We start from the raw sequence: 121,896 nt of genomic DNA on the forward strand, positions 1-121,896 counted from the left end.
ACAGTTTCTGTCTTTCTATATATATATTAGGCATTAGTGTATTTCACCTTACTGATGATGCCCGCAAACTACAAAACTAGTGATACGCACGCGTGCGCGTCGTGAATGCACTGCTCCCCAACGTTCATCGTGCCAACAGCCATAGGCGCGCTACCACTTAAAAGGCGACAGAGCAACCACGTAGGCATCGGCTGTGCCTTTAAGCCAGCGATGTGCTCCCCTCGCAAAAGTTCGTTATAGCAAAAAGCAGACGGTGCGGTTATCGCTTGTGCTGCCGGAAGCAACAGGTCCGTCAGTTCGCGATAGCTGTAAGCAAATTTAACATCCCTAAATAAAAAAAACTCAGTTTCAGAAAGCTGATAATGGTACAACAGTATCATTAATGACCAGACGCAGTCTTTCACTGAATTTACGTTTATTTTTCATGCGCTTTCACAGCAAGCGCTCGAAGAGGTCACCTTCTGCAGCGATACAACACTGGGACCTTCTGGGAACACTTGCTATCGCTGCCTTGAGCATCGTCGGTGAAATGCTGTGGCAGACTTCAATTATCTTCTCCTGTAAGGCTACTGGAGTCGTCGTTTCCGTCGTGTATACGTGGTCCTTAATATAGCCCCAGAAGAAAAAGTCAAGAGGATTGAGGTCGGATGACATTGCCAGCCACAGCATAGGCCCGTTTCTCCCTATCCATTGCCCTGGGAAAGTAACATCAAGGCTTGCTCGTGCTTGACTGTCGTGCTTGACTGGCCCCGTCGTGCTGACAACACATTGCGTAAAGCTAGGATAGTGACATGTTGCAGCAGAAGTCTTCAACCTACCCTTTGAGGAACTGACATACCTCTTGCCGGTCAGAGTGCTGCTAAAAACATTGGGCCAATGACTGCGCTGTCATATATTCCGCACCAAACGTTAAAAGACCACTGATATTGGCGGCGGGATATTCCTAGCCAGTGGGGATTTCGCTCACTTCTATAGTGTGCGTTGTGGATGTTTACTTGGTAATTTCAGGAAAAGTTCATCTCGTCAGTCCGGATACCTTGGTGAGAAAGTCAGAATCCTGCTCCTCCTGAATCAAAATCCAATTCGCAAAGGAGAGTCTCTTTTGAAGATCCCTTGACTCCAGGCATTGATGCAACTGTAGGTGATAAGGGTGCAGTCCAGCTGTTTTCAATATCATCCAGGCGGTTAAGTTGGACCCACCGAGCTGTGCGCTCACGCTGCGCGTACTAGCATGTGGATTAGCTGCCATGAAAGACAAAACGTTGGAGCGAACCTCATTATTTATGACTCAAGCTCTCTGCCTCTTTCTTGTGGAGCTGCCGGTTTTCTTCAGCGACTCGTAGGTGTTGAGTATTATTGTCATCGTGCTCAGTCGAGTACCCGGGTGCCAGCTTCGAAATATTCTTGCAGCCTGCCGTCTCTGTCTGCCTGCAGCTCCTAGGGCAAGGATCATGTCTGCAGTTTCCTTGTTGGAAAAAGGCATCACGAAATTGCTCGCACTTTAGCAGCCAATGCACGACAGTCTGTGTATCGCTGTCTGGATTTACCCCCTACCACTACAACCACGTCCATCAGTCGCTTTACCCAGCGCAGGAGATAACGGCTGCTAGCTTAAATCGAACAGCCAACGCTTGCGTCGCTGCCCTGTCGGTTTTTAAGTGGCAGCTAGTGCACCTATGGCTGTTGGTGCGCGGAAAGCTTGGGAGCAGTGCAATCACAGCACGCAAGCGTGCATGTCAGGTTGTGTTTCTTGTATTTCGCGGGAATTCGCAGTGAGCTGAAAAACACTGATACTTAATAGCTAGAAGGACAGAAACTGTTTACTCGAAGGTTTCGCGAACCGCTTTGAAACTTTCTAATTTGAATTTTTTTTCCTAGCTTCGTTGCTTCAGAAGCTAGTTAATTAATCTTGACTGATTACCTAATTAAACAAAACACAAAAATAGCTACGCAATGCATACAAAAGTGAGCAAGATGCATTTGGTCGCGTCGCCTTAGAGTGCATCGGCATGTTTTTAAACTCTGGTTAAAGTTATCTAAAACACCCTGTATAATTCGTCAAACAAGGCAAATAAACATGTTTCGCAATCACATATTCACGGATCACAGAACCCTAAGGCCCGCCCCTCCCCCTCCCTCCACTCTCCCGATGCATCGCACGCGACGGAAGGCGGCGCGCTTCCTTCCCACTTTTCTCTGTTGCGCACACAAGACTGGCCCACCATCGTCGGCTCCCCTTCCCCCCCCCCCCGCTACGCTTTCACTCGCACATACAGCATGAGGCGCGCGCTGACGATGTTATCGCCCTTGGACTTCATACGAAACATGACGGTGACGACAGGAATGCGCCTTGAGTGTCCGCCTAATTGCTATCGCAGTAATATCAATCAATCAATCAATCAATCAATCAATCAATGTTTATTTCACCAGAATATTCTGGGTAGGTCATCAGGGCTAAAAGCTGCTCTAGGCAGCTTGACTGAGCCCTGAAGACCCTTACATCGGCAGCATGTGACGTTCACAGCACATATATGCATATTTGATCGTAATTATAACATGTGAGTAATACTGTAACAAGTTTACGTAAAGATTACTTGAAATTAACATGCAGTGTTACAGCAGGATTCACATCAATTTTTTATACAGCGTAAACATTGTATAAAGACTTTTGACGGCACAAAATAAAATAAAAGTAAATAAAGATAAGATTCTGGTAATTTAACAGGTTTGACAAATAATAAAGAGTAAAAATAGCACTGATAACAGACATCGCGCAACGATAACAAGACCACAAAAGAATACAATAAGTACAGGATGGGGAAAAGCCACGTAAACAAGACACATGCACGCCATTCCAAAGATAACTATGCGACCTCTATTTACAACATTGATGTGAAGAACTGACATAGCTGCTTTTGTGTAGCAGTAGTTAGTTCAGGAAATTCGTTTAGAATGGGGGATGGTAAATTGAAGTGGAGTGCCTGTGAGTTGTAGGTGGTAGAAGAAGGATCGCAAAATACGAAATTTGTATAAGTGCTGTACCCGTATGATACCATATTCCTGAAACACAGTTTCAGTTGAAGCCAGGTAGGAAATGTTTGCAACATGGCGAATAATCTTCTTTTGTAAAAGCAAGATTTTATTTAAGTTCCGTTTATTTGTGGTAGCCCAGAGTAGACTACAGTAGTTAATGTAGGACGCGAGTAGCGCGTGATACACTTGAAGTTTGACCTTTGAGGGGAGTAAGCGTTGACACCGTGATAATGCCACAGTAGTTGACGACAGTTTCCTACATAGTTCTTCCACATGCGAGTTCCAACTAAGGTTAGCGGAAAACGTAACGCCGAGTATCTTGTGTTCGTTTACTACAGCGATGTTCAGACCTTCATATACAATAGGGCTTAACCGTGGAACTACTATACTTCTTGCACGAAATATAATAATTTTAGTTCTTAGGGCATTAATCTTTATTTCGTTAAGGCTTGACCATGTGGATAGCTTTGAAAGTGTGGTATTACATTGAAGGACTAGATCATTTATGTTTGGCCCAGAAAATAGTATGCTACTGTTATCGGCATATATGACAAATTTTGAAGACTTTTCAATATTTACGAGGTCATTGATATACACATTGAACAAGAGGAGAGCCAGAATGCTCCTTGTGGCACACCTCTTGAAATATGACGGAAAGGTGATTGAAAACTCTGCAAACATACGTTCTGCTGGCGGTTTTTTAAGTAAGATTTCAACAAATCCAAAGGTTTCCCACGAATTCCACATGCGAACAACTTGTCCGCAAGAATCTCATGACTGAGAGAATCCAACGCCTTGGAAAAGTCAATAAAGAGGCCTAACGTGTAAAGTATGTTATCTATGTTGGAAGCTATAATTTCTTTCACTGTTAGTAGGGCTGTTTCTGTCGACCTTCCCTTTGGAAAGCCGAATTGCGCATCTGATATGATATGTTTGTTAGAGAAAAAAACAGTTATGCGCGTACAGATGATTTTTTCTAAGCCTTTGGAAAAAATTGGGAGAACGGATATTGGCCTGTAGTTTTTCATGGATTGATGATCACCTCCTTTATATATTACAGAAACCCTTGCTATCTTCATTTCTTCGGGGAAAGCGGCTGAAGTTAGTGCAAGGTTGAATATATGCTTTAGAACGGAAGAGATACATGCAATCACGTATTTTACTGGTTTTATCTGCACGTCATTTATATCTAAGGCCATGCTGTATTTCAGGTTCATGAAGGTTCTGAAGATTTCAGATTCATCGGTTGGAGCTAAAAACAAGCTGTCACTAATGTGGTAGTTCAAAAATTGCGTATGCGACATGTTAGTAGGTTTCTTGTTGTAATCAGGCACGCCAGCATTCACAAAGTATGCATTGAAGTGTTCAGCTAGATTTGTGCCAGTAATATGCTGACCATTGACTGTAATACTATCTGGAGTGATATGCTTCTTGTCGCGACCCAAGACAGAGTTCATCACCCTCCAAACAGCCTCTGGGCGTTTCTTAGTGATATCAGATAAAAGTGAATAATAAATAATTTTAGCACGTTTTAGCTCACTTATTTCGCAGTGCCTTGAATTCTTTCAGCTGTGATGGGCACCGTGTGCGTAGAAATAGATGATACAGTTTATTTTTTATCATTACTAGGTGGTCGCGTACCCATGGCTTCCTTATCTTGTTAGATTGTTTAAGAGTTGTAAACGGAAAATGCTTAGCGTACACGCGAAGAAAGGTTTCAAGAAATCTCCAATAGGCTTCATTTACGTCTCTTGTACGCGTAACATGTGACCAATCGCACTTACTTATTTCATGTTTGAACGACTGCAAGGCTGTTTCAGATAAGTGCTGAAAAGCGAGAGGCTCAGGTTCGCATCTTTTGTCACTTATAATACTATTAAATACAGCGAATATGGGGCAGTGGTCGCTGAGACCCGATGCTAATGTTCCCGCATGTAGTACACTGGTTTCGACGTTCGTAATTATTAAGTCGAGAGTTGACGCAGTAGCAAGTGTCACGCGTGTCGCAGTACTAATTAAATTAGTGAAACCAGTAGAGCTAAGAATATTTTTGAAGGCGGTCGTTTCGCGTGTGTTCTCCGAGATGTTTATATTTAAGTCACCGCCGCTAATAAGGTTAAAATTGTTGACTGAGATGTAGTCTAGGAAGCTTTCAAGGTAAATAAAAAATGTATGCGTATTGCCACGTGGTGGGCGGTATACGGCAGCTATGAACTCTGTGTTGCCCCGCAGTGTTAGTATTTCGTAGTGTTACGTTTCGCCTACAACGCGCGGTAATGCCGGCGCGGATGCAACGGACGCCGGGGCTTCGCTCAAAGCGGCGGACATTTTGGCCCGTTCGACGCCGCCGCAACGCCTCCCCGCCAAGCGTGTCCAGGCGTGTTTCAGTGCCACGTGTCTTCGTGTGTGCGTGTGTGTGTGTGTGCCCACGCTTGTCAAAGCGCGGCAGCCGGGGAGCGGAGCTCCCCAAGTGAGGAGCCAGGAGGTCTGTCCGTCGGCGGGTTGGCGATGCGTCACTACACTCGTCTCAACATGTCTCTCGGCTCGACCGTGCTCCGCCGTAGCGTGGGCTCATGCTCCGCCGTCGCGTGGGCTCATCCCGTGACCTTCCTTCTGGCCCGCGACGCCGAGAGTATAAGAGCAGCTGCCCCCGGACGCCAAGAGAGAGGCTCCGATTTCTTCTGTTGAGTTACGTGCTCTCCCGTCTCTCCACTTCGGTCGACCTGACCGGCCGCTCTTTTGCTATGTTAGAATAAACAAGTTGTTCTGTTACCAGTCTACTCTTGCTTTGCCGGGACCTTCGGATGCTTCCAGTGCCCCAGGCCGCCAGGCCAACGCTACCCTTGGGGCTTGCGACCCATTTGCAACAACGGGCGTCAGCACCGAGTCCCCAACAGCTGGTTGCCAGCGGTGAGATCGCGACAACGGAGGCCAGCAGCGAAGAGATGCGGTTGAATGTATGCTGAGCAGCACAACGACCATCCGGGAGCAGTGCAACGAGCCCTGTGTGATGACTGGTTGCCTGCAGCGGAACGACTGCGCTGAAGTCTTGGCTGCGAGGTTTGGTGAGTGCGGGACTTTCTTCTTCTGAGTTTTGCCAGGCTTTTGTTAGTGTCAGAAACAGAGCTGGTAATTGTGGTTGTCGTTGCTGCCGGGTTAGTTTGCGGCAAGACAATAGTAGGCAGTAGAGAAAGCAGCATTCAGAGCAGCCATGGATTTGAAGTCGTTGCGCAAACCGAAATTGCTGGAGCTTGCAAGAGAGTTGGGTCTGGATGTCTCAGACAAACTCAGAAAACCAGAACTGCTAAGGGCTATTCTTGAGTTAGAAGAGCTTCCGCTCGAGCTTCCGGGACTAGGCTCAGTGACGAACAGGAAAGACACCGATCAAGTCATTAGTGACTTAATAAGTAAAGCATCGCTGTCGCCTGAGCAGAAAACCGAACTACACCAGCTCTTACAAGAGTTTCAAGGTCTGTTCTCTGAGAGGCCTGGTAGGACTTCTGTCCTTACTCATGACATAGAACTTACCTCCCCAGAGCCAGTACGATCCAAGGCGTACCGGGTGTCACCCCGCCAGAGCGATATTATGGAGGCTGAGGTAAAGAAAATGCTACAGCTCGGTGTTATTGAAGCGGGTGAGAGTGATTATACCTCCCCTTTGATTTTAGTTGAGGTACCGGGCAAGGAACCTCGTCCTTGCGTCGACTACCGCAGGCTTAATTCCATCACTAAGGATCAAATTTATCCGATCCCTAACATCGAGGAGCGCCTTGAGAGAGTGAGTAGCGCTCAGTTTATTTCCACCCTAGATCTTGTCAGGGGTTATTGGCAGGTTCCACTTACAGAAGAGGCTAGTAGGTATGCGGCGTTCATTTCACCAATGGGGACATTCCGTAGTTTTGGTTTGAAGAACGCGCCATACTGCTTTTCAAGCCTCATGGATAAAGTGTTGCGGGGACAGCAAGAATTCGCTTTACCGTATCTAGACGACGTAGCGATATTCTCCGCATCCTGGCCTGAGCATATGGCGCACTTGCGGGCAGTGCTAACCCGCCTGCGCGATGCGGGCTTGACAGTCAAGGCTCCCAAGTGCCAGTTAGCACAGGCCGACGTTGTCTACCTCGGACACGTGATTGGTCGGGGTCGTCGCCGCCCCTCTGAAATAAAGGTGGCCGCTGTGCGAGACTTCCCGCAACCGCGCACGAAGACCGATATTCGGTCGTTCTTAGGTGTCGCCGGCTACTATCAGAGGTACATCCCCAGGTACTCTGATATCGCGGCTCCCTTGACGGATGCTCTAAGAAAGACAGAGCCGCAAACAGTCGTCTGGGACGAGACAAAGGAAAGAGCTTTTAGCGCCCTAAAGAGCGCCCTAACAAGCCAGCCTGTGCTACGATCGCCCGACTACACAAAAGGGTTCGTTGTTCAGTGCGATGCTAGTGAGCGAGGCATGGGCGTTGTACTGTGCCAACGGGAAAATGGAGAAGTAGAACACCCCGTCCTGTATGCTAGTCGTAAGCTGACGAGTCGTGAGCAGGCGTATAGCGCCACCGAGAAAGAGTGTGCGTGTATCGTGTGGGCCGTTCAGAAATTGTCATGTTACCTAGCTGGCTCGAGGTTTATCATTGAGACGGATCACTGCCCTCTCCAATGGCTGCAGACCATCTCTCCCAAAAATGGCCGCCTCCTGCGCTGGAGCCTCGCTTTGCAACAATATTCCTTTGAGGTGCGTTACAAAAAGGGGAGTCTCAACGGTAACGCCGATGGCTTAAGTCGAAGCCCCTAACGTGGGAATCAGCCTCAAAATTGCTTGTTACGGATGTTTTTCTTCCTGAGGCAGGATTTTTTTTAACTTATTGCTTTTGTGTAGTGTTTCAAAGTAATGATGTGCTTTCTAGTGCAATTTTCCGATTTGTGGACGCGTTCTGAGTGCTGCTAAACTACTGTAAGGAACTAGGCAGCAGTATAAAAGGGGAAAGAGCCTGGCAGGGCTTAGTGAGGGTTGTGCCGTGCTTGCTGACTGAGCGGTTGACTTTCGGCGTAGTTCTAACGCTTGCCGGAAACGAGAACAAAAATGTCAACTCTCCCGAAGTCACTTTGCAGTGTCCTGTGTGAACCTGAACGTGAGAACGAGGCCTTCTCTGTGCGCTGCGCTCAAGAAACGCCAAAGGACGCCCGACTTCGGTTATGAGCATCATCGAGCGACATCCCTCCGGACAGCGGATGCAGTCCCCTGACCATCGGGATCTCCTTCCCCCGGCGGGGCGGTCTGTTACGTTTCGCCTACAACGCGCGGTAATGCCGGCGCGGATGCAACGGACGCCGGGGCTTCGCTCAAAGCGGCGGACATTTTGGCCCGTTCGACGCCGCCGCAACGCCTCCCCGCCAAGCGTGTCCAGGCGTGTTTCAGTGCCACGTGTCTTCGTGTGTGCGTGTGTGTGTGTGTGCCCACGCTTGTCAAAGCGCGGCAGCCGGGGAGCGGAGCTCCCCAAGTGAGGAGCCAGGAGGTCTGTCCGTCGGCGGGTTGGCGATGCGTCACTACACTCGTCTCAACATGTCTCTCGGCTCGACCGTGCTCCGCCGTAGCGTGGGCTCATGCTCCGCCGTCGCGTGGGCTCATGCTCCGCCGTCGCGTGGGCTCATGCTCCGCCGTCGCGTGGGCTCATGCTCCGCCGTCGCGTGGGCTCATGCTCCGCCGTCGCGTGGGCTCATCCCGTGACCTTCCTTCTGGCCCGCGACGCCGAGAGTATAAGAGCAGCTGCCCCCGGACGCCAAGAGAGAGGCTCCGATTTCTTCTGTTGAGTTACGTGCTCTCCCGTCTCTCCACTTCGGTCGACCTGACCGGCCGCTCTTTTGCTATGTTAGAATAAACAAGTTGTTCTGTTACCAGTCTACTCTTGCTTTGCCGGGACCTTCGGATGCTTCCAGTGCCCCAGGCCGCCAGGCCAACGCTACCCTTGGGGCTTGCGACCCATTTGCAACAACGGGCGTCAGCACCGAGTCCCCAACAGTAGTCATCAGTAAGCCTGCAAAACTCTGGTACTAAGACATACGTTGACCCTTTTTTAACATATATAGCGACACCTCCACCTCGTTGTTGAGGACTATTCAGAAAGAAAGTATTATAACCAGGTAAATTTAGCATAGTGCATCCATCATTATACCAAGTTTCGGTGATTAGTACAGCACAAAATTGGAAACTAAATGCAGTTAGAAAATCACATATTTCTACATGCTTAGAAGAAGCTGAGCGTGCATTCATGTGCAGAACAGAGCGACGATTTGCGTTAGCTGGGTTAATGTGACGTGGCAAGACCAATTCGTGATAATCCATTTTTGGAGGTTTTCTGTTTCTGAGTAGCAACCAACGGATGTAACCCGTACAATCTAGCGTATTTTGTCAAGGTCAGCCTCGTCTGTGATCTGCATCATTACTGAGTCATCAAATTGCCTCGCAAATATCCTGCCACCGAATGCCCACACAGACTTCCACCCGTGTTCATGTTTACGTCTTATAGCCATGCCCAGAAGCCGCTTCTGAGTAGGGCACAAATGCTCATTAACGAAAACGGCATTAAGACTGGATATTAAGACTATCCGGCAAGTGAAGAGTCCCATGGCCCATTACTTCTCGCAAAAGTAGTAACAAAATCGAACTTTCAACATACGACAATTGGCTGCGCCGCAACAATGTCTTCTTGTGTGTGTGTGTGTGTGCGGGGGGGGGGGGGGGGGGGGGCACCGAAATGAAGAAACGCAAAGGAAAGCATCTTGGCCACACTCGAATGCCTACTTGGGGCACCTAATGTAGCTATCTGAGGAATATCCAAGAAAACGTAGGACGCTTGGTCCACAGAGAACCATATGCATGATGCTCGTTATCCTTCACTGGCGAGATAAGACTCCGTAGACGCTGCGATAACATCGAAACGATGGTGATGCCCACAAGCGAACGCCTTACAATCTGTCGAGTGACAGAATGCAATGGTGACGGCGAGCTACCATTGCTTCTTTTTCTCGTCTGCTAACCAGAAAGCGTCCAAAACTCTCCGAGGCCAAAATCCGCTCGGTCAAAGCAAAACGAACGCGCATCGCAGTGCGCCGCGCGGTTGTCAGGGCAACACATGAAAAACGCATGACCTCTGGCTGGCTCTGGTAGCCCGCGGGTAGCGAGAACAAAAAATTGGAGATGCTCAATGTGTCCTCGCGAATAAAATTCGAAGTAGAAAAAATAAATAAGAACGCAGTTACCTTTGCTGGCTTTAGTGTCTTGACATGCATGGATGCTTTGGCGCAGGTGAAAGAGATGTTGATATTGTTTTCTGTGACATGATGGCAAATATGAACCATCACAACGCTTCGTCTCATCGGACCTCGCTGCGTGCTTTGCCAACTTGTATGATAGTGTATTGACTTGGCTTGTTTCGAAGTATGGTTCGATGTACGACTTTAGAAAAGAAATGCAGCTTTGGCACCAAATGTTAATAAGAACAATAACCTCACAAAGATCCGGAAATGAAAATGTAAAGCATGGCATTGGTGACGGCGAGCATTGACTTTGCAAATGTCAATGCACCTTTCGCATCAAAACATTATGTGATCTTTATAACTCTAAAGTTTCTTAATTGAAATCCATGCACTCCGTAGATTCTGCGGCATCTGCGAGATGCCGCGGCTGGCCCGCTCGCCATCAAAGCGCCCTTGAAACTTTGTGCTCGGATGGGGATCTTTGCGTTATGTGACTCCAGGTGCATGGGCGTCGCCACGAAATCCAGCCCGCGTTCACAATCGTCGCGCCGAAATGTTTATGTTCGGGCGCGAAAAAATCGAGAATGATTTCCGGCGCCGTGGGTTGTTTTGGTTGGCTGTGCATCACAGCACGAAAATATTTCCGGGGGGGGGGGGGGCTCAAGCCCCGTAAGCCCCCTCCCCCCCCCCGGCTACGCCCCTGCCTTGGTCGCACAGTTTGCGGAAAGCGTCCTTCCCTAGAGTAGCACAGTTGGTGAAAAAGATTCTCCCCCACAGTGGCACACACACAAAGGGGCCTGTCATCACCGCGGGGCGCCTGCCAGACCGGCACCCACTCGAGACAACCATAGCCAATTAGGAATCCATCCGCCGTTTCGATTAGGCATGGTCTTTGAGCATCCTTTTTTCTCGGGGTGTTACACGTCAGTCGTAAAAGCATTTCCGGCGGGGGAGGAAGATGCCGACGCGTAGGGGCCAGCCGACACCCTCTAGAGAACTCAAGGCCTTCTGGCTGACCCTCTCCCCTTCATCTACGTCACGCAAAAGAGGCCAACATAGAAGTTCCGTGCAGCGTGCTACGAAGCTACGAGCGGCGCACCTGTGTTGAAAATGAAGCGCGGAAGATATACAATGGTTAACCCCGGCTATTCGGAGAAGACCGAGGGGACAATGGCGGCGACAATTGAATTAGTTCCAGGAGCCCTGCGGCTCCTTGAATAGCTTCGAGGTTAAACAAGTCCCGACATGCTCGGCCATGCTGTTGCATGCTTCCGAACGCACATTTTTTCTAGACGTGACCAGCGCATGTAGTCTCAACACTTGTGCTGTGCTTGCGATTGTGTGTACCGCGAGTCTTCATTGCCCCGGAATGTGGAATGCCATGCCAAGATATGCCTAATAAGTGCTGCGTGCCCAATTGCCGGAGCAATTACAAATCGAGGCAGAAAAATCATGTCTTCAAGTTTCCGCAAGATGAAGAAGCCCAGAGTGCCTGTATTAGGGCGCTACTACGTGCAGACTTCATTGTATTAGCGCACTCCAGGGTAAGATGATCAGATCTTCTATAAATAGTTACTTTTGAAGAATACGGAAAGGTTATTTGTTCATTTACAGCAAGTGCATTTACAGAAAGTGATCATTCCTCAGAGTTCGACGCCTACGAGGACAGACACGAATTTGTGTTAAGGCACCTCTTGTGCTGTAGCACGAATAATTTATTAAATACTACTGCTGAAGATGAATGCAAAATATTGGATGCCAATGCTAAGGCAAGGAAGAGAAAAGCTGAAACCCTGCGCAATAAGGCAGCTGTTTCCGTGTAAATAGCTGCACGAATGTATTATATCCCATTTCTAAACTTATTTGAGTTGTCAATTAGTGGACTGCGGTAATTAGTGTGTCGAAAATGAAATTATTCGTTCAAGCATAATCTAGATTCGAATAAGTATGTGTCCCCAATAAAATTATTCATACGCAATTGTGAAGCTAATCGAGTGCGTTACATTCATCATTGCAGTGCCATAATAACCGTAAGTACAAAATACGAAGGAGGAGGAATAAACTTTTACTGTACAACCAGCACTTTATGATGGCCGGGCCTAAGCCTCCCATGAGGGGACGTCGAGGGCTTGCCTCACCACCGCCTCAAGGGCGTGCTGGGTCACCCAGGTTTGGTCGTCGAGGGTGGAGCTCCGCAGAGCCGGAAGGAAAGGTTTTTGTGGATTCAATTTATTTGAAGTAATAGGTATGAAGTATGGGGTATAATAAATAATAATAATAATTCACAAAAAACGTACATTACAAAGACGACAAAGCGCGACGCTATAAAAAGCTGCGGGCATCAATACCTGCACAGGCTTTACAGTTGCTTTGTATCTGTGCCTCTAAATAAATGCTTTGTAAGGTGTCTGCTGCTCATTCCGTAGTTTCGACTGAAGAAAAAATGTGGAGTGGTCAATGGAAGCATACTGCTGCTAGATGAACCAAGCCGAGATCCCTTAATTCATTGAACCCGTATCCCCAAGCGCGCCGCCGGCCTCTTCTCCGTGACGTCACTGGCCGAGCACTCAGGCCTTCTTGTCTAGGGTGTGCTGGGCCAGCAGCCACTGGGCGAGGGATCGGCGTTTCAGCAACAGAATTTCCCTCCGGGGTGACGGACCCCTGGTTCGTAGCTGGTAGATTCCTGGGGGTCGTTCATCAGTCCTCCCATAGTGCTCTCTTGTATCTTTTCTCCCTGGTCCAGTCCGGTGAAACTGGACTTGCAAACCGGTCTCGTACCTTTTCGTCTTTTGTTTGGGCAACCAATCACTCCAGAACAGTGCCGCACCCACAACCACAAAGCAAGCGAGCACAAGGCCACCCTCCCCCAAGATACACCAGGATTTACAAAAAAAAAAGAATACCCCCTACTGCTTTCCCATCCCTCTTGTGGGTCCTCCCCCCCCCCCCCCCATTAACACTAAAAACAGCCATTTCATGAAAGCGTTAATACGTGGTTACTAAAACCAGCTAACAATCAACTAGAACTACGCAATAATAGAGAGTTTTAGAATAGGGGCCCCAAACGCTTTGGGGCCCCAAAGAAATAGCGTCGAAGCCACTGCGCATGCGCGAGACGCAAACTGCGTTTGGGTTTTGCGTTGGGAACGCTATTTCACCGATTTAGCGGGAGCTCAAATAGCGTTCCCAAAAGCTTTGCGTCAACAAACATGGCGGCACCCATCGAAGCGACGGCTCTAACCTAGCACCAAACTGGGTTCGATTCGCGGTAATGCGTGAAGTTCGCAAGCTAGGAGTAGTGACTGCAGTTATCGCTTTCTCTCAACTAGCGTGTGTTATGAAGATTGATTCATTAGACGCCGCTGATTCCGAATTCGAGTGTGGATTTTATGGCTCGTAGGCCTAACACGGCTAAGCTTGGCTGGTGAAGGCACGTAAATTTGGTTTTGTTGCTCCAAACTAAGCACAACTAATTGTTTGCTGCTTGAAGAATAACCTCTAAATTGTAATTAAACGCGAATACACGCAAGTCAAAATTACTATTCATATCATAAGATGGTATATTTTATTTAATTATTTTTATTCGTTTTTCTTAGACGCCGTAGTGGCGCTGTCAGCGTAAGACGCTATTTGCAAACGCAAAGCCCTATTCTAAAACTCTTCACTCCTGCGTGCCCCAACGCTAACAGCCGCAAAGCTCTTTGGGGCCCCAAAATATTGGGGCCCCTATTCTAAAACTCTCTAATAAAAAAAGCGTATGGAAAAGAATGCGACGGAAACCAGAGTGAGCCTGAGAATTTCGCTACTCTAGGGGCAACGACTCAGACCGTCGGCATTGCCGTTAAGCTTACCCTTCTTGTAGCGAATATTGAAGGTTTAAGCCCGGAATACATGGAACGAATAACCGGCGTCCGAGCGGCGAACGCCCGACGGCCGGCGTCCAAAAATTTGACGGCCGCCGCCGACCTGCCTGTCCAAATACTTTCGTCGGGCCGCCGGAAGCGTCGAGCGCGCAGCGGCGGACGACAGCCAATCGGGAGGCGCCAATTCCGGTCGCTAGGCATGATGGTAGAATTCCACCCTAATGCTGGTCTTTCGCGTGCGGGCCTTTTCTCGTCTTCTGCAACCACGTCGGTGTCTGCGCTAGTGTTGATGTATTTTTCAGTTATAAAAGCGGTATATGCCACCTTAAGAAGCGCTTATATTTGTTTCATCATTTATTACAACGCGTATGCTAAATCTGATAACACTGGCGCCAACACGGCGAACTCGCGGCGGCGTCCGCCCGCTGTTCGCCTCATGTATTGCTATGCAGCGCATCTTCGACGTCTTGCCGCCGCGCCCCTGTTCGCCGCGCCGCGTTCGCCGTGACAATTCGCTCCATGTAGCCCGCGCTTTACTGTTGACGTGCCAAGCTCCAGCGCAAAAGACCACCGTTTTTCGTAGACGTGGACTGCAGCCAGGTGAGGGGACCGTGGTCAGTCTCTATGGTGAACCTTGAACCAGCGATATAGCAAGCTAGCTTCTGCACCGCCCATACTACGCAGGCGCATTCCTTTTCTGATGCACTGTATGGTTCCTCACGAACTGAAAGCTTTCTACTGGCGTACAGTACAGGGTGTTCATTTGCATCATCTCTCTTGACAAAGCACCACCCCCATATCCCTGTCGCTGGCATCACACTGAAGAATGAATGGCTTAGAGTAGTCGGGCGCGTTCAACACTGGCTGACTCGTTAGTGCGTTCTTCAGCATACTAAAAGCCTTTTCTTTTGCGTCATCCCACTTTGCCGTTTGCGGTGCTGTTTTTCTGAGAGCATCTGTTAAGAACTTCCCAAGCAACCCTAGCCGACTGCCAATGATTGGCCGATTGTTGGGAAATAGTGGGCAGCCGGCTTCACTGGCCACCCGACTTCCGAAAACAGTCGGCCCGACGTCTCCTTCCAGCTACATGGGCACGCGGCCGGCCGCGCGGGCTGGGCCTCCGTCAGAGCACGACTGAACGCCGAGCGCGCCAAACGCTCGTCGGTGCGACACGCCGGCAATGCATCGGGCTGGCTTCAGTTGCCGACTGAACTTTGGCTCCACGTATTTTTTTTTTGTTAGACAGCATAAAATGTATTGCGCTAAGTACGTAACTAAAACATAATAACAAGCATTTCGCATGCTGCTACAGCTGATGCACACTGCCGAAGCACCAGTCTGCAACTCTGAACCTTTTTTTAAATTATTTTTAATGAGTTTGCTCGTGCTGCTGCTTGGTTTCAACTCACGTTTCGCTAAAAGGCGGCATTTTTTGTTTCTCCGCATTGGTGAAACGCTTTGCATTGCTTTTAAACTGGTTCGTTCGCAGCTGGTTCGGTTCGACTGGGTAGGACTTCTTCGCATGAATCGTGGCAAGCAGAGATATCATCTATCTGTGAAAAATGCAAGAAGAAAGAATGCGACCTCATTGCGAAATTTGAGCGCGAGCGAACAAGCAATGTAAACGCGCATGCCTACTTCCAACGACAAGCTGATATAGCCTCTGGCGAAAGGGAGAAAAAAGTAAAGGAAAATAGTCCAGAGGCGGGGAAGAATGCGGGCAAGAAGGGAGGACCGAGCCCAAGGCCGAGTAGCGTGGCCGGGTAACCGCAGTATGGAGCTAGGAGGGGAAAGAAAAAAAAGAAAGAAAAATACAAAACGTGCGCAACCAGGGAAAACAGGCGGAGAAACGCGGAAAAATTCTTTTCGGTCGCTGTAGACTGCGCTTGCGGCCGAGAAGCCAGCTGTGTCTGTCGTCAGTAAATTTTGAATAAACGGCGCGATTTATCTGAGCCCAAGATGAGAAATCTAGAAACGCACCAAAGGCAGTACCACAAAAGCACTTGCATGCGGAAGAATTAACATGGATGCATACGCTATAGTGCGTCGCAACAAATGTACAGTTTAATTGTAATATCTTCTTTTAAATCAGTATAGTTTTACCTATACAGCTTTGCCTAATATAGTTATAAGTTTCTGGCTGAAAACATGTAACAGCTTACATTAGACAATATTATATAGGTTTCTTTTTTCTTGTCCATCAATTGCTGCTGTCAACTTTATACGTTTTCACGTATAGCGCTTTCATATATCGCTGAAGAAAAATGTGGAAGGGCCTTCTCGATGTTTGCGTCGCGAACAGACGCAATGAAGTGTGCGTCTTTCACCTTCGACAAGCAACAACCAAACAACCTTTATTATCAGGAAGCAGCGGCTTTTATAGACCGCATCGCGAGTGCCACAGCGGCGCTGTAGCTGCTGACGCTGCCTAAGCTGGCGAGCTATCTTATCACACACTCGACAATGGCACCACTTCCCAGATGGCAGACTGCGCGCAGCATGCAGCCGGCCACGTAACCTATAGCTCTCATCTAAAATAAAGCTCCGTCATTAGAATATATGACTCATGCATATCGGTGGATATCGTGCACTTCTTCTGCCTGGCACGTATACGAAAAAAAAAAAAGAACAGTCGTTTGACGTGATCGAACTTTCGGTTTCCGCGTTCGAATATACATGTTCTCTGGTTTTTATATGGGGCTATGATGCACTTACGTGACAAATCGATACCACCGAACGTCCGAAATGGCGTCTGATTGATAAAGACATATACCATAATGCATAAACGAGGTTTGCGCCTAAATGAGTACTTGTAATTAATGACATAATGTAGCGAATGGGTAGAACACACACAGAGACACACGTAGCTGGAGTGCCTGAATGCTGGTGAGTTGATCATTGAAATAATGAAATAACATTACTATAAAATGAGGTGTTCTTTACTTGCTGCCACCAGCGGGAGCTAGAGAAGAGGCGACACACGAGAGATACGCACTTAATATTTCCACGAATGTAGCGCGAGTATTTTCCCCGAAATTTCGAGCCTTGGAACGCGCCTCGCACTATATTCGGGTTCGTGACATGAACATAACGTGTGCTATTTTTCTTTTACTTTATCTAACGCTGACATTTCGCCGTGCGCAAGAGCGCGCGAGCTGGGAGTTCTCACTGTTCATTTCGCGCCGCCTTTATCCTCCCGGTTTAAAACGCTCTCAGTGCCGCATCAATATGGTTACGGAGTATTAATCGAAACCTTGCGAAAGACGATCGGCGGTGATGTGTAGGCGCGCCAAGCGAGCGGCCTCCAAAGTCGCCCGGAGAATCGTCGCACAGTGCCTTCGCCGTATTCGATTCTATTACGGGTATTTCTGAAGTGCTGCCTGCCGAATAACTTCGGTCGCACGGGGGGCAGAAACCGTCATCGCCGACGGTGACAAAGAAGTCAGCAGCAACGAGTAATTGTGCAGGCACTCGTCCTTTCACGGCATTTTACGACGGCAGTTCGCAGTAACGAAGAATAAATTGCGCCTTGCGAGCACCCGCTTTTATACGTCGCTTCCTGTTTTCTTGCGGCATCACTTCGTGTAATATATATATGGGCATGTTCAGATAAGAACGGTAATCGAGGTCCCATGACCATTTTTTGTTTTCAATGAAATTTTTATATCTGATGGGCAAATGTGTCCACACAAAGGAATGAACCTTAGTTTTGCAAGAAACTTCGTAGTTTTCTCGGAAAAAAATCGTATGTCACAAGAGGTGGAGAACATCGTTTTTGCCACTTCGCAAAGTTGCAAGTTTGGAGCCTCACTGCATGCACAATAAATTTTTCCCGCACATAAGTATCTTTTCGTTACTTTTTCGTAACATGTACTATACGAACAAATAAAAAAACAATTTTTCGCTGTGTCAATCTTCTAAATAAAAAATCGCAAACTTCGCTTCCGGAGCTATTCGGTGCAAAAAAGGCACTTTTCAGGGCAGCCTCAGGGCAAGATGCGTAAATATCTCCACACTTAATCTTTTTCTCAGTATTTTCCAGCTACCTTTACTCACTTTAGGCAAGTTTTGTAGTTTTAAACTTGACAGATATTTTTCAATATGGCCTCAAATTTGGCCAAAGATCAAAAACGTCAAAAAAGTGACAACTTTGATTTCTATTTAAAAAAAAACATCATCGTCGAATTTCATTAAAATTTGCCTGAATAATCCTCAATACTCGATAATATTAGGGTACCGAAAAGTGTTGCATTATATTGTTTTAAAGTATGAAAATTAATACAAAACTGACTTCATAATTTCAATCCCTACGATTGCTCAGTATTTTCTCTTAGGATGCGCTATCGTGAGAAGCTGGATTTAGTATTGCTGTTTTTTTTTTTTTTTTGTGGGTAAATTTTAAATGTTACAGTTGCTGAGTTCATAAGTGTAATTTTTATGTTTTTTTTTTCTCTTACAATCAAAGGTCTAAAGCTCCTATTCGCTTTCGTACTCTTCTAACAGTGGGACTTAAATTACTGTAAGCATATTTGAGAACGTTATCTTCTAGTGACGTGTGGTTAGTGGTCGTTTATGCAAACATTTATTGCACCCGTCGCTACTCTCAAGATGCCTTTAACGAGCTGCCGCCGCTCCATGGATGAACCGTGCTTGGCAGCCGCTCCTATAGCTATATAACGCCCGGCGCGACCCCGAATTTCATAGCACCATGTGTGCCGCCACCACACCGAGGCTTTAGCCGCCGCTATCATCTTTCCATCGCAACGCACCGAACGCCTGGCAGTTATACCTTAGCCTTGGACCTTCGACCGAGACAGGCCCGATGAGCGGATGCTGTCCGGATCTCGAGTTTCGCGCGTCGTTTTGCAGGCATGGTAGACGGTGGGGTCGTTTTCTGTACTCACGTGGTTTCTCTGCGCTCGAAGGCTCCCACGACAAGCATACTTGGTATCCCAGTCTCAGCTCGTACGCCAGACCGAACCAGCGTCAGTGTCGACGGCGGGAAGCCTGTGTTAAAAATCCATCCATCTGTCCATCTCCTTTTTTTTGGAAAAGCAGCCCTGGGCCCTGCATCCGTCACCTGCTCTTCTGTCCTACGATAATCTTCGGAAGCGGTGAGCTTTTGCATTCATGAAGAGATTTCCGCGGCGAACGTTTTGTGCCGACTACTCAAAAAAGCACAAACAGAGAATTGAAAAAGGACGTAATTTTCGCAGTGTAAAGACCCTCAATGTCGCTGCTCTCAAAGAAGTCCTGCTTCCCGAAGAAGCTCTCCGAGTACGAGAAAGTGACTTCATCTGTCAGAATTGTTACCGTTGGTTCAAGGAAGACATAGATAAAATATGCAGGCAGAGTCAACCGAAACATTCGAAGAATTCCGCCCTGGAGAAGAAATCGTAGAAAATTTAAACTCCAGTGTCAGCCTTACCTCCGAAATCTCGCCCCTAAAGCCACCGAGCGCTCTAAAAAAACCCTCAGACTTTCCTATGCAAAGCGAAAGCAGGGAGAGGTGGCAAGAGCTATGGTGACGAAAATACGATCAGGGATACAGGCAGCATATAATATCCCAGGGACTTCGCGTGCGTCACAAGAAAAGTGTGCGCAGTGCAGCAACTGGGAAGACAACCTACATGCTGCCTACAATAGGTGTACGTCCTTTCAAGAGCGTTGCCAGTTGCTGACACTGCTACCACGCAACCTAACCGTGAAATATGTGCAGGAAGTTATTCCAGAGGCAACGAGGTACGTTATTCAAAAATCGAAGAAGATGGTGGATGAAGAAGGCGTATGGTCAACACAGGAGCGATATACAAGATGTAAGCTACAACACGAAGACATTACCACCGTTTTAGAATATTACACCATGGATAAACTCGATTGCTCTAGACAGACACCGAACAAAAAGGATGTTGTGAGAATCGAAAAGGAGGGAGAGAAGGAATGGGTACCTAAACGGTTCATGACGCGGTCCTTGCGAGAAGCATTCCGCCTCTACAAGCAAGCTCACCCTGCCTCCCAGGTTGGCCTCACAAAATTCATATCCTTGCGTCCTAAGTGGGTGAAATGCTCGCCACAGTGGCAAGTGTGTGTTTGCGTGTGCTTTGCAAACTTTCAGTTGTGCCTCGTGGGACTGCAGAACGCCTCCGGAAGGTCGCTTTCTCCCAATGATATGCAGAGTCTCTGTGTATGCCAAGAACCTACTGCGTCATGTTTCCTCAGGAATTGTGAGCACTGTCCACAAGATGACATTTTCACTTTGGAAAATTTTGATATGAGCAGCGAGGACGAGGTGTTGATTGCTTCATGGGAATACGGTGAGCTAGTTAAAAAAACTCTGACCGCTTCATCATTTATGAGAGAATTTAAAAGAATGACCATGAAATGGATTCCCCACAACTATATCAGATCTGTGCAAGCAAAAGCAATACATGAAGAAAAACAGAGCTGCGAGAGAGGTGCAATTGTATTGCATTTTGATTTCGCCGAAAACTGGACAGTTGTGCTTCCAGACGCAGTACAAGCGTACCATTGGCAGAAGAAGCAGGTCACCGTGCTTACCTGCGTTGTCACGTCAAGAAAATCGACTCGGAACTACGCCGTTATTTCCGACGATATGTCTCATGATTCAGCTCATGCATGTTTTGCTCTGTCGAAAATCAAAGCACATCTCGAAGACAGCGCGCCAATCTACACTAAGGTAACACATGTGAGCGACGGGGCTCCCGCTCACTTCAAGAATAAATATCAGTTTCATGAGCTAGAACGCAGTGAATGTCAAGAGACGAAATGGATGTTTTCGGCCACTGGACACGGCAAAAATGCTTGCGACGGCGTTGGTGGGCTTGTGAAACATGGAGCATCACACCACAACTTGCGGAAGCCTGCAAGTGAGGCCATACAAACAGCCAGCGGGTTCGTGGACACAATTCAAGGAACGCTAAAGAACATCACCATTCTGGAGCTCCGACAGAGGGAGCTTGCAGACTTTCGCGAAATGAAGAAGGAAGAATGGAAAACGGCAAAGAAAGTGCCTGGAGTTCAGACGCTCCACATGTGGAAGTATGTTCAATCAAATGAAGGCAGTGCATCCTACGTGGCCTCCACCGCTGCTTCGGAATGGAAGAGACTGCGATCTGGTTTGTGCTTCGGGCTGGACAATATACTGTGCGCATACCGAAGTCAACTGCTGCCCTTTATTTCTTGTTACGATTTTCTGAATTGCAATCTGCAGATAAAGCGGCATACCATTTGTAAATTGTGTCCAGATTAAAACTCCTGCTGATTAAAAACCTTGCAGATAAATTGTCCCCCTCAGAAGACGACGTTTCGTCTCCTGACAGTGCTTTGTAGAACCATTGAACACAGAGGTAAACAGATGCAGGTCCGGACACGTCGGCTTCAGAAACACATTAATATTCATTTTTATATATAAAAACTTTTCTAAGCACCGATAAATTATCTAATATTTTTAAAGAATTGATTACATACCAATGTAACTTAGGATGATAAATTAGGCAATACAAAAAACGTTTGACCGCTGCCAACCAGTTCTTGAGACATCAGGTGAAATCGCGAATTTATTCCCATTTTGACGCATCAAGAACGCCGCTAACAAGCGAGTAGAAGCTCTACAAACATTGAGGATCATTCGGATATTGTGGTAAATAAAATGTAACCAAGTTCCGTGAGTGCTAAAACAAATTTCTGAGAGTTACTATTTCTAAGAGGCAGCAAAAAGCAATTCTAGATAACAAAAACATGAACTCAGTTTTATATTCATTTTTATACTTTAAAACAATATAATGCAACACCTTTTTGGTACCTTAGAATTAACGATTATTGAGGATTATTCAGGCAAATTTTAATGAATTTCGACGATGATGTTTCTTTTTAAATAGAAGTCAAAGTTGTCACTTTTTTGACATTTTTGATCTTTGACCAAATTTGAGGCCATATTGAAAAATATCTGTCAAGTGTAAAACTACAAAACTTGCCTAAAGTGAGTAAAAGTAGCTGGAAAATACTGAGAAAAAGATTAAGTGTGGAGATATTTACGCATCTTGCCCTGAGGCTGCCCTGAAAAGTGCCTTTTTTGCACCGAATAGCTCCGGAAGAGAAGTTTGCGATTTTTTATTTAGAAGATTGACACAGCGAAAAATTGTTTTTTTATTTGTTCGTATAAAACATATGTTACGAAAAAGTAACGAAAAGATACTTATGTGCGGGAAAAATTTATTGTGCATGCAGTGAGGCTCCAAACTTGCAACTTTGCGAAGTGGCAAAAACGACGTTCTCCACCTCTTGTGACATACGATTTTTTTCCGAGAAAACTACGAAGTTTCTTGCAAAACTAAGGTTCATTCCTTTGTGTGGACACATTTGCCCATCAGATATAAAAATTTCATTGATAAACAAAAAATGGTCATGGGACCTCAATTACCGTTCTTATCTGAACATGCCCATATATATATTTGTGTGTCTGTGAGACCGAAAGTCCCCTCTCACGTCATATTAGTGGTCACGTCATTTTGTGCATATACGCTAAGTGTTTAATTGTTTTTTTAGTGACGTGCCACAAGGGACCATGCACACTGTCCGACAACCGATGTGCCAATTCGTATATTTAAGAAGCTGTGTTGATGCAGCTTTGTCTTGCAGAGGCCGCCAAAATTAATGTCTTGTCATCGGTCACAAGAAAAGCGAGCATAATAAAGCAACGTGGCGCGAAAAGTCTTCACTAGTGGTTCAGGCAGCAATTGAACAACACTTTGAGCCTTCAGGCCATGCGTTCACACGCGCCAGTGCGTTCCGACAGGCTGCGCAGTGCTTTGAAGAAGTGAGAGGCAGCAATTTTTTGTTGTTGTTGCTTTTGCGTAACAAATGTTGACGGACGAATATATATAATGACGGAATATATACCAGCTATGCAAAAGCGATGACGGCGGTTCATCACACGGGGAAAAACAGCAACCATCACATACAGACGTTAGTGACAGTTCATCTGGCAGTTAGATCAGCTTCCGGCCAAAGGATGGTTCTGTGTTTTGTTCTGGACTGATCGAACTCTAGTGATTAGAGTGAATAATGAAATCAGAATCAAATTTATTTTCGCCATATATGCGGGTGCGCATGCAACGACCACTATTATGAGAGCAAGAGTACGTGGAGACAAGTGTGCAAGTTGCAAGAAGACATATCGCGTAAGTGTTACATTTCCTTTACCAAATACTTCAAGAACGGATATGTTTGCAACACTATTGTATCGTTCATTATTGCTTTCTTCTTTTGTAGTTAAACTATCGAGAAAATAACTATTTAACGGGGAACTAAATTTAATCAAGTGGATATTGCATTACACAGTTCTCGTAATAGTCATCTGAACTGCTGAAAGAGTCAAGCAAAATTGTTCGCGAACGGCGTGTTAATTGTAAACGGCCCTGTCGCAGCACAGCAAAAATCGTCAAACGATTAAGCGCAGGCGACCCGTTGACTGTACAGTTCTAGGAAAACCTTCCAGTTGGATGTTTTCACTGGGGAGGGTGAAAGAAGCGATTATACGAAGCCGAATTGTGAAGAGATGTCAAAATCTGCAATTCTTGTAGCTATTGTCGATTCGTCTAAGAATAGTTAAGGCTGCATGGCAATCAATGTAAATCATAAATTGGAGCATTTCTGCTGTCGACGTGGATTTGATTTGGGAAGAACTAGAGTTAGATCAAATTCTTCCAATTTTTGCTCAATGAACTAATGACATTCAAGAATCAAGCAGTTAAGAATTAATAAATTCATGGTATATAATGAGTGTTCTGAGCGCATCGCGAATGCATGGCCGGACTTTTCGTTCAAGAGGGAAGCGAGCCTTCCTTACTTTTATTGCTTTCTCTTTCACTGGCCCCCCGCGGACTCCGAGCTGTGCGCGAAAGAAAGGGACCGCTCCCTCCGTTCGGTTCCTGGAAGTGACCCAGTGACGACGCTTCGGGGTGTCGGGTGTTGTTTCCCGGGCCTGGGGGCGGCGACGGGGATGGAAACCGCGGTTGGAAAAGCGCGGGACGGGCAGACTCGCCCCACCGGCCCCAGAGACCAGACCACTTTTTTACGGGGCTAAAACTGAACGTTTTGTGCATTTTTAACTTGCTTTTTTGACCTTCTCAGTGTAATTAAAGTTTGTTTTAAATGTTCAACTGCGTTCGACCCGTTATCTAGCTGGACAGCGGACGCTTTGATCCCGTCAAGTGCGATCCGCGAGGCCAGCATAGTAAAAAAGTGAAGTCGACTGCCATCAGCCGCCAACTCAACATCCGCTTCAGTGGAATACGTCGCACGGCAAGACCTCCGGTTTGACCATGACATCCGCCTACTGCAAGGACACGGCATCGCCTACAAGTTGAGCAGCTGACGGCACACAGGGCAACGACAAGGTGGGCTCGTTTCATATTTCATCGCGCAGCTTAGCAGGCTTCTCCACATACGCACGCTTTGAGTGAGATACGTCGTGAAGCACGCACACCAAAATGGATCAGGACAAGCTGACGCCTGAAACGTCTCAAATTATGACAGCAGAGCATGAAGCTTCCGCGGCAAATATTCGACCACAAAGAGCAACTACGTTTTCTATGAAAGCTAAAGAAACGTATGAAACGAGCCGCGAAGAGCACTGCCGCATAGACGCTGCCTGGAAGAACGTGGAGACAGCTATTTTCAAAGTGTCATGTGCGAAAGAGGAAGACGTTAACAGCGCCGCAACGCAGCTTCGCGCAAGCTATGAGCGCTACGAGCACGTCGCCGCCAGATACGCTACCTTCCTCGCCAAAACGAGCAGATCTGAAGCCCAGCAGGAATTAGAACTTCAGAAAGCAATCGACGCAGATCGTTATGTGACTGTAAGCGACAAATTACGTGAGGCTACAGAACGAGAACGCGACCGCTTACAAGAGGTAACATCGCAGCACTCTCTATCGGCCTACTCAAGCGTTTCTTCGAGGTCACGACGATCGGGCTCGTCAACAATCAGCCTAGCCGCCGTACAAGCACGCGCACAAGCCGAAGCCGTCCGGGCCAGAGCAGAGTTTGGTCGCAGAGAGGCCGCGATGCGTATTGAGAAGGCAAGGATTGAGGCTGAATTGGATATCTTGCAGCATGAAAAAGAAGCGGCAGCTGCAAACGCACAGGCGAATGCGCTCGAGGCAGCCGTGGAGCAGGATGGCGGGGAGAGCATGCGCACGCTCCCTCCTGTGGACCGAACGCTGCAGACTAGGAGTTATATCGATGAGCAGCAAGCCCTACGCAACCCTGCGCTTGTGTTAACTGAGGTGGCTGTCACCAACTCTAACGGTGACGTAAACAATGCTCACACGGCGCCGGGTGCCCACACAGCTGCGAATAATTCGATGTGTCTGCGAGCTGATGAACGTCCACCTGACTACCATGCTGCCCCTAACAACCGACGTTATAAGCATGCTGGAGCTACGAGTCGTCCTATGGACTTACGAGTTGATCCGCAGCCGCCTGTGTACGCCCCGGCACACAACAGTTCAAGCTCCGAGCTGGCCGGTGTCCTTAAATTCCTGTGCCGCAAAGATCTTGTTTCAAGCGGTCTTATCAAGTTTGATGATCGACCTGAGAACTTTCGCGCTTGGAAGTCATCGTTCAAAGGTGTCGTCAGAGATCTAAGTCTTTCTGCCCAGGAAGAGCTCGACCTTCTCATCAAATGGCTTGGCCCTGAATCGTCAAATCAGGCTCGGAGGTTGAAATCGGTGCACGTGGATGACTTTTCAACGGGCTTGAACGTCGTGTGGAAACAGCTCGACGACGTCTTCGGGCGCCCTGAGGCAATTGAGGATGCACTACTGAAGCGGCTGGAAGACTTCCCGAAGATATCTTACCGGGAAAATACCAGACTCCAGGAACTTGGCGACCTCCTGCTAGAACTCGAGGCTGCGAAAGCTGACCTGTACCTTGCCGGTCTTGGCTATTTGGACACCGCAAGAGGGGTGAACAAAATTGTCTCGAAGTTGCCATCTGGACTTCAAGAAAATTGGATGTCGGCGGGGTCGAAATACAAGAAAGATCATGACACTGCATTTCCACCCTTTTCTTTCTTTAGCAAATTTGTTAGAGATCAGGCCAGCATGAGGAACGACCCGAGTTTCATCTTGCATCCACAAAATGCCTCGTCTGATTTCAATCAAAGGAAGGAAGACAATGCTACCAAGACCACGCGGCAAAGATCATCTGTGTCAGCGAGAAAAACAGAAGTGGATCCTGCTTCTGCCAAGATTAATCAATATGCCACTGCTAACCAACAGCAACCTGAATCGGAGGACTTGAAAGGGTGGTGTCCATATCACAAGAAACCTCACCCTTTGGAAAGGTGTCGCGCCTTCCGCGAAAAAACCTTGGAAGAGCGGCAATCTTTCATAAAGAAGCAAGGGATCTGCCTACGATGCTGCTCATCCAAGAACCACATGCAGTGGCATTGTCAGGCGGTTGTGATATGCCTGATATGCGACAGCGCCGACCACGCCACAGCGCTTCACCCAGCATCACCAACCTCAGAGCCGTCAAGGGCTAGTGGGTCTGATGACAGTACCACAGATGACTCAGAAAGAAGAGTCACATCTAGGCGTACTGAAGTGGCAAACGCTGGCGACAGCACAAAGTCGTGTGCTAAAATCTGCCTCGTAGAGGTGACCCATGAGACTCAGCCTGACAAGACAGTCAGAGCGTACGAGATTCTTGACGACCAGAGTAATCGCTCGTTGGTTAGGCCAGAACTTCTAAACAATTTCGGAGTGAAGGGGACGCCTACGCAATACACGCTCCGCACTTGCTCCGGCAGTACTGAAGTGGTTGGAAGAGTCGCTCATGGTTTTTTCGTGCAGAGCATGTCAGGCGAAGTCAAGTTTCCTCTTCCGGCTCTCCTCGAGTGCAAGGCAATTCCAGAAAACAGAAATGAAATTCCGACACCTGACGCTGCAAGGCACTACCCGCACTTGAAGTCTGTAGCAAATCACATTCCGCCTCTTGAGGAGGCTGGAATACTGCTCCTCCTTGGCCGGGACATCCTAAGAGCTCAGAAGGTTCGTCAAACAATCAACGGACCCCACGACGCGCCGTATGCTCAGAAGCTCTACCTCGGATGGGTCATTATCGGCGACGTTTGCGTTGGTCGAACGCGGAAAACGGGCAGCGTCAACGTGTTCAAGACCCATGTGCTGGACAGTGGGCGACCATCCCTTTTTGAGCCGTGCCAAAGACATTTCTTTGTTAGGGAGGCGCCGATTCTCTACTCTGCGGATAAGGTCTCAAAAGATTTACGATTGGCAGCAACATTGGATGACACCCTGGCCCCGAATCTTTTCGAGACAACAGAACTTGACAACCAGCGTGCTCTCTCCATGGAAGACAAGACATTCCTCAAGATAATGAATAGTGAATTCCCCCAAGACAAATTAAACAATTGGGTCGCCCCTCTCCCCTTTTGCACACCGAGAAGTCTGCTTCCGAACAACAGAGAACAAGCTCTGTCTCGTCTGCTCTCGCTAAGGCGTACCCTGCGAAAAAATCCTGAAACAAGGGAACGTTTCGTGAACTTCATGAACGAGCTATTTATCAAGGGTCATGCAGAGGAAGCTTCACCACTTCACGTGGACGAAGAATGTTGGTATCTGCCCATATTCGGCGTTCACCACCCCCAGAAGCCTGATCAAATCCGAGTCGTATTTGACTCCAGCGCTCAGTATGAAGGGGTATCTCTGAACAACATTCTCCTGACCGGCCCTGACCTGACGAATAACCTTGTGGGGATTTTGATACGCTTCCGGCAAGAACCAGTTGCGGTTACAGCGGACGTCCAGCAAATGTTCTACAGTTTCATGGTTCGTGAGGTCCATCAGAACTACCTGAGGTTCCTCTGGTTTAAGGGCAACGATATCTCCAGAGAAATCACAGAGTGCCGAATGAAGGTTCACGTTTTCGGCAACAGCCCATCACCAGCTGTTTCAACGTATGGCCTTCGACGGACTGCCCAACAAGCTGCCCCACGATTTGGTGAAGATGCCAGGAAGTTCGTTGAGATTTCTACGTCGATGATGCGCTTAAGTCTCTTCCGAGCGAAGAAGATGCCATTAGTCTGCTGCAAAGAATGCAGAAAATGCTTGCAACAGCTAACATAAGGCTGCACAAGATAGCTTCGAATAGGCGGAATGTGCTGAATGCATTTCCTCGGGAGGACCACGCCCAGGGACTGAAGAACCTCGACTTCGGCACAGACGCAAAGAAGTCTCGGTCTACTGTGGGACATAGGCGACGATAGCTTCGTCTTCAGGGCTCCTCATCAGGACAGGCCATATACGCGGCGAGGAGTGCTGTCAACCGTCAACAGCCTTTATGATCCACTAGGGTTTGTGGCTCCAATAACTGTTCAAGGCAAGTACCTTCTTCGTGACGAAGGGTTATGACTGGGACACGCCGCTTTCGGACGAGAAGAAGCAGAGATGGGACGAGTGGAAGAACTCTCTCCAGACACTACAGCACCTTCACGTGCGAAGAACGTATGCGCCAGTCTCGACGCTTGAAGCCGAAAGTAGGGACATTCATGTATTTTCAGACGCGTCCACAAGGGCCGTCGCAGCTGTGGCATACGTACGCGTGACTGACAAGCAAGGAAACAGACACGTCGGATTTGTCATGGGAAAGGCTAAGCTTGCTCCACAACCAGAACACACCATCCCAAGGCTTGAGTTGTGTGCAGCAGTGCTTGCTGTAGAGATGACCGATTCTATACTACGAGAATTGGACTTCCAGCCGAACTCGGTCACGTTCTACACGGATAGCAAAGTGGTCTTGAGTTACATATACAACGAAACAAGAATGTTATACGTGTATGTAGCCAACAGGGTGCAGCGGATACGTAGCAGCACGCAACCTGAACAATGGAAATACGTTCACACTGACGAAAATCCTGCAGACCACGCCACTAGAGCGATTCCAGCGGCACAGCTTAACCCTTTGTGGTACAGTGGTGCAAATATGTACCACTTTTTGGGCATGTTTCAAATGCCCGTAATGAAACAACTGTTCAAATTGGAGCCAATTTTACTAGTGCTGCCATCCACCAAGGCATTTAGAAAGCTTTATGAGCGTTTTTATTTTATTCCGTCATGTGGCGAGAAGAGTAACTTAGTTTTTGCAAATGTCTTCATTGCGGTTCAGTACGTGCTGCTGTGGCGTGGGAAAAACTAACTCAAAACGCTGCTTCAACATGCCTACTAAGTGTATCCTTTTACCCGTTTACTAAATGGAACCTAGTGATTCATCTGCAACCATATACATACATTGAGGGCGCCCTAATTGTTCACCGTTTTGAATTGTCTGTTTTGGGCTCGCTTTTGGCTGGGGTTGTTAGGCCTAAGTGGACGGCTATCGCACCGGTAAATCGCACAGGCCGTGCATTTGCATTCTTTCTGAAAGCGGAGGTAATAGCAAAGGATTGTCGCTCGTAAAAGCAAGAAGGGGACAGCAAGCATATGGTAGGAGTTCCTGACGACATCAGACTTCTCAGCCGAGATCGTCACCCGTAGCGGTTGGCCTGTCGACAGAGGTGTAGGTGGGGCTCCACGACACAGCAGCAAGTTCGAACGAGCTTTCTGTGCAGCAAATGCCAAGTTCCGCTATGTGTCGAATGTTTTTAGCCATTCCACAAGTGAACAGCAGCATTGACTTTGTAAATATCGTTCCTGTTACACATTGTCTCTTCACTTTAAACCGCCTGCGGACAGCGGTACAAATGTGTACCACATTTCATTTCTTCTAGTAAAGTCAGTGGTACATATATGTACCACTTTTATTTCGAAAACTGCTGCACCATGTTTCTTGAAAAACGTGTCAAACATTTTCTTTTGCCCTGCTGAATGCTATTCTTCAGATTTTATGAACGAAATTTCAAGGAAAAAGTAGCACCTCACAAAGGGTTAAGAGCACGAACTGGTTGTCCGGACCTGATTTTCTCTCACGACGAGAAGAGGAAGCGCGGTCGTCGAGCTTCATCCTCCTAAATCCTGACGAAGACAAAGAAATACGCCCTGAAGTCTGCACTTTGGCGACGGAGGTGAACAAGCGACAGCGACTCGGAGCCGAACGCTTTCGTAGGCTCTCGCACTGGAAATGTCTCACTCGTGCTGTAGCAAGTCTGATCCAGGTTGCCCATCGCGCAAAGAACACATCACAGGGAGAGGTAGCTCCCGTTGAGGCGCTCTCCAAAGCCAGGCTCGTCATCATTCGCGCAGTACAGCAGGACGCATTTTATGAAGAGATATGCTGTATCCAGAGAGGAGAGCAGGTTCACAAGACAAGCTCGCTTCGAAGGCTTGACCCATTCTTAGACGCCAACGGCTTGATCCGCGTCGGCGGCCGCTTGAACAGAAGCTACCTTCCAGACGATGAGAAACACCCTCTCTTATTGCCGGGTCGGCACCATGTGGCGACGCTTCTCGTGCGCCACCACCATGAATGCGTGCAACACCAGGGCCGACACTTCACAGAAGGAGCCGTACGAGCTGCTGGGTATTGGATCGTTGGAGGTAAAAGGTGCATCTCATCCGTGCTGCAAGCATGCATTTCATGCAAGAAGCTGCGAGGGCGCTTTCACGACCAGAAGATGGCTGACCTTCCGGCAGACCGAATCAGCACAGATCCTCCTTTCACGAATGTTGGAATCGATGTTTTCGGTCCCTGGATGATTGCCTCTCGCCGAACGAGAGGTGGTGTTGCAAACAGCAAGCGCTGGGCAGTTATGTTCACTTGCTTAAGCATTCGCGCAGTGCACATTGACCTGATCGAATCAATGGATACGTCGTTTCATTAATGCCTTCCGAAGGTTCCTAGCAGTGCGAGGGCCCATCAAGCTAATACGCTCTGACTGCGGGGCCAATTTTATCGGAGCTTGCAGAGAACTTAGAATCAGCGCAGAGGGCATTCATCGCTCACAAATAGGCAAGTTCCTCAGCGGAAATGGCTGCAAATTGACATTCAATCCACCGCACGCGTCCCATATGGGTGGTGCGTGGGAGCGGATGATCGGCATTGCACGCCGAATTCTTGACTCAATGCTCATGCAGTCACGTCATCAACGGCTCACGCATGACATTCTTGCAACCTTTTTGGCAGAAGTTGCGGCCATCATTAATGCCAGGCCCATAACTCCTACTTCGTCTGACCCCGAAGATCCCACAATCTTAACTCCGGCGACACTCTTAACCCAAAAACACGGAAGCGCATCTGTAACAACTGGGCAGTTAGATACAAGCAACCTCTACAAACGGCATTGGCGTCTCGTGCGAAACCTGGCTGACGAGTTCTGGAAGCGCTGGCGCACAACGTATGTAACTACTTTGCAGCAACGCCAAAAATGGCAAGCAGCAAAACCCGACCTCAAAGAAGGCGACGTCGTTCTACTCAGGGATAAAGAAGCAACCCGCAACGACTGGCCCGTCCGAGTGATTACACGAAGCCTGCCTAGCGCAGATGGAAGGGTGCGCAAGGTCGAGCTGAAAACAGCCAAAGACGGGGTTGTGAAAACATTCTTCCGACCAACAACAGAAGTTGTGCGTTTGCTGTGACCGTGATATAGTGGTGGCGTCTTAACAACGAAAGACACCAGACGGGAAGTGTTCTGTGCGCATCGCAAATGCACGGCCGGACTTTTCCTTCAAGAGGGAAGCGAGCCTTCGTTACTTTTATTGCTTTCTCTTTCACTGGCCCCCCGCGGACTCCGAGCTGTGCGCGAAAGAAAGGGACCGCTCCCTCCGTTCGGTTCCTGGAAGTGACCCAGTGACGACGCTTTGGGGTGTCGGGTGTTGTTTCCCGGGCCTGGGGGCGGCGACGGGGATGGAAACCGCGGTTGGAAAAGCACGGGACGGGCAGACTCGCCCCACCGGCCCTAGAGACCAGACCACTTTTTTACGGGGCTAAAACTGAACGTTTTGTGTATTTTTAACTTGCTTTTTTGACCTTCTCAGTGTAATTAAAGTTTGTTTTAAATGTTCAACTGCGTTCGACCCGTTTCTAGCTGGACAGCGGACGCTTTGATCCCGTCAAGTGCGATCCGCGAGGCCAGCGTAATGAGTGTTTCTTCAAGCGCCGTCTCCTGTGAAGCATATCTACCATTTTCGTGCAAAGCTCCCTGGAAAGCGTATTGACTGTGTATGCATGCACGCACATATTGAACTTCGTGCACATATAGATGTGATGCTTGACGATAAATATTTATTAAAATTCATATTATTTCTTTCAGCCTTGTAAAGGAACAGATAGCGGAGGCGCAGAAAAAGCTGTCAGATACAGATTGACAAAGCCGCAGCCCCCTTTCGCTTGGCAGAGCCTTTACAGCGAGACTTTTAAAACAAAGATAATTGCACACGTTAATAACAGTTATACAATAATGAGCAAGTACAAAAGGAAACAAAACAAGATTATACCATATTTAGAAAATACTCCCAAAAAAGAAAACAGAACCTACATGCTAACGTACATAGCACCCAAAGTACTGTTCGACGCATTGAAGAGGTCAAGATTATTGTATACATAAGCTATATACATATTCGTATAGAGCTACCAATCCCTGGAAAATATAGAACGCAGATTTTCATTACACAAACGCACGCACGCACGTTACCAACGCACACACCAAAAGTAAACGGCGACGCGCTCATAGGAGGTGCCTGAAAAAAGAAAGGAAAAGACTGGGGGAACTGCGGTCGTCTTGCGCGGTCGCATCTCCCTCTCCCAGAAGGAATGAAGAGGTTCTTGGAAAGCAGCATCAGCTCCCACCAGTGAGGACGGGCGAGAAAGCGAAGCGGGCTTTCTTTGCTATCTATTTTTCTTCCTCAAGCGCAACACCGCCTGCTCCCAGGGGCGCGGGCGAGTTGCCGCCAAATGTCGCGGGTGCGTGAGTTGCCGCCAAATGCTAGCTCTGGATGCCAGCTCGTTCCGCGTCTCTTGGTAGACTAGTTGGATCATTTCTGTTATCATGGACTGCGCATATAAACGCAAACTACACAAAAGTGACATGGACAAGAACCGCGCAAGCCCTTTCCATGCAGTGGAGCCGACGTGTCTCGCCGTTCAAGAAATGCGTACTCGTAAGTGGCATTTTAATTTCACGTTGTGTAATGCGTAACCGTCTTATTCAAGTGAACAAAATTCGCTTTGTATTGCGTAAATGGTTTTGAAACGTATGATAAACTCCTTGTTTTTCTTTTCTTTTTTTCTGACAGGAAGAAAAAAGAAAAAGAGGCTTTATACGAGAACGGATGAAGCGTTCGAGAGTTGGGACAGGGAAATGCGAGACGTACTTTCATGTACATATTTATATTATTTTTTCGTCTTGTATTTTCCCTAATTTTTCTCTAGGAAGCACTGAAACGACACTGCTTAAATTGAAGCACAGTGTGCGAATGACCTGCTACGCTCGGAACTGTTATCACCATTCGGGAAGAAATCAGGCAAGACGCTTGTCTGGTTGTCATTGCGGAAAAGTCATAATTAATTAGAAGTTGCTTTCGTTCCTTCCCACAGATGAAAAAACAAAACTGTCTGGTGCATTGCAGGTAAGAATGGATTGTGTGTAGCACATCTCCGCATCTGTAGTAGAGTAGATCTAGGAACATCAGACGAGAAAACACGTATGTGAAACCCTGCGGTCAGCCCACATGCAAGTTGTTCCACAATTTTTCTGTTATCGCGTTTTCGTAGTTTACGTGTAATATTTTGTCACCGCGGTCTCGACGTTATGTATACCTATACATTTGTCTCGTGGCAGTCTGCGTGCTATTTTGATTGTGCAACAATGTGTTGTATTCATTTATCGCGCTGCCTGGATGTTTTTCTGTTTTGTTTTCTGCAATGATATTATGAGCCAAGTCAGTAAATCTAGCCTTCCTGTCCTCAGGTTTCCTTGGGCGGCTTTAAAGTGTGAATCACGTGCCAGAAGTTGAACGCACTAATTTTCACTGAACGTGCACAGTATATCTTCATTCCATGCATGTGCTACGACAAAATAATTATTTTGTCTGTGGCTGTGTCAGGATCGGGATTTCTTGCACACGACTGTGAAAAAAGTCCACTATAAGTCATCTACATGGTTCATAGAGTTATGGCTGAAAGTCCCAGCCGGCAACCATCCATTTCTGCTAGCCCACACTTTCATTATTTCAATCCTAAAATTGGCCTTCGCCGGGTCATGCAAACTTGACCAGTCCGCACACACATTCCCAAGCCCTTGGTGATAGCGACCCCTCTACTGGCAGTGTCTGTCAAGGCCTACGATGGGCTTAAGGGGGACCGTAAAGGCATTGAACCATCTACCAACGAAAATGGTTGCTTCCGGCCTGTCCTGGGAAGGCTTTGGAGCATGAACAGGAGCTCACAATGTCCGACTCCGGTAACAAAAAAAAAGAGTATTTTTGCTTAAAGAAATAAAGTAAATCACAGTCGGAGCATTTGTTTGCTTTGCCGCGTAGGATGGCTGCATTGCAGCAAAGATGAATTTAGAAGATGGCAGCCACCATGCAACACATATTAGACCCTAGCGCGTACTTCTTGCTAAAAAATTGTCTGGCGTTAATTACTACTTTGTTTAGGAGCTTTAATGTTATCTCTACGTTAGATTTCTTTTTTCTTTTTTTTTTTAAACAGAGGAAGTGCGCGGACATTTGATTGAGGGGGTGATGGAATTAGATGAACAGTGCCAAATGAACAAGCTCTGTGTTCCATTTTTTTCTGCATCTTGTTCATTCAACCCGCCAGGATAATTCGATCAATTTCGTCAGTCCTGTCAGGGTTGAATTATGAAAATCGACTGTATCGCCGTGGAACGAGACAAAAACAAATGCAACACTATTATATTTATTTGCATTAAACACACGACCATAGAGGCTCTGTGCGATATGAACAATGGAGAATGGAAACTAGAACATGTGTGCTATGGAAATGCAAACAGGCATACCTGCACGCTGACAGGTATGAAAATATAGTGCCTTTGTAGCAGCACATTTGTTTCAAAAACAGAGAGTAAGCTAGTGGTGTACGTACGCGTTGTTCAAGCATGGCCGACCTGCCTACTTCACGTAAATTGGACTCTCTTAATTCTAGTAAGAAATACTTGCGTTTGACTTGGTAATCCCTCAGAAATACTGCTTCTTGACAGAATGGAACAACACATGCATGCTTGGCAGTCGAGAATTTCTTTTTTCGTTTGAGAAAGGAGCGGCTGAACACGTCCTGTGTGCACCCAGCCACTCTTACCGCCTCCATGTAGTACACAACTGCACATACCTGAATGCGCAAACGAGGTCAAGCAATTCACTGTGACCCACCTTGTTTCGCAGCACTCTGCGAGACATTCCTAACATAACTGCAAATGCACTCCTGGATTTTTGCTGCATGCTTTCAGTGTGTAAACTTGGTTTTCCTCATCGCAATTGCCAATCGCCAAGCACAAACATGAAACCATGGTTTTCAAGTAGTGCTGTCACGTTATCTTGAAATGAACTGTCAATGTAGTCGACCAAAAATGTCTTACGTGCACCCTCTGTCAGCCTATTAAATGAGTCGGTTTCCCATTGCAAGTTGCACGAATTTCTACACATCTGGTTTTGTACTGGTCAGGTCGACAGCACCATCAGGCTGCCCAGTTAGACGGACATCCTGAAGTGCTTGGTTATCAGGTGGGTGCTCAGCTTCTCCTTGGTGCGGAACGCCTGCGAGCACAGGTGGCACGTGTAGGCGCTGGCGGCAACGCTGCCGCCGGCCTGCTGGTGCCACCCGCACACCTTGCAGCCGGGCAGGTTGCACTGGCACGGCGCTCGACTTCCGGACGCAGCCCTGGCTTTTCTCGTGTGCGATCCCTTGTGCCTGGCAAGGCTGACCTGGTTGTCGAAGACAGCCCCGCACTTGTTACACCTGCACACCAGACAACGCGAACGACTGAGAGAACACAGTTGCATTGTAGTGGCGGTGCAAAAAGGAAACTAAAATGTGACTTAAGGATTCAACTACATAATGGGAGAGAACTTGGTCCAAGGAAGACAAGCTACACTCAAATCCCAACAACAGCGGCGAGCACAGTTGTCTAATGTAAAACTCGGGGCTCAAGTCCGGCTGCTATTTATACAAGTCACACCAAATGTTTCAGAGTAATCACCAATGCTCACATATATTCAAGAATGCACTCTACTCAAATTGCAGTCACAATATGATAAAAGAATACTTTCTCACTACAAAATCGGCGACGGCATGAATAAAATTTCAGATAGAGAATGCACATCTTGTGCAGAGTATTAACCTCATAACGCTGCGGTGTGCGCGGCTTCCAGAAGGTACTACACCATTTGCGTCGCACATACATGCCATCAGATTACACAAGGTTCGGTAACAACAGACAGCAGCTAGAACCAGTGATAACCACTGGAGAAACTTTGGATACACAGACACGTCCTGCGCCGAACGATAACATTTCTTAGATGGTGAAATGCGGTCACCGGATAAAGATAAACAAGCAGACGTGTCAATACACAGCAGTGTCCCGATTATTCAAGATCTCTAAATTCAAATTGATCAGCTAATCCTAACAGTTCTGCTAATCCTAACAGTTTTGCTGGTGCACTCTGCTCTCATTAACTTGAACTGATATATTGAAATGTTGGTTAAGTAGAAATGTTTTCTTGCTGTAGTTTCACCCCTTATCTCAAAAAGTTATTGTGCTGGACCCTGGATATCAAAAGGTGAACTGCGAAAATAAGAGCAAAACGTCACTAGCCAAACTACTCCGCACACACCTACGATATCGCTTAACAGTGGAAACAGAAACTTCTGAATAACGCTGTCAACGCCTGCACTTTGTGGCCATGCAAGGTCTTGCAGGAGGCCCCGACATCACTCCCAGGAAAAGGCCGACTTCAGCCGGTGCCGAGCAACTACTCCAGCTGCCCTCGTTCACTCGCAAGCCCAGCGTGCCTCCACCCTTGGCACTGTGCCAAAACCATGACCCGATTGAGCCATGCCCAGGCGGGGGACTCCAGATTATTTCTGACCACCTGGAGTTCTTCAATGTGCCCCCAATGCACGGGACCAGGGGTGTTTTTGCATTTCACCACCATCGCAATACAGCCGCCGCGGCTGGGATTTGATCCCGCGACCTCGTGCGCAGCAGTGCAACACCATAACCGCTAAGCCATCACGACAGGTGCAAGAGAATCTCGGAGAGTGCAATGGCACCCAACCATGGTGTCAAAAACCAGCCCAAAGGAGGCTCCCTCAGAGAAACAGACACCAATCTCAGCGGATATGCTCTGGCTGGTGGTAGGTGCCGAAAGCAACTGCAAGAGCTGGGAATAAGTCATGACCACCACATTGTTGAAAACATGGCAGCCATGGCGTATCTTTTTACTGCTTCTCACACGTTGCCAGCAAAAGCACAGCCTTTGAAATTTAAGCATAAGTACGAGTCGGCGCTCGTCCTTGTGTTGCTCCTATTCTTTGTCCGTTTGTTAGTGCACAAAAAGTTTTAAGATGACTTTGAAATTTGTTACTCAACGGGTTCTATCATAGGCAGTGCGATTTGAACACCACCTATCTGCCCCATGAACAAGAGGAGGAAATGGCAGATAACTCCCACCAAACTTGGCAGTGCATCTATGATTGCCGAGGACTTTCAGTACTTCCTGCCCCTTTATATGGTTGCCTCTGCAGGTTGCCTAGGCAACAGGGTAGCGTCACAACCGGCAACATAGAGTTCTACTGCGATATCTATTGTCACCTTGAATCCAATAACTTTTCTTCTCTAATCAGCATGGTTTCGGGAAAGGCTACTCACGTGACAGACACGCAGTTATAGGAATTCACAAATGACCTTCACTTTAATGTGAATGCTAATGACCAACTGACTGCCTCCTCTAAAGCTTTCGATACTGTAGCTTATTGCCATTTTATTTCCAAGTCGTCTGCCCTTTGTTTAGATTCGTTAACACTATCTTGGCTTTTTAGCTTCCAGTTTCTGCACTGTCAAGGTAGAGAACAACTTTTTCCCTAACCTTTGCGACATGTCATCCTGTGTCACCCAAGGCAGTGTCCTCGGTCCATCGCTCTTCACATACATTAATGACTTACCCTCTAAAATATCAACCTCAATTAGGTTGTCAACTGTTGGCTGCATCATCTACTGCACCATTAAATGTTTCAACAACCGTTCTACTCTGCAAAATTACCTTGACCTAAGCTATATTTGGTGCAAAGCTGGTCTGTTAACACCTCTAAATGCAAGCTAATTCCTTTTAGCCATAAATGCACACACTGTGTTTCAGTATTAATACCATGATTTGCAATATACCCCATTGTACAGACATCTTGGCATCCACCTCTAGCATGACGTGGCTGAGGTCACCACATGTGCACCTTCTTCCTGTAGGGCTGGAGGTCACATAATCACAAGTGCTACAGCTGTGTTAAAGAAGCGCCTGCTCCTTTTGGCCCGTCATCGCACCAGCAGTGTGGCAGCAAGTGTTCGCAGTCGTCGAGCCAGATCTGTTTATGTTTACCCGTGGGAGTGTTACACCATGCTCGTTATTTACCGCATTTATTCGAATATAGATTGACTATTTTTTTCCCGGAAATGTTTCCCATAATTAGCTATTGACCTATATCCATGACCAAAGAAGCTCGACCTGTATTCCGTGATCAAAGCTAGCAGAAGTACCGAGCTAACGGAGTTCCACTGTGTAACAGGGCTGCTGCCAGAGCTGCGAGGACCAAGGCTGCAAACCAAAACGCCCTGGCACACACGTCAATACTATACGTCAAAGCCGCAGTCGCACAAAGCACAAATAATGAAAATAGGAAATTTGTGGCAGAAAAGCGCTAGCACAATATATAAGTCACAACAAGGTTCCTGCTTAGAAAAACACACTTGTTTATGGTTGTTTCCCTCTGCGTCTCCATTTTGCGATCATTTCTGCGTGACAGTTTGCATTTGCTGTCGCGCAGTTGAGCGACACTGCCAACTTCAAGCGTCGAGCGGCACTTTTTGTCGAGAACTCCTACAACTGCGCCACTTGGCGCAAGTTCGACGTGAATGAAAAGCTGACCGGGGGTCGGAGAAAGCGGCGGGACCAACTTTTTGCATGCAACGGGTGGCGTCGTGCTTTTCACAGCCCAGCAAACGGGAGGCACGACGCTCTCAAGAAAGAACTGAGGCTTCGCGTGCGAAGGGCCTTTGGGTGCCCTGCGAGGCACTCAGACGAAAGCCCCGCAGTTGGCGCAGCGAGATGGGGCCGGCAGCTCAACGTCTAAAGCAAGTCGGGGCTCGGTCCAAAAGCTTAAGTGGCACAATGGACTCCCCCTTCGTCGTAGAACGACTTTCTGTCGCCGTTTTCCAGCAGAATACGGTGAACAGCTGGTGGAGTCCCAGTGCTATGTTGTCAAGCTCCGGCATCGGAAGGATTACCGTACGTATTCTCAACCGTAACGCTCCCTGGATTGTAACGTGTACCAATCTTCTGCGACCAAAAAAAATGCTCTCGATAGTAACACGCACCCCTTTGCCATGACTTAAAGAAAGAAAGCCCTTTACAGTAACGCACACCTCATTCTTTCATACAGAAATACAACTTATTCTCATTTGGAAAAACAGATTTACTCCCAATACACTAAAGCTGTGATGAATAAAAAAAGCTGCAGTTTCACCCAAAAGGCGAAGCATCGATTTTGATAGCAAATTAGTAGACAGCTATACAAAGTAAGGATAGTAGTTTTATCAGCTGTATAAACTTGCAAATATTCACTTACTAAATTAATGTGTATGATTTCACGTGCGCACAAGCAAACGAGTAGATCTAACTCAACTGCAGAAACTTGCTATCGAACGCTGGAGTGAGGAAGTGCGGTAGCAGGACCAAGTGAATTGACCTTTGTGCTGCCTCTCGCTTCAACGTGAACTAAGTGACGAGAACACAGCACCTAGGTTCTGCCCCATCGCAGATCGCGTTCAACATAGGCGCCGCGTGGCTAGTAGTAGAATGACTCTCCTATTTGTGTCAGTCTCGCACGCAAGTTTTGGGAAGTTGGAACGCCTGTGATGCAGCCCCATTTTCGCCCATCTCCACACACGTGATCTCTTGCCCTTTAATTGCAGCATCATGATGAACTCGGTGTGTCTTCGCAGTCGGCACTTCCATGCCAATAGAGCAAACACAGAAAACGGGAAGACAGACGGCAGATATGGGGGCCATACGGTGGACTAACCTAAGCACACATACTGCAGGACATGGAGGAAGCTACAAGATCTAGGCAAGAAGTGCGTAGAAGCATTTATATATACTTGCCGAGTCATACTTCTTATATATGCATATATGCTTGCTACAAGCTTCCGAACTCCTCGCCTCGCCCATCGCTGCCATTCCCGCCACCGCGCAGCGTTGCAGTCTACCTTTGTGCCAAGCATGCGTCGTCTGCTGCATCCCAGTGCAGTTATGGTTGTTTGTCGCGATCAAAGGAGCAGTGTTGCGCTGCCACTTCTTATTATACAAAGCACCCAACCAGGAGGGTAGATACACAAGCTGTCTCGTTGAAGTATGAATAAGAGCAGAGAGTCCTGTAAGCGATCTCCTTTGAAGTAAAATGAAAGCAGTTGCTTGGAGAGATTTGAACCGTGCGACGCACATAAACACATCTTGCTGTGACATAAGGCGATTGAAATTGGGCCTTCGCAGCTGCATGGCTACACACAACTGTCATCAATTGTTACACCATCGGCGATGGACCACAAGTGTTACACCACCACTATCCACGGGCAGAATGGCTTGAGTGCAGTTAGAAAGACCCAAGCTCGCATACTTTTCACGTACATCCATTTACAAATCTCCTCGACAAATGCAGCATTTTGCCAACTTACATGCACGCTTACAAGCACTAACTTTCTGTTGAAAGCACGACATTCAGTTAAAGGGAAGAGCGCCCACTTACACCAAACTGCTGCCCTATACGTAACTCGGCTAGCTACATCTAAGCACTGGAGTTCCGTTTTTTATTGTTGAAATTTGAAGGCTGCTACATGTGCTAAATCTTCTTGGTGCACTTGCTTATCGTAAAATACTGTAAAAAGATAACCGTGCGATCCGAGTGTGCTTCAAATGTTTTATGCGTCACATAAGTATCCCTTTTGTGCCAGCTACACACCTATAGCTATAGCTCATACTTCAACAGTATTCCAAAGTTAAAGTTGACAAAAAAAATGCATCCCATCTTTACCATTGGCACACAGGTTAAGGAGTACTCAGGGCAGAAACTATGTCACCTTTATTAAAACAAATTGCTCGTCAAGGGCACACCATAGTCAGTGGTTGTTCCCAAGTATATCTTGAAGTTTAGCCATTTCACTCAGTGGTCCTCCCCAAGTATATCCTTTTATTGCACTTTATTTGCACGGTCATTTTACTGGTATTTTGTTCGCGTGAAAAGTGCACGCACGTCACAAAAGGGAAAATATCTCGGATTCGCTGACTTGGAATTTTAAAAAGGTCAGACTGCAGTCCTCGGCGCTCTCTCTCTCCCTCTCTTTTACAACTGCCGACATACGTCCGAGCACAATGTGCTGGCGGGCTAGTTGGTGTGAATCCATAATTACTTTGTTTAGCGCAAAACGACGGACACACGAAATACAACAGGACAAGGCGCTACTCTCTACTGGCATCATTTTATTGCCTCACTCCTTCATAGACAGCATAATCTAGAGGAACATGCGCAGTGAGCACCATGTGCAGGAACCACCAACATCCGATCACAAGAGCGCACCCATGCGACAGAATCTAAAAAACCATATTCAGCACTGTACAAGTTTAAAGAAGGCATACTTATGCACTGTGACCCCAATGACTGTATGAAGAATGCTTCCGATAACTCTCAGGCGGTGGTGTCACGGCTCTTTTTCAAAATTGTAGCATCACGAAACATGGCTTTGCACTTGCATATTTTACAATGTCGAGCCAAATGGGAACCTATGCCTGTTGGCATAGTTTCTCACTACATTACCTAGAGGGAAATCTCGCGCTGCTGCGCTGTGGTATGCATATTGTGACTTCGGATTGGCATCGTGCTCGGGGAGACAGGACGCCTTGAAGACGCGCTTGGCAAGTACCGTTCCGTCTGTCACAATGATTCACTTTCTACTAAAACAGCACGTGAAAAGCTGTTTCAGCTTTATTATTACGCGAAAACATGTTTTATTTAACTATGACAACTTGTTATCGTGTGTACGACTACATGTTACGTAAAAAGTATCAGCGGGCTGCTAAAGTTGGAGGACAGATGACAAGGTTCGCGCTCGCTTTGAAACAGTTGGTCGTCTGTTCTTGCTTTTCTTCGCTTGGTCGTGCACTGTGGGTGAGTAAAGATGTAATATGCGTGAATGGAAACGTTTTATGAAGGTTTTACTTTGAGAACGCGTTATTTGCGTAGCCATATCCACGTTTTAGACGAAGCCTCTTACAACACCAGCCAACACCAGCCTCGCAGACACATATACCGTCATTCCCATGACGGCACGGTGCCCCCTTAAGAAACTCCCATAGACGGTGGCACCAGATTACCCTCTAGGTGTTATAGCGAGAAACTATGCCTGTTGGTATGGATCGCTCATGTTCTCTATGGCGCTTGTTAACACGGCGGCACTCAGGTCGCTGTGTTAAAGAGTGTACAAAAATAAATAGTACAAAAGGCATGACAACGGTATAGAGGGCGGTCATGTGGAGTGGACGTCCTCTGCTTTGACTTGGGTGGTTGAAATTGAGAAGCAGCGGCGGGACCTTCGACGGCAATTTCCTAGGCAAAAAATTATATACTAGCATGCTGGAAACAATGATCATCTTCTAGGTGAATACTTGTCAATCTAGCTCGACTTAATACTTTCCTTTAGCGTCCCTTCAAGAAACCGACCTCCTCACCAACATTACCTTTGGCATTCTCGATGCTGTATCACCATTCTTCAAAACTGTCTACACCCCCGGGGGCGCACAACTGGCCCAAGATCACAGCAGCGCCGCTCGCTTGGCCCAAAAGCGAGACCGCAGTGCCCTCCCTAGAAACAGGTCGTGCACGGCTTGAGAGAAGTTGTAATGACTAAAGAAAGTATATATATAAATGTTGGCACGTACGAGGTGACCATATAGAAATGCCGATGGCGATACGGTACCGCAGATTTAGGGTCGTGCTAATTCTAATGCGCATGCAATGGTTGGACCCATTTTATCGGGAAAAAAGTGTCCGTTAGATTTGAGTGAACATGGTACAGCAAAACCTCATTAAACCGTACCCGCTTAAACAGTAGTTTAGGTTTAAATGTAGTAAAGTCAAATCCTCCACTCAGTGGCCATTGAAAACAATGTGTTTTGTATCTGCATAAACCATACCAGCTTATTGTGTGCAGATCGGTTAACACGTAATGTTTCCGCTTCTCGTCACGCAATTACGGCGGTGCACTGTCCCCATTGGGCGGCCTGGCAGAACAACAAGCCTCAAAGTTCAGAAGAACGGCCTCCAAGTGCCCTGTGCGTTTGCGCATGAAGCCGCATCAACATCATTTTGGTGCCGTGCCAGAAAAAGTTGTGGTGTTGTGCAAGCTAGGACTCGCATTGTGCCAAAACTCGGATAAAAAACGCCAGGTGTTCAGCATACAAGAAAAATTGGACATTGTTTGTGCTATCGAACGTGACACGAAGTCGGCGCTGGCACGTGACGGGCATCTGCAATTGGCTACGGTGCGTGGCACTTGGAATGCGAAGTTCCTCGGCAGTGCTGCTGCGACTGCAATGTCGGCTACGGTGTTCCGACTTCTTGCCAGTGTTGCCTCTGTTGTTGCCAAAGTGTAGCCTAACATCAGTGAAGAGGACAACACGGAAAGCGACAGCACGGGCGATTGGGGCCCGACAGTGGCGGAAGCTGCGCATTACGTGAGCCTCACGAATGCAATCGACGTGATGAGAATAGCAGCCCGCAATGAAAAAAGTGCCCTGCGACTTCTGCAGCACAGTGGCACCCGTGCACAGATTTTCGTTTATAGAGATTCCACAGTGTGCAACGCCAACAAGGAAGCGAGTGTTTTCCGCCAAGCGAGTGTTTGCCGAGAGAGGGGGCTGGCTGAAAAGCTGGCTCGCAGCTTCAGTACGGCTGAGGCTGCTATCATCGTTGCTAGGCAGCCGCCGCATCAAACAAAAATAACACTTTTGTCGCAGGAAGTGAATAAATACTGCCAGTTTTTGCCCTTTCATCGCACTCTCTCCGCGTTCTGTTTTTGACAGGTAAATGGGCGATCTCAGGCTATTATGGTTAAGCAGTACTACCATTTAGTATGTACTTTTTCCGAGCTCCAGCAAACTACTTTAACGTTGGCCAGATTGGAAACGCTGACCAAACACCGGCCTACCTCGACATGGCCAGTTGCACAACAGGATGTGCGCCTGTCCACAACGGGCGAGTGCACACGATTCCCTGTTGCGCTGTGCTGCACTGCAGGTGAGAGGAAGCTGCCGCCGAACCTCACTGGAAAACCATCTCAAAGAAAGAGCACTTCCCCAATAAGACTGCCATCCGCACAAATGAAAAACGATTCACGAATGAGGCAATGGTTAAATAATCGTTCGAGACGGCTTGGACGAAGCAACTGGGAGCAGGCTTGGACCTTCCAAACGTGCTGGTCTCAATTGAAGGCCGCATTTGCCCGACTGTCAAGGAGACCCTACAGAAGGCAGTCACAAACCTGGTCATCATACCTGGTAGTATGGTGTGTCAACTGCAACCATTGGACGTCGCTGACAATGGGCCTTTCGAGGACCACCTTGCCAAGTCCTACAGAGAACAAAGGACAACGCCACCACGACAGTGACGGGGTGCAGCAAGAAGGATCCCCTCGACGAAGTCGCGATGTGGGTCAAAGAGAGGTGGACCTGCCATCGGGAATTGTCGAGACTGGCTTCAAGAAATGCTGCATTTCAAACGCACTCGATGGCACCGAGGAGGATGTCGTTTGGGATGCCGAGGAAGCCTGCGAAGCATCCGACGGGGATCCCGACATTTCTGGCGAGGACGTGGCTCGTGGCAGCGACTAGGAGTGGCCGAGTCGAACTTATTGTCACGTTCCAATTTTTCTGTTTCTCAAAAGATATTGGCCAACCTAGTTTCCGAGCATGTTTTTATTTCTCAGAGAGCACAATATATACGGGTTGACCTATATTTGTGCTCGACCCGTTTCTGAGTAAATACAGTAATTAGTAAGCGAATGTTCACTGCACTTTATTCCGCCAATGAAACTACGAACCTTTGTGTTGTCTAATAATTTGCTGTCTAATAATATCTCAGTTCACCGCGACTCCATTAATTTGCACTAGGTGGCTCCACTTTTCAACATCTGCTACTTGGAAAAGAAAGAAATTACTCTCGCATGCAAGGAAATTTTAGTAGAAGAGCATATAATACCATTTTAGGCCATACAATAATGACTACAAGCAAAACAACTCTCCCTGTGGAGCTTTTTGGTTATGTGAAGGTACAGTCACAAATAAACATTTGGAGACCACGGCACCTGAAAAGCTTTAATACATTGCGCAAACACAGGTATGCGCTCCAGATTACAGCTACAATGGCCAGGCCGCAAGAAAAAAAAATACACTCGGCACTTTGGTTCCCGAACTCCTCCTGCCCGCGACTGTACGCCGCTTGTTTGCAGTGTCTCATTATCGGGCAATGCCACATGACATTCTTGCACCACTTTCCTTTTTAAATTAAAAATACAATTCCTCTTTCATGGGATACAAGCACGCTCATTTCCGTCAACCTGACACACACACACACACACACACACACACACACACACACACACACACACACACGCACACATTCTTCGCACTCCAATCCCAAGACATGTTTCGAGACTATCCCTTATATGTCCATCACATGGCTTTTCAACACCCAGTGCGACAACATGCGGTCCTCCCTGCCGTCCACGGATTCCTTGAACTGCGCAAGCACTGCAGACAGAACGTAGGCCCACACCTGGATGCCCCCTTTGTGGTGCAACAGCCTTGATGCGCCGAAAACGCGTGACATGGCTCTGTTGCCGCTAGTTTGGACAGTGGTGGGGATGCCCTTCAGAGTCTTTGAAGCAGCCACGGGGACAAGCAGAGTCTGCTTGTGGAGCCCCTACTGTCATGGTTGGAGCAGATGCAAAGTTTCCACGAAAGCACACACAAAAAAAGGGAAGTACATAGTTGAGAGAATTCTCTTTGGTTTACACAATCGTTTCCTCATCAGAATGAGGAGAAAGTAAGTGATTCACCACAGCACATCCCGATGTCAGCAGTGGACTGCACAAAGCTAAGGAACATTAAACGGAAAATCAAGCAAGCCCTATTCTTCCGAAACTCCATTCTCTTCAATTTTGCAGTAATAAGTAGATTATTAAAACAGCAAATGAAGGTCACAGTTCAGCATATTAAATTTTGTGCCAACACATGAGCACCAGTGTGGTGCCACAGATTTCAAAATACTTTTTCATAATTGGGCCGGTAAAAGTTTTTGAAACTTGCTAAGTTCAGACATTTGGGCCGGTAAAAGTTTTTGAAACTTGCTAAGTTTACACTTTTGACCCTTAACATACAACGTAGTCCACATTCAGCGATAAAAACGAAGACTATGCACGAGCAGCCACCATCACAATTTATGACATCGAAACAAGCCACGGTGGGGATTCCACGGCGACGCCACTTCTCGATCACCACTGTGAGAGCCGACGAGAATTGCAGATTCTGCACTGCTTTTGTGCAAAATAGATACACGATTTGCCGATTCATTCAGTAAACGAAGGCGTGTTGGTGTAGTAAGCATTTGCTAACTGTTTTCTGGATAACCTTGATCATTCGACACATGGTTAATTCGGACAATTTTTAGTACCGAAAAATCCGAATTAATGTTGTTTTGCTGTAACCATCATCATCAGCCTACTTAATGCCCACTGCAAGACGAAGGTCTCTCCCTGCGATCTCCAATTACCCATGTCCTGCACCAACCGATTCCAGCTAGTGCGTGCAAATTCCTTAATTTCATCACTCCATGCACCTAGTCTTCTGCTGTCCTTGATTGCGCTTGCCTTCTCTTGGCACCCATTCTGTCACCTTAATGGTGAAACGGTTATCTAATCTGCGCATTACGCGACCTGCCCAGCTCTCTTTCTCTTAATGTCAATTAGAATATTGGCTATCCCTGATTGCTCTCTGATCCACACCCCTCTCTTAACGTTATACCTAGCATTCTTAATTTCATCACTCTTTGCGTGGTCCTTGTTTTCAAGCTTCTTTGTCGGTCTCCAAGTTTCTGCCCCATATGTTAGCACTGGTAGAATGCATTGATTGTACACCTTGCACATTTTTTCTTTTCAGTGATAATGGTAAGCTTCCAGTAGGAGATGACAATGTCTGCCGTATGCGACCCAACCCATTTTTATTATTCCGTGAATTTCCTTCTCATGATCAGAGTCCCCTGTGAGTAATTGACCTAGGTAAACGTACTCCTTCACAGACCCTAGAGGCTGACTGACAATCCCGAACTCTTGTTCCCTTGCCCAGTTATTCATTATTATCTTTGTCTTCTGCATATTAATCTTCAACCCCATTCTTACACTCTCTTTGTTCCTCAATCATTTGTTGCAGCTCATCCCCAGTGTTGTTGAACAGGACAATGTAATCTGCAAATTGATGGTTGCTGAAATATTCGCCATTGAGTATCACTCCTAACCCTATCCAGTTTAATAGCTTGAATACTTCTTCCAAGCACGCAGTGAATAGCATTGGAGAGATTGTCTCTCCTTGTCTGACCCGTTTCTTTATAGGTATCTTACTGCCGTATTTACTCGCATAATGATCGCACTCGCGTAATGATCGCACCCCTGAATTTTGTCGTCAAAATTTGATTTTTTTTATTTCCCGTGTACCGATCGCACCCCGAACTTGCCGCAGCGATATGTCGTGTGCCAAGTCTAGCTAATAATGATCGCGCTTACCATCTGTCGAAAGCTACGCGAACGACTCGTCTGCAAACACCAAACATTCTTAAGTAGATGCCTCATTTCATTACTTTCATCACTTTCCGCACTTCCATGACAAAAAGAGGTACAACCAAACTTTCCTTTATTATGGATAGGCTTTATAATGGTTGTGGTCAACAAAAACAAAAAAGGCGCCTTTCGATTCTTTTCACCTGCACTCGTGAGCACGCAACAAATCGTGCTCGGCAATGATAGTAGCCACGTTTACACTGATACATTAAAACTGTACCCTATTCATACGTCGACACTTGTAACACAGCTAAGATATTCGCCCAGCCTTAGTGGAAACGTGTCGTGTTAGGATAGTAGTGAAGACAGATGCCGCAGTTTCTGCAACACGCCGGCCATGCGTTTCTGTCACTGGCAGCTAAGCAAGCCCATCTGTTTCTGTCCCCTCAAAGTGGACATGGCTACGTTATTGCCGCAAACTTGCCGATATTAACGATATTATGCATCCCTGATACGGAAGAAACTGTTTCAATGCACGTAATGTACTCATGAGAAGAAAAAAAATTACCGACGGTTACGTTACTTCCTAATGCGAAATTTGAGCGCAGCAAATAAGCTGTTTCACCTTTTCGATAGATTGAGGCAAAGAAATCGAGCAACACATGTATGCGCTATCACAGAATTTTTTTTTTATTTTTCACACGTATTCCTTTAACAAAGACTCCACTAACAGTTCTTGACAGTCATGAAGGAAGCTTTGTGGTCGGAGAAATAGACTCATATATGTTCGACTTGGTACACCAATGCTTGATTCTCAAAGACGAGATCTATACAAGTGCCTCGCGAGGTTGTCACAGCCGTGGGACGCGTTACAAGCGAGAGGAACGGGATGTTCTCCCGCATAAGTGTTAGGAAATTGCTGTTTGTCTTTATGTCAACATTAAAGTCCCCCACTACTAACATCGGTGTGGATCGATGGACGGTTAATGCGAGTTGCAGGAAGTGCACAACGTCTTTCGTGAGTGCGGTAGGGGCGAAGTAGGCAGCTACTACCAGCAAGCCGTTGGGCAACTTTGCGGCGCACAGTTCGCCAACTTCATGTGACGTGCCAAACATTTCGACTGGTATTGCAGAGAGACCTGTGCGCAAGTAGATAGGACTTCCATCGGTCGTCTCGCTCATGGCTCAGAAAGAACTGGCAGATAATTTCGCAGTGGCGAACGGCAGCGGCAATTTCGGCTCGGGCGGTGCACATATACAGATCCGCCGCCACCGATCTGGCTCTCTGATTGCCACCGCACAGGGCGAACGGCAGCGGCAATTTCGGCTCGGGCGGTGCACATATACAGATCCGCCGCCACCGATCTGGCTCTCTGATTGCCACCGCACAGGGGTTGCATTGGAGGAGGAGCGAAGAAAGGAATTAAGTTCGAGCCGGCGCTTTGACAACCGGAGACTCGCAGGAAGAGGGGGGAGGGGGGTGGCGTGTACACCCAGCGGCAAACGATGGGGGCAGAAGCGCGCGCAGCAAGCGGACAACACGATAAAGGGAGGAGGGAAGAGATAGCAGCGACTGACTGATGCCGCTGACGCCGATAGTGAGTCAACCCCAGCTGCGGAGTTGGTTTCAGGGACAACGCCGCCGATGCCGACACAAACAATATGATACCCTCGCTTCCGCAGCGCTAAGAACCAGGTCTAGCCGTGGGAAGGTGGTCACGTATTCGTCGACGTGCCGGGGCCTACGTGAAATAACCGGCGCGTCGGCAACTGAAGAGCACCCTATCCGCCACACAAGAACAGGGGGGGGGGGGGGACCCTTTCCTCCTCTTTCTGCATGGCGGCGACGGTGTTCTATGCAGTAACGTTATCTTGATTCTCTAGCGGCGTCAGCGGCATCCAGCGGTATCAGTCGGTCGCTGCTAGCGCTGGGGGGATGAAAGGGGGGCGGAGCTGGTTACGAGGCCGACGACAACGCCGACGACGACGCGAAACCCAGGAACGGACGCCAAAGAGCTGCGCTCTAAAAAAAATTGCGTTCGGCTTGCTCCGCCGGCCGCCATTTTTGTTTTGGTGTCCCGCACCCGCATCCCGCAGCAAAAGCGGGACGAAAAAAAAAATTTTTTTTTTGCGGGAAATTTAACCCGCGTAATGATCACACCCCTGAATTTGCGTCAATTTTTCTGACAAAAAAGTGCGATCATTATGCGAGTAAATACGGTACTTTTCTTGTGGAGATTAAGGTAGCTGTAGAACCTCTGTAGATATTTTCCAAGCTATATACGTAAGCGTCCTGTACGCCTTGATTACGTAATGCCTCCATGACTGCTGGTATATCTACTGAATCAAATGCCTTTTCATAATCTATGAAATCCATAGAGAGAGGCTTATTGTACTCTACGGATTTCTCGATTACCTGATCGATCACATGGATGTGATCCATTGTAGAGTATCCCTTCCTGAAGCCAGCCTGTTCCCTTGGTTGACTAAAGTCCAGTGTTGCCCTTATTCTACTGGAGATTATTTTGGTAAATATATTATAAAATACTGGGAGTAAGCTAATGGGCCTATAATTTTTCTATTCTTTAACATCTCCCTTTTGGTGGATTAGTATAATGTTGGCATTCTTCCAGTTCTCTGGGACCCTTGCAGTCGATAGGCACTTCGTATAGAGAGCCGTCAGAGTTTGAATCATTATGCCTCCTCCATCTTTGATTAAATCGAGTGTTATTACATCTTCTGCCGCTTTTCCCCGTTTCATGTCTTGCAAGGCCCTTCTGACCTCCTCGCTAGTTATAAGAGGAGTCTCTGCAAGCTGTTCATTACTGCTTTGAATGAAGGTATCGTGGCTCCTCTGGGTACTGTACAGGTTAATATAAAATTCTTCCAGCTGCTTTTACTCTACATTCGAGATTGCTGATATTACCCTATTCATCTTTCAGTGCATACACGTTGGTTTGTCCGATTCCAAGTTGTCTTCTCACTGATTCATGCTGCATCCATTTTCCACAGCATCCTCAGTCTTCCTCACGTTACAGTTTCGAATATCACTTATTTTTGCCCTGTTGATCAGTTTTGACAGTTCCGCGAATTATATCCGATCTCATGGGCTGGACACTTTCATTCTTTGTCGTTCCTTTATTAGGTCCTTTGTTACTTGGGAGAGCTTACCTACTGGTTGCCTTGGTGCCTTACCTCCCACTTCAATTGCTTCCTCTGAAGCCAGCCTAGTTACGGTTTCATTCATTACCTCTATGTCATCTTCATCTCTCTGTTCTAGAGCTGCATATTTGTTTACAAGTACCAGCCTGATTTGGTCTACTTTTACCCTTGTGCATTTAGGTTGGCCGGTTTCTTCTTGACCAGTTTTTCTCTCTAACAACTATGATCACTGCACTTTACCCTACATAACACTTCTACATCTTGCACTATGTTGGGATCAGCAAAAAGTATGAAATTTATTTCATTTCTTGTTTCAACATTATGGCTTTTCCAGGTCCACTTTTTGTTCCAACACTTCCTAAAGAAGGTGTTCATTATTCGCAGCTTATTCCTTTCCACGAATTCTACCAACGTCTTTCCTCGAGTGTTCCTAGAATCCACGCCGCAGTTACCAATTGCTTGTTCACCAGCCTGCTTTTCCCCCACTTTTGCGTGGAAGTAGTATCGTACGCAGTGCACCGGCAGGGAACGTACCCGAACGTCTTGGTGCCGTCGCCGCCTTCTCCTTTGGCGGCCGCCTTCTCCCTCGGCGGCTGCCTGGTGGCTGCTCCCTTGGCACAGGCGAGCCTGTGGCGCACCAGCCCGCCCAGGTACTTGTAGATGCTGCCGCACCGGGAGCACTTGAAGAGCGGCCGGTTGGCGGCCACCCGCTTCCACTGGTGCACCTGCTCGTGCTTCAGCAAGCCCCGCAGGGAGTCGAACGACCGGCCGCACCACTTGCACGGGAACGCCGCCCCACTGCCACCGCTGCGTGGGCAAACCCACCGGTCACGTGCACACCCAGCATCCAGTGCCTGTGGGAAAGCTGCGGCTACGTACGATTTGTTTGCACTATGCAATAACGCATGGCAAAATTGAAAAGGCTCCAAGTCTGCCGGTACAGATGGAAAGATTGAAATAGAGCCATTCTCCAAATAGTGTAGTCCCTTCCATCGTTCGAAAGCTGTTTTTCTTATTAAGATCTTCACTTCAAATTGCCAAACGGCACAGCAGGAAACTAGCAAGCATGAGAAACGCCAGGTACTGAAGTTTGGGGTAGTGCAAGCAAAGGCAAACAGCGCGTGCCTTGTGGTTCTGTTGAGATAACAGCCTGAACCAACTTAAGTAGGCGCAGCCAATCCAGTTGTTTGGTTTAGAAACCAGGAACTACTCAATTAATCTCTCTGCAATTAGAAAGAGGTGGGGAGGGAGAAAGGAGAACGCCTGATAGCAACTTGTGTTCGTTCCGAGTTTTCAACAGCTTCAATAGAAAAATGTATTGGGGGCTCGGGTACCATTAAGGGCACAAATGAAAACTCAAAGAGCATGCGCACGCAGTCGCGCATGCACACGATGGCAGCAGCCCATTTTTCTGTCCACTGCAGGACGAAGGCCTGTGATCTCCAATTACCCATGTCCTGCGCCAACTAATTCCAAATTGCACCTGCGAATTTCTTAATTTCATTGCCCCACCTACTCTTCTACTGTCCTCAACTGTGTTTTGCTTATCTTCGCACCCATTCTTTGACCCTAATGGCCAACTAGTTATCCATCCTATGCATTACATTGCCTGCCCACCTCCATATTTTACTCTTATTGTCTATTTGAATATCGGCTATACCCATTTGCTCTGATACACACCACCCTCGTCCTGTCTCTTAACGCTACGCCTAACATTTTTCATTCCGTTCCTCTTTGCACAGTCCTTAACCCTTTGAGGGTCGAATTATTTTAAAAAAAACTTTCCCAGGTGGTGGCGTTGCGCCGAAGAAGACGGAGAAGTGCGGACGTGCGTCGAATGGGCTCTGACCATTCTGACCCCCCCAGACGTTCTCAATCCACTGGGCCCCCAAATTTTGTTTGGAGCTTAGAGGACACACAAGCTGGACCACCTGGATACCGAATTCAAGACGGTAGGACCAATTTTGGGCTTTTTACCGCACTTGGAAGATTCCGCGTGGCCGCGCGGGCGCTAAGCCTAACCGGGCTTAGCTCAACTACGGGCGCTCGCGGGTACCCCAGCTCGCTTCGAGGTGATGATGCAGCCCGGTACGGACCCCCCGCCCTACGAATTATCCAAGTTTTGACCCAACAACGAGCGGACTACCCCAGAATTTATTGGAAGCCCAGGAGATGGACGAGGACTAGCTCGGCACCACCGACTCCGAGAACTCGGTAGACGGGGCGATCGAGGATGCCGCCATGCGAGAGCAGCAGCACGAACCCCAGAGAGAAGACGAATCGAACTGGGAATTGGCCCTGTCCAAACGCCAGAAGAAGCGACAAAAGAAGATGGAACTCAACGCTCCCGGGAATTTTCCGTCCACCACTCAAGGTGACCCCAGCGGAAAAACTCCGGCCACTGCTCCGCCGGCAGCTGGCGCGCCAGCCGCCGCCGCCTCGAATAGCGTCAAGAGAGGAGCGATGCGGCGACCCAGGCCACGGCTGCCCCCGCTCCCCAAGGACGATTTCAAAATCATATTGCGGCCGAAAGGACTCGTAATCAGATCGCTCCAGACCCACCAAGTAGCCCGCGCCGTAGCGGCAGCGTGCAACCACCAATGTAAAGGAGAAGAACTGATCATCAGACTTCGCACGGGATCAAACATCATAATAGTGAGCACGGCAAGCGAGACGGCCACCCAACACGTGAGACGCATTTCCAACCTCACGTTCGGGGAACGCTCGTACGATGTCAATGCTTACGTGGCAGCTCCGGAAGACACCCGCCGCGGCGTGATTCACGGAGTGGACCCCGGGACTTCGCCGGAAGAACTGAAAGCCAACCTGCGGGTGCGGACTCAGGGGGTCAAGATTCACAGCGCCCGAATGCTGGGAAAATCCAAGTCGGCTGTCATCACCTTCGACGGCCCCATAGTCCCGAAACAAGTCATTTATTACAGAGGCGAAATGTGGTGCTACGCGTATCGTCCCACGAGGCAGGTATGTTATATCTGCTGTCAACAAGGTCATCGGTCGGACGTGTGCCCCAATCCTGAAGCCAGGGCGTGCAAGCAGTGCGGTACGCAAAACCCGGCGGAGGGCCACCAATGCACACCCAAATGCCTGATCTGCGGCGGAGGCCACGTCACCGGGTCCAAAGAATGCCAAGACAAGTTAAAGAAAGCCAGGGAGCTGCGCAGCAACCACGGCGGCACGGGAGGCGGCAGCCACGACAGCAGACGCCGCAGCCGGGACGACCGCGGTGAGAAGCTGCGGTGGTTCAGCTCTGAGGGGGAGACCTCGTGGAGCCGTTCGAGATCCCGGGCTTCACGGAGCCGGTCGAGGAGCCGTTCACGGTCCTTCCCGCCCCTGGTGCCCCTGGACGGCCAGCAGCAGCAGCAGAAAAAGCAGAAGACACCCGCACGGAAGACCGGAGTCAAGGTGAGCTGGGGAGCAGGAAATCCCTGGTTTGCTCTGCACTCGGGAGGGGAGGTTAAAAAGGACACAAACACAAATACCAACAACGCGCCTAAACATCAGGAAGATGCGAACAAAGTAATCGCAGCCCTAAGACGCGAACTAGAACTTGCCCGCGTCAGACAGAGCGAGCTAGAACGCCAGGTGGCCGAGCTCACGAAGGCAGTTAGGGACCAGAGACCGAGCAGCCCTCCGCAGCCGCAACCCGACCTAACCCAACCGCCGCACTCGTCGCAGGCAAGCAACGAGAACTTTAACAAATTTAAAGCCGAAATGCAGCAGATGATGCAGCAGATGCAACAGACGATTCAACAAACAACACAACAAACGCAAGCGCAAATAACGGAATTACGCAGCTCGATCCGCAAACAAAAATTCACCGAAAACATCAGAGAGAAGGCATACCACCGTCCTGCACTGACAGCCCTCGCCAACGCGACCACGACTAACACAGAAGCTTAACATGGCCAGAAAAACCTTAAGCAAACAAGAACATCTAGACATATGGCAATGGAACTGCAGAGGCTACCGAAGGAAGCAGGGCCTACTTCAACAATATATTCACACACAACAAACGGTACCCGACATTATTGCGCTTCAGGAAACGGGCACCACACCAACCCTAGGAGGATACACGTGCTACGAAACCCAGGAAAAAGGAAGGACGGCAATCTTAGTCAGCAAAGCGATCATAGCCATAAGCCACAATAGGATAGCCGAAACAGACATAGAGCACGTGATCGTAGAAATTATCCCAAAGAAAAAGAAGAAAATGGGCAGCATCTTCATCGTAAATACCTACAGCCCGCCGAAACAAAAGAAAGCCAAATTCCAAGAGCTCTTCCAAGGCGCCAGCAAACTGGCAAAGGGCAACACGCTAGTCGTCTTAGGCAATTTTAATGCCAGGGACAAGAGCTGGGGATACAAGAATTTCAACGTTAAAGGAAAGACACTAGCGGAAGCGGCAGAGAATGCAGGCTACATCCTCCTCACAGACCCGGAAACTCCGACCAGAATAGGCAACAGCGTCTGTACCGACACTTGTCCGGACCTCACCTTCATCAAAGGACCATGGCAGGCGCAATGGGAAAACCTGATGGAAAATCTGGGGAGCGACCACTACATACTCAAAACCCAAGTGACTTCAGACAGACTTAAACGGCAGCTAGGAACAGTCAAAATCACTGATTGGAACGCATTTAGGAAAGCATGTGACAGACACCTCAGCGAGGGAGGAATCCAATTAATTGAAGAATGGGGAAACATACTCAAGCAGAGAGAAGGCGAGCACACCAAAGAGGTCAAAAGAACAACGCAGACACCCGAGGTGGATGCCAGGCTTCTTAGGCTATGGGAAGCAAGACGCGGCTTAATCAAGAGGTGGAAAAGGCAGAAACACAACAGGAAGCTCAGACTTAAAATAGCAGAAATTACAACGAAAGCAGAGGAGTACGCAGCACAGTTGGCGAGAACGAACTGGCAACACTTCAGCGACTCCCTGAACGGAACCCTGAGCACAGCTAGGACGTGGCATATCCTGAAAGCGCTCATCGATCCGACTAAAACCAAGGCAGAGAATAACAAATCAATATACCGGCTAATCCACCAATTCGAGGGAACCGAAGAGGAACTCTTGGACAAAGTGCGTGTCAAATGCTTCGGGGACACGAACCCGGCGGCATATACAGGGGATTACCGGGGAAGAGAAAATCCAAGCTTAGACAGACCCATCACTCGTGAAGAGGTCTATGCAGCAATCAGAAGCACAACTAGAAACACGGCAACAGGTGCGGACAAAATCAACAACGCACTCATCCGAAATCTCAGTGACGAGCTAGTCGCAGAACTAACCGACTTTCTCAATAAGCACTGGGCAGCGGAGACCGTCCCCGATGATTGGAAACATGCAGAGGTAGTTATGATACCAAAACCGGGCAAAAAGCTACAAATCGAAAACCTAAGACCCATCTCCCTCACATCATGCCTTGGCAAGTTGTACGAGAGAGTGGTCACGATAAGGCTACAACATTACATAGAGGATCACGAATTATACCCCCACAGTATGTTCGGATTCAGGGCGAAGCTGTCGACCCAAGACGTACTATTACAAATCAAGGAAGAAGTCTTAAGCAACGTTCCCAGGAACGGAGAGAACGTGATAATGGCATTGGACATTAAAGGAGCCTTTGACAACGTGAGCCATGAAGCCATCCTAGCGGGCCTGGACGACTTGAACTGCGGCAGGAGGGTTTTCGGCTACGTCAAAGCTTTCCTGTCCAACAGAACAGCCACGATAGGGCTAGGAGAACTCCGCTCGGAGAAGTTCCATACCCCCAACAAAGGAACCCCCCAGGGATCAGTCATTTCACCAACGCTATTTAACATAGCAATGATCGGCCTTGCGAAACAACTCAAAGAGATCGAGGGCATACACCATGCCATGTACGCCGACGACATAACCATTTGGACCAACACGGGATCACTTAAAGAAAAAGAAGAAAGACTGCAAGAGGCTGCGACCTGCGTGGAGAACTACGTGAGGGCAAGAGGGCTAGCCTGCTCCACCGAGAAATCTGAGCTGCTCAGAGTCTGGAGAGGGAAACAGAATCGCACGGTCCCGACTAGCGACAAGCTCAAGCTTGGCGTCTACCTCGAGGGAAAACTAATACCGGAGAAAACGCTCATAAGAATTTTGGGCATGTGGATACAGTCGAATCAACGCTGCTCACACATTCTCGCTCTACTCAAGACATCAACTCTTCAAGTCGCTCGCATGATAACGCGCGTCTCCCACAGACGCTCAGGCATGCGAGAGGAAGACACGCTAAAGCTGGTTAGGAGTCTGGTGATCAGCCGGGTTACCTACAGTCTCCCGTACTACAACCCAATCAAGAGCGAGATTCAGCAGATAGACGCCATCATACGCAAATCATACAAAACCGCGCTCCACCTACCACAATGCACATCCACGGAGAAGCTCTTGGCACTAGGAATTCATAACACATTCGAAGAACTCAGAGAGGCACAACATGTTGCTCAGCTGCGCAGACTTCAACAGACTCCGTCTGGCAGGGAACTTCTGCAGAAGTTGGGATGCAGCGAACAGATACAAGAAACCCAAAGAACCGCGACTATCCCGGACAATATACGAAAAACAATCAAGGTGGCTCCCATTCCCAAGAACATGGACCCCAACCTACACGAAGAACGCAGGAAGGCGAGAGCCGAATACATCCAAAAGTCCCTAGCTTCCCAGGCAACAACGGTATACGTGGACGCAGCCACATACACCAGAAGGGCGAGACAGACCAACCCCAACGCAGCAGCGGTGGTGATAAACTCGGATATGCGAGAAATCGTCAGCGCACCTCTACGGGACTGCACGGTAGTCGAGGCTGAAGAAGCGGCCGTCGCTCTAGCGGCAGCGGAGGGCTATCGGACTAGGCGGTCCTTAACAATACTAACCGACTCCTAAACAGCATGCCGAAACTACATGTTCGGCAGAATAGGTCACAGAGCGCTCCGCATACTCCGCTCGGAAGATCCCCACACAAAAAACCCAGAAAAAGAACAACCAATTAGACACACGATAATGTGGACGCCGGGTCACACGGACGTGGAAGGCAACCGTGAGGTCGACAGGGTAGCCCGAGGATACACTGCATACCGAGCACCCTCCGCCAATGACCTCGAGGAAACCGAGCCAGTCCCCAGAGAATACTCGGCTATCCTGAATCACTATAAGGGCAGCAGGAAGCGGTACCCCTCGCCGCATAGGTCTCTCACTAGAGAGGACTCCGTAGCTTGGAGGCTGCTACAGACGGGTGCATATCCGAACTTAAACACCCTCAGCAAAATACAACCCACACAATACAGTGAGAAATGCCCATGGTGCCAGGACACACCCACGCTCTACCATATAACGTGGGCCTGCCAGAAAACAAATGCGGCCCCAATAATACCAAACCCGAGTGCGGAGCAATGGGAAGGAATGCTCTCCAGCGACCGTCAGGACGTCCAACTAGGGCTGATCCGACGGGCCCAGCTGGCAGCGGCATCCAGCGGAGCCCGGGACTAGGGGCAGACGGCCATTGCCAAGAAGATGGAAGACACCATCTGACTCCGCGAAATTCATAGAATTTTCTAGAGCTAAATAAACGTTTTTCCTCCTCCTCCTCCTCCTCCCAGGTGGTCAAATTACTTTATTGCGGATCTTGAATGTGCAAGATGTATAAAGTCGGGAATAAATAGTAAAAAAATTAGGAACAGTATTCTGGTGTCAGCATCACTCAGAACTGCAAAATGTTCAATAGTATTTCAGTGTGGTACTCTTTGAAACACGGGTCCCCGCACAGCGCCTTATCGCAGTCTGCACACCTAAAATGCATGTATGTTCTTCTCTTGGAGCAACGAGTTGTGTTGGCGCACACATGACATCTCTGCGTGCGTGCGGCTGCCTTGGGCAGAGGTCTGAGGCACCCTCTCACGTAAGCGCGTTGCCGCAGAGAGCGAGAATACCTCATGAGCGGCGGTGATAAACAAGCTAAGAGCAGCGCCAATCAAGATAGAAATCAATTTCCGCCGCCCCAGCGATAGCGTGACGACAAAGAGAAAAATCACGTGTTGCGCGGCTCCGTTGCGATCATGCGGAGGAAACGAAACCGCGAAAGCGTGTTGCCACTGAGAGCGAGAATACCTCGTGAGCGGCGGTTACAAACAAGCTAAGAGCAGCGCCAATCAAGATAGAAATCAACTTCCACCGCCTCTGCAAGAGAGTGCCGACAAAAAGAAAAATGACGTTTCGCGCGCCTCTGTTGCGATCACGCGGCGAAACCGAAACCGCAAAAGGGGTGTTGCCGCAGTCTGCACGACGTGACGCGCTGAAGCTAGAAATCCGTTCCGTTTATCTCCCCAAGAAGGTAGCGCACATTTCAAACGCTTCTTGTAAGTCCTAAGAGGTGGCAGCACCTCCCAGTGAGCACGATAGTCATTATGGCGCGAAATTTCAAACGGAGGGTCGAAACCGTACCCGTACGGCAAAGACCTTGCGGGACAGAAAACCGCCGCCGTACATGTACGGCGAAAACCTTCAAAGGGTTAACTTGTTCTCAAGCTTTTTTGTCGGTCTCCAAGTCTCTGCCCTATATCCCCTTGAGTCACGGCATACACATTTGTGGACGCAACTTATACTGCAGTGGTTGCAACGAATGAACAAAGAACACTAAGGTTTGAGTAAATTGAACCTTCTGCTTCCCTACAGTGCATCCATTTTACTTACTTCCGAGTGCAGTGTATCGCTTTAGACGACCGTTTTACACGAGCGCTTTGGTGAGGGCACTACTGTGTTTGATAGGACGTTTCATGTGAGGCATTTCGATAGTAATTGCACAAGATTTATTTTCAATTGTTGTAATACTTCCACCCAATAATGAACCTGTACCCATAATTCGAGCGGGTATTTCAATATATATACCGTATTTACTCGCATAATGATTGCACCCCTGAATTTTGTTGTCAAAATTCTATTTTTTGTCTTACCCGTGTAATGATCGCACCCTGAACTTGCCGCAGCGATATGTCATGTGCCAAGTCTAGCTAATCATGATCGCGCTTACCATCTGTCGAATGCTACGCGAACAACTCTTGAAGACATACCAAGCGGTCTGCACGCACCAAAAATTCTTGAGCAGACGCCCCATTTCATCCCTTTCATCACTTTCCGCACTTCCATGACAAAAAAAAAAAGAAGAATGAAAGCTACAACCAAGTTTGCCTTTATTATGTGTAGGCTTTATAATGGTTGTGGTAAACAACAACAAAAAAGGCGCCTTTTGATCCTTATCGTCTACACTCGTGGGCAGGCAACAAATCGCGAGCGGCAACGATAGCAGCCACGTTTACACTGATACGTTAGAAGTGTACCCTATTCATATGCCGACGGTTGTAATGGAGCTAAGATATTCGCGCACCCTTAGCAGAAACATGCCGTATTAGGATAGCAGTGAAGACAAATGCCGCAGTTCCCGCAGCATGCCCGCCATGTGTTTCTATGTCACTCGCAGCTAAGCGCGCCCATCTCTGTTTCAGTCCCCTCAAAGTGAACGTGGCTATGTTATTGTCGCAAGCTTGCTTATGTTAACTATATTATTCATTATTCATACGAAAAAAACTGTTTCAATGCGCATAATGTACTCTCGAGAAGAAAAATATTCGCGTTCAGCACATTCGGTTTGCACCGCCGGTCGCCATTTCTGTTTTGGTGTACCGCACTGACAGAAGCAGTCACCTGCGTATCATCCCACAGCAAATGCGGGATGAAAAATGAAAATTTTTCTTCTCGTGCAAAATTTAACCTGCGTAATGATCGCACCCCTGAATTTACGTCAAATTTTTTTTACAAGTTCAATCATTATGCGAGTAAATACGGTATTGGAAGAAAGGTAGAGTAAAATAAATTAACATTTTATTTCTATGTAGTTATGATGGGTCTCTAAAAGATGCACAGTCATTATCATCCCACCTTGACTTCCTATGGAGTCTCCAGCACCTTGGCATAAAATTATGTAAATTTCACACATTTATTGACAGTCAATTGTAATTCATGACTGAAGGGGATCGATATGTTGGTACCGGTAAAATCCAGGGATTGTATATGTTTCCTTTTAGTGAAAATGGCAAGCTTCCAGTCAGGAGCACACAGTGTTTGCCGTGTGCACTCCAACCCATTTTTATTCTTCTGTGGATTTCCTTCTCGTGATCAGGGTGCCCAGTGAGTAATCGACCTAGGTAAGCGTACTCCTTCACAGACTCTAGAGGCTGACTGGCGATCCTGAGCTCTTGTTCCCTTGCCCGGCTATTCATGATTATCTTAGCCTTCTGCCATATTAATCTTCAGCCCCACTCTTACACTCTCTGTTAAGGTCCTCAATCATTTGTTGTAACTCATCTGCAGTGATGTTGAACAGAACGTAATCTGCAAACCGAGGGTTGCTGAAATATTCACCATTGAGTCTCACTCCTAAGCCTGGCCAGTTTAATAGCTTGAATACTTCTCCCAAGCACGCAGTGAATGGTATTGGAGAGATTGTGTCTCCCTGTATGACCCCTTTCTTTATATGTATCTTGCTACTTTTCTTGTGGAGGATTAGGGTAGCTCTGGAATCTCTGTAGATATTTTCCAAGATATTTACACAAGCCTCCCGTACTCCTTGATTACGTAATTCCTCTATGACTGCTGGTATCTCTACTGAATCACATGCCTTTTCCTAATCTATGAATGCCATATGGAGAGGCTTATTGTACTGTGAGGATTTCTCGATAACCTGATTAATAATGTGGATGTGATCCATTGCAGAGAATCCCTTCCTAAAGCCAGCCTGTTCCCTCGGTTGACTGAAGTGTTGCCCTTATTCTGTTGGTAATTATCTTCGTGAATATTATATACAGTACTGAAAGTAAGTTAATGGGCCTATAATTTTTCTATTCTTTAACGTCTCCCTTTTTGTGGATTCACATTATGTTGTCATTCTTCCAGTTCTCTGAAACATTTGAAGTCGGGAGGCATTTCGTATAAAGGGCCCCAAGCTTTTCAAGCATGATGTTTCCTCCATTTTTGATTAAATCGGCTGTTATTCCATCTTCTTTGGCCACTTTTCCATGGGTCATGTCTTGCAAGGCCCTTCACATAAGATGTGTGGAAAAAATAAAAAATAATACTTAAGTTCATATCAGTGCAATTAGTATAACAAACGAATTCAAGAACTCCCTTTGAAAAATTTATACCTGTTGGTTGGAATGTGTCAAACAGATGAACGAGATATGACAACCATATTTTTCAGTGTGTAAGTTGCGGTTTGCCTTCACTTTTTGTTGGTGTACAGGACAGTGTGACCTTAAGTACAGTCAAAGTCGTATTGGATGCTATGGCCACACCCTTTGTATTGAGCGGGCATCAAATGACGCTCCACCTCGAGTCACTTTCTGCCATGCACAGCAACACTTCATGGGACAGGATCGTGCTCTGGCAACAGCTGCGTATTTCATGACCGGACGCAAGGAGAACTGACGATCGTGGCTCAATCTCGTGTGCAAGAGGGAGGAAAGCGGGGAGGCAGTGTGGGAGGCTTCGACTCACGTGCGCCGCATGTTGAAAGGGATCTGCAGACAGCTCACACCTTTGTGCGCGCTGTGTTCTTGCCGCTCTTGTGTTCAAGCAGTAGACAGCATGAAGGTCACTTTGCTCGCTGCTGCCCCGTTTGCCCATGCCAGCATGTGTGATGTGTTCGTGTTTGCTTTTGCATGCTGACACCATGCTTCCTAATTCAGTTAGCAAGGGAATGTTGCAAGTTTATATGGCCCATAAAACTACTATCCTTACTTCCTACAGTAGCCCACTAATTTGCTTTTGCAATCGATGCTTTGCCTTTCGGGCATAACTGCGACCGTTTTTTTTGTACCGCTTACCGAATGATTGACTGCGCCTTATACCGTTATTTCTTTGTGACAAACTGCCGTTTCGACGGGGGTGCTCAGACCCGCGGCTAAGCATTCCGAGCATCGGCGACGCGGACTTCGCGACCAAGATTCACACGCGGAATCCTCGGACATGCAGCTCAGCCTTTCAGCACTCTGTGTTCTGAAATTCGTGACCAAGCACATCGTGCACGCAATCCTCGTACCGTGGCTAAGCATTTTGCACATAAGAGTCACCGACTCGTCGATCAAGCACATCGCGCGTGGACATCTCGGACCCTTGCCTAAGCATTTTGTGCAGCGACGCCTCCGACTGCGCGACTAAGTACATTGAGTGTCGACTCCTCAAGCCTGTGTCTAGGCATTTCGCGCGTCGGCACCTCAGCCTACGAAATAAGGAAGTTGATTTTCAAAGCCACTTTTAAACATAAGCTTTGATGCTGCAGTGGCCAGACTGTGTGCAGACGGGTCCGCCGATCCTGTCCCACTGCAGGTGACACCATCGGTTGCAGTGGCAGAGCGGGTGCCAAAGTTTCGTGGGCTTCCCCAAGTGCCGGTGATGTGAAGATATCACTGATATTGTACGGAACGTATGAAAATAAAATCGTGAAACTTCTTTTTTGTTCTTACAGCTGAATTTTATTTTTTCTGGATGGCCAATAATCGGAAAATTTTTTATGGACCCTTCCGTGCAAGCGCCGTCGGTCGGCGGCTCTACTTGTTTTGCGAAGTGGTTGCATTTCCTATTCAACTTCAAGGTGCCCGTGCTACCGTTGCCGCGTTACTCTTGCACATCACACTCACGTGAAACGGGAGCTGGATGGTGGCTGCTGTGCTGCATCGCCTGGCTGGGGCTTCTGCTTTGCCTTCGGGGTCGACACCTTCGAGACAGTGCCGGCAGGTGCCACTGCAGCCTTGGGCTGGTGCCGCTTCTGCACCGCGGACGTCTTGCGCTTTGCGTGACCTTTTTGCAGCACCTTGGCGAACGGTAAACGGGACAGATCTGTCAACCACCACACGTCAAGCACGACTGCACCTCAACTTCATCCTACGAGAGAGCGCGCACTAAATCTTCTGCCATCCCATCCAACTACAGAACTAGTCGCCACAATGAAAGCTTTGCGTTTCTCCATATATTTTAATTAGGCCATCACACCGCACCAGCTCACGTACATGTGCAAAATGTGCTAAACTTTCCTGTAGCCAAGATGGAACTGGCCAAGTGAATTTCGGAGCAGTTCTGGAAGCAGAAGATCTGGCACTATGAAGCACAATATGTCCCCTTTAGAACTGCCAATACGCATTCTGAAGCAGCTTTTCAAGCTCAACGCGAGTTAAATACAGGCAAGAAAAGGTGCTCCTTTATTTGACTTTGCAGAACACCATTAAGGTACAGCAAATCAGTTCTATGGAAGTCTGCAAGGTGGGGAAAGTTCACAAAAGGGAAAAAGTTATTCACTCGACTGTAGCATCAAGCTACAAAGGAGAGGCTTACTCAGAAAGCACTATTTAGTTACATTCCAGATGCACCAGTTAAATACAGCAAACGAAATAATATAATCGAAGACTTTACGCAAGCAGAACCCGCTGTATGTTGATCGGCTTTTGTCGATGCTAGTAGCTTTAACGCGGTAGTGTTAAGGGTCACATCTTGCAGAAAATCTGCCGTCTGCATCCAGCGCCATTTTGGAAAAAAATCATACCGAACGACGCAAGCCAAACCCCGCATACCCAAGACCCTCCATGTGGCCCAAGAAATTACTGATTGGATTTATCAAAGTAAAGTACATCACAAAAATCAAAGCATGACTTACACACAACCTACAGACATGATAGCATTCGATAGTAATTTGAATATACGAGAAAACACAATTCTATTACGGGAAAACTCAAACAAACCCCTTTTCCAATGTTTCTACCACACAAAGACCGGCCACAGCGTCTGCCAGTTGTGCACGCCGGTGCACGCAAATCTTGGAGGCTACAGAGCCCGGTTCCTTGCAACACCCTCAAGAGCGCGCTAACCTCCACGCATCCACGGCCCACGGAGGAGGTCGCATTTCCACCACAAAGCTCGCCTTCGTGCATAGCCTTCATCACCAGCATTTCCTGGTAAACATTACAGTTACATAAGCTGCAGTTGCCGGGAGGCATGAGAAGCAGTCGGGGATCTGTGAATGCTATCACATTCCACTCATAGGGAACCTTAGATGTCCTCCAATTTTTTTTTCATTTCTTTTTTGTCATTGTGCACAAACAGCTAATATTTAAGTTTACTTAGCTGACATATATTAACTTACCTATTCGATAAGGCAGCAATGCAAAAATTCTGGAGGACGTCGAGAAATTATCAATGTGGCATATAAAGCAACCTAGATCTTGTGCATGCCCGAAGAAGCTGCTGACCGAAGCGACAAAAATGACAATGCGACTCTTGGGCAGCTCAGCTTCATGTCAGCGTGCTACGATTTGCACAATGCTTCGCATTACGTGCATGTCAACTACAACCAAGCGCCAAATTTTTCAGTGACTTCAGGTGGTACGTTTATTCTCTCATTTTTCACCAAAATGCATGAACGAGGTTATGCTGAACACACACCCCAGTTGATACAAAAAACATACTACGGACACATGAAGGGCAAAGTGCTACTAATGTGTTTCTAGAAAAGCGCAGCAATATGCCTGCACCCTTTTTCTTGACAGACAGCAAATTCAACACTTTTGAGGATGAATAGATATACAAATAGTAAATAACAAATATCAAACAATCAAACTCACAAATATTCACAGCATTTATTCTGGTATAATTACGTACCACACCTGTACTGACTAGAGCAAGGAACCCTAATTATCAGGGAAGAAAGATCAGTTTTAAAGGGACCCTGAAAGTATTTTGACGATTTCCTACAAACATGCCGAGTCGTTAGAGTAGGTCCTTCTGATCATTAATTGATGCATCTAAGTGCTGTGCATAAAACATGCAACTTTTTATAAGGTTTTAAAAATGCACTTTGCTGCCGATCGCAGCACACTGATCGGCGGAATTTTAAGCCGCCCCCTACCCATATGATGTAAATCACCCAATTGACATCAGTGGGGCGAGCTATCCAATTGGCTGCCCAGGGCGCATGATCGATCATTTTTCCAACTTTGTGGTAAGCAATAGATGTTCATAATAGTTGAAAGGTTAGTTACTTTGTTTTTGTGAAGAGAAAGTAACATAAAGAGAATGCACAAGAACAATTTTTCAGTATACTTGAGCACTTCCGGCACACAGCGAGTGTCTGCTTGTGTTACAACGTGCTGGTCTGTCTATTCGTGAGCACGATGAATCACCATTGTTGCGTTGTGGGCTGTAGACGTAGCAACTGAAAATATGTCAAGTTGCGACATTGTGTCCCTCTGCAAGGCAGCAGACGAGCGGAGTGGCTGCAGCGCATCGGACCATCGGTATCCGATGAGCACCAGGATTTTAATAGTAAAAAGAGCACACCGTACAACTTTAATGTTTTTTGTTTCTCCTGTTACAAGCTAGACGGCTCCGAGAAGACAGACACGCATCGAATAGATAAAGTCAATTTCTGTATTTACGTTTAGCGGTGAGTGTTGTCGTCGTCGGGGCCGTCAGTGGAATTTGGAGAGTCTGGTGGTGGCGAATTGTCGCTGCTGTCGTCGTCGGGGCCATCAGTGGAATTTGGAGAGTCTGGTGGTGGCGAATTGTCGCTGCTGTCGTCAGCGTGGAGCGGATTGCGAAATGGTGTGTCGCTGTATGGATCAAAACCCATCTCCTCGCTCATCCAGCGCAACAGCTCCTCAAGCTCTGGGTCCATGACGCAAATGACCATCAACAGAACGATTGCAACGCACGCTGCTTCAATAGCTCTCGCTGGTGATTGACGGCCAAGTGGCTAGCGGAGAGGTTTCACGCGGGCGGGCTCCAAAACAACTGGAAGTGGGCGACGTGACGTAGCATTGTGACGCAGAACCAGTGAAGGCGGAACTTAGCCCCGATCGCTCGGGAACGAGTTGAGGAGGAAAAGCATGGCTGGGGGGTAACTTGTAATCGCTTGTAGCTCCCTTAATATGTAACACTTCACTTAAATTGTGGTGCGAATGCTCTACTTAAGCTGTACTCTACGCGCCTACAAATTTGTCCGAACCGTTGCAGGGGCCCCTTAAACACAATGTGACACAATGTCAATAAAAGAATGGCACGAATAGCCTCTCCACATCTTCAGAGCCTAGTTGCAAACAAGCTTTCCAAGAACGGATGACAGCTGTGCGAGAATATATCCCACATAAAAATGGGCTCTGAGTTTCCAGCTGGAAATGGTCTTCCCAGCCAGGTTTCCAACTGGAATTAGTCCTTCCAGCTGGAAATTTTCCAGAGCCAGCTGGAAATAGCTGGAAATAGCACTTTCCAGCTGGAAGTGGAATCCACCTCAGCTGGTCTTCCAGCTGGAAGTTTTCCAGCACCTGGAAACAACTGGATAGAGCATTTTCCAGCCGGGAGTAGAATCTACTGACTGGAAAGCGGGAGGCGTATGCGAGCAAGAGCTTCCCGCATGCACTAAGACATTTTTTATATCTGCAACATGGCCATATTTACTCCTAGGTGGTGTTTGTATCGGAACAAAGAACTTTTACTCTTGCAGCAGCAAAAAAATTTTATTTTTCTTTGTTGGTGTTGTGACAGCAATCGTAATTAATTACATGAACTGCCTGGAAATGCTCATCCCTCAGGGTAGCTTCGATCGTGATCAGGCCCGATCGGGATCGATTGCAATCGAAAGTGCCCTGTGTAATCAAGTTGCCAAAAAAAAAAAAACAGATATCGCCAGGAAGAACCGCCACATTTATTGAACCTTACTTGTAGTAGACAAAAGCGACGTGCTTCTGATCGACACCATGTTATCATCTTGCTACACTGTCGACGTCGCCTAGCGAGGAGCTTGCCCGATTGGTCATGATGAGCCGTTGCACAAACGGCTAATGTTTACAGCATAGAAATTCCTTCCCTAGCAAAAAAGAGCCCTAACATGTGGCACCTTCAGCAGTTATCAGGCTGCAATGACCGCTGCACCTATCTTTTCCTTCCTGCACGACACCGCTACAATCGCCGCCATTTTTGTTGAATGCTTAGTAGCTCTAGTCTTGCATCTTGTCTTGATGTGCTCTCTTGACACTAATAATATTAGGCTGGTATTAAAATATCAGTAGTTTGCACAAAAGCTCGGATTTTTATTCACAGCAAACAGCAGCATTACAGATGCAGGCCGAATATATAAAATATGACGGCACCACAGTGGACCCAGTTTCGTACAGCACATGGCGGAAACTGTCACAGCGAGGCAGTGAGACAAGGTGAGACTCTCGGGTCTGCGTTAGTGATTGATCAACAAGTTTTTACGAGGAACCTGCATGATCTTCCGCATGAAATAATTATTTTTGGACAGTTTATTCTCTGAACATCGTTACAAGTACAGGCAAATGGGTGTCAACGGTATTTATTGCTGTAATTTGTGGTGTTGTTGATTCACCTGTGTGGATCGAACAGCACCATTTTCTGCAGCCCTGATTCTACTATTTCGAGGTAATTATTTCACTTGTTCATGTTTCGAACGTAATTAATGTTTATTTTTACCCTAAATGTCGGCACGCTTGAGCATGATATCATAGGTGCGTGCTGTACGTGATGTTCGTATACAGGATGATCATCTTTATGTCTTACGGAATTTGTAGAATTCACCTGTGGCAGTTACCATACCGTATTTACTCACATAATGATCACACTTTTTTGTCAGAAGAATTGACGCAAAATCAGAGGGGCGATCATTACGCGGGTTAAATTTCCCGCGAAAAGAAAAAAAATTTTTTTTTTCATCCCGCATTTGCTGCGGGACACCAAAACAAAAATGGCGGCTGGCGGAGCAAGCCAAACACGCCGAGCGAGATTTTTTTTTTTCTTCTCGTGAGTATATTACGTGCACTGAAACAGTTTCTTCTGTATCAGTAATGAATAATACCATTAATATTGGCAAGTTTGCGGCAATAACGTAGCCATGTCCACTTTGAGGGGTCAGAAACAGATGGGCGTGCTTAGCTGCCAGTGACATTGAAACACATGGCCGGCATGCTGCGGGAACTGCGGCATCTGTCTTCACTACTATCCTAATACGGCACGTTTCTGCTAAGGGTGGGTGAACATCTTAGCTGTGTTACAACCGTCAGCATATGAATAGGGTACACTTCTAACGTATCAGTGTAAACGTGGCTGCTATCGTTGCCGCTCACGATTTGTTGCGTGCCCACGAGTGCAGATGAGAAGAATCGAAAGGCGCCTTTTCTGTTGTTGTTGACCACAACCATTATAAAACCTACACATAATAAAGGCAAATTTGGTTGCAGCTTCTTTTTTAGTCATGTAAGTGCAGAAAGTGATGAAAGTAATGAAATGAGGCATCTACTTAAGAATGTTTGCTGCGTGCAGACCGCTTGGTATGTCTTCAAGAGTCGTTCGCGTAGCATTCGACAGATGGTAAGCGCGATCATTATTAGCTAGACTTAGCGCACGACATATCGCTGCGGCAAGTTCGGGATGCATCCACTTTAAGTGAATATCCAGAACTGCACCAGTTTCCAGATATTATTTTCTAAAGTGCGAGATGAAATAAATGGGCGTTTCAGTTACTTTTGTGCTCCAATGCATAAAAAAGTGTTTTTGATAAAAAAGTAAGGAGATCAACAGTGCACATTTACAGCGAGTTTGATGACGCATACCTCCAACTGGTGTCATTCTGGAAGTAAAGTCCAAGTGGATACACCTGGCAATCTCATTGGCTACAATTCATAGACGGCGACATGTGCCGTAATGTAATAAATTAGGCAGTTATTTCATTTTTTACAATTAGTTGAATATGTGTTTCGATTTTTCGCGCAAGTAACCTCCGCCTCTCTGAAGGGTCCAGCTCAAGGACTAGAATTATGGTATCTTCAACAGGCGATGTTTACGAATAGTATAAAAATTAAAAAATCATCGTCCCGTATGTGCGAAGTGCTTGCCAGTTTGCATAAGCCCCTTTTGCCTCACCTGGAAATAGTGCCGTGCAGTGTTTGTTCCCAAAGTTGCACACATACGCCTGTGAAATACCAGTGTGTCAATCTGCGCAACGCAATATGAGCACACTTATGGCGTGCTTCCTCTGCAAGTGCGTGTTCACAAACACGTTGCCTCGAATGGCAGGCATTTAAATTGGTGCAAAACAACGATAGCATAGACAGACTGGCCCTCAAGCTTCTATTTATTCAGCAGATACATGCTTCTTGGGAGGCTGTTGAGTTGCATCACACACCTAGTTCAAAATACAAGCGAGTTCATTTGAACTCTATTTAGACTAAAGCCACAGTCAATGGTGCTAAGTGATTTAACAATCATTGCATTGCTTCTGCAGCTCAGGTTGAGAGTCTCGCGAGAGCTCAGGTTCAGGCCTTGCGCCATATAACCTGTAGAAGGGGCTGTGATGAAGGTACACTTCATCACATCGAGGGTCATTCAGGGTGTCTACTAAGTTGACATTTCCAAATTCCCCGAGTTTTCCACGTTTTCCCTGAGTGCCTTTGCAATATTTCCCGAGTGACACAGAACTTTGTTTTATGTCAAGACAGGCTCCCTATATCGTGTCGCCCAATGGTGTCACTCTCTAGTAAGCATGTTAAAAAAATTATTAAACGTAATCCAGTTTGAATAGTAAGGGGTAGTGTTTATTCTATTCAAAAAAAAAATAAACAGAACAGAGGGGTTAGTAAAATGCCCAGCGAATAAAATATCTTTGAAAGAAATAGTAAAACCAATTGCAAATAGAGTCGAACATTCTCAAATACAAATAAGAAAGAGATGCATGCAGAATATTTTCAAATATGAGCTATTTCTGTCAACCGATAGCAAGCTAATTGGTATGAGGCCCGAACTTTATATCACAAGTGAGATTATCTCGCAACAGCTGGTAAGTCAAGCTCAACTGTCCAGACATACTCTCAGCCTGCACACAATGTCTCAGTATTGCATTTCACAGTTTTAAAGAGCTTTTTGCTCGGATGAAGGACACCTGCATCTCGGCATCAGCCAACACTTTGCTTTTAGAGTGCAAGCTAATTCAAAGAAGTGGTACGTCGCATGCTTCTTTTCCTGTAAATTTCTGAATGCGTAGGTCCTTGTCTTCTTGTTCCCCTTCGGCTGCACGTTCGCCACACAGACTATTTGAAGCACCCTCCTGGACAATTGTACAGACAGCGTCCGATTTTTCGGACTCCCTAGGGGCCGCGAAAACGTCCGAAAAGATGAATGCATGTCTTTTACAGCCCTTAAGGGTTCAAATCGCCACAGCCACGTTCGAAAAAGCTCTGAAGGCCAGCCAGTACACTTATTAGGCATATCGGTAATTGTACTGCGACAGGATATGGCGGGTGCACGCGTGTATAATAATATATACTGTGTCCCGTGAGAATTGCCCCTTCCCACACTTATGCTTCACAGCGTAACATTACTGTAATGAGGTGATGCTGACTTTTGCGGACCGGCATTATGTAATGCGTCGTGCTTTCCGAACCTCAAAAGCCAGTCGCGATGACCACAAAGGCGGTGTAAGTGCCATTGCTGACAGTGGCGAATTCTTTCAATGAAAAACACTGTACAGAACGGTAAGAAGCTTAAGCTAGGCCTAGCATTGCCGCGGTGGTGGCTACGGCTGCAGGTGGATCTGCATGTGAGTGTGCCGGTTTGAGGCAGCGAAGTTATCAAAATGACGGCGGTGGTGGCTTTTATTAATGCCGCTTTGGACCTGCGGTCACGGCAAAAAGTCCAGAAAATCGGACGGCGAAGGGTTCTTGCGTCCGAAATTTCAGCGTTCTTATACATTGACCCTATGGGGTACTTACTGGTGCTGCGAAGCCATCCGGATTATCTGCCGTCCAGAAAGTCGCTCGTTGACTGTACTCTGGCAACTCCTCCAGCAGATGACACGGCGTCAAAGACCATTCGTTATGATTCCTCTCTGTTACTCGGGCCAGCATTACGGTTCCGGGTTCCCTTTCAATAAATTTACAGCCAATTTTCCCTGATAGAAGCACAAATCCCCCGAGTTTTCCCCGAGTTTTTCCAGACTACTCAATATCACTCAGAATTCCCGGTTATCCTGGTTGGTAGACACCCTGGTCATTCCACGAAAAATCAACCAGCGTTTTTTCGACCATCATAGATACAGCTGCAAAAATTTTCACGTTTGTTGGAGTGCAAAACTCATCCCCCATGTTTATTTTTCCTTGCCAAAAATTTTGTAGAATTTTTAGGACCATTTGTTTTTCCTGCAAAGCTGAGCTAGACGGCATCAATCAACATTTTTTCTCAGACACATTGTATGATCCACTCCTTCAAATTGCGTTTATGACGACTAAAAGATGTGATGTGACTGCAAAAATTCCGAATTTTATAAATATTTGAATACTTCGTCTGGTTCTGGCACTAACAAAAGCGTGTAAAATTGCAAAGTTTAAGTTTTTCTCAGAACGTAGAAAAACCTGGAAGTCACATATACAATATCTACTGGTAGCTTAGTCAACATGCGTCACTCACCACAACATAATCACTCAGCAACTAGCCCAACTTTCCACTTTACTGATCACCAGCGAGGTATGACAGTCAACATAGTACAGCTGAGAAATATTTAAAGTATCGAAGGTTTAGCAGTTCACATGGAAAAAAATTGTAAAGTTCCATTTTTTTTTGCAAAAAGCTCTGTATTCAAAGTAAGAAAAGGTGCCTTGGTGGTCGGCCTAAAACTATATGCATTACGTCATTGATAGCCCTACGTGTCTACTATGCATGTGGGAAGTTATGAAAAGGTATTTTTTAAACGCAAGAAATTATTTTGTTCTAATTTTCAGTACGTGGATAATGTAAACAGCGTACATATATGAAACGTAGCTGTCCTGCAAAGACATAATGGCAACAAAGTGAGCCCAAGAAACTATTCAGCAAGGAGTTTGTGGATTTTTTATTGTATGCAAACCAAGACAAGCGATTTCTAATGCCGTATCCCTGACCTTTTTTTCCGTGGCTACGAAAATTTAATGTCAACCGTGTTTGAACACATGAGCCTGAACATAGCACGTATCACTTTTATAGCCGAGCAGGTGCCGGCTGCCGAACAGCTTTAACACTTCTCTTCGACGAAGACGTCAATGAAACTTTTAGTTGGAAAAGTGACATCAGCTGAAAATAATTTAAAGACCTGGTTCCGTTAATGCACATAGCATTCGCAAACCTGGACGACAGTTCTACCTCCCGCTTAGATATTGCACTCTCCGGCACCAAAATTGTTTTTATATGTAAAAGGCTTTCCTGTGACCAGTCATACACCTCAAACGGCGTCAAAATCTGCCTTGAGAAAGGCCTTTGTAGGCTTGCCTTGGCAACCAACCGTTTCAGGGTGCCGCCCACCCCATCACAGGCACTTTTTCCGTGTGATGTAGCAAAAAAATGCCATGTAGCATCCAAAGTAAAATATTCCTTGTGGTAGCACAGGTTTGCAAAATTCTTTCTGTTTTTATGCGGGGAAGCATCCGAAAAGTAGTGCACATGTTCTAACCGCGGCATGTCTAGTTGATCCATCAGCACCTGCTGAAATGTCGAAACAGCGGCAGTCGTACGGTCAAGGCAATCGGATGTCACTACGTGCGATTGCACATGTGGTTCGCCAGAAGAGTCCGTCGAGCGAGAGTGTACTGTTGCTTGAGAGCTGTCCCAGTACATTGATTGTGGGGCGCTCTGAATGAGAAAGCTGTAGCTTTCAGAGAAGTCCATTAAAACTATGGCTTCTGCAGGCATGAGAGCGGTCTTCAAATTGCGTACGTGCTGCGCTTGGAGCTTGCTGACAAAGTGAAGCGATTTTAAGCCTCACTTTAGCTCTGTGTTACTTTTCTTCCATTCCTCATGCGCTTCCTTAAGATTCATTAGCAGCAATCTTTTTTTCCTTGCCTCGGACGACGTCTTTCTTGCCTGGAAGACAGACAGATGTATGTTCATCCTCATAGAACTTTATTATGCTTCTTATTGTTCTGTCGTCAAGTGGTCTACTTAACTTTGATGTAGGAGAGCCCAAAATTCCTCCCTGTTGCCTAATTTTCATAGCAATGTGAACTTGACTTTTCGATGCACCAAAGTACTTCGCAACTTTTTTTCGGGACCATGAACGAGGCGCCAATGCAGGAGAGAAATTTTATTCAACCGTTTACTTAATCGTACGAATCAATCTCTCACGTCTTCAAGAAGCTTTTCATAGTCTTCCGCAAGTGCGGTGCCATTTCATAGGCCTTGCACTTGAGCACCCCTGCCATCATCATTGTTGGGCAAGGTGCCCCCTGCGACAGCTGCTTCTTCCTAATGGCGCTTCCGTTTTCTGCTCGAGGTCCTTCCAGTCCCACCTCGTGGTGCAGCACAGTTTGTTGAGGTGGATGCATTCCCTTCAAATTGCATATTGACTCGCATATTGTTTGACAATCTGCTAAGCTCTTATTGGCTGCGTCTAACTGCACCCGCATTTGGAAACACCCGACTTTACACTGTGGACAGAGTCGTTCACCAGGTACCAGTCCCAAGAGAGGCACTGCTGTAGCGAGGCCCAGAGATATGACCAAAGGGAATGTCTCTTTCGTCCAAAAAGTGATCCCATGTTCACTTTTTGGAGTTTGCTTTGAATAATACAATTTTTGGATGATATGTCTTATTTTCCGGTTCACATGAAGATCGTAATCAAGACTCCACTGTATATCATTATAGGTGGACGGTACCGTACAGGCTGAACTGGGATGGCTGAGGAGTGAGGATCACCGGCGAACCTCTTCGGTTTACAGATGACATTATCCTGTTGAGCAACACTAGGGATGAATCGCAAAAGATGATTGAAGACCTTAACCGAGAAAGGGTAAGAGTAGGGTTGAAGATTAATATGCTGAAGACAAATACAGTCGAACTCACTATTCAAGTCATTCACAATATTCAAGTGCCAGGAAAAGTCCATTGTTATAACGGATAATTGTAATAATGGGGTTGCATGAAAAAAAAATCAAAATGGGAGATGGTGCAGCTGTTCCGAGAAAACTACAATGGCAGGGAGGCCAGTTCTCCCCCCCCCCCCCCCCTCCTCTATCTGGCTTCCGATTGTGCTGATTCGTGTAACTGTTTAACTCTGCTTCCTGCCCGCTCCGATCACGTGTTCTTAACAAGCTGCGGCCATCAGTGTTCAAGAATAGCACTGCTATAACAACAGCACGGAGGGGTCACACATGGCAAGTGACACACGAGCTCCGCCGAGGCATCCCATTCATGGCCCCAAAAGGCGCCGTTTACAAAATGCAGGAAGGCTGCCGTGGCAACCTCTCAGCTTGAGAAATCCACAAGAACCTCTGGGACATGATCACCACCAGCATCTCGCCACATACTTGCCATTGGCTTGCATGAACAATCCGAATGTCTGTCAGTCTTGCTTGCTGTACGCAAAGCTTGCCGACATCCTTCTCCAAGGCATCCAAGCTTCTCCACGTAGTGAAGCGGAAGGTCCCTCACGAAAGCAAGCCCGTGAGGACTGAATCCGCTACAGGACCTCCCGCGAGGACAATGTTGAGGCAGCCTGCCCTACTGCGTCAGCGCTGCCGTCGTGGCCGTAGCAGTTGTTATCCAATGCAAGCACATTCGCGACGGTTGCCTAATTCGAAGTACTTCGTTTCCAAATCTACAGCAGTGCGCTTTCTTTTCCCCAGCAACATCGTGCATCGCCGATGATCAGTGGGCAGATTGGTCCTCTTTCGTTTCAGTGGCGAGGCAAACGAAGCTGAGAAACAACGTGGCCAGGAATGACTGACGCAACGAACAAAGACAAGTGACTTAATTCGTTAGTAAAATTGCGCAGAATGAGGGCCATCAAATGACGAACCAACTGTCAGGGCCCAGCGAGTAATCTGGGAGCAGCGCCGGCAGAGCTGTCAGCGCAGTTGGCGCAGCGCATTTGTGTTTCAGAGGGGTGGAAGGGCGGCGAGAGAAATGCACACAAGGCTGGTGCGCATCTCTCATGGAGAAAAGCGCGCAGGGGCAGCTGGGGCGGCGGGCACTTGCGCAGCGGCTCGCATTTCACTTTTTCTTTTCAAGGATTTCGCATTCCATTACCATTCGGCACGGACACCCAGCAGCCAGACTATCATTATAACCGATAATGCGGCATGGGGACATTGTAGTAACCCGACTATTTCCCCGTAGAAAACGTACAAAAGTTGACGGTGCAGCAGCTTTTCATTGTTGTAACCGCCACATTGTTAAAACCGGTATCGTTATAAGTGGGTTCAACCGGATAATGCAACAGCCTGGCTAAGGAACAAGAATTCATGATCGCCAGGCAGCTTCCGAGTCTGGAGGAGTACGTGTACCCAAGTCTCACAGGGGACCCTGGTCCCGAGAAGGAAATATGCATAAGAATAAAGATAGGTTGGAGGGCATGCAGCAGGCATTACCAAATCCTGAAGGGAAGCTTACCACTGCAGTTGTTGAAAAGAGAAGTGTACAATAATTGCGTAATTCTACCGCTGCTCACATATGGGGCAGAAACTTGGGGAGGCTTACAAAAAAGCTCGAGGCCAAGTTAAGGAGCATGCAAAGAACAATGGAACAAAAAATGCTAGGCGTAACGTTAAGAGACAGGAAAAGTACAGTGTGGATCATAGAGCAAACAGGGATTCTAGTTGACATTAAGAGAAAGAAATGGCGCTGGGTAAGACGTGTAATGCGTAGGGCAGATAACTACTGGACCATCAGGGTTACGAAATGAGTGCAATGGAAAGGGAAGCACAGTCGAGGGCAGCAGAAAATTAGGTAGGGTCACGAAATTAGGAAATGTGCAGCTGCAAGTTGGAAGTCAGCTAGCGCAAGACAGGGATAACTGGAGAATGATGGAAGAGGCATTCGTCCTGCAGTGGACAGGCCGATGATGATCACGACACTGCGACTACCAAATCGCCCAACAGACTACTCTGCTAAACTGCACTACTAATATCCTTGCATACAATATGGTTCCCGGGCTGCAAGCCTTGGGTATGTGCTTTGCAGTAGAAGGTCAAGTTGTCGTACAAGTGCATACAGGCCTGAGCTTGTGTTCACCAAGAAGCCAGTGCTGAACATAACGACAGGGCACAGCAGCACTGCTAGCATGGCATCTAATCCGTTTGCTTTCGTTGTTCAGGTCCTCACTACCTCTCTGCTGCTGCCTACAGAGCGCGATGTGTAGGCTGGCAAGCTACGACCGACGCCATTCAGTCGACTCCCCTCTTGCCTTCCAACGTGACAACTGTGCAGACGCAGCTCGAGATAAAGGACGTCCGGATTATGCCCCCTTCATCGACAGCAGTTGGCTTCGGCGGTCTAGCGACGGCGCTGCAGGCATTCCGCTCGAGCACAAAGCAAGGACGCAACCTTCCAGGGACCATAAGGCACGGCAGCATTGCTAGCGTGACGTCTAATCTGTTTGTTTTCATCGTTCCGGTGAGCAATCGCTACAGCAAATGTATTCGCGCAAAACACCTTTGCTTAGTTGTGCTGCCGTGCCCAAGGCTGCTATGCGAAATGCTGTCTGAAATGGCTTTTCACCTCGAGAAGTTGCCGTTACTTTGTGGGGATGTGGAATCTAACCCCGGACCTGGAAGAGACCTAACCCTTCTCTATAAACAGATGCAACGAATTGCTGATGATGTATGTAAAGGAAATTAAAAACGACCGGCTCACTGCCATCGAATCAAAACTGGAAAAAGTAGCAGCCTTTGACGAGAAGGTTCCTTCGTGCGTGAACATTGTAAAGAAATTACAGCTAACCGTTTCAGCTGAGGAAGAAAGACTAGACAACCTTGACAACCGCTCACGAAGGTCCAATCAAATAAAGTATGGAATCCCAGGGGAAGGAAAACGACAGGGACCTTTCAGATACGATTAATGATAACATAATAAAAAAGTGCTCGAATTAGAACAGTAGCAATCGAACAAATCCATAGACTGGGCAGATCTGCTGCCAATAAAAGTCAGCCTATAATACTAAAGCTTCTGGATCTCCGAGACAGGGCTCAAATATTCAGACATCGCTAAAAATTAAATGGAACAAAGTTCGTCCTGGGGCAAGATTTTTCATCCCGTGTTTACGACATCAGAAACTATGCCAAGCGGCTAAGGCAAAGAAAGAGACTGGCAAAAAGGTAACCCTTGCATTTGACAAGTTAAAGGTTAACAAAGATTTATACGGATGAGATGAGGATGTAAACTGCATTCAGCCTATTAACCGCAACCCACAACAAAAAAACAAAGAATCACAAATGTGTGTGTTACATCCACGCAACGCTCAGACGTGCATCAAGTAAAGTTCGGCAACATTAATGCTCGCAGCATTCTTCAATAGATAACCTGGCTAGAATCATTTTTCACAGCACTGAACCTGATTTTGTCGTGCTCACCGAAACATGGCTGTCAAGTGACGTCAGGGACTTCAGAGATAATTCCGCCTAATTATGCAAAGACAGAACTACACGTAGGGGAGGCGTAGCCATTCCAATAAGAAAAGATGCTGCTCTCACTTCCCAACGTTGAAGGGGTGGAAGCTATTTGTGTAAAATGCATTTCACTTCCTGTCCAGTTGTTGTTGGCTGCGTTTATCTGAGTCCCTCATCAAACATCAATGTTATGCATTCCTTGTACGCTTACCTACACAAGTAGGATTACCATATTTACTTGCATAATGGATCACATTTTGTTGCCATAAACATTGACGCAAATTCATTGCGATCATTACGCGGGTAATATTTCCCACAAAAGAAAAAGAATTTTTTTCATGCCGGTTTGCTGCGGGATGACAACAGGTCAACAATAGGCGGCTGCCGCTTTATGTAGTGCGGGACACCAAAACAAAAATGGCGGCAGGCGAAGCAAGCCGAACGCGCCGAACGCTATGTTTTTCTTCTTGTGAGTACGTTACGTGCATTGAAACAGTTTCTTCCGTATCAGTAATGAATAATATCATTAATATTGGCAAGTTGAGGGGACAGACACAGATGGGCGGGCGCGCTTAGCTGCCAGTGACATAGAAACACATGGCCAGCATGCTGCGGAAACTGCGGCATTTGTCTTCCCTGCTATCCTAATACGGCACGTTTCTGCTAAGGGTGCGCGAATATCTTAGCTCCATTACAACCGTCGGCATATGAATAGGGTACACTTCTAAAGTATCAGTGTAAACGTAGCTGCTATCGTTGCCGCTTGCAATTTGTTGCCTGCCCACGAGTGCAGACGATAAGGATCGAAAGGCGCCTTTTTTGTTGTTGTTGTTTACCACCATTATAAAGCCTACACATAATAAAGGCAAACTTGGTTGTAGCTTTCTTTTTTTTTTTTCATGGAAGTACGGAAAGTGATGAAAGGGATGAAATGGGGCATCTGCTTAAGATTGTTTGGTGCGTGCAAACTGCTTGGTTTGTCTTCAAGAGTCGTTCGCGTAGCATTCGACAGATGGTAAGCGCTATAATTATTAGCTAGACTTAGCACACGACATATCGCTGCGGCAAGTTCGGGGTGCGATCATCACAGGAGAAATTAAAAAAATCAAATTTTGACAACGAAATTCCGGGGTGCGATCATCACGCGAGTGTGATAATTATGTGAGTAAATACGGTACACTGGTTGGCGATTTTAACCTCCCTGATATCCACTGGCTAACGGTGCAACATCAGTCACCCTCTTCCGACATAATTTTTGATACTACGCTAATATTTAACCTCTCACAAATTATTAAGCCGCCCACCTGTGTGCAGGGCATTCCTTAAATGTACTTGACCTGGTGTTTGTTAGTGACCATTTTCCATCTGAAAAAAGCCAACGTTGAGTTAATAGACGGTATATGAGACCACAAGATAGTATTGTGGTTAGTTCCTGTGCATGACCGTATAAAGCCCTCCAAATCAGTGTTAACTTTCCTCGACTTCAAGAATGCTGACAGCATTAGCATAGCCATCACATGAATTTAGTCCGTTTGGGCAGCATGCTTATCATCCAGATGCTGACATCGAATCGTTGTGGCAGAAATTTAAAGAAGTTGTAGCACATTCCATTTCTTACTACATACCAACCAAAACCAAGAAAACAACAACATTCAATCAATGGATAAATCGCGACATTATTCATGCAAAACGCAAAGTAAAGTGCCTCAGAAAACCTTCTAAACGAACACCGAACCTTATAACTAAAAGTGATCTTGCGGAAGCTATCAGTTCAATAAGGTTTAAAAAAACTGCCGCTAAAAATTTATTTCACATTACCTAATTTTCTAAGTGATGCACCACAAAAATTTTGGAACCACTTAAATCCTAAAAATTTCAAAGACAATACAACGTTCCGCAGAGAAAGCAGAGACAGAGCTAACTTATTTAACAGTTACTTTAACTCAGTTTTCAGTACAGACGATATCCCACCGCATGTTGTGATTCGTAGTGCCAACTACATAGAACCTCTTCACATAGACGAAGCAGGTATTTTTAACCTTTTGCTAAAAATAAACATCAAAAAGCAACCAGGGCCAGATAACCTACCGAATGAGTTTCTCACCCGCTACGCGAAATGGTTAGCCAAATATCTGCATATAGTCTCTAACATGTCATTAACTCCACGTACCTTGCCCTGTGAGTGGAGGAAGATGGCACATGTGACACCAATTCACAAGTCGAGCAGTGAAGCTGATGTTGGCAACCATCACCCAATATCACTAACAAGCAACAATATCCAAATTACTAGAGCACATTATTCCTAAACATATCACTACTTGCTTTGAAAAGGAACGCCATTTTGTCACTATCTCAACACGGGTTTCGTAAAGGTCTTTCCACAGTTACACGATTAATTGAATTAATACACGATATCTCTTTGGCCAACGACGAACAAAAGCAGGTCGACCTTATCTCACTTGACTTTTCTAAAGCATTTGACCGGGTATCACATCAAAGACTAATAAAAAGATTACATGTGACAATGGGTTAAGGACCAATTACAGACTGCATAAGTGTGTACTTAACCAACCGGACACAGTTTGTAAAAATAAATCAGCAGAAATCCGAAGTAACAGAAGTTACATCAGGAGAACCGCAGGGCAGTGTCCCGGCGCCCATATTTATTAACGACCTACACTCATCCATCAGAACATAAAGCTTTTCGCTGATGATTGCATCATTTATAAAGAAATTAACTCTCCTTGCAATCATAGCGTCCTCAACAATGGCTTAATAGCAGTATCAGCATAGTGTGCGGAATGGCAGATTATTTTAATGTAAGAAAATCTGTTAACAGGTCAATAAAATACATAAAATACAATAAAAGAATAACAGGACAATAAAATACATAAGATTTTTTACAACTGGTGACACACAACTACAGCCAAGCAACACAAGTACCTTGGATTAGTGACTTCAAGTGACTTTAGATGAGAGGCACACGTGAACTATGTTGCATCGTCCGCTTTAGATTAAAAGGAGACTCTGATCTGCACCACCTAAAGCAAAACTCTTAGCCTACAGCACCTTTATTCGACCTATACTAGAATATGCAAACATAGTTTGGTTCCCGGCCACAAACAACTTAACTAACAAGTTGGAAGGTGTACAACGAAAAGCTATTAGGTTTCTCTGCAACAAATGCGGTCTGTTCGATTCACCCTCAGAATTAACTGAAAGATCCGGACTGTTACATTAAGTAATCATGCTAAATTCACACGCTGTTCCTACTCCTTGATAAGCAGCTTGAGATCGACAGCTCAAGATTTATATCTAAATGCGAAATTAGACTATCACGCCACAAAAATCTACTAACATTACAAGAATACCGTTTCAACACAAGCTGTTTCAGATATTCTTTTTTCCACAGGCAATTAGAGAATGGAATAGATTACCCAAATGTATAACTAGTAACGATTTGAGTAAATTCTGAACATTACTTGAAAATCACTTACGTACCACCCACAGTTAAAATCTTGTCTACTTTTCTTTTGTACCAGCGCAATTCTTGAATGTGATCCTTATGTGCTGTATGCCTGTCCGTAATGTTTTTACTATATGATTTTTGCTCCCTCAACCCCAAATAATATTCTATAAAATCTGTAACTGCGTACTGACACTTTATTTCCAGTTGTTTTTCTTTCTTGTTTTGTTTTGCCCTCCCCATTGGGATTGGCAGTATGTAATAAATAAATAAAAACTTATTTATCAATTACTCCATTGCAGTGATCGAAACTGGTATTGTGTAGGAAAGCTGACTTGCAGTGCTTCAAGGAGCCTAAGAACTTTGCAGGAAACCAACCGACATGAATTTGCACCCTGGGTAGCTTATGCAGTCATGTTCCACAACTTTACTCCCTAAAATGAAAAACTCCTTCTGAATTCCATTGCTTTCCCAGATGCTTAGAATTTCTCCGGCCATTCCAGGTTTTCCAGGTCGCTAGACACTCCGAGCCATATCAGTGCAATGGTAGTACACTTATGCTTCAACATCACCGTTTTCAACGAAGCAGTCAGAGGTGATGAAATTTCTTTTAGCACTCAAGTTTAATTGATTAGGGTTTAGGACTGGGCGAGTTGGTATTGCATTCTAAAACTGGTACAGCGCAACACAGAAAGGAAGAAACAGGCCAAGCCGGCCAGATGAAGGAACAGCGCTCTGTTTCTTAATCTGGCAGGCTTGGCCCGTTTCTTTCTTTCTATGTTGCGCTGTACCAGTTTTAGAATGCAACTTTAATTCAACATTTCTACCTTGCTGGAAACAATGCAACATGTTTTGGCCAGGAATACTGCCCCATGTTGTCCTTTTACTAAATGCCAGTGTTCGCACAAGTATCTCTGCCATCAAGGTGCAAGGCAGAGTTAGCTTATGTTCCGTGATTGGCTGTTGCCAGTTCTATTGCCTGTCTAAGAAGACTGAGCCCACATCCCAAAGAGTATGCCACTGCTTCTCGAATGAATGCAATCACTCTGCAATGTTTGAATAGCAGGTGGACCCATTAAATAAGATTCGACAAGTGACGACCACTATCATTGCGACTTAACTGAGAGTTGCTTGCCTTTCTGGCCAAAGGCCTACCCAATGAAGAGGCTTCTGTTTCGCGTCTTCGCTGCCACTACAACGCTTGGCCCGGTGGAGGCTCATTTCATTGTCACGGGACGGACAGACCGGATGCCACCACAAAGTTACAGATACAGTCGATCCCCGACAAACCGAATTGCTGTCTGTATCAAACAGCTGTACAATCGCCTTCGAAATCCCAAGCACCCCACAGCACTGCACTATGCCTGCATCACCACCACAGTAGATGTAATGAATCCAGTACCGTTGCCCTGCAAGTGTGCTTCTCCTAACGGGGATGCGATCCCGTCTGGCAGATGTTATCAAACGAGACATTTAATCTGAAAGGCAGCACTGACATGCCATTGAAGAAAAATGAAAAGGGCGTGCCTCAGTTTCATTTACAGTGCACGTGGCCCGTGCAAACGGTTTACAATCGGCCAGAGCAGCACACCACTACGCTTCAAGAGCGCAAACGACCTCCCAGTCCGATGTGCATTTCACAGGAATGAGTGGACCACATTCAATGTTATCACTGAGCTCCTCTGAGCATGCGATGCCAAACCAGAGATGTGTGGCCGCCAGGTGTGTCTTCAGATCGTACTTGGGTTTTAACAAAACCAGTGCGGATCAGTCCTTCACGGAAAGACTGTTGTGGCACGCAAGACTCATCACTGTGCAATTTGCATGCCTGCACCGAACACAGTTTCACTCATGCTTGCACAGTCACATGCGAGTGGGAATGGATAATTGTTCTGCAAGCCGAAGGTCACTTCCAAAACTAATCGCACGTGTCGGCAATCACCAATGCAGCGGTCGGAGGGATTGAGAGGCATCAGGGCCCCGAGTGGCATGCAAAAAGGAATTGGTAGACTTAGAATGGCCGAGAAATGAGAACGACCGGTTACGGAATGTCGTTGCCATCCTGCCGATTGGCCATTTAACGGCACATCGCAGAGCACCAGCGGAACGCACATTCATACAGGCTGATTTGCTGCATCCATTTCTACCTTGTCCCAAATAAGAAAGCAAAACAGGTATTTCCGAAGTGCACGCAAGGCACACTGTGGTTTCGTGTCTTGGCAATGCGGGCTTTTGCCGTTAACGTTGCAGTTACCGTGTCAAAGGCAACTCCACGTTGTGAGTAACTTGCGACATCAGTGTGCAAAAAAGTAAATAAACTTTTGCGCGATCAACACGGGCTCGAAGAAGCAAATCGGTAAATTCCCGCTTTTCACAATTTTAGGAAACAGTCCGGGTTGTGCGAAGCTTTCAGGGTAAGCTTCCGATAGGAATGTCTTATCATTCGTACTGTCTACTCTGCGACGCCCTTGGAGTTGTCCGGGATCGACTGCACGCAGGAAGCAGAGCACACATACCTGCTGACTCCGGCGGTGAGGCATGTGCAGGACGGTGGTCGGGTTCACGTTGTGCACACTGCGCAGGTGGACAACCATGTGGCAGCGCATCTTGAATTCACGGTAGCAGACCGGGCAGACGGGCTCGCCCGCACGTGGCACAGCGCAAGGAGGCTCTCCGGCGAAGGGCTCCTCCGAGTCGGCCGCGCTCTGCAGGCTCACCGACACCTTTGGCCACGGGAAGTCGTCCGGTGGCACATCCTCCGCGGCCCCTACGTGCATCGAGGGCAAGCACGACCGAGTCACCGTAGCACTCGCAGCACCTTATCCTGCACTACTTAATTTTGAGGTTGGCCATCTGATTATGCAACAGAGACAATCGAAAACACCATGTCACAATTTGCTCTTACTGCAGCCCTACATGCACCGCTACACGGCAGATAATGCGGGCAGCGCACTACACGTGAGCTCTGCATAAGTACAAGTGCATACAAGAATGCCTTGTTTTCAGCAGCTGATTATCATCACTTTCATAAACAGATAAAAGCTCCCCGAATTGGGAGCAAGTATGAAAACTAGAGAATTAAAAAATTTCAACACAAAACACGGTAGCATCAAGAATCGAAACTCTGACGACTTAAGCAGCAACTCCGCAATATTGAACCATCGGAATAAATTACTGCCAACCAGCAATTATTGCATCCACAGACAACGAAGCTAGCTCGATCAAAACAGCATGCACACATTTTGGGAAGATCCAACTGGCAAACACGAGCCACATTATCAATCGGTCACTTTTGCCAACCATACCGTGCAGCACACCGTTTCCTTCAAGTGATGCGCGCTGGCTTTACCAATCCCCCAAAGGCGACTTCCCCGATAGTGACCGATCCAGCGCATGACTCCCATTTGCAATAGAGGTGATGTCTTGCTTTGACAGAGCCTTGTCCCAAGAAGAAAGCACAACTCTCGTTCGTAGTAACGACAGACATCTGGGCAATAAAATTACCGAAACAACTGGTAGGAGGAGGTGAATGCTCGCTTAGTTCCCCACCCGAGACACTTGCATTTCAAAGCCAGCAACTACTGGTGGGCACGAAATATGACACGGTTCGTCTTGGAGGAGTCCACAAAAACAAAGAACGATGTGCGCCTGTCGTAAACACAACACCACATTCGCAAGTCCATAGTTGAAGCACATCTTCATCTGTGCTTCCACCTGCCACGGCTTCGTGAAATCAATGAGGACAGCACCTGTAAAACACCGAAATGGTGAACGAGTTATGTTGGCACGTTTGACGGCAAACGTATTCACATGGACAGGCGCAACACACGGGATGGCCACATGCCAGCACTCTGCCGCACAGCGCACCTTGTCCACCCAGCAGGTGCAGCAATGTTTCCATCTTCCCAATTATACAAACACTCTTTCAATCTTTACGCACTTGATACGGCGTACCTGCCAGCCTGTGAACATTTAAAATTCATGAAACTTCTACGGACACAAAGGGGGAGGAATGCTACACAATTTTTGTTACTGAGCACACACTTTTTGTGGGAGACTCGGCACACGAGCAAACTTGGAACAGTGACCAACAACACTATTTTTAGATCACAGCTACTTTTTCTACAACTGAACTGCAGCAGATTACGCCTACTACAGGATCTTGTCATCATAAACTCAACCGTGCCCTTTTGGTATGCGGCGCCTCGACCACCTACCACAAGAGGGCAGCACAGGCATCATCACCATGTTGTTTTTTCAGCATAAATACAAAAAGAACAAATACACATGCTGGAGGCAAACAAAAAAAGCCACGAAGGCTTGACTAGGCTTGTACTGTTTAAACAACCTTGCAGCTTTCTTCCAACATAAGATCTAATAAAACACATTTTCACACTTTCAGAGTAAACAAGCTTTGTGTATTCACACACATCATGTCCACCTACCCAAAAAACAAGAAAATAAAAAGAAAATAAGCACACATCATTTGAATATAATGGTATAAAATGCAGGACAAACACTTTCTTCGAATCCTTTACCCCCAAATCAATAAGAAAATGGAACAGTTTATTTATTCAGTAAATGTAATTTTTTTTCTCAGCTACGATATCGCCCCTGAATAACACCTGAATGACAATGATGGTGTTGGTCACCTTATATTCTTTTCAATATGGTAACAGGTGCAGCCGGCCTATATGGTTTGCCATGTTTCCTTTGAGTAGACCAACTGCAAGTGCACGCCCATCCTTGACAGTCTTCCTGGTGGGCACCTTTTAGCTGCAGCTGGCTTTCACAGACACAACACAGAGTTGCCCTACGCTAGCCATTAGAGCCACAGAAACAAGAAGTGGGCGGGAAGCAGAGTCGAAGACGACTACACAATGCGATGAAATGAGGCCATTCACAGGTGCCGCAAGATTGGCGTCAGCTGGTGCAGCACAGGAGTGACCGACGGGAGAGGCCTGCGCATTGATGTTGGATGACAGGGTGAGAGGAACAGAACAAGTTTAAGCAAAAAGACATGGTAAACACAGGCACAATTATTCTATTAATTAGGATCATACCAAGGCTCACCTGAACGGTCGCCCAAATGTCCCCAAACCCCCGATGCTCTGCAACTCTGGGACAGCAGTGCGAACGGCGCCAGAACCAACACTTGAGATTTAGCCGAGTTGGCTCCCATTACTTGCTTAGTAGAGTGCAGCAAGACTGGGACAAAGTCACGTGAACACAAAAACACGCAGCAAGCTTGTCTTGCGTTATTGTGTTTGACGACTTCGTCACACTGCACTGCAAGGGTGGTAGGCTTACTCGGCATCCTTCCAAGCTGCAGTTATCGTCAGCCAAGTGTTAAAAATGGTAGAAAAAATTCTCACAAATTTGCATCACAAGCATTAGGTCCTTCTCTAGACAGAACTAGGTCCTTCACAAACATTGGTGAGGGACAAGACACATTATTCAGTTTGTGGGTGTTCATCTTTTTCATGATTTATTGCGAAGTAATTCAATATTAAGCTCCTGCATAATCTTCAAGTCAACTTCCAATATATTTAAGAATGCTATTTGTTTTACACTAGGGTACGCTGCCTCAGCTTAAAATCCAAGCCATGATTGCTGATAGGAGCAGAAATGAACTAAAGATTGACTGAGTGACTGATAATAGTGAAAATGGCTAGAAGTGGCCGGGCCATAAATGTTTGAAAATAACTGTTCATTCGAATGATAGAACTGTGGGGACAACTGCCATGAAATCAACCCAAATCCTCCCTTGCATCCCATGGTTTGGTTTCAGCATTTTCAACGCAATGTTCCATTCTCCTCACCTCTGCAGTCAGTTTATATTGCCTCCGCGTTATGTTTATTTCACTTGTACTATGAATAAAAAGACAAAGGAATTTTGTGTAAAATTGACTATTTTTAATCATGCTTACCACGGTCATTTTAACAGCATAATTGCCTTCTTACACAAATAAATACATTAGGGAAGCATCACCTTTTTGAAAATGCCTTGGCTTAGATATACCGACTATCATTATAGGATTAAATTTTTCTTGCTTTTTGTTGCTTCTAACTTTTCCTGATGATTTGTAACCCACTACCCTCTCTGATGCTTATTGGCCCTGAAGGTACCTTGAATCAAACAAGTCTGCCCACCATAAGAGTGTCCACACCTAGGCATCCGCACTTTACCCACACAGATCTAGGAATGGTGCGTGAACCCTTTTAAGGTCTTTTTGCTACATTTACACAAAGTGATGCTTTCAATTAGTATCTCAATTATATAAATGCTGGCAGCATTCACATACATTAAAGCACCTTTCTTGAATTAAAACTTGACTTTGCAGCAGCAAATTAACATTTCAGAGCAGTTTAAGCATACACATTTCACTTACAAGGTGGGTAAACAAGTAAGGAGCAAGTGCTTGTGTGGATGAATTGGGTTCAGCACAATGCACTGGCGGGCTAGTTGGTGCGAATCCATAATTACTTTGTTTAGCGCAAAACAACGGACACAAGAAAGACGACCAGGACAAGGCGCTACTCTCAACTGGCATCATTTTATTGCCTCACTCCTTTATGGACAGCAGAATCTAGGGGAACATGCGCAGGGAGCACCATGTGCAGGAACCACTAGCATCCAATCACAAGAGCGCACCCATGCGATGGGTGCGCTCTTGTGATCGGATGTTGGTGGTACCTGCACATGGTGCTCACTGCGCATGTTCCCCTAGATTCTGATGCCAGCTGAGAGTAGCGCCTTGTCCTGGTCGTCTTTCTTGTGTCCGTTGTTTTGCGCTAAACAAATTATGGATGAATTGGGCAACAGTCAAAGCCTCAACATTTCTCACCACTTTTTTTTTTGCCACTGCATCGCCTCCATTCCTGGCAATACTGATCGTCTGCAGGAGTTTTGTACTACAAATGTCATCAAAAGAAAAAAAGAAATAAGGAGGAGTTGTTAACAGAACTGAATGCACTCATTTAACAGCAAACGTTAAGCTACTTGCGTATCATTATTATTATATACTTAGGAGCACAGGAAAGAGAGCGAAGAGGAAAAGGAACACGCACTGCGCACACGTGCAGTGTGAAAGCGCAGAGCGTGTGTGGCCCTCGTGCCAACTTTCCGACAATGCTGCACCACCTCGTCCACCTATCCACCGTGTTACTTTTGCATGGCCGATATTCACAAAAGCAAAAGAAATACTTATTAAACAACACGTGACTGCAGAAAATGCGGCAAGTTTCATAAAACAAGGCCTTACGGTCAGTCGACCATCAGAACCGTTGAAACGAGATGTTTATAATAAAGAACCACAGGTCGCCGGGGAAGGGAGAGGGGCGGCGACGAATACATGTCCACAAGGTCCCCCCCCAAAAAGAGTCCTTCTTTTGCACAGCAGATAAACGAAATTCTTAGCAGAGCAAGCATGTTTCCAAAGGTGAGTTTGCACTCAAAAAGTATGGCCAGCTTAAAGCTACCCGGCAAACAGCCATCCCAGTGTTTACTCGCATAAAGCTCATACTTGTTTCACAGAAAATTGCTGCAAAGCCACAAAGGCGAAGGGGGGGGGGGGGGTGCAAGAAACATGTGGGAAAGATTTTTTAACAGAAGGTACTAGGTGCTACAAAAGAAAAGTGAAGTGACTAAATTGCCATTTTCGGGCCCAGCCACGAAAGCTCACACAAAATATTACTACCCAGCAACATTTACTTTTGTTATAAGAGCAGAGAGCCTATAATAGCAGGAATTGCAAAAGCACCTATTTGCAGCCAGTACTGCTAGCCACAGCGGAAGAACAGAATCTGAACGGCACCGCCCGTCTGCTGAGCGAGCCGACCGTGTAACCCCAAACGGGGCTTCCTCCCTTGGATGGCAGGAGGAGCGCTGCACTGCTTGGGGGGGGGGGTCCCGTCGTCTGCTACTGCAGCCCATCACACAAAAAAGTGTCATGCCTTGTATCTGGGCAAAAATGCGTAATTTGCAACAACATTTAATAATTATTAAAATGTACAAGTAGATATGTTTGGTAGCTTTACAGCAGTAAGGAACAACTGAATGCAAAAAAAAAAAATTTAGTCAGCGATAATACCCATAGGTATACTAGGGCTCCATAGAAAATGCCTGGGGAAGATTATAGTAGGGATGGACCAACCTCAAATTTCGGAGGTCGGTCAACTTGAAATTTTGGAGTGGACCAACCTACATTTGGGGATGGGAAAATTGAAGTTTTGTGGTATGCTCACGCATACTTAGACAACTCCAGTGGAGTTTCTGCATACTTTTAAATATTATTTTGGTCCCTAACAATCATAACATTATTCTAGCTATCGCATGCATCGTTCAGACATTAACGTAATGATCCGTGCTATTTGCCAAACCACGACACACAAAAAATTGTCGGTGCAGCAGCCTCACTCAGACATGTTGATCTGTTCTTCCACCGTGATGCTAGCCGCATCGCCAATGTCAACAGCAGCCTTCAGCTTGAAGCCAGCCACGTAGCTTCCATAGGAGCCTATGGAAAAGTAACACAAACAATTGTGGCATTAGCTGTTTACACGAAACTCAGAAACTTCATGAAATCGTGGAAACCTTGCGACTTGCGGTTTGTATTGAATTATGGTTGCGCACAGTGACAACGTACTTGGCTGCAACGTGCCATCAGCGGCTGCAACAAGCAGACGATAGTCGCGGCTGCAATTTGAGGGTGAAAATATTATGAGGAAAGAAAAGTTTTAATTTTGATGGCCAATGTAGTAATACAAAAATTATGCAAGCAAATACAGTACACACATTCGCTCACAACTGAATCGTGGTAATTTGAAAGATAGATTTCAATTATTTGTACATCCGCTCCCTCCGAGTTGCAGCTGCATGCAAAAGAAGCTGTGCTTCATTTAGTTGTGGACTTTAAAAGAACATACAACAGTAGGTTAGTTTGGATTGGTGTCTTAATGACATTACGTTCACTTAGCCAGAAAGAGGTTAATTACCAGCCAATATGTTTGACTACGTGCCTCGCACATCCCCACCAACAGGTCACTTCCCACAGGTCATATTCCCTCAGCATTGATCGCTCTACTGCCTGTACTGTCAGTTTTTCATCCTCTTTTCTAATACAGTAACCAAGTGGGGACAACCTTCTGGACAGCACCACAGCTATCAACAATTTACAGTCACATCTAGAACATGGCCATCATCATGAATCATTTTTCTATGCAATCGCCAGCCCTTGTGTCATAAAAGAACATTAAGACCAGAGCTTTCCAGGGATCGCACAGCATGCTTGACTCAAAATTCAAGGAAGAGGAAACAACTCCTATTTGTACACTGAAATCTCCTTCTGCATGGCTACAATTTCCTGCAGGTAACAAGCCGCCGAGTTGGCCCCGTGCTTCAAGCTATTCAGGGCACTCTTCTAGATTGATTTTCACATTGTAACTATGTCAATCGCCTTCTGGCATGATGGTTAGTAGTGTTCGACTTGAACAATATTAAAGCACTCGTTGGCAAAGCAGTTTTGCGGAACCTCACAAGGTGGAGGAAGGTTGACCAAAGGAAAAGCAATCATATACTCAAATATATCACGATGCCACAAAGGAAACCAACACAGCTTCATCAGAAAGAAAGCTTTGCAGTTGAGGACCGGTCTGGGACCCATAAAGGTCCGGAAACCCACATGGGTTTCTTTCGTGGCTTCGTTCAGGTGGATGACAATCTTTCCCCTCGCAAGATACTCATTGTGCTAAAGCCAAATGAAACTTACCTGCCGCCAGGCCGTTCCAGAGTATAGGTTTTTTTTTTTTTTTCATTACGAGGGTTCTAGTGATGGTAACATTGATAATTTGGCATTCCAGAGGCGTAATACACAAGTCTAGTTTAATAACTTCCGCTGGATCGACAAGTGGCGTGAAACGCTACCTCAACAACACCTCAGAAGAAGCCAGAAGCTAGCCACCTTGACAGCCATGTGAGAAACGCTTAATAATATGTGCAAAAAACACATACATCATGCAGCTTAGCTGAAACAATAGTAAATAAAGGCATCAAAACACAGCAACAAAAGTAAAGAATATTGCTCGCATGGAATTACAGAACAGGTCTAGCCACACTGGAAGCCCACTTTAAATAAAAATAGCAGGTACTAGAAGCAAAGTTCCAAATAATATTTAAGTGAGGCACTAACGTGGGAAAAAAATGCCTGCGTATTGTCACAGGGAGTGATGACACCTACGCTATTTCTCAAAATGTGAACCATCCTTGATATTTGTCATAGCACAACCTTGTCTACACATTTAATTAAAACAATAGTTTTTCTAGTGCTTTTCCTGGCTTCGTTGTCTATTTGTTTTAAGTGGGGTATGGGAATACTCAAGTATTCTATTTCAAATTGAATAGTGAATGTTCGCATAATTTGATTAGCAAATCTAACATCTAATATTCGATTTTTCTAATATCGTTACTTTCGGTACACGACCACGCCGTGGTCGGTGCCTTGGAATGCCCAGCGTTGCCATGGCACCCACTTTCTATCGGTAGAAGATTCAACCAGACAAACTGGACCAATTGGAATATTGAAACACAAGCAGCAGGCACATGTTAAAAGCACAGAAGCATGTGCAAAGATCAGGTCCATTAGCCACCAGAAGGCACACTGATCAAATCACACAGGCAAGTTCAGTGCTCACACATGCATATTTGCGCGGGTACCGATCTTTCTACCGACATGCGAGCACCCAGACGAACCTGGGACGCTTGCTTGCAGTAGTTGCTGGCTGGTCAACCACAGACCCGAACGCCACTTCAACAGCCGTCAGCCTAACCTGTACACGTGACCGACCACTGATGAGCCACCCATGGGAACATACTAGGGACAAGCTTTCCGCGACAGCTTGCAGCCCGTTCTCACATAGGCCGATGGCAAATTTTCATCACGGTCACACCGTTGGCTGCAGTGTCTAGCCTGTTGGGCCTGATGCCATCAGGTGTCCGTGACTAAAGTGACGGTTTCCGAATCTCGGTCGTATTCCCAGTGGTTGCGTGACCCTCAGAAAGCTGACAAATTGCTTCGCTAACGAAAGCAAGCGAACTATTGCATGCTCACGGCTGCAAAATAACATGTGGTTGCAGCTAGTTCTGAACGCCATTCGCAGGCACACAGTGGCCTCTTTTCCCTAGCTTCAAGCAGCTGGTCGCAAGGCTAGCTTTGGATTGACATGGCGGGCTCACAAGTATCATGTCACAACACACTGAACCCCCACTGTAGATGCGCACTTACACGGATGGCAGATGAAACGGGGGTGGCGCACAGCACGCGCAAACTTGCCACGGGCCTTCCAATTTGCGACATCTCTACCACTGGCACCGATGACCACACGTAGCGGTGCAGAGTGACGCAACACATTCCCCGCTTTTGTCTGGAGCGCAAATTGGCCTGAACGAGCCGACGATGAACCACAAAAGCCTCCTGCCAGAAAGATGGAAAAGCCCTCCGGTTCTTCAAAAGAAAACTGTACAGCAACACTTTCTAATCAATAGAAGATTGCCATTAAGCACAGTATGGCCCATTGTTAAACCGAAAACCACATTGGTGTTTAGGACAACTTGGCTATTTCCTCAGCTTCGGAGGAAAAAAGCACTTAATGCTACCAGACAGCCGTTCCATCGACAAAAAAATTTTTTCCAGACCTTCGTATACAGAGTTATCAGTGCAGGCATACTAGTTCGGCATTTAGATGAATAAGATTGGAGCGCACTGTACATCTCAATTCATGGGTCCCCAAGTTACTGACGGCTGGCGAGATTGCCGTCAAGCAATGTGATCAGCCGCCCAAGCATGGGCAGCACTGCGTTTCCTGCATGAAATTTTCAGATATTCAATATTCAGCTTTTCTTTCTTGATTTGATTCAACATTCAATTCAAAATCTACTACTCTGCATTTGCACACCCCTAGTTTTATGTACTCAATAAACTGGAATATGAGGCACGAAATTTCAAAGAAAAATAAAAGCAGGCTGAAATGACCCTTCGTCCTATATAGCAGTGTATATGAGTAGTTGTCTGGAGACATACAGCGTGCATGATAGCAGAAGCATAGCTCAAGCTGCATCCCTATGCAAATGTAATTGCTGGCTTTTTTTCTGTGCGCTCTTCTGACCAACCTCCAGCGTGATTTGTTTGTTTTGGCAAAGGTAGAGTCTTCGGCGTGTAATTAATTCATCGCAACACAAGCGCAGTGCAAAAGACAGGGACAAGACAACGACACACATGGCATCGATTTCCAACAAGCTTATTGATGATGCATACTAGACACACGAGCAAAAAGGAAACAGAGGCAAGCAACACATCTTAACCCACACCCGGCTGGACGTATCACTTGCCACGTGTTAACAGTTCACAACGCACCCGTACAACGTTTAAACTGGTTTAGGAAGGTTATCTCACTTGGTGTCAGCATGACTGGCAGAAAGCTTGTGCATGAATTCTAACAGTTGCACGTGTTCCTCAAGCGTGTTTAGAAACAACCAGCTCAAACTCGTTTCACGCACAAACTTTCTACCAATTCCTTAACATTTTTTTGGAGCTGTGCCTTTCGAGCAGAGATTTGTGCTAGCACTTCAAGCAAAGTGAAAAGCCCCTTCCAATTGGTACACTCAATTTGTGAAAAGGACCATTATAAATGTGAGCCTTGTCAGCACTCTTGGAAGGTCATACTCGCATTTTATGCAACCAAGTTTCGGAGCTCAGGTCGATTGCTATTAAGCACAGATTAGCCAAACGCATTAGTAGTTGCTGTATCGGAAAAGCTTCCGAAGTAGATCAAGTGTGGTGGTGACCAAGCCTGGTCTGTTCAAAATGACTGGCTTGCTGTGCTCCCGTATCTACACAACACCGGCTGAAAAGGATTGGCTAGCACTTTTTTTCCTCTCCAGAAACACTACCCAGGCTTTGCAAACTTGTGAATGCTATTGCAGCCAGCTGTGGTGGATGTTCTGTGAAACACAAAACGCACTTTGTGTCCCGTGTTGCAGCCGTAATATACTTAATACCACGTTCCTGCGTGAAGACATATTTAAGACAAACCGGCAGCTGCCTCAATGTTCGTCTATGAGAGCACAGCAATAATGTGCACAATGCATCACGAAAGCGGCTCCACGCCCTTGTTTTGAGTTGTGAAGTCCTGGCCAGGCACAGCTCGTGTGCAAAATCATAGAAGCGGGCTACATTAGAACATTTGATGGCTCATGATTCGATGTCCTTTGATAGTTTTCCATCAACCGAAATGCCACAAACACAGCGCACGTACCTTGTGAACTCTTAACAGATGGCAAGCGATATGTCCTTCCTGGTGTTGGATCAGACCAAGTCAGTGCCATGTTTGTGCTCCTACTTTGTCCCCACCTTTCACGCTCCGCTTGTTTGCTTTTTGTCTGGTGAGCAACGAGTAGCGGCACGCGGGGACAGTGCTCGGCAGGGCTCAAGATAGTCGTGGAGACCTTGCCGACATGGCCGCTCAGCGCCAGTTTGGAGTTTCTGAAGAAGGCGTGCAATATTGGCGAACCCAAAAAGAAAAACTGCACCAGCGTGAAATGTCTTTTCGTGGGCGTCGCGAGTGAGCACTTTGTGTGCTCGCTACTCGGGACAGTGCAGTCAATTCACTGCAAAGCCATTGCGAAAATAAACGCATTTCAATGATTTTATTTTTCACTTCAAGGCAAGAGGTCAACCTATATCCCGGTTCATATAGTAGTAAATCTCGCCCCTCGGTTCCTATAGTTCTTCTCTGTCACTACTGCCCATCGTAGCCGCTCACTACCAGGGACTAAAACAAGGCCTCTGCCCGAGCTACAGTGTCACTGACAAGACGCAGGAACTGTTCCAGTTTTCGAGATAGCCACGTGATGGTGCTAGTTATCTGGTCAGCCCACGCTCACACAGGTACAAATTCGTGCAAGAGGTTTTCAGTGCACGTTACAAAATGGGACATGGCCGCCACTGAATGCAAAGCCTGCAGAGTCAGAGGTGTTGCGTGTTAAGCAGCTGATTTCAGCAGAGGCAGTTGTGCCATGTTTATGGACCACACAGTCTGGCCCACAGTGAAGTCATTTGATGACACAAGCAACGCGCTTGACGAAGACCACACCTGCTGGCCGTCACTCGTGGGAGCAAACGGATGAAAAGCAAGCAGTCACTTAAAATTTGCAATGCTTCACAATTTCCTCTCAGCTTCTGGACATAAGGAGCTCCCTGCTGTGTGGTTCATAGCAGGGCTACTTTTGTTGGCAATGCTGCAGTTCTGGTGGCACCCTGGTTTCAGGTGGCGTGACACCAGCGTCAATGCTGTGCTATGACAAATTCCTAGAGGACGCCTATCCACATCTGCACTGTGCAGACAATATTGTTCCTGTGCTTGCATCTCATTAAAATTAACCGGAATCCAGTGGACACCCTTCGTATATACATGTCAGTGAAAACCAAAAGCAGACGTGCGCTATACCAGGTGTCCACTGACACGACAGACAGTGAGACAAAATAGTGTGTCCGAAATAAAAAGAGCTAGGTGTCACAATGGCAACATCTGTATACTTTCGCAGAGACACACATTGAGCTTGGCCTCTCAGTACGTTACACGAGGGGGGGGGGGTAAGGCAAGGCTGAAAATTCTGCAGTACTCTGCATCAATGACAGCCCCTATAAGAAAGCGTGCAAGTTAAGCCTTCAGCTTCAATTATATCCCCTTTCAGCTGCACCAAAAATCAACAGGAGGTTTTGAACTGATGCAAGCTACTTGGATCACCGAGCACTGCCAGATCTTGGCCAGCTAATTGCCACAGCATAGTTATAAATCTTTGTTTTGAACTAAACATTTTACAGCGAAGCTGTTTATGACTAGGATCCCGGGGTCTCTCCCCATCCATTGCGTCGACAGAAAACCCGGGTGGGCCAATAATCCCAACAGCATAGCCCGGCCAGGAGCCCTGTAAGGCAGAGGAGGCGCAAAGCACGTGTACAGTTTTGTCTCAATACCAGACAGACATGAATAAATAACACCGACGACGAGGTGCACGCACTTCCGCGTTGATCAACGTACGTTGCCGCCAATCCTTTGCCAGCGGTAGTCGCAGACCGAGACTCTCAAAACCGGGAAAAAAGCTGAATCAATATTATTCACCAGCTTGTTGGAAGACCATGGCCTCGGTTACTTCAACGATCCGAGTCAACCAATGGGTCATGCATCAAGTTTGGCCACAAACATTTCTCAAATAAGAACAGAAAACGCCAGTGTGTATCATAGTGACCACAAAGTAGTTATAGCAGTCATTTTAAAGTAACAAATGAAGGTTTTGTAAACTGCATTGAAACATGTAGTATTTGTGTCGTACATCACTTTGAAAAGCTGCTGGCGCACGACACTACGCCCAGGGATCGGTGTTGCACAAATTGCCCTACACTGTGGGCAGAGCCTGTCTGCAGCTTCGGTGCACTGCACAGGAGTGGACTGGCAGCGACTTTTCCTTGTACCCATTTTCAGAAAATTTTCATTCACTAAAATTTGATTTGCAATTATTGTTCGTGACGAAATTTGAAGAATACTAATACGTTATATCCACCAGTTCCCTATACCCTATTTTGTTGAACGTTTGAACGTACGCCACAAAAATTTAAAAACGATTTAGCCGTTCAACCTTCTCTAACCCTTTTTATGTTCACTTAGATGGACACTAAGGTTAAATGCTGAATCAATGCTAGACTTATATTATTCTTTTATGTTAATTTTGTGCACATAAACGCTTCCAGAACATTCCTCCACTCAACACTCCATGTTGAATTCAAGAAATTAATGCTTATGCAATTGGTGCATTTCAAAGACATTCCACAATGACGCACAAGAAAATTTTTTTAAGCAGGTGGTCTCGGAGCTTAGTCAAATATACAGAGGAGTGACGGAGTTTCCCAAGCAATTCCTTCTTGCACGCATTTGTTGAAGAAGGGTTCATGAAGTGCAGTGCACACAACTATGGCGGTAGGGCACATTGAAAAAAAGAAGAGACAGGCCCTTGCCCATTCAGTATGCGCCCTTTTCATTCTGCTCGGCCATGCACAAACTATCCTCAACAAGAGCTTTTGCAGACTGCGGGATCTAGGAAAATTCGAAACTGCCTAACAGTCTGCAACTGTAGCCAGCAAGATTGTCATTCGCATGGCTACAGTGCAGGCTGCAAATACCAGGCTGTGGAGATGTGCAGCAGTTTCTTAGAAGCCGTGGTCCCTTAAATTATGACGTTCACTGTAAAGGCTAAGCCAACTGGAAAGTTTCTTGTTTTGATCCCAATTCAGCGCAAAAAAAAAGAGAAAAGAAAAAGTAAAGAAAAAGTTTGCAACAGAGCAATCCGGCAAATTTGAACTGCTTAATTTCATTCCACAACTCCAGAACGATCAATGTTCACTTCAGAACTTGGCCTCAGCAATGCTGCATTCTTTTCACTTTTACTTCTTCTTAATACATGTTTGTATGCTGTGAGCAATTCGTGAACCTTGTTTGTTGGCATGGGTACTCTTTGATCGTTCAATATGTGCCTTGTTCTGCATATGTGTGTTCTTTGCCTTTTTTCACTCAATTCACTGTGTACAATGCTACAGCCCCAGACTACATCATGCGTATTGGCATAGCCCGGGGACAGAAGTCGGAACCTGCTTCCCATTCCCCCCTTTCCCATGGAACAAAGTTTCAGGAGCTGGGCTCCGAAACAGAGACAAGGACGAAAGGGAATGCTTGAATGCGAAAGCATGACAAGGGCAAGTGGTGGTCCGAAGGGAGGGCAATCCATGGGGGCAATCCCCTCTCGCATGCACAGAACATTGCAGCCCCACTCTACCTCTACCTCATTCCAGATTGTGTTAACTATGACTGCTGAGGGGAGATCACCGCTAAAGATTCCACACACAGATGAAGATGGCATGAGCACGACACTTGGAGGCATTGTTGCTCCCCACCAGGCCTTTGTGTCGTCAAAGAGCTTCTCATTTCTGGTACTTTACCAAATCGTTGACCGTGCTGCACGGGAGCATTCCGAAAATATTGCGACTTGCCTGCCTAGGAAATGCGTAATAAGCATGCACTTTTCTTTCTTCTTTCCCTTATCTACGACTTTCATCAGGTAAATAAACTTGAGAAGAGGTTGCTGTTAGGCAATTTTGTATACGCTGTTAAGAATGAAAACAGTGCAAAAGACGTAATGCTGATTTGCACATGGCAAAATACTCGTATATCAAGGACAGGGATGATGGGCCAGGGAAGCTAAGAAACCGCCACAACAGGTGTGAGGGCAGGCAGGTGAATGGCCTCGAAGTCTACGTAGAAATAGAAATATAGGACTGTTAGAGTCCGTCGCGCTGTTTAACCCGGTGAATGTTGAAGAGTGCGACAGTGACAAACTAAAAAGAACTTTATGAAGGGGAGTGCAGTGATGAATACAAGGAGAGGTAGGGCAGACACACATTAAAAGCCATCAAGAACGAAGTAGGTGGATATTTATGGGCATAGGGAGAGCATCGTGTCACTGCCCGATAGCTCAGCACGAGACGGCCGTGGCCAGTTGCCCAGCTCAGGCTCACCTAGCCCATCGTAAAGTGTGCTGCTTGCTGCGGAGAGCCCATCCCAACTAAACGTGTCTCTGCAAATTTCAGAATAGACAGGTGTCAGGAGACACGACACTTTCAAATCTTTTGCAGCTACTGGCCCTTACTTTACTGCGAACTACAGATGCCGTAAACTTCACAAAGGCTTCTAAACAGGAAGCAGCCCTGTTTCGGACTGTCTGCCCCATCAGTTACCGAATGTGATTAAATCACAATATGTGTTGCGTGATGACTACAATACCACGATCGCAAGTTACTTCCAAACATCTGTTCAAACAGGTCGGACAGCAGGTCAGAGAGAGTGAGTGAAACTTGCATCACATGATACTACTGAAGTTCTAGCACAAAGTTTCGTTCCTGCACTTCTATACCTAAAATTGTATAGCACGCCCACAACGCCGAAAGTGCGATTGAGTGTTAGGCGACTTGCAAATAGTGCTCGCCCTCTTCCATACGTAGCCGTGGCCATACCACTCACCAGATCTGGCTGGAAAACAACGGTGATCTCCACTGTTACCTGGGCTGCAACAAGTTTGGCCTGCAAACAAGAAGACACTATAGGAGGCTGTTTTTTCTCCGGCCCCGCTTTTAGTGGTTTGCTTTATGAAGTCGTGTACCAGCTAGGTTATTGACACACATTACATAGGTGCATCAATTCATAAATAAAATTTTATTACCTTTTTTTAATATTTTAAAAAACACCATAAGGTATTTGGTAAATAAGGTAAATAACTTCATGCAAAGTGGCCGCACACCTTAGAAATGAAAATCTTTTGTCAGAAGTTAAGGAAAGTGTTGTTTCGGCAATGCAAAAACATTCCTTGTTGTAAAAGCATTGTTGTCCGGGAAGTGTTCGGAGTTTGTCCTTTGTCTAAGAGAGAGGGGTGAAGGAGTGGTAGTTGTCGGTGGAGAACACCCCCACCCGAAATGAATTTATGGCTACGCCACTGATCCTGCACACTGTATTCCTCATTCGAGGAGACTGCTCTGGTTGACGGTGCCGAGACCTGCACGCGTTAATAGAAGGGAGGGTGGCCGCACAACAAGAGACTGTAAGTACGACTCAAAAGTATGCTCTTTCCTTGCAGCTCAAAACAAGGAACGAGCCGACTTTGGTAGCATATCACGCTCTACTATCGGCCCCCATCAGCAGGTTCACAGTGGCATAACGAGGACCTCTTGCAAAAAAATACAAAACAGGAACTTGCACTGTGGTGTTAAATGACCATTCATCCGGTGCACCTTGTCCCTCATTCGAGACTGCTCCAGTTGATGGTGCCGAGACCTGCATGTGTTAATAGGAGAGGGCAGCCACACAACAAATGACTACAACTGCAAGTATGGTTCAAAAGCACGCTTTTCCTTTGCAGCTAAAACTGCCTACAAGCTTGAATGAGCCGACTTTGGTAGCATGTCACTCTCCACCATCTGCCATCGTCCGTCAGCAGGTTCAAGGTGGCATAATGAGGGCCCCTGTGAAAGAATACAAAATGGCAACTCGCACTGCGGTGATAAATGGTAACTGAAGGTGAAGTGACATGGCACAGATAGCACTCGCAGGTTGTGAATGACATTAAAGGGACACTAAAGTGAAACAATAAATCAGTTTAGACTAATGAAGCATTGTTTGAGAACCCTGCCGGGAGTCATTTCATAAAAATAGTTCGATTTTTAGATGAGAAAATGAAGGTCCAAGTATCAGTATTTGAATTTCACGCCGAAACCCCAGCACCGGTGCGTCAGCGTGACGTCAGGGATTCCAAAGTATGTTCTCGCATTTGGGTCGCGTTGGCTGAATAAAGGTTCCCGAAACTTGCCATGTTTAATATGTGGTTCCTTTAGAACACAATGTTGTGAATCTGTACGGCTATATATATTTAGTAGGCTCTAGAAGATGCCACCAAAATCCAAGACGTCACAGCCCCCAGGTGCGGGAACTTAAGTAGGCGTCGCCACCCGTATTTCGTTCTTGCGCTTTTTCTGGCTTACGAAACGTCTTATCGTTGTAAGAGTGGTGTTTTTGGTGCTGTAGAACAGTAATTTACTGATGCAGAAGCAATCATTTTTCACTTTAGTGTCCCTTTAAGCTCGAAAAGTACAGTGGGTTGCCCTTTAGCAGTGGTAACCTACAGAGATTGAACTTAATTGGAGCATAAGAGAGGAAGCTAATTGAGAAGAAGCGTGGTGAAACAGAAAACTGGCAGGTTGAGAAGGAAGTGTGGTCGAGAGCAGACCGGCAGAGCAGCGGAGTCCCAGCTGCAATCCGAGAGTCGTGCACAGAGCAGATGAGCAGAACGGGTTTCGGGGAAACACGGCTGCAGAGGCCCTGCGGCGAGGAGGCAGGCACAGACACAAGGTGCTGGGTGAAAGGAAGGCAGGCTAACCAGAGTACAACTCTGCATTGGGAACAGATTATTTTGACATCTTGCAGGCATATACGATGGAGCCACATGACCCCAATTGGAGGAAAGAGGCCTCTGTCGTGCAGGGCATGAGACGGGGTACTGTCAACGGCAAAATTTGTTGTCGTGGGCTTCTCTAATACAGCGCCTGACTGGCAGTCTCGCATGTCATCCAACTGCTACAGCCAGACCAAAACTGCGCCACCATTCTGCAGGGGTCAACAACAAAGTATGCCATGCTGCTTCTGTCTGTGGTTAATATCGAGTGGGTGAAATCAATGCTCTTTTATGGGCAAGCAGTTGGCTACAACTGATCACAAATGCAGCGGACTGTTTTCACAACACCAACTCTCCCTTGTGGAACCATTATGGAAAGCTCTGGTGAAAGTGACGCCATCAAGCACAAATGTTTCGCTTCAGCGTAACTGCCTCCAGTGCTCTTTGAAAAAACTAAGAGTGGACAGTGGGTCACAGGATATGCTGTGGCAAAGGGCTCTGGATTAATTTTGACCACCTGGGGTTCTTCCATGGCGAGTGTACACCACCAGATGGTGGCCACCACGGCTGGCAATCGAACCTTGTGCTCTGCGCCAGCCAACAGCCACAGTTCTTGCACCACTGCACACTGCATTCACACCAAACAAACCGATGCCACAAGTAAAAGCGTGCTAACGCAGCAGTCCAGCATGCAACTCGGGGGTCAGTGAAACGAATGTGGATAATGGGCTCAATTTCCAACAAGCATATATTTGAAACAATTACGTGGACCTATGGAAAGAACTGCAGCTCACCAAGGTGGGTGTCACGAGCCCTTCAGTTAAAGTGACCCATCATTCTACTTGAGTAAAATAAAAAATGCAAACTAGGATATTTTCAGTCGTGACAAAGTCTACTACAAGATCACCTTGTAGCCACACCAATAACTGGCATTCAAATGATAAAAATGTGCACAAATAGGCCTAAATAGTTTGCCCATATTTAAATGTCAGATGATCCCACAAAATAAATCTAAACAAACGATGTGTTTCTTCTTTGTAAAGTAGATAGGTGCTTTGAACTCTACTGTACTTTGATCTCTACTGAGGTTGTCTCAATTGTTGCTGTACCCAAACGATTCGTACCAAGGTCGTTATATTGCGGTGTCTGATGCAACACAAAAGCATGATTAATTTATTCGGAGTAAAAAAAATACATCTTTGCAAAATTTTACTGTCTTAGCTAGACACATGACGACGAATGATTGTCTGTCGACTTAAATCATCACACAAGAAAACGACTATACTTCAACGTACACTAACTACCACAGCATGCATGAAAATATATTCCATCCTGACGTCCGCCGTATTTTCGAGATGAACGTATGCTCAAATCTGCTGAGCGAGGTTTGATGGTGGTTGGACAGATTAAGGCGGCAGCACAGACGCAAGAAACGCCAAGAACAGACGCTAATTAATTAAGCGCTCGTGGCGCCTGCTTTTGTCGTTTCTTGTATCCTCGTTTTCTCTATACAACTCCACAGACAACAAAGAAATAAGCATGTAAACACGTCCTGAATGGCGGTCACGTAGTCTCTATACAGCTGCATACAAAAACGCAAAACTAGACAATGTGACGAACGTGCCCAGTATACATTCGTGCGCACACCGATCGAACGCGCCGAATTGCTTCCGCGAAAGACGTGCACTCACGCAGGCACGCACACGGCAACCGTTGCGAAAGGGCGCTTTTAACTGACCGACTACAGCGAGAAGCTGATCTGGCATTGTCCTTCAGACAATGACGAGCGAAATGTCTTCCCAACTACCTACTTTTATCTAGGGCAATGTTTATGTTAGGTGGCTGTACGCACACCTGAGTCGAGCCTTTGTCTTCGCCACCATAAAGACGCGCTCAGAGGCGCGTTGGGTGTCGCGCACGTGCTCCAACCAATTATGGCGTATGCAGGTCCGCACTTACCGGGTCCGACGGCGACGCGACGAGTCTTTAAATGCCTTCGTTTTCTGCAAGGACCATTCCTCAAAACATGCAGAAAGCGGCTGAGGCCACGAGCACGGCCGACTTATTGCCAAAACTAGGCCTTTCGCAGAATCGCTTTCAGCACGCTTTCAGCACGCTTTCACCAACGTGCTGCACAACTAGCTAGCTTCGGTTGGCCGCGATATCAAGTGGAGTCCCTAGAATCCCTGGCAGACAGGCACTGGTCACTCCAATGCATCGCCGCGGACGCTAGTTTAGCGATGACGTAACCGCACGTGACCGAATACAGGATCATGACCATGAAAGCGAAACTGAAAGTGATTAGCAGATCTGATGGTTTCCAAAGCTGGGCAAGGATCTGCAGAGACATTTATGTTGAAACAAAATCGCACGGCGGCGAATAACCAGTAAGTTTGCGGATTTCAGAACTATGCTTGAGACAGCCGAGGTCTGGGGGCAAGAAAAAACTGTTTATTTGAAGTATGCAGCCCACATTCCAGCGTTACAAAGCGCGGCCATGGGAAACCTCACTACGGGTAGAAATGCCGACGCTGGCTGAGTTGCTGTTTCGAATTTCGCCGGACCACGACCGCAGCAGACAGCGGAAGAGGCGCTGAACGGCTGCAGATGCATACGACCACCCATCCCTTTTGATATATACGCAGTTATTAAAACAGAAATTGTTCCCCTTGGAGGCTACAAGCTTTGTCGATGGAACAGTTTGGAATGCTTCCGCATCGTCCGTACGGTGGAGATGCCGTGATTCGGTCAACAACGTTGTTGAGGTAAATTTGTGTCATTTATTCTGTTCAGTCGTGTACGGGTCGGGGTACACTTCTAAAAAAGTTTGCACTCTTTGGGGCTTAATTGTTCCATAACGATAATGGTCATCTGCCTTGCCTGAGTTTCCTTTCCTGAAAACTCTGCGCTCGATATACTTTCCTGTCGAGAATACTCTGTCACGCTATATAATAACGCGCATGCCGTTGGTGACCTAGAAATAACGGGCGCGCAGCATCAAAGAAAGTGCGGGCAAGATAGATGATGATTAATTGTGAAACAAGGTAAATCCCAAAAGGTGGAAACTTTTTTTAAGAGTTGATGAGTAGGCCATAAATATGATCGCTTTGGCGCGAACAAGGACGGATTGAAGGGCGCTCCCCTTGTTCCCTTCCGTCCTTCCTTGTTTGCGCCAAAGCGATCATATCGCTGCATTATGTTCGTCGTGTCGAAATCCTCCATTGACGCTCCCAGCGAACCAGAACTTAATTGATGTTCACATCGACGGTGTCCCTTTGACGGCGTTAATAGATACTGCAGCCCAGGTGTCCATAATGAGTTGTAAACTCCGTCTTCGACTGAGGAAGGTTATCATGCCTCCTACTACTCGAGCCGTCTGCGTGGCCGATGGCACCACTGTTGACGTCACTGGAATGTGTACTTCCCGTATAAGTATCGCCGACAGCCACGTTCCTGTTCTTTTTGCAGTGCTGACCAATTTTACCCGTGACCTAATCCTCTAACTCGACTTTCTTACGGCGCATTCAGCTTTGATCGACTGTTCTACCGGTTCCCTTTGCCTCGAACTTCTTCTACTCGTTAGAGTCGCTTGTTGGGCTAGTTGGTACATGGTTATACTAGGAGAATGCCCGCAAATTTGAAAGTAGAAAAATCGAGAAGCAGACATAGACAAAGCGACAGGAAGGTGGCTGGACTAACCACTGAACTTCGTTCATGAAAACGACGTTCCCCAATTCCGTACTGAACATGCGCAAGGCACAACATAACAAAAACATGGTCAACACCTTATCTGACGTCTACACTTATCAAGAAATAAAAGCTCTTTCTTGGTAAGGAACACAGATGGCGCGCTTACACACTTCTCGGGGCCAAGTTTATAGATGCGATAGGCTTCAATCAACTCTCTTTCCTGCTTAGTCTTAGCCTTTCCCAAGATTAAAATGTCACTGAAGATGGGATTACAACCGCACTCCTTACCCTCTAGCGGAAGATTACCTCCTGTGACTATGGGTATTAGATTCGCATGCTCACGCATCCGTGCATACGTGCAGCGGTGGCGTAGAGGTAGAACACCCGCCTCGCGTGCAAGAGGTCCGTGGTTCGAATCCCGGTGCCGCGCAATTTTCCACCGGATTAAAAAAAAAAAATCCGCGTGTTGATAAAATTGCATAAACAGGCCTGGAGTGTGGCCTGATGCCGGTGACCAGAACCGGTAACACACTCCCTCACCAGAGCAGGATTGGCCACCCTGGTGCAGTACTTGGCCACAACCTCCTATATGAACACAACAATCAAACCCCGGCCCTCAGTCCCCAGCAGCTGCGAAGCAACTGACCACGGCGGCGGTCAGACCTGCGACGCTGCAGAGGGTGCTAAGAATCCCTGGCTCCGGACAGGCCGCCATTGGAATATGAACCTGGCAACGTTTAACGCAAGAACATTATCTAGTGAGGCGAGTCTAGCAGTGCTATTGGAAGAATTAGAGGGCAGTAAATGGGATATAATAGGGCTCAGTGAAGTTAGGAGGCCAAAAGAAGCATATACAGTGTTAAGGAGCGGGCACGTCCTGTGCTACCGTGGCTTAGCGGAGAGACGAGAACTAGGAGTCGGATTCCTGATTAATAAGAATATAGCTGGTAACATACATGAATTCTATAGCATTAACGAGAGGGTGGCATTGGCATGTCTTGTTGTGAAACTTAATAAGAGGTACAAAATGAAGGTTGTACAGGTCTACGCCCCTACATCCAGTCATGATGACCAGGAAGTCGAAAGCTTCTACGAAGACGTGGAATCGGCGATGGGTAGAGTGAAATCAAAATACACTGTACTGATGGGCGATTTCAATGCCAAGGTAGGCAAGAAGCATGCTGGAGACAAGGCAGTGGGGGAATATGGCATAGGCACTAGGAATACCAGGGGGGAGGTATTAGTAGAGTTTGCAGAACAGAATAATATGAGGATAATGAACACCTTCTTCCGCAAGCGGAATAACCGAAAGTGGACATGGAGGAGCCCGAACGGCGAGACTAGAAATGAAATAGATTTCATACTCTGCGCTAACCCTGGCATCATACAAGATGTGGACGTGCTCGGCAAGGTGCGCTGCAGTGACCACAGGATGGTAAGAACTCGAATTAGCCTAGACCTGAGGAGGGAACGGAGGAAACTGGTACATAAGAAGCCGATCAATGAGTTAGCGCTAAGAGGGAAAATAGAGGAATTCCAGATCAAGCTACAAAACAGGTATTCGGCTATAAGTCACGAAGAGGATCTTAGTGTTGAAGCAATGAACGACAATCTTGTGGGCATCATTAAGGAGTGTGCAATAGAAGTCGGTGGTAACTCCGTTAGACAGGATACCAGTAAGCTATCGCAGGAGACGAAAGATCTGATCAAGAAACGCCAATGTATGAAAGCCTCTAACCCTACAGCTAGAATAGAACTGGCAGAACTTTCGAAGTTAATCAACAAGCGTAAGACAGCTGACATAAGGAAGTATAACATGGATAGAATTGAACAAGCTCTCAGGAACGGAGGAAGCCTAAAAGCAGTGAAGAAGAAACTAGGAATTGGCAAGAATCAGATGTATGCGCTAAGAGACAAAGCCGGCAATATCATTACTAATATGGATGAGATAGTTCAAGTGGCTGAGGAGTTCTATAGAGATTTATACAGTACGAGTGGCACCCACGAAGATAATGGAAGAGAGAATAATCTAGAGGAATTCGATATCGCAGAAGTAACGCCGGAAGAAGTAAAGAAAGCATTGGGAGCTATGCAAAGGGGGAAGGCAGCTGGGGAGGATCAGGTAACAGCAGATTTGCTGAAGGATGGTGGGCAGATTGTTCTAGAAAAACTGGCCAGCCTCTATACGCAATGCCTCAAGACCTCGACCGTACCGGAATCTTGGAAGAACGCTAACATAATCCTAATCCATAAGAAAGGCGACGCCAAAGACTTGAAAAATTATAGACCGATCAGCTTACTGTCCGTTGCCTACAAAGTATTTACTAAGGTAATTGCAAATAGAATCCGGAACACCTTAGACTTCCGCCAACCAAAGGACCAGGCAGGATTCCGTAAAGGCTACTCAACAATAGATCATATTCACACTATCAATCAGGTGATAGAGAAATGTGCGGAATATAACCAACCATTATATATAGCTTTCATTGATTACGAGAAAGCGTTTGATTCAGTCGAAACCTCAGCAGTCATGGAGGCATTGCGGAATCAGGGTGTAGACGAGCCGTATGTAAAAATACTGAAAGATATCTATAGCGGCTCCACAGCCACTGTACTCCTCCATAAAGAAAACAACAAAATCCCAATAAAGAAAGGCGTCAGGCAGGGACATACGATCTCTCCAATGCTATTCACAGCGTGTTTACAGGAGGTATTCAGAGACCTGGATTGGGAAGAATTGGGGATAAGAGTAAATGGAGAATACCTTAGTAACTTGCGCTTCGCTGATGATATTGCCTTGCTTAGTAACTCAGGGGACCAACTGCAATGCATGCTCACTGATCTGGAGAGGCAGAGCAGAAGGGTGGGACTAAAAATGAATCTGCAGAAAACTAAAGTAATGTTTAACAGTCTCGGAAGGGAACAGCAGTTTACGATAGGTAGCGAGGCACTGGAAGTGGTAAGAGAATACATCTACTTAGGACAGGTAGTGACTGCTGATCCAGATCATGAGAGTGAAATAATCAGAAGAATAAGAATGGGCTGGGGTGCGTTTGGCAGGCATTCGCAGATCATGAACAGCACGTTGCCATTATCCCTCAAGAAAAAAGTGTATAACAGCTGTGTCTTACCAGTGCTCACGTACGGGGCAGAAACCTGGAGGCTTACGAAAAGGGTTCTACTTAAATTGAGGACGACGCAACGAGCTATGGAAAGAAAAATTATAGGTGTAACGTTAAAGGATAAGAAAAGAGCACATTGGGTGAGGGAACAAACGCGCGTTAATGACATCTTAGTTGAAATCAAGAAAAAGAAATGGGCATGGGCAGGACATGTAATGAGGAGGGAAGATAACCGATGGTCATTAAGGGTTACGGACTGGATTCCGAGGGAAGGGAAGCGTAGCAGGGGGCGACAGAAAGTTAGGTGGGCAGATGAGATTAGGAAGTTTGGAGGGTCAACATGGCCACAATTAGTACATGACCGGGGTAGTTGGAGAAGTATGGGAGAGGCCTTTGCCCTGCAGTGGGCGTAATCAGGCTGATGATGATGATGATGATGACGCATCCGATCATTCAGATAGCGACCGGCTTGTCCTATGTAATCTCTACCACATTTCAAAGGAATACTGTGCACTACACATGTGTCGCACGTGCGGTGCTTCGCAACATGCTTGGTATTGCACCTACTCTTTCGCGAACTGTGCTACGAGACCGTCATGGAAAGTTTTGCAAGTTTACAAGGCGCAGAACAAACCAGTCTGACGTCGTTTCTTGCCGCAACCATTTTCAATCTGTGTGAAATGCCATGTACATATATATGCAGCATAACCACTAAGCTCTTTATTTTACCTCGCACTTCGCGATCCCTCTGTTTTCCATTGTAAAACGCTTGTACACAGATTCATCGGAGCCGTCTTAGATCAGCGCCAACAGGGTCAAGATTGTGTTATCGCATACGCTAGCCGCCTCGTCACACCGGCGGAGCGCAACTATTCGATTACAGATCGTGAATGCCTGGCTCTCGTCTGGGCGGTTTCCAAATTCCGCCCGTACTTGTATGGCACTTCTCTGTAATCCCGGACCTCCACGCGCTCTGCTGGCTTTCCTCAATCAAGGATCCTACCGGCCGGCTTGGTCACTGGGCTCTGCGGTTAGCTGCAAGAATATTCCTATGCAGTAGTGTACAAGTCGCGCAGATTACATCAAGACGACGACTTTATCACGCTATCCAGTGGACGAGCCAGCCGCCGACCCCGACACGGACGCTTGCGTTTTCTTCGTTTCTCAGCTGCTACACGTTGCCGACAAGCCACGCCGTGATGCCACTTTGCGCGCCATCATTGATGGCTTAGAATATTCGCCTTCTGATTCGTCCCTTCACCTATTTCTTCTTCGGGATGGTGTATTATACTGCCAGAATGTACACCCCGATGGTCCTGCCCTACTCCACATCATTCCTAAACACCTCCGGTCAGCTGTTCTCCAAGAACTTCACGATTTACCAACGGCATGTCACCTTGGCGTCTCCCGCACCTACGACCGGATTCGCCGACGCTTCTTTTGGCTGGGCCTTGCCCGCTCCGTCCGGAAATACGTTGCGGCGTGTGAAAAATGCCAACGCCGAAAAACACGACGATCCCTGCCGGGTGCCTTCAACCGCTCGACATTCCTTCGGGGCCGTTCTTTCGCGTTGGCTTGGATTTACTTGGCCCTTTCCTTCTATCCACATCTGGCAACAACTGGGTCGCTGTGGCGACAGATTACGCCACGCACTAAGCCATCACCAGAGCGCTTCCAACAAGCTGCGCCACAGGTCGCCATTTTCTTTTACGCGACGTGATTCTGCAGCATGGTGCTCCACACCATCTGCTCACAGACCGTGGTCGGACATTTCTTTCTCAAGTCATCGCCGACAGCCTGCAGTCCTGATCCACCAAGCACAAGCTGACTACGTCTTACCATCCACAGACTAATTGTCTCACTTAGCGTCTGAATCGCACCCTAACAGATATGCTTGCAAAGTGCGTCTCGTCCGACCATACTGATTGGGACCTTGCCCTACCTTGTGTCACTTTTGCATATAATTCTTCGCGTCACGACACTGCCGGTTATTCTCCGTTCTTTCTGCTGTTCGGCCGAGAACCCACATTGTCACTGCATCCCTTGCATTCCTTCCATCCGCCTCAGAAGAGACCAGCGAGTATGCACTTGACGCCATCACCAGGGCAGCCCAAGCACGCGAAATTGGCCGCGCTCGCCTCCTGACCTCCCAAAAGAAGCAACGGCGCTTGTACGATCGCCAAAACAGAGACGTCCACTTTTCGCCTAGATCTCTGGTACTCCTGTGGTCCCCGACTCGTCACGTTGGCCTGCCAGAAAAACTCCTGTCTCGGCATGCAGGCCCATATCGAGTGCAGCGGGTCGTGACTCCAGTTACCTACGAAATCGCCCCAGTCACTACCAGTGCCTCATCTGCCCCGAATTCCACTGACGTTGTGCATGTCGCACGCCTCAAGCCACATTACTCTCCTGTTATCACCGATATTTTGACGCCCCGGGACGGTGCTTCTACCGCCGGGGGTAATTATATGTGCATATTGCGAGTTTCTTGTGGCCGATGCACGCGGGCGCCCCGACGAAGACGACGACGCTGTCTGGCTCTCGAGCTATCGGCTGAACTGGCCGGCGTTGCAGCTATCCTTTGTAATCATACTTTGTAAATAGTCTCCCGTTTTATTCCTTTGTTCGCGTAACATTTATGGTCTAATCAACATCTACTTCTGGATTACGTTTTTTTAAGAATGAATGCGGATCCCAGGCCCATAGCCAGAATTTTTTTTCCGTGGGGAAGGGTGAGGGGGGGCACTTTCTGAAAGCCACAACTTTTTGAGTAGAGTACATATTTTTCAGTAAGTATATTTTCGGCTTCAACAAAGGCACTCCCTCACCGTGAGGATTATACTGCATGAAAAGACAATGACGAAAGGGAGCCGTGACAAACACAGGCGCTAACTTGCAACAATCTTTATTTCAAGCAAAGCACCCACACATGTATACAACTTTTTCGCATACATCATCATACATGGGTTGCTTGCAAAAAATACCTTACACACCATTACGCAGGTAAGCTAACTCTTTGCGGGAAAGCGCAATTAATGGTATTGAAACACAGTTATCCCCTAGCCCATCAATCACTTCTGCTTCGATAATTTCGCGAGTTAATCTTCCTCGGGCTCTTCCCACGATTGAGCAGTCTCTGTATGCTGGAGCACACGCCGAGTGGTCACCATCATCCGCCCGGCAACAGCGCGCTTGCAACGCCTGCAGTGAGCGTCAAGCAACCCACCCCGCTTTTCTGCAACATTATACCGGTGTTCCTTTAAATGCTCGTTGAGGCACCTTGCGCTTTGCCCTACGTAGTTTTTTCCACACTTTAAAGGAAGGTTGTAAACAACTGCTCCCACTCGTTCAACAAACGGTTGCTGGTGTTTCTTTTTGTTCGTTAAGTTGAGCTAAGTTAACTCTAAGTTGGTTAAGAGGGGAATCGCAAAGACATGCTTGTCAAACGCATTATGTAAGTCATGCCCTGAGCTGATGACCGAAAGCTTCAACGATCAGATCCTCCGTCTTCGTTTGGCACGTTACCCTACACATGTACTTATTAACGTTGCTGAGGGTCTGCTCAAGTCGAAGTTATCAAAGAATTCCGCCAGCCTGCCTTGTGTGGATAAGAGTAGCGTAGCTGTCATCCCGTATATCCACGGACTATCGCACGTTTAAAGAAAATAGGTCAACGTGCGAATGTTCGGGTTGTGTTTTCAGCTTCTACAAAATTGCAATGTCTGTGCAGACTAGCCAAAACCAGGCTTGTCTGACAAGCGCATGAGCAAAAAGAAACACCCGGAACCGTTTTTTGAACGAGCGGGAGCAGTTGTTTATAACGTTCATTCAAAGTGTGGGAAGAACTACGAGGGGCAAAGCGGAAGGTGTTTCAACAAGCGTTTAAAGGAACACCGGTATAATGTAGCAGAAAAGCGGGCTGGGTTGCTTGACGCTCACTGCAGGCGTTGCAAGCGCGCTGTTGCCTGGCGGATGACGGTGACCACTCGGCGTGTGCTCCAGCATACAGAGACTGCTCAATCGTGGGAAGAGCCCGAGGAAGATTAACTCGCGAAATTATCGAAGCAGAAGTGATTGATGGGCTAGGGGATAACTGTGTTTCAAAACCATTAATTGCGCTTTCCCGCAAAGAGTTAGCTTACCTGCGTAATGGTGTGTAAGGTATTTTTTGCAAGCAACCCATGTATGATGTATGCAAAAAAATTGTATATATGTGTGGGTCCTTTGCTCGAAATAAAGATTGTTACAAGCTAGCTTCGGCGTGTGTCACGCCTTCCTTTCGTCCTTGTCTTTTCACGCACTATAAGCCTCACGATATCATACCAACAAGCCCAATTCACTGCATTGCAACTCCATCACCAGAACAGAAATCGGCCTCCCTGGTGCAGTATTCGGCTACTACCTCCAAAATGATTTCTACAATTAACTCGTGGCCCTCAGTCCCCAGCAGCTGCTGAGCACCTGTGCAAGGCGATGGTCAGGCCTGTAACGCAGCAGAGGGTGCTAAGAATCTCTGGGTCCGTGCAGGCCGCCAATGGAGACTGACACTGTAAACCTTTAATTGCCGAACTCTGTCGAGTGAGGCTAGGTTAGCAGGACTCTTTGAGCAACTATCAGACATGGTTTGGGATATCATCGGCCTATTGAGATTAGAAGAATTGGTGAGGCTTATACACTGCTGAATAACGGTCATGTCCTCTGCAATAGAGGTGTCGCAGATAAGAAGCTATACGGGGTAGGATTCGTAATACATAAGGACATAGCGGGCAACATTGACGAATTATACAGCGTTAATGAGAGGGTAGCTGTAGTCGTAATAAAGCTTATTAGGAGGTATAGATTAAAAGTAGTACCAACCTACGCTCCAATATCCAGTCACGATGATGATGAAGTAGATCAGTTTTATGTAGATGTTAAATTAGCGATGAGAAAATTGCAAACTCAGTATACTGTAGTAATTGGCCACTTCAATGCAAAAGTGGCGACAAAGCAGGCTGGTGAACAAGCAATTGGCAACTACGGCGTCGATTCTGGGAACGCTAGAGGAGAGATGCTGGTAGAATTCGAAGAAAAGGTTAACCTTCGAATGATGAACACCGTTTTCAGGAAGCGTAGCTACAGAAAGTGGAGCTGGAGAAGCCCTAATGGTGAAACAAGAAATGAAATTGGCTTCATACTTTCTGCTGATCCCAGCATAGTGCCAGATGTAGAGCTATAGGTAGGATAAAGTGCAGTGACCATAGGTTAGTGAGGGCTAGCATTCACCTCTATTTGAAGAGAGAAAGTGCAAAATTGGCCACGGAGAAACAGGTCAACCTAGAGGCAGTAAGCGTAAAAGCATACAAATTCTGCCTGGTGCTTGCAAACAAATATGCAGCCTTAGAGCAGAGAGATGATGATGATGACATAGAGCTAATGAATAAAACCGTAACTAGGTTGGCTTCAGAGGCAGCAACTGAAGTGGAAGGCAATGCACCAAGGCAAACAGTAGGCATGCTCTCCCAAGTAATAAAGGACCTAATAAAAGAACGACAAAAAATAAAAGTGCCCAACTCAAGCTATGCTGATAGAATTCCCGGAACTGTCAAAACTGATCAACAAGACGAAAATAAGTGATATTCAAAATCATAACGTGAGAAAAACTGAAGCAGCCATAAAAAATAGACGCAGCCTGAAATCAGTGAGAAAGAAACTTGGCTTTGGACAAACCAAGATGTATGCACTAAAAGATAAGCAGGATAATATAATCAGCAATTTCGAGGATATAGTAAAAGCCACGGACGACTTCTATACTGACCTGTACTTCTATACTGACCTGTCAGAGGAGTGAGGATCCCTCAATTAGAAACAGTAATGAACAGGATACGGAAATTCCTCCTACATCTAGCGATGAGGTCAGAACGGCCTTGCAAGACATCAAACGAAGAAGAGCGGCAGAAGATGGAATAACAGTCGATTTAATCAAAGATGGAGGAGACAGAATGCTTGGAAAACTGGCGGCTCTTTATACGAAGTGTCTATCGGCTGCAAGGGTCCCAGAAAACTGGAAGAATGCAAACATTATAGTAATCCACAAAAAGGGAGACGTTAAAGAACAGAAAAATTATAGGCTCATTAGCTTACTCCCAGTGCTATATAAAATATTTACCAAAATAATCTCCAATAGGCAAGCGCAACACTGGACCTTAGTCAACCAAGGAAACAGGCTGGCTTCAGGAAGGGATACTCCACAATGGATCACACCCATGTCATTAATCAGGTTATCGAGAAATCCGCAGAGTACAATAAGCCTCTCCATAAAAGTGTCTCCATGTTTGCCGAGGACATGTCTCGTTTGTTTCGCCACGCGGATCCCAACATGCCGGATTCGAAGAAGCTGAGCCATCACATGCGCGGCGTCAAAGAACAGCTATTCGCTGGTCTCGTGCGTAACCCGCCTATAACAGTGGAAGAATTCATTAAGGAAGCCACAGCAATCGAGCGGGCGCTGCAGCAGCGTTGTCGGCAATACGAACGCCTGACTAACGATGCGCCTGCAGGAGCCGCAGTACTCACAGTGACAGACGAAACCTCGCTGCGTCAACTGATAAGACACATTGTGCGCGAGGAGATTGCGAAGCAAACTGTGACACCGAAGGAGTTTACTGTTGCTTCGCTCGCTGAAGTTGTTCGCCAAGAAATTCGGCAAGCGTTAGCACCTTCTGAGCCACTCACTGAACCGAGTCCCGAGCCGCGCTTCGAGCCACGCGCATATAGCTACACAGACGCTGTCCGTCGCCCGCTTTCTACCGTGCCGGTACAGCAGTATAACTAGCGGCCACCTGTTGCTTCCTGGATACAGAGGGAGCATTTCAGGCGACTCCTGCTTCGCAGGACCGACGTATGGCGCACTGCTGATCGCCGACCATTGTGTTTTCACTGTGGCGAACCAGGGCACATTTATCGTTTTTGCCCTCATCGCCAGGGTGGCATCCAGGAAATGTCCTCTGCCACTCCACGCCAATTTCCAGAGAGATATCCGCGCTTCGACGACAGTGTCACTCGGGAACAAGGCAGCTCAGCTAATCTTCGGTCGCGCTCGCCGTCTCCATTACGCTATTCTTCGCCAAACCGTCGCAGTTTCGTCGACGTGGTACGAGGCCGCTCTCCAAGCCCACGGCGGGGCAACTGAAATCAGCGACCTCCGGGGGGAAGGTTGCAAGTCATCGAACCGCCGAAAATCCCCCATTATTACTGAGAAACGAGCAGAGCAACCCAGAGAAACGGGACGCCGACGAATTTGTGAGTGCCGACCTACTCTTAACGATTGATGGGCACGACGTGACAGCTTTATTTGGTATTGGTGCAGACTTTTCGATAAAAGTGAGCAGTTGGCAGACCGGCTTAAGAAAGACAAAATGCAATGGACGGGCCCTTATATTCGAAATGCTGGGGGCCAGATAATGATACCTACAGGAAAATGTACTGTACGGCTCCAGATAGGAAATACAGCTTTTGTCGCCACTTTTACGATTTTAAAAGAGTGCTGCAGATCACTCATCCTTGGAATGGACTTCTTGCGGGGAGTACGGCGCCGTGGTTAACATACGGGACGGCGAGATAACCTTGTCAACTAGTACAGACACGAGCCAAGACAAAGAGCGCCGACGTACATCGTTACGTGTCGCCGTCGACGACGTCTGCATACCACCACTATCATGCAGTCTTGTCTCCGTCAGTTGCGGAGAACAATTTAACAAGGACGGTGTAGCCGAACAACTAACTGCACTTCTGTTCCATCAAGGTGTTGCCATCGCTCGCGGTATCGTTAGCCTAATCGGTGGTCGCACAGAGGTACTACTGACAAATTTTACCAATGAACGCCGGCACATCAGTAAAGGCACCGCTGGGGCGTACTCTGATGAAATTGACCACGTTCAACACTGCTTTGCTGTAAAAGAGGAATCGACCACCGATACGACGCCACATGCACCCGTCGTCGGTGTTAACCCAGGTTTAGCGCCGCAACAGAAACAAAGTCTTAGGGAACTGCTTGACGATTTCAAGGACTGCTTCTCTACAACCTCCCGAGTGCGTCAAACTCCAATGACGAAACACCGTATCATTACGGAGGAAGCAGCAATACCCATCCGACAGCATCCGTATCGCGTGGCTGAGAAAGAGCGGGAAGCAATACAGCAGCAATTCAAGAAAATGCTAGAAGATGATGTCATCCAGCCGTCGAAAAGCCCTTGGGCATCGCCCGTGGTACTCGTTAAGAAGAGGGATGGTAGCCTGAGGTTTTGTATCGATTATCGCAAGCTCAATCGGGTTACGAAAAAAGATGTGTATCCCTTACCACGCATCGACGATTCCCTCGACAGGCTACGGCATGCACGTTACTTCTCATCGATGGACTTAAAAAGTGGATACTGGCAAATAGAGGTCGATGAGCGGGATCGCGAAAAGACTGCGTTTGTGACGCCTGATGGGCTCTATGAATTGAAAGTTCATTCAGCCACGTTCCAAAGGCTAATGGATACTGTTCTCTCAGACCTTAAGTGGAAGACTTGCTTAGTGTACCTAGACGATGTGATTGTTTATTCTGCCACATTTGATGAACATCTCAGTCGGCCACGGTCAGTTCTTCAAGCCATACGGTCCGCTGGGCTTACCTTAAAACCTGAAAAGTGCCACTTTGGCTATGAAAAACTACAGTTTTTGGGCCACATTGTAAGTCACACAGGTGTCAGACCTGATCCTGAGAAAATCGCAGCCGTCGCAAAGTTTTCAAGGCCTACGGACAAGAAGGCAGCCAGACGTTTCCTCGGCCTATGCTCATATTACCGGCGATTTATTGCGGGATTTGCACGCATCGCCTCACCGCTCACCTGCCTAACCAGAGAAGATGTCACGTTTGTGTGGGGCGAGGAGCAGGAGGCGGCATTTAACGAGTTGCAGCACCACCTACAAACTCCGCCTGTTCCTGCCCACTTTGACGTGGATGCGCCGACAATGATCCACATCGACGCCAGCAATGTGGGTCTAGGTGCCGTCCTTGTTCAGCGGCAAGACGGCGCTGAGCGAGTCATCGCTTACGCGAGTAGAGCACTGTCACGTGCCGAGTCGAACTACTCCACCACAGAGAAGGAATGCTTGGCTGTAGTATGGCCAGTTACCAAGTTCCGCCCGTACATATATGGCCGCCCATTTCAAGTCGTAAGTGACCACCATTCTCTCTGTTGGTTGACCAACATGAAAGATCCATCTGTACGTTTGGCACGCTGGAGCCTACGGCTTCAAGAGTACGACATGACAGTGGTCTATAAATCGGGAAGGCAGCACTTAAATGCTGGCTGCCTTTCCAGATCACCGATCGAGTCGTCAGGCCGAGATGATGACGAATCCGCAGGCTTTTTAGGAGTTGTTGGTGCGGCTACCATCTCTCAACAACAGCAAGAGTACCAGGAGCTCGCTTCACTAATTGATTTCTTAGAAGGCTGCACCACAAACAAGCCCAGATTGTTCTCAAGGAACTTGTCACCCTTCTGCATATGCATCAGTGTTCTTTTTAGGAGGAACTTCTCTTCAACAGTCAAGAGGTATCTACTGGTCATCCCTAAAACTCTCCGCAGTGAAATCTTGCAGGCCTGTCCCGATGAAGGTACCTCGGGCCACCTAGACTACACAAGAAAATTAGCATGGATCAAAGAGAAATACTACTGGCCACGGCTCTCAACACAGGTGAAGCACTACGTTCGAACGTGCCTTGACTGTCAGGGACGAAAAGTGCAACCTACGAAAACTGCCGGACATCCCGTTCAAGTGCCAGAAACACCGTTTTCACAAATTGGGATGGACTTTTGGGGCCCATTACCAATATCAATTGCCGGAAATAAGTGGATCATAGTTGCGACAGATTACCTTACGCGTTATGCAGAAACCAAGGCACTTCCGAGCAGCACAGCAGCCGAAGCCGCGCAGTTCGTCATCGAAAACGTCGTCCTGAGGCACGGTGCTCCAGCGGTCATCGTAACTGACAGGGGAACCGCGTTCACGGCTGAACTTTTGCGAACTGTACTCACGCTCAGTGGCACAGCACACAGAAGGACGACAGCTTATCACCCGCAAAGCAATGGACTTACGGAGCGCCTCAACAAGACTCTCGCAGACATGCTGTGCATGTATGTCGATGTGGAACACAATAACTGGGACCAATTATTACCCTACGTATAACGTTTGCTTATAATACGGCTCGGCAAGAAACAACAAGAATGACGCCATTCAGTCTCCTCCACGGTCGAGAAGTGACTACAATGCTGGATGCTATGCTTCTTCATGATTCCAGCGATTCCGAGACTGACACCGCAGATTTTACAGAGCGCGCCGAAGAAGCAAGACAGCTCGCGCGCGTTCGCATAACTAGCCAGCAAGACCGTGATGCGCGACGTTACAATCAACGCCATCGATGCATCGTCTACCAGCCCGGCCAAAGAGTCTGGGTTTGGGCTCCAGTACGTCGCCGAGGCCTCGCGGAGAAACTTCTGCGCCGATACTTCGGACCGTACAAGGTCCTACGACGCCTTAGCGACGTCAACTATGAAGTCGTTCGTGACAGCCCATCCTGCTCGAGGCGCCGTCAGGACCTGCCTGAGGCTGTGCACGTGGTGCGCATGAAACCTTATTTTGCTGAATGACATGGACACTTGCTGGTCGGCTGGACACCGGCTGCTACCCGCCGAGCATCGGGACGATGCTCCTTCTGAAGGGGGGCAAATTCCGCGACGCCATCTGTGCCCAACCACGCTGACGACGAGGACGACGACCTCGTGTGTGCAAGCGAGGGTGCTAGAGAAGAAGAAGCCTGAACTGAGCGCTTGTTCTAATTGTCTAGATTAAATACCGCTCTCCGCTCTTGTCTCAAGTGAGCCGTGACAACATAGAAGCGTAGCATTAAACACCTGTGTGAAAGCTCAAGCAATCACCATGTCGCGAACACGCGTAGAAGTTCTCCTGTAGCGAATATCGAGAATAAGAAAAAATGAGAGGCTAATGCAGACTGAGTGCCTTCTAAGAAAACTTGGTTTTCTCTCGTTTTTTTCCTTTTGAGTCGTGGTGCATTTGCAACCTTACGATAGACATCTCTGTAAGGTGCCTTGTGGTGATCTCGTGCTGACGATGCCCTCTCGGTGAGCGCATATTTCGCCCCTCATCTTTTAAGAGGTTCAATACATACAAGCATTTGTCTCGCAAACCAGATTTCTTTCAAGGGAATTTTCCAGGTCTCAGTAATTTCCCTCGTCGTATTCGAGTGCTAATTGCCGTGTTATAGTTTGTTTACGAAGCTTTCCCTCAAGTCTAAATATTTTAAGGCAGTTTGTCGTGTGCGTATCATGGCCACGCACGCTTATATCGCCTTCCGTTTCTCTACCACGGTTGCGCTTTAAAACCACGGCGCTGCAAGTTTGCTTCAGAGACTTTCCTTTCCTTCCCACTTCTCCGCCCTTAAACTGGCTCTCTCAACTACTGCACGCAGAGACAAAGCAACAGCGCGCGCATTAGATCCCATAGATGAGATGAATATTTACAATTATTATTAGGGTTATAATTATATTCGAGTGCTGATTGCCGTGCTATCGTTTGCTAACGAAGCTTTCCCTCAAGTCTAAATATTTTAAGGCAGTTTGTCGTGTGCGTATCATGGCCACGCACCCTTATATCGCCTTCCGTTTCTCTACCACGGGATGCGCTTTAAAACCACGGCGCTGTAATTTTGCTTCAGAGACTTTCCTTCCCTTCCTTCTTCCCCCCAAACTGGCTCTCTTAACTACTACACACAGAACAAAGCAACAGCGCGCGCATTAGATCCCATAGATGAGATGAATATTTACAATTAGTATTAGGGTTATAATTATATTCGAGTGCTGATTGCTGTGCTATCGTTTGTTACCGAAGCTTTCCCTCAAGTCTAAATATTTTAAGGCAGTTTGTCGTGTGCGTATCATGGCTACGCACGCTTATATCGCATTCCGTTTCTCTACCACGGGTGCGCTTTAAAACCACGGCGCTGCAGTTTTTGCTTTTCTTTCCTTTCTTCTTCTCCGCCCTTAAACTGGCTCTCTTAACTATATATACTACACGCAGAGACAAAGAAACAGCGCGCGCATGCGATCCCATAGATGAGATGAATATATATATATATATATATATATATATATATATATATATATATATATATATATATATATATATATATATATATATAGAAAACTATCAGTCATAGCTCTTGTAGTATAGCCCTCTGGGCCGTTTCCTTTTTTTTTCTTTCGAAAGTAGTCCTATTAGGGTTATTATAATTACACGAAGGTATTTCGCCCTCGTCAGCAGCAGTCCTTGGTATAGTTATTCTGGCGGCTAGCTTCCCACACTATGCGTGCCGCCATCGCACCTGGTTAAGCTTTTCCTAGACGCTAGAGTTATGCTTTGTCCGCGCAACCTTGAGCGATAGGAAAGCGCGTTTTCCCCTCTTGGCCGGCGGAGAGGGGAGGCTTCGTTCCGGCCGCGAAGCTCTCCACATCTCTGTAAGGTGCCTTGTGGTGGTCTCGTGCTGACGATGCCCTCTCGGTGAGCGCATATTTCGCCCCTCATCTTTTAAGAGGTTCAATACATACAAGCATTTGTCTCGCAAACCAGAT

The 121,896-nt window shown here is 46.9% G+C and overlaps 3 protein-coding genes across 3 annotated transcripts; 2 read left to right on the forward strand and 1 right to left on the reverse strand.

The window, feature by feature from the left end:
- The first annotated feature begins 17,681 nt into the window (after positions 1 to 17,681).
- LOC126529706 (uncharacterized) lies at positions 17,682 to 21,577 on the forward strand. Its single transcript, XM_055069885.1, has one exon. It carries the CDS (start codon positions 19,666 to 19,668, stop codon positions 21,412 to 21,414), a length of 1,749 nt encoding a protein of 582 aa, XP_054925860.1. The 5' UTR covers positions 17,682 to 19,665; the 3' UTR covers positions 21,415 to 21,577.
- Positions 21,578 to 25,231: 3,654 nt separating this feature from the next.
- LOC129384450 (uncharacterized) lies at positions 25,232 to 28,318 on the forward strand. The gene has a single exon (XM_055069896.1). It carries the CDS (start codon positions 25,232 to 25,234, stop codon positions 28,316 to 28,318), a length of 3,087 nt encoding a protein of 1,028 aa, XP_054925871.1.
- Positions 28,319 to 35,032: 6,714 nt separating this feature from the next.
- LOC126529690 (uncharacterized) lies at positions 35,033 to 104,463 on the reverse strand. Its single transcript, XM_072284299.1, has 5 exons — positions 104,370 to 104,463; positions 84,883 to 85,133; positions 64,132 to 64,304; positions 51,931 to 52,203; positions 35,033 to 36,104 (listed from the first exon to the last, which is right to left on the reverse strand). Exons 2-5 carry the CDS (start codon positions 84,970 to 84,972, stop codon positions 35,837 to 35,839), a joined length of 804 nt encoding a protein of 267 aa, XP_072140400.1. The 5' UTR covers positions 84,973 to 85,133; positions 104,370 to 104,463; the 3' UTR covers positions 35,033 to 35,836.
- Positions 104,464 to 121,896: the final 17,433 nt, after the last annotated feature.

The sequence above is a fragment of the Dermacentor andersoni genome, chromosome 9, assembly GCF_023375885.2.
Source record: "Dermacentor andersoni chromosome 9, qqDerAnde1_hic_scaffold, whole genome shotgun sequence".
Taxonomy (NCBI): domain Eukaryota; kingdom Metazoa; phylum Arthropoda; class Arachnida; order Ixodida; family Ixodidae; genus Dermacentor; species Dermacentor andersoni.

What these genes read in the sequence shown, in the direction of transcription:
- LOC126529706 (XM_055069885.1), top strand. Translation starts at nt 19,666, where the DNA reads ATGGTGACGAAAATACGATCAGGGATACAGGCAGCATATAATATCCCA.
- LOC129384450 (XM_055069896.1), top strand. Translation starts at nt 25,232, where the DNA reads ATGCGTATTGAGAAGGCAAGGATTGAGGCTGAATTGGATATCTTGCAG.
- LOC126529690 (XM_072284299.1), bottom strand. Translation starts at nt 84,972, where the DNA reads ATGCGCTGCCACATGGTTGTCCACCTGCGCAGTGTGCACAACGTGAAC. An exon ending in CTCACCGCCGGAGTCAGCAG is followed by an intron (nt 64,305 to 84,882) that starts GTATGTGTGCTC and finishes CCGTTCGCCAAG; the next exon opens with GTGCTGCAAAAAGGTCACGC. An exon ending in GACGGCACCAAGACGTTCGG is followed by an intron (nt 36,105 to 51,930) that starts GTACGTTCCCTG and finishes TCTGGTGTGCAG; the next exon opens with GTGTAACAAGTGCGGGGCTG.